General features: G+C 41.7%; 1 protein-coding gene across 16 annotated transcripts; it reads left to right on the top strand.

Moving 5' to 3' along the window:
• Positions 1–46,196: 46,196 nt before the first annotated feature.
• Positions 46,197–134,097, top strand: CTDSPL (CTD small phosphatase like). Of its 16 annotated transcripts, XM_072854804.1 has the most exons (12): positions 46,197–46,689; positions 94,732–94,886; positions 102,135–102,167; positions 103,821–103,953; positions 105,651–105,704; positions 108,965–109,066; positions 114,148–114,204; positions 121,459–121,551; positions 123,198–123,383; positions 125,320–125,465; positions 129,589–129,686; positions 130,695–131,767. In XM_072854804.1, the coding sequence occupies exons 2-12, from the start codon at positions 94,813–94,815 to the stop codon at positions 130,913–130,915; spliced, it is 1,197 nt and encodes a 398-aa protein (XP_072710905.1). In that variant the 5' UTR covers positions 46,197–46,689; positions 94,732–94,812; the 3' UTR covers positions 130,916–131,767. The 16 variants fall into 16 exon arrangements, with proteins under 16 accessions (XP_072710905.1, XP_072710903.1, XP_072710902.1 ...); XM_072854802.1 differs by lacking the exon at positions 103,821–103,953 and having other exon boundaries at positions 46,199–46,689; positions 130,698–131,767; XM_072854801.1 differs by lacking the exon at positions 103,821–103,953 and having other exon boundaries at positions 46,200–46,689.
• Positions 134,098–144,179: the final 10,082 nt, after the last annotated feature.

The raw sequence follows: 144,179 nt of genomic DNA, 5'->3' as shown, positions 1-144,179 counted from the left end.
CTCTGCCTGCAAATGCATGTAAGAAATTTCCCCTGCGCACTGCAGCTAAACCGAATCACTCTGGACTGAGACAGAACCAGCTTTCATCAAATATTAAGCGAGCGAAGATTATTCTTTCTTTTTCTCATTTGGGGCTTTCTTGATCTCTGGCCATACAGGTCTGTCCCTCATCCATCAAGGTGGGGAAGAAAACGCCTAAAATCAGTGCAAAAAAGGCTCCTTCCAGGTGAGAAGTCCTGGGAAGGAGGATTATTTCGGTGCCAAAGCTGCCACACGGGCTGTCACACTCGTCCCTGCTCCTCCCCGAGCTGCCTGCTACTGATCACAGCCCCAGATCCTGACCGTGAAGCCGCTGGTGTTGCTTGACAGGTCACCAGAGCCTTTACCTCATCACACCTATGAGTCATCTTGACTCCTTTTTTATAGAGCAAAGGCGAGGACTGCCAGGCTGGAAGCAGGAGAGCACACGCAGCAGTAATAGGACCAAACAACTCCTCTAACATTAACAGCGGGTGACAGATTTTCAGTTGCTGCCTTGTTTTCCCTTTCCCCATCACCCCTTTGCCAGTGTGCCTCCGGTGCCTTTTGCTTTGTGTTTCATTGTGTGGGGGTTTTTTAAAAGCGAAATTAAAAAGCACATTTTACACCATCCGCACATGCCGCATTAGGTTTGGAGCGGGTTCCTCTTGCCAGGCATGATGTGACCCTCCTTTCCAAGTCTTGGTGTGTTTCAGAAAGGGTCCATCCTTCCTGCAGGTGCTCAGGACAGCTGGGGCCAGAAACCCGACAGCTCCGCTCACGGCTGCGCACGGTCTTGTGCAAACCTTGCAGGCAGCCAGCCATGGCATGAATCACAAGCCCCATTTGCTTTTGCAGGTTCAGGCTTCTGGTGGGATTGAGGCTATTTTTGTCCCCTCTTGGCTCATCCAAGAGAGGTGGGTTGTCCTACAGCCTCTGGTTTAGCCTCTTGAGGATAAATCCCTTTGTCCCAGGCTTCCAAAGCCTTTAAAGATGAAAATGGGTGGTTTTGCTATCCCAGTAAAGGCTAGATAAAACCAGGCACGTTTAATTTCAGCCCCTCACAAGGAGGTGCCCATGGAGACCAGAAGCAGCATAAGATATTTACTGCCTCAGGCTCACAGTCCCTAAAGCCCACGGGTCCCGTAGGGTGTGACAAGCTGTCTGGGTCTGACTACGGACACCTACTGTTGAGTCACTGGGTGCTCAGCGGACAAAACCAGGCACTTCTGGAGGTGTGACTCATCTGGTATACTTTGGACACCTACCTCTTTGGCATTCACTAGATCTCCGTGGCCTGCAAAGGGAGATGACATGATGAAATCCAGTGCCAGTGCCCACCCAGGGCATCCTGCCCCCTGTACCTGGGAGAAGCAAATGGAGGTGACAAGGAGACACCCAGACACCAGCTGGGGAGCTTGTTCCCATCCCCACGCAGGAGACCAGACTGACCCAGTGACAGCACCTACGCAGAGCCCGGTGCAAGGGGAAAGGAGACCCAGGCAGCAAAATATCTCAGCAGAGCTCTGGACCTTTGAGCGCATGAAGTATTAGGATATTCCCTAGCATTTGGGTGCATAAATATTAAATAAGCTGCAGCGAGGAGGAGAGAGATGTTTGTGCTGTTGGCACCCTGGGGCAGGGAGCAGGAACCTGGCCGTTGCGTACATCCTGATACAGCCTTGTGCCAGGCACAAAATGACGAGTAGGCTTGGACAGCAGCACCGAGCATTCCTCAGGGGTTTCTGCTTTCATACGGCAGCTCTTCAACAGAGACTGGCCCTGAGGTTTCCTGCTTGTTGTCCACTCCAAGACACTTAGCAAATCCCATGTAGCTAATTACACTGCAGTTCAATCCCTCATAGCCTCTGGTACGGTTTCTTATGTTAATTAGCAGTACCCAGCGGGGGAACATGTATCCCCACCCCACCGTGTCTTGCTTTCCTCTCGCCACGAGTGAGAGATGAAGACTGCTGATGGGAGCTGTCCTCCATGTCCCACGGAGATGGAAGAGAGGGACACGCTCCATCACACAGCTGGATTTGCTGCAGTGGTACCACAAGCAACCGGGTCAGTGGGGTAGAAAATGTCCCTTGTCAGGACCTTGCACACAGCAGGAAAACTCACGAGATGGGTTATGGTGTGGGCGTCCGGTTGCAGAAGGAACAGACATCCCTTCGCCTTGGGTCAAGTCTTCTGGCCATGTTCCCTATGGCATTACCACGCTGCAGTGCTTCCCGTGGGCTGAGCGGCTTATTGCACCTTTGGGGATCTGTCTGTGCATTAATTTAGTCTAGATCAATCTTCCCCTTGTCCTGTGAGGGCCAGCTCAGCTGGCAGCGTCTGAAGCCCCTTGACGGCACGTGAAATCTAAGCAGCACTGATGCAGGCACAGGTCGGGGACAAGCAGCCGCGGAGTTTGCTGCAAAACCATTATGTCTTTGCTTGGGAGGAGGAGACTGGAGGCAGATGATCTCCAGCTGGCACGATCCCGGTGGTTCCTTGGCACTGAGCACACAGCTGGTGGCATGGGGCACGGGCAGGGCTTGCATACAACTGCAGCCATGAAGCAGAGATGCCTGAAGCCCTGATGGGCTGAAGAGCCAGCGGAGTGGGTGTGGGTCTCAGGTGCTAAGCTCACCTGCAGACATGTCTCCAGGATGGTCAAAAGGAGTTGGGGGTGCAAAACACCTCATGGCGCACCTGCAGCTAACACACCTCTTCTTTCAGCCAGGAGATGATCAGACACTAGGGCTCAGACCCACCTCACTTGGCTGATGGTCCCTCAGGCTGGGTCTTCAGTTCCAGAGGAGAGGACACTGGAGGAAGTGTGTGGCAGTGGTATCTAACCCCATAAAAGCACTAGAGGCCTGGGGGAGGCAGAGGGGACCTGCAGAGTGGCAGACCTGGGTGCAACGTTGCAATGAAAGCTGGAGAGCAGCAAGGCAGGGAGCATTGGTCTGGACCCACCCTCTCCTCGGCAGCAGGAGGAGAGCATCTCCAACTTGTGTCCACCAGTTCTCCAGAAACGCATCCCCTTGGAGAGCACCTGCAGCAAAGGGGAGGCAGCATCTTTCCCTCCAGACCTCTCCTCCCATGGGGGTCTGCAGGGACCTGACCATTCATACCAGCTAAAATCCAGCCAAAGAGCTGTTGGGGTCCTGCACGGTGAAAAATCCCCAAACTCCAGCCCGCAGCTAGTTAAAACCCACTAATAGCCACAGGCACCTGGAGCGTGGGGAGGCCGTGGGACACCCACTCACCAGCAAAGGTGCCAGGGTCCTGTCATGGCTCCCTCACCATCTGGATCAGAAAGCTGTAGTTGTTGCCTCTCTCCACCCCACCCCACCAAATTTTTTCTTTTCTCCTTGGATTAAACAAACCCTGCGGTGTTTCCAAGCGTGACTAATTCCATAATGACAGCAATATCCCCTGCCTCCCGTGCAGCCCAGGAAGGTGCCAAGCGCCATTAACGTGCTGGTACACATTGCTATTGCATAATCAGCTGGATCTTCCCGGGGGAAAATGAGCTGAATTAGACAGTCTCCTTCGCTGGAATAGCAGGGACCAATGGGGATTTCCACGAGAGAGATTGTTATAAAAGGAAAATCCATATGACGCCGTCAGAAACAGCCTTGAAAAACTGCTGTTGTCTGACAAATGCCAAAAAGGAGTCTGTATCTCTATCTGACACACACTTATGTGGCACACATTATGTGGAAAGTGAAGAGGCTCTTTTCTTCAGTCCTCCCATGCTTCATACGCTGTTACTCTCACACACTGCATGGTTCTGTTCATTTCTTCACTCCAGGACTGAACCTACGGCAAAGGGTGCAGTAGGGCTTATCCAACACTACTTGAACTTAATTGAGTTGAAATGTGCCCCATGTATCTGTTCCTCACCCTGGGCTGCTAAAGGAAAGTCTGGACAGCCTTGGGACCACACCTGGAGAGGCTGAGCACAACCCCCAGACTCCTGGTGAGATCTCGGCACGATGCTTTGTCCCTCGGATACCCCATCTCTGCAAGGAAGGGGTGGTGATGTGATGTGATGTGTGACACGGCTGTCACATACCAAAGAAAAGAACTGGCTTAGTCTCTGTCCCATTATCCCAGAGCGATTTTGGACAAGTAACTAGGTAAAGAACTGAATTAATTATTCTGTTTTGGCAAGGAAGATGCTACGCATAAAGACTCATTACTGATGCATTGCCACGGAAATGTGTGGCAGGAGGGAGGAAATCTCACCTGCAATACCTCTAAAATAACTCCCTTCCTTGTGCCCGAAACTGAAAGCCAATGACTGGAAATGCAGCCAAGAAAGGCTTTAACTTCCAGCCGTTAAGTGTTGAAAACTGACACACCTGATGATGGATAGCGAAGCATCTCTTTAATTTCATTACGGTTGCCAGCGATAACAGCCTTTGTTGGCTCTGATTTCTGGGCTGGCTGTCCTGAACCAGGGGCAGGCAATTCCCCATCCCTCCTCCTGGGATTCACGGCCCTGGGTACAGCCCTACGTCGACGTCCCCGTGTACCCCTGCAGTCCCTCTTCGCTCATCTGCTAAATTTCCCTGACTTGGAAGCACTAACCCCTATGCGGGATGTATGAATGTTCCAGATGACTCTGTTTATTACTAATAAGTTTCTACACATGTGTGAAAGTCCCTGCAGCTCCCTGCAAAATGAACCTCCAGATGCAAATTTTGTATTGCTTCCCTTGGCCAGCTTTCCCCTCTCTGCAGAGCACGACGCAAATGGGTTTCTAGCAGCACGTAGAGGCTAATGAGCAAAGAGGGACCAGATCAGCCTTCGGGATCCTTCTTTGCTTGTGACCAAAGGTGTTTTCTAAGTGATGGCCCATCAGTTAATTGGAAGTGTTACATGGATTATTTCCTGCCCACCACAGCTATCATTTTATAGCTTGAAGAATGGTTTGCTGACATCAGGTTGATTTGGGACATGGATGTTGGTTACGACATCATCCAGGTAAATCCAACACTCACATTTAATAAGAGCATTCAGTGTTTGTCAAATGCTTGTTGAAGAACTTTGCAATGTTTTGTAAGTATGATTATCCCCACCTCACAGAGAGGACACAGTGGAAGGCAGACCACAAGTGGAACAGGCGCAGAACTGGGACTAGCGCTGAAATCACGACTCCCAGCACGGTGCCTTTCCCTGTGATTCATGTAGGAAACAGGAGGACAAGAATGTTTTTAGGTGAATCTTTTTTCTGAGGAAACAACAGCCTTCCCAGGTTACCACCAATACTTTTGTTTTTTATTATTTTTCAGCTCAGCCAGGCTGGATGAATTGTCCTCCAGTGTAAGCACCAGAGCTGCCTCTGATGCTGTGCTTTCAGATAGCTTTGATCTACAGCACAGCAGTTGCCCAGGGCTTTTTGTTGGAGTAACTGAGCGGAGAGCTCTTAGTTTCCTCTCCCATAAAGAAGTTTTCCCCAGGCTTTGGTGTACACGTGTCCAGAGAACCATCACCACACAGTGGGGACACACACACAAGCTCTGCCCCGTGTTTCTGACATCCGCTTCCACAGCTCCTGTGCTCTTCTTGACTTGCACTGGGGATGTAAAATCCCTGTTGGAAGGACCATGGGCATGTTTTACACTGTTGAAAGAGGAGGGAATGGTTAATACATGGTTGCCTGGACAATGTCAGGTGGTTTGCACACCCATACCCCCTCCTTTTCACAAATGACCCATTAAAGGAAATCAGGTTGACCTTCACTTTATTTATCGCCACCATCACTTGCTCTGTCTTGTCAGAGATTGATGACTGTTCCCAGTATTTGCCCCCCCAGACCTCAGTCAAGAAATACTATAAGGCCCTGCTGTCTTTTTGGAGACATGCAATCACAGAGCTATAGGCAATCGGCCAGATTAATTCCTGATTACAGCACAGAATATATGGCCAGTGATTTCTCAAATCTCACAATCAGCTGTTTTAGGCAGCCATAAAATATAATACTGCTCATATAATGACTGAAATCCATCTAAAACACCAGGAGGATTTAGTCCTTTCTCTTAGGCATGACTCTCCATTCCTCTGACCTTCCTCACAGATCTCTTCTGCACGCTCCTTCGGGTTGAAATCCCCCTCCTTGTACCCAGGGGACCTGCATGCAGCATCCAGCATGAAATCTTCCAAGCTCTCCATAAGCATGATAGAAACACTCCCCTGATTTTGAAATCCAGGGTAATTCTGGGTTTTCCTGGCACATTTTTCTGCTGTCTCTTGCTGACTTTGTCACACTTCATGGACATGCTTAGATGAGGAATTAATTGGTCGGTACAGGATTGCCTGGGAAAAGTCAAGTGAGAAATGCCTGTCATAGAACATCAAGCTGGATTCGGTATTCGAAATCACAGAAGAAGTGCTGTCACAAGACATATTTTCTTGGTAAGCCAAAGAAAAAAAAAGAGATGAGGGTGAACACTTAAGTGGGCTCGTTTATACTGGGCGGCTGTGATGATGGGAGATCCCTGCCAAAGCCCGAAATGTCAATGCTAAGGCTACCTCCACAACCCACTCTGTGCTGCTGGACCCCTTGCAGTCCTGAAGGAGTTAAATGAAGCCCTAAAATCTCCCTCAGTGCCTTCTCCAGGGGCTGCCTCTAGCAGGTAGACCTGCTCCCAAAGGATTACCTCCCACCCCTTCACCCCCTGCCCCAAGCAGTGCTCCTGACCCAGCAGCTCCACGGCACGGGAGCTGTTACCACCCTGAGCAGCCCATGGTCCTCTCGCAGGAGGCACGGTCTCCCCCAAACCATGGCCACCCAAAGCCCCTCTCCATGCACCGGCACCCCACCTGCTACATATCCACACCGCAGCCATCTGGCAGGGTGGCACGCTGCCTGCTCGCAAGCATTGTGCCAGCGTCCCCTGGCCCCAGTGCCAGACCACTTGCCAGGGGCTTATAGCAGCGGTCCCCTCACCTGGCCACCAGCCCTTCCAGAGGTCTGCACTCCCATGTGAGACCCATACAGGTGGCCAAGAGAGGCTTTCCAAGGTCTCTCCTTCCCTCTCAGTCCCTCTCTCAGCACGAGGGGTGCTCGCACGGAGGAGGAAACATATGTGTGGTTTTGCTAGAGAAGCAGCATGCCACGTGGCACCTCTTTTGGACATCTCCCTCGCTGGAGACCTTTCTCATCCTTTTATTCCTGTACATGATGGAGAGCTAAACCGCCCTGCAAGCATGGGTTATTTTTAGAAGGCTGCACAGCCAGAGACACCCTTTCACTAGCCAAAGTAAGAGGACACCAAATGGTCCTGACCTTTCTCTCCAAGGCCCCATGTCGGGCCTGTGCATTGAGCAGAGCGGAGGGTGGAAGGAGGGAAGGAAGGAATTTGTGTATATGTGCTTGGCCGACTGCCCTTGCCTGGGGCTTGAGTTTATATAAAGAAGGTGAGGACACCACAGCGGGATGAAGGTTTGTTGGCCATCACAGGGTTCGGAAGCTCAACTGACAAGGTCACGGGCTTGAAAATGCTTTCAGAAACCTTCCCAACAGGTCTCTTGGAAATGCTTCTCCTCATCTCACCCAGGTGCCAACCTGAACACGCACAGTTACTCTACCTAGAGACTCTGTGATTTTTTTTCCTGTGTCCTTATGACACCCCAGTGCTGTGGCAGGAGCACCGATGCAGTTCTGCATGCATTCGAGCCATCATTTAAAAAATATAATACAAAATAGCAAGGGGTTGATCCCTGCTTGCAGGTAGGAGTCCTGAGAGGCAGATAAAAGGAGTCCCACATTCTCTCTGCCTTGTGCAGAGCCTCAGTCGCCCTTCTCTTTATTTAAATCAAATCTCATTATGTCGAGGTGCGGTGTTTATTTCCTCACTATATGATGTCACTGCTCCTGCAATTGTACGCTGCTGTGACCAGCTCTGGCTGGACAACATCTCGGCCGCTGTTTGCAGGGTGGTGTTTAGCAGACAGCCCAGCTCTGCCACGCTAGCCCACCTCCCTTCCCCTCCTACCCCTTGATGGGTGATTGCACAAGGCTGGGTGCCACAGCCCGGGTGGTAGATTCAGACGTGAGCTATCCAGGTCTGGTCCCTGCTTTTCCAACGGACTTTGGAAACAAATCACTGCCATCCTCTCTCCCTCAGACTCACAGCTGTAAAACGGCACTGTTTCAGTTAAAACGATGCTCGCTGGGCATGGAGCAGGGTCCTGGGGTGCTCGCTGCTACACAAACAGAAGAAAGGGAAACTCTGGCTCCAACAAACTTGCAAGATAACTTTAAGACAGGAGAGAGCACACCAATCCAGATAAACAGGGTAACAAGATACCTGCTGTGCCTTTTCCCCTGGCTTTATAACCTCCTCGCCCATCAATGGACAGCAGCGAGCACAACGGACTGTAGGCGCAGCAAAGGACTCAAGTGCGTACCACAATTCGGATAATTAATATCAACAGCCTCTCTATCAGCCCCAGCCCTTGCTCAGATGTGAAAGCCACACCAAGGAAGCCTTTAACGTGCCTGGAGCTGCTGCAGACAATGGGGAGGCCGGATCCCCAGGAGGGCAGCAAGAGGAGAGGAGGAGTCACTGCTCTGCGACCCGTCAGCTCTCCCGAGCATAAGGACGCCTTTGTTTGCTTCTCCTTCAGCCTCCCGTTACCCAGAGGGGGAGAGGCAGGAGACAGCAGAAACCTGGGATTTTCAAACATTTTCTGAGTCAGATGCAGTGGGAGAGGAGGAGGAAAGATTTCCCGCACCCAGCCAGGCTGAAATAAACAGGCTGGAGAGCGTGCAGTACTTGCCTTGGCTGAGGACAGAAATCTCACCTGATAAACACGAGTGCCCGTGCAAACCCTTAGGGACTTGGGGGTCCGCTTGGTTATCTCCCCTCAAATCCATCATGGACAGCACCTTGCCTAGAGGCAGCACCACCCATGGCCTTGCGTTAGCGGGGGTATCACGATGGGGGCTGGAAGTTTTCCTCCTCGCAGTCAGGAATGTGCAAACCCGTCGGCTTCCCACTGGCCCAGGCACAGCCTGCCCGCGAGCCGCCCCAAGCTGGGGGTCCCCCCTTGTCGTGCCGTCCCTTCCCCAGCTCCTGCCTGTGTCGGGGCTGAAGCAGACAGAAAAGTTTTCCGGCCCCAGGGTCTGCTCCGAAACAGAGCCTCCCCAATCAGTTTATTCAGAAATTCGTTGATTTTGGGATTTTTTTTTTCCCCCAGTTATTTTGGATAGAAGTTTTAAATTACACCAACTGCCTCCCCACGTCCTCCTTTTCCTCCTCTGCAATCATCCCATGGGACTGGAATTACCTAAATGTTGAGATTTCATCCGAAGGTAAAAATGCTATTAATTATCTCCAATTGATTTTATTAGGAATAAAAGAGCAACTGGAAGCTAAACAGACATGTGGGCAAGTATGTTCAAAGTAGCTGCTATCATTTAATGGATGAAATGATAAGGAGTTTTAGCATGAGGCTGAATTTAGGGTGATGCTGGCAGAGGGCTCCAGGGCTCTTTTTCCAGGTCAGGAGGAAAAGCTGAGGACAACTGTGCTGACTTTGGCTAAACTCAGTGAAATATTGCAATGGCTGTTCTTAACTTGCAGTCAGCTCAAAGGCAGCAAAAGCAGCTCCAAACCTGAAGAAAAGGATCGCGTGCCTGAAATCTTGCCTGATTTTTTCCAACTGTATCATCTAGTCTAATAAAAGACAATAACTCCTCCTCCCAACCTTGCCTTGCTCATAGCCTGAAAACACCAGAGCTTCAACAATGCTACTATAACAAAGGGAATGAGTCATTCATCAAAGCAAGCATTTGTGCTTGAGACCTTCAGAAAAAAAATTCTGCATATTCATTTATTCTTGTATTTAGCTAAAAAGATCTGTTTTAACTGTACGAAACGATATTAAAAAAAAAAAAACAACCAAAACCCAAAAAACAACAACCAAAAAGTGTGGCTTCTTGAAATTAAAAATCTGGATGCAAATGGCTGAGAGATATATCTGGGCATGAATAACATAATTTTTCAGCCATAAACAGAACAGTGGGAACAAAGGACTTGCTGAAGGATTACAGCTAGAGCAAGCTCTGGGGAAATCATTTCATCAGATAGATGGATGTAAGGACACCCAAACGTCAGGAAATGGCACCCAAAAACTGACAGTATCCAGATTTCCTGAGCACGACGGGAAATGAGGAAGCTGCTGCAATTTCATACCACAAATACTGATCGCCTGCATACCAAAAAAGAAAGCCACGTGGCTTGAGACATTTTCTTGAGTGACAGAGATGTGGCGACCACAAGGTGGGCATGTTGTCAGCTGCAGAAGTTTAACAACACACCAAAACCCCTTTTAAAAATGGATTAATACATACTCTAGTCTACAAGGCAAGCAGATGCTCTGGCTTCAAAGACATTTCCCTGGATCTTCATAAAGCTTTTTTTTTAAGTGGGTTCCGTGCTAGTTTGTATCCCTAAACACTGGGGTATGCTCCCAGGACCAGCATAGCCCGGAATTGCAGCACTGCAGAAAGTCAGTCCTCTGAGGTGAGGCTGCTGCTGTCTGAACAAGGTGTCTTTGACCCAGCACCTGAAGAAGTAGTGGGTTTTGGTAGCTTCAGTGAATCTTAATTGCACCCATCCAAAAGTAGTGACCTCAGCTCTGCTAACCATAAAACACTGCTCACTTCTTGGGCTTAATGGTGTGTGGCCTGCCAAGGAATCTTTTTTCTCCCTTTCAGAGACAATCTGTGGGAATTTATTGGCTTTTTAAAGCTGTCTGATCTTTCAGTGAAGGAAACTAATGGAATATCAATGACACCAGGTATTTGTCACAAGTATCATTTATGCAGGAAATATGGGTCTGGCTCAGGAAAGCTCTCCTGCACATGGTTAACCGATTCCACGCGCAGGTCCAGGCGGCAGCTTGAATCAAACCCATGCTTCTCTGCAGCTGCAGGCTTATCAGTCACTACCAAACACAGAAAAGCAAAAAGCATTCCTAATTCAGTTAACTAATTCAATTTAAAACCCCAATGAGGACAAGGCAGCTTGAATTTTCATGGGAGGTTGAATTTAGGACAACACCTTCGCAGCTGGAAAGAAGAATCTTTGGTTGATTTTAAGCACCTTTTCAAAACGACAGGTCAAAAAAATAATTTTAAAAAGATGAAAACATTCATTTTCCTATTTTTTATTGGCATATCCATTTTTTTCAGCTCTAACTTTTCACTGAGCTACACCCTATTTGGTGAAAGGTATGCTCTTTCTTCATCTCTTTTTCTGACAAGTTAAGAGTTATCTAAAAGAAAATGCTATCTAAGAAGTGCTGTGATAGATGCAAGTTCTTCAGTTTTTAACAGAATAAAGCTTTATATACATGCTACATGCTTATGGGGTCATCTACCCCATGTGGAGGACTCAAGCCTGCTTTTGGAGGTCTCACTCCACAGGGCATCATCAGAGCTGTGATCAGGTCCCCAATGCTGAGATGTGCAAACATCCAACACTCAAACTCTGGCTTTGGGACACAGATCTGCTTTCAGGTTTTCTCACCAGTGTTAAATCCAGCTTGGGTTTGCAAGAGCCTGCTGAGGACCATGCCCAGCAGTGAGCCTTCCTGCGACATGGTGGAAAAAACTGCTCTTAAAAACATGAAATGTGCCAGAAAGAAATAAGCAACATGGCTCATTCCTCAAATTTTTTGGAACAGTTTGAATAACCGAGGGGATGGAGGCAAAGGAAAAAAAGGCCACTTTTGTGCTCAAAGACTGCAGAAATGTTTAAGTACCTGAAGCGTCGTGTTAAATTAGTGCAAAACATGATGATCTGCTGCAGGGTTTGGATTTCAGCTACTGCAAACCTCCGGGGAGAGGTGAAAGGGAAAGCGCAGGTCCTTATTTGGACCTGAGTCTGAAAACAGTGAATAAATTAAGCCTGGGATCCTGTAACCCCAGGAGAGTGTCAGGAGAAGCCTCCATATGAAGGCAGCGGGAATTTCCTGCAGAGTTTTGACAGCACAATTAGCAGCGGGGCTTGATCGGGCAGGGAAGGAGAGCAGGAGCGAAAGTAGCCGGGGGAGATTATTTGTTGGCTCACGTGCCACTGAGCTGCAAAAGCCTCTGGCGTTTATATTTGCTTAGATCTCACTTAAACCATGATGCCCTGTCCCCCGAATTCAACTGCCAGCGCTTGCATCCATCCACCAGCCCACGAGGGAACCGCTCCTGTCTTGCTCGGTGAGCTCCTAGCACTTGTCTGCTTTCATGGGGAAACGGGGCTGTGATGGGAGCAGGGACAGCCCAACATCACCGATCCCTTTAAATCCTCTGTTCCTTCAAAGGTACCCAGAAATGAGCCAGAGACCCAAATTATGGTGGAAAGAGGGTTCAAAATGTTATTTTTTTCTGGGGTCAAATGCTGTGACTGTGTATGCTGTGGGTTTTATGGACTGATCCTTAAATCAGAGCATGGCAGTGCTGCAGGTTCACATCTGAGCTGTCTCTAGGTATATCTACATTAAATGCTGGCAGTTCCTGAAACGGAGAGCAAGAGAGAGAGGGAGGGAGAGAGCAAGCAGGAGGGAGACGTGCTACAGATACTTGCACACTAGAACATCACATGAACATGTTTAGTATTTTTCCAGTATTATCAGGGGAAAATATCATCCAAGAAGCTTAATTATATCTTAGGTTCCCCTTTTTTAACGGAGCTTTTTAAGCAGTTGTTTTGTTTCATTCTTCTCCTTTTTCTATTTTCGAATTACAGCGTTTGCAGAAACAGGAGGAGGATGACAGTTAAGACTAGAGAAAAGCCATGGGTGCTTCAAAGGGAGAGAGAGGGAGGAAGATGATGCTGTTCCTCACCATTTTGGCAGAAACCAGCATGGTTCCAGCCATGCTTCTCAGGTTTGCCTTGCACCAAGTGTCTTTCACCGCTTTCCAGTCCCTCTAGTCCAAGCTAAAGCTCCAAGACCCATGATGCAGTTATAGGCACCAGGTTCAGGCAACTGAGTTCCTCCTGTAGATGGAGGCTTAGGCACCTGGCTCACATGAAGACATCTACACAAAAGCAGCTAAATTTAGGCCTTATTCTGCAAGCTGACTCCCACCCATGGTAACTTGCAAAGGGATTCTTGCTTGATGATCTGTCAAAGGACAAGACCTTGGGAAGAGAGAACCTCTCTGGGTTCCCACCATCCCAACATGTCTGGAGCTCCAATTTCCCTGGGAACATCCACAAGAAGTTGGTCAAAGTGACTCAGACAAGTTGGATATTTTGCAAACGTCCATCCTGACAGGCGAGACATTCACCCACGGTCACCATCGGTCAGCCAGGCACAGGGGACTGCTCTCCCTTTTCCCTATCGTTGCTCGTAATCATTTTGTGCTGCTCCACTGGCTCAGTGCCACAGCTGGAAGGCAGCAGCCCTTCCAGCTGATGCCAGGGGAGCTGGGAACACAGCACGTTTCCACAAACTAAAGTGCCCAAAGGCACCTAACATTGGACCCTCTCTCCTTCTAGGCTGTCACCACAGTAACAGGGGACTTCCCAAAAATAATCAACAATACAATTACGAGCCGCTCACTTGTCATCTTGTAATTAGCAGCTACTCAACATTTTGGCTGAAAAATGGTACCAGCAGGCATTGATAGTGGATGCTTCAGAGGGGAGTTTTACACGATGCACCTTGTCGTTGGTCACCTGTGGGCATCTGTGGTGGGTGGAGGACAGATTCCTTCCTGATGCCAGGATGCTTTCTGTCCTGAAGCATGAGATCTGATTAGAGCAGAGAACCATGAAAGCTATTATGGGTCACAAAGTCATTGAGGTATAAAAACCTCTGTTTACTGTTTGAGATCCCAGCTCTAGTCATTGCCTCCTGCGGCAGACAGACACCCTCCAAGGAGGAATTTCTCACTTTTTATTCTCAAGGCATGGAGGGGGTGATGTTTTCAGCAATGTTTTTATTCCTCATTCCACTGATGGGCTCTGACAGTCCTAACCTCTTCAGTGAGGATGTGCACTCATCTACCAATCTTAAAGGGATGTCATTGACCGAAATTAGCTTTGCACTTTAGGATTTGTCAAATTGCAATTTTACTAAATGCTTTACTGGTTGCAAAGTGACAGTCCCGACGAAGATAGTGTCATGACCCATTGGCTTCAAAGCAGTGTGAGCAGACCTCTTGGTCCCTTCATCTCCTCAGGATTTGCATCTACTGAGATATATGTCACAATAATTTTGATTTTGTTTTTTTAACAGGATACTTCTTTTTTATGTTTTCTGAGAATTTCAGAGCTGTGCCTGGATCATGTTTTCAAAATTTATTCCATATTTACAAGGCTTGGAAGCCCTTTTTTATGTCTGCACTGATTTACTTCACTGAGCATCAGAAGCAGCACTGAGTTTGGGGGTGGGGAACACAAGGACCAGGTATTTCAGGTCTCACAATAAAATCAGGTGAGACAGCAGCACAAATAAGCTGCAGGGCTGCAGCAAGGACAGGGAGAAAGGACTTCCCATGCCACTCTATAGAGGGGAAAGAGCCCAATGAGTGCAGTGGTTTGGGGCCCAGACCTAGCTGGAGTGAGAGCTGAAAGGGTAAGATGCCAGTTGATCCAGAAAAGATTTAGTAGCATCAGATCTCCTGGTCCTTCCTGTACAGACACCTTGTGCCATCACGCAAGATGGTGCTCAGAGCTTGGAGGAGCCAACAGAAAAAATCCCACTGATCTTAGCTCATAAGGTGTTTAGTCCTATTCATAAATCTATGTGTCAGCGTTAGGCACTGTAAATTGCTAGAAAATACCAGCCTGGATGCCCAGCAAAGAGACGCCATTTGCTTGTACGATGACAGCCATTCTCAAAGTGGCACCACTGGGATATGACACCACTGAAGCACACCTGGCTGATGAGCATTTGTGATGAATTAAACTCCCACTGCCCTCCTGTTTTCTCTACAAATGTCCCATTAGGATCTAAGCAACAGTCAGAGTTGAGAATGCAAAGACAATTATGCAGTGGAATTTAAACAAACCATTAATTACCAAGATACTCTGGCAGATGATGGCTCCAACAATGCTTATTACAAGAACCTTCATCAAGTTATCTGCTTTTTTGTGTAAGCAGAGGTAACGATCTTAACTGAGACAAGAAAAATAATTAAAAAACATGTAACAAGATGTTTTATTAATGACACGCACGTCTCCACCGCTCTAAGAAAATCGGGCAATCTGTTCGTACACCACAGCTCTCCATCAAGGGTTTATATTTACCATCGCTTTAATAATGACTTGTTAAAGTGCTATCTCATTCCCTTGGGTTGGCTTGAAGGAGGAGGGGACAAAGGAAGCATTTATTCATTAATGGCACCCATTGAGGAGCAGTTCTGTGGCACAAAGTGGGGTAAAAGAGGAATAGAAAAAAGCATTGCAAAGAAGATTCCTGCTTAGCTCATAGGTCTGTTTTTAAAGAAGGGCCTCAGCAATGCAAAGAAAATGCAAATTACTCGAAAAAAAAATCTCTAGGAAAAATATTTCCTCCTCAAAAAAAACCCACCTTGGTTTCTCTTTACAAATCTAGGTCTGTTCTCAGTTGAGGTGGTGTCAAAGGTCTTCAGTGGGAGCAGGAGCAGACCCATCAGGGAATTTGCAAGGTTCAGTGAACCTGAGTTCAGTGATGGGACCACAGAGCATAGCCCTGGGACATGAAACTTATTTTCACTGCCCTTCATAGAAAGCATGAGGTTGACATATCTGAAAATTGAGGTCCTCTCTTGATCTCTGACCAACCCTCAACAAGACAAGCTTTTCTAGACTTGTCTGTCAGCTCGCCTCGGTTTTGCCTCCGAGGACTGCACACAGAGGCATCCGCTCCTCCTGTCCTCAGGCTGGCACTGACAGTGGAGCCACCAAGGAGGTGACTCATCAAGGTGCTGAGCACCTTTGCTGTTCCCACTGAACTCTAGTTTTCTTAATCACCACAGACTAAAGCATGTCTAATTAAGGACAAGTGTTAGATCTGATGGGGACCCAGTTCTTGTTCTGTTCACACACTATCTGGCTGGGCAAGTCCAACGTCCCTCACCTAGTTTCAGGCTTTCAAACGGAAATGTTTTCTTCCTTTTCCAACAGAAGTTCAAAGCGTACATTTCACCTAGAAGACAAGGGTATAGAAGAACCCAGTTTTCAGACCCCCAAAAATATTTTAGGATAAACTTTCTCTCTGTCCCAGGTATTTACATGAATGTTCTGGGTCCCAGCAGGGATTCAATAACTGTGCTTATGAGTGGGCTGAAGAAGCAACAAAATATTGTGATGAGTAATACAGAAGGAAGCTCACTTGCCACAGGCTCATTGCCCAGCATGACCGTAGCTCTGCATGGAGATCAGGAGGGACCAGGACCCTTCCTGTAAGGACTGCTTTGCTCTGCTAATCTGATCTTTACTGAAGACACAGCCTCAAGCTATGTGGCACTGAAATCAGTCCCTGGTCCACATATCGCTGCATAGCCTTGAGTGAGTCACTTAACCTCCCTCAGACGCACATTGTACAGCCAGGGAGGCATGGATACTCTTTTTCTGCCATCGCTTGGCTGATGGGATTGTAAAGTCTCTATGGTGGCGTCCATCTACTACTAGGTGTGGACACATTTCTGACATTGGAATAAATAATAATAGCAATATTTGGCGTCTCTAAGGCACTCATCACAAGCAGATCTTGAAGTGCTTTCTAAAAGGTGTAAAATTTCATTATGCTTGATTGGTAAATGGGGCCTTAACCATGGCAGGAGTGTCTAGAGACTACCACAGTGCCTTTCATCCACTGTTGTCTTTGAAATAGAGTAAGCAACTGAATTGCCTCATAGGATCATCCAGGGCTGAGAGCCAGCGGTGGTTCATGACTCTCATTCATCAGAGCACTTTCACAGACATGTATCCCTGACATCCAGGAGAGCCATGCGCCCGCTTAGTTTACAAACAAGCTTCAGAAGGCGTCTGCTGGGCTGGCACACTGGAGAAGCTCAAGTTTTGTTTCCCAAAATGATGAAGCACTTGTTTAGCACTTGTTTGGTTGGATGGTGTTGTGAAGTTATTTAACGCTGCCAAAGTTTCACTACGAGAAAGGACAAAATAGTTGAGGTCTAGTATGATTGGGGCTTTTTTTGGTATTTAAACATAAATAATTCCAACAAAAGAAGCACTTGCCTAATGCTGAGATGAATCAGGGCATGCACAGGACTGTGCAGCACAGTGAGCATCGCAGCCGCCCACCCTGACACCGTCATCATGTGGCCAACACAGCCTTGAAGACCTGCAAAGGGTCTCCCATAATAGGTCACAACACGGATGTGCCAAGGGCTTCCCAAGGGTCTCGCAGCTCCCTTCCAGCACGGGTTGGGTGTGTAGGATGCAGAGCAACCAGCAGTGTCAGCCTTCTAGTTAGAGGAAAAGAGACTGCTGCAAGGTCAGGCTGGGAAAGCAGGGTGCTGCGAGCACCATCTGTGTTGCAAATGCAGCAATGCTGAGGGAGCAAGAAGTGGTCTCTCAGCCAGGAAGAATACGAGCCCAAGGCCAAAAGCAGGGATATCTGCTCAAGAATAAGCAAGAAATCTGTCTCCCAGCAGACCCTGTGGGCTCACAGACCCTAACAGCTGGTGATTCGGACAATGCAGACACCCGGTGCCAGCAGTGCCTTGAGCTGTACGCAGGGAGCCACGCACGGAGGTGGCCGCTGTGGCAGCAGGGACATTCGTACCTCCCCAAGGCCCACCAGCCCATGCATGCTACGGTGAGGCCCCAGCTCTGCGGGCGCCTCATTGGGATGCCAGGTGACGCTGAAACCGCATCCTTTCAAAGCAGAGAAGGAAACAGCAGGGAGTACACGTCTGCATGTGACCTGGGTGACACAAGCCTGCAGGCACAAATTACATACTTTACAAGTGACATTTGCTGTCATGGGGGGAGGTTGAAGTGAGGCTGTTTAAAATTCAGCTAAACTCTGCCTGGAAAGAGGACAGCATGTGGTCTTCTTTTCTTTTTCACTCCCCAGGGTAACACTGTGATGTTTCTAGCAAGGAAATCCTTCTCCTGCTCCCAGATTTGGCAGTGGGTTTTGCCCCAGGGATGGGATTCACATGTTGCATGTGAATCTCTGGCTGCTTTGTAAGCTCCAGGCCAGAATCCCTGTCAGTAAGCACCATGGGAATTGATTTATGCCATCAGAGGGTCTGAGTTAGACCAGCTAGAGTTAGACAGCTCAGGAGATACTCAGTAGATTTGTCCTACCAGCTCCACTGTGCAGATGGAGAAACCGAGGCACAGTGACTCCATGTGCCTTTCCAGTGCATGCAGTCGTAACAAGAGGACATAACACAGATCTGCTCACCTTGTTCACGTCATCTGGAACGGTGTCCGCCTTGTCTTTTACACTACCTGCAGTCAGAGTGACGAAAGAAATGGTAGGCACAGAGGCTCCACCTGGGATCAGAGGCACTGGGTGATAGTGAGTAGGGGGTGCCTTAGCACTCTTTTCTGGGTTGTTGTTCAAGTTTTTCTCTTGCTTGATGTGCAATACCCAGCATCAAGGGACTTCTGTCTCACTCAGCCTTGAATCCTACTGACTTCAGGTACTCTATATGCCTATCTTCTTAGCATCTCTCCCATGGGATATGAGGCCAAGATCATGACCAGTGAAGTTAGTCGTGGTGTCGGGACCAATTCTGAAGGAAATGAGACCACCTGCTAGTCACACAATTACATTGAGCCTTCCCTCCTCTGAAATTTTCCCATTGCCTCCTCTAAGCTGTTGTGCAGTTTCAAAGGGGGAGACAAAGAAGACCCAAAATCCTGTTCCAAAATCTGGGATAAAAGAAGGCATTCTGAAAAAAATTTTCAGAACACGTCAAGAAAGGCATCTGTTCTGGGTTATGCTGAAGCAGTTGTCAACATTCAGAGTTGCTTCCACCAGGAGAAATTATTGTAGGATCATGATCTCCACAGTGCAATCCTGTTCATTGAGAAAGTCCTTTTTTTCTCTAGAAATGGTAGAAAAGAACTGAAAGCTGCTTCTGAGTCCACAGCTCCAATCCATTTTCCAGATAATTCAAGACATGAAAGTCAAATGTATTATCGCTCTCCTTCTCTCCATTTTCTCAGCAAATGCTAACAGCGTTTCTGTGACTACATCCATCGGATATTCTCTCTCCAGTTTTCTGTTTTTTCTGACTCTCTTTGGACACACACACTCTCCCATTCATATGTGGCTTGCACATAGCTTTGCTTGGATTTGTCGTAGATGGCTGTATTGCGATGATGTTATTAAGTCAGTTATCTTGTAACACAGAATTACTTAATAATTTGCTCCATTTGTCATCACTGATGGAAACAATGTGTTCAACCATGTGTTATCTCAGTTCTTAAGAATTTTAAGCAATCTTGCAAGGCCTTGAGCAGCTCCAGCTCTTTATTTTATCAATGGGATGATCAGAATATATGACTCACTGCAGTGCTAAAGGATCCTTCAATCTGCTGAAGAGAAGCAGGACATAACCCGAAGCCAGAAATTCAAACCAGGCAAATTCAGGTGAGACAATTACCAGTCACAGGGAAATTCTATCAAAGGAATTGGTGGACTGCCTATCTCCTGAAGATGCAATTCTTCTGATTAAATAACTGTATCTACAGGGAAAAGTCAACGCTGACTACTCTCTTGCTATGCACCTTTTAGACCCTGTAGCGGTCTAGTCTATGTGGTCAGGAGAACCAAAGGGTTATTCTTGTCTTCCTAGAGAAGACATCTAAAATTGGGCAGATGAATCATGCCCTTGGAGTGCACATTTCCTACCACCTATGGTAAAGGGAGCCAGGAATGGCTTCATTAGATATAACTATATTATGAATGTCTAGTTAGGAGAGAAGAACTCCAATTTTGGTGCTCAGCCCAGTTTCCAAACAGACATGTCTAGTGCTCCTTGGATATGTTAAGTATCTGCACACATATCTGCTGGCAGATATGATAAAAGACCTATGGAAACCTGCACCGCTTTGGAATTTGATGTCATCCAGACCTGGGTCTCCTTTAAGTCCTTTGTCATGCCTGCCACTGCATATGCCATAGGTATCCTGGGTATCAGCTGTCTGGGATAATCTGGAGCATCTCACACAGCAAAAGGTGCCAATGCTTAGAAAACTGCGTGCCTCCTAATGCAGTCAACAGAGTTGTTCATCTGACCACATGAATCACTCTCTGGAGTCCATTGACTGGATGGACAAGATCTCCACTGACTGTAACTCAGACACTCAATGCTCATGTGGACACCATTCTGCAGAGACTTGAATTTAGCTGTCTGTGTCTGTGAGCTGAACCCTACCCTTCATATCATGCAGGGAGCTCAACTCTGTTGACAACACATAGATATCTCACACCTCTTGAAGGTCTTGGAGTTATCTTGCCCAACTTCCAGCAGCTGCTCCAAGAGGGAGGGAGCCTGTAGGCCTACATCATTTCCTACCAGACATGTGTGGATGCCTCAGATTCCCACAGCATCTCAAAAAAACCCCATACACCTCCATTTAGGCAACTGAACAGTGCCCTGTATGTTTTCCAGGAACAGACGCATTACTCAAGAATGCATTGCTGGACACAATGCAGAAATGGTGGGTGAATTATACGTGGGTGAATTATTATGGCGTGTGTATACAAGTGCTCAGACTCAAAGAGCAAATGGTGTTTCTGGCCATAATGTTTCTAAATGCTCCTTACCTATCTTACAGGATGTTTGCTTTGCTCACTTCATTGGTGTAGGCAAGACACTTTTACCGTGCTTTATCACAGGATCTCAAAGTGTAAATGATTTATATGAATACCGATGTTTATTCTATCAATGGGAACACTCAGTGAAGTTAAAATATGGGCAAACAAGATGCACTAGGACAAAAAACCACAAGCTGCATTTCATGCATGTCCATAAACAAGCTAAGCTTATCAGAAAAACAGGTCCAAATGTGTAAGGGGCCAAAGCAAGCTCTTGATTACACAGCTTCGAGTCTGTAGCCAATGTGACTATTAGACTCTTTTCAGATGAGCAAGTTATAATCCATGTTGGCATGTGTGAAATAAGGAATTGGAGGCACTCATTAAGAAAGAAAAGAAAAGCGAAAACATGAAACAGAAAGTAGCTTTACTAGTGTTTCCAGTGTTGAATCATTGGTATTCAGGGCTGTGGCCAGGCTAGGGTGAGAAGGCATCTAATTGGGGTGCCCAACACTGACAAATCCTACTAGGGAAAAATGCTAATCCTCTTCCCCTGGAAGCAGGGGGGGAAGGAGGGTTAGAGCTCAGCTGCTCCACGGGATTCCCTTTCTCCCCCCTCCCCAGGAAAGCCATCCCTCTTTCAAGCTCCCCACTCCACCCTGGCCAGATCCCAGCCCTCTGCTCCCAGCCCCACGGGAGGCTCCATAAAGGCTGCTCTTAAGATGTTCAACCCCTCCTTTCCCAGCAGAGAGGGAAAATCCTGGCTGTTTGGAAACCAATGGCGATATTCTCAGAGACTGTGGAGAAAGCAGAAGGGGGCGTCAGCATTTTCCCCATCTTCCTGTGTCCAAGCCCTTACTGGTGCAGACTGGGAGCAAACTCCAGCCCCTCTTGCCAGCAGTGCTTTCCCTGTAAAAATAGGAGTTTCCAACAGAACGAGTTTTCTCTAATTGTTCCTGGCAGGCGTTTCACTGTCAGCCTCTCCATGGGCAAACCGGCTACCAGTCCCTCCACTAAAACCACAGCAAACAAGGTCTGGAGAACAAAACTCGAGATGACAGTGAGAGCCTTAAATAAGAAGGAAGGAAAGGAGAAAAAAAGCGCCCGTTAAGCACATAATCAAGTGAATCAAAATGCTTGTCCACACTAGCAACAGCCGGGTGACAAATCTGCCCGGCCATGGTGCGAGAGGCAGAGCAAGTGGCTCAGCAAACCACCCAGGGGCTGAAATTCAGCACCCTACGATGAGTCACTGGGGCCAGGACTTGAATTTGGGGTGGCTGGGAGTGGAGAGGACAACCTAGTGCTGCCTATAGCACCAGCTTTCTCCAGCGAGATGCCTGTCGCCCGTCTGGTCCAGCACTAGAGGGTAACAGTGAGTCAGGCTGCTGGAGCCACATGGGTGGGACAGGTCTTGCTGATGGAGATGGAGGGGTTGGAAGTGGTGATCCCAGAAAGGTAAGAGCAGGCAAGAGCAAATGAAGCGGCAGGTCGTGCTCCCCTCGCCGCCCTTGCTATGGGGCATTTGTGGGGCTGGGCTGCACCGAGGAGAGAGCAGCGGGTGTGCTGGGAGGGTGTCCCTGTGCGCTGGTGGAAGAAGAAATGAGGTGGCATCAGAAATGGGTTGCTGAGCTTTTGCAGGAGCGCAGGACCATGGGGCAGGAGCCCAGGGAAGGAGATGAGGAGCCGGGTGGAAGGTGCCTTCTGCCCCACGCAGGATGATTTTGGGCAAAGAGCCAACTTACTACTCTGCTTCTGCACGCAGAGCAGGAGGGGCATCCGCTGAACTCCACGTGTTATTCTCAAAGCCCGGGTGGCTTGTATTTAGCAGCTAAATTACATGCTTTTGAACACATAATGTAACAGAAGCCCAGTGTAATGTCTAAACCCACAGCTTGTTGCTTCTTCAGTTCAGGACCTCATCTTCTGGACATGGACATGCGAAGCCCCGCCAGCCACCTGAGCTGCCCACGATGGCAGGAGCCAGACCTGCTGCCCGTGTCAGCTGGCGTTGAGCTTAGGACCTCATGCGTATGCAGAGCATACAGCGGATCAGCTCTTCTTAAACAGTGCTTGTATTCCCAGAGGGGCTGTGCCCGGTCATGCATCGCTTGGTAAAGTTGTAGTGAATTATTTTTTCCTTTAAAGCTCCAATATTTTCTGAATCTTTAATCAAAATTGTAAAGCCTAAGAGCAGGTTCTCTAGCAAGTGATGTCAGGTATCTAGTGGTTAGAAAGGACGAGTAGTCAGGACTCCTGGGTCCCATTTTCAAATCTCCCACTGACTCTTTGAGTGACCTTGAAGAAGTCAATTAATTTCTGTGTCATTTTCCAGACAGGTAAAAATGAGGATATAATTCTTCCCCAGCTCACTGGGGGATTGTGAGACTTAATTGTTCGCAGGGCACTTTGCTATCCTCAGATGAGAGGTAAAGGACTGCTACTATACCATAGCTGGAGGAAGGCTGAAGCTCAGCATGGAAAGCCATGAATACTTGAGGACCGAGACTGCAGTGCTCGGAGGGCCCATCTGTCTGCTGCAAGGAGGCAGAACCGCTCGACCCTGCATCCCATGCTCTATCCATATGGATAGCAACTTTCTAGCAGAGAAATCCAGCAGTGCTCTGCACCTGGGGGTCCAGCTCTCCCCATCAGCTGCCCCAAGGCTGCCCTGCCCCAGGCTTTCATCAGCTCTGGAGGCTGACGTCTCCTTGCAGTCGTGTTATGGAGACAGAGGCAATGAGATGGAACCAGCTGCCTCTATCCAGAGCCACTCACACGTGTCCGTCTCGCATCCCCCCAGGCTGCAGCTTTGGCACATTTGCCAGTCCTCACCAGTAACGTGCTGATACTTCACCAACGGGGATGCATCACCAGCTGGCAGCCTCTCAGCATCCAGCCATAGCTATGAAGTCCCATCTGGGCTATCAGCTGCTTTGTGGAGCCTACCAAAAAATCCTTTAGGGCCTTAGCTTTCCTGGAAAATTGAATATTTTCACATATAGGAGGTAATCCTTTTGCTGGGGTGCTCTGTTGAGGTCAGTGGAGCTGCATCAGGCCACACCAGCCTGCCCTGGGGTGTAAATGACTCCTGTAGGAAAGGATCTCTGAGTTTATATATGTGTAAGTTTATTTTTGGCTTGAAGGGAAGCTTGTCACTGCCCTGTCTGCAGAGCTGATCACTGCACAGGTTTCCCTGGGCAGAAGAGAGGAAGAGGAGCTGCCACCAGGGAACTCCATCCAAATTAACCTACTTACCAGGCGGCTCTCCTATCTGCACTAGGAGAGTGGCTGTTTGTTTGCTTTAGGCCATTTCTGTGCGAGGAGTAACTAGAGATGAGCAAAATTCAGAAAATTTCTGCTCCCATGGGAAATTTCAGCCTTTCAGAGGTCAGTTTGCATCCCAAATCAGGCCAGTTCAGCAAAATGAAATTCTGGTTGAACTCACTTGAAACAGTCGGCTTCTCTCTGGTGAAAAACTGGAATCTGGGGAAAGAAGAGGGGGCAGAAATGGGGAAAAATTTATTTTACTTACAGGAAACTTCCCTTTTAGAGAAATTGTATGTTTCACTTGTTCCAGTCCCAGACTGCTCCAGAACTAATGCCAGGAATTCCCTCATCTATTTATACTCAGTTTTGCTGTCTGGGTCTTATTGTACCTGGCATTTGCTGTGACATATGACCGTGTTGCAAATAATACCGGGAACATTTACCTTGTGGAAGTATCGTGGAGGGAAGCTTCCCAAGAGCCTTTTGTTAACCTGCTGTCACCAACCTGCAGGGACTGTCCCAGATCCCTCCCACCAGAAAAGGTCCAAAGCCCTGTGGCTTTTTGAATGCTGCAGCTGCAACAGCATGGGCATATTTTGGGGGGCTAAATGCTCTTCCTGGTAAAAAAAAAGCTGCAACACTGTGAATTTCTGTCAGTTTTGCCAAATGAATTCATTTAGAATTAAAAAACATAAGTTGCTTGAGATGGATTTCACTATGAAATGTCTCTTTGTTCAGAGATTTCCTTTCACTCTGTTTTTCTTCTTAACATGAAAAATGCTTAAAAGCGAACTGAAATGTTTTCTCTGGGATTGAGTGAAACTTTTTTATTAGATCAGGAACAATATAGATGTGTGTAATTATCTTTCAGCACTGCCAGCAAACCAAAACATCTCTTACTCACCTCGTTGTAACTGAAAGCGTTGTGGGACACCCCGTTAAAATTGAAGCCGTTTGCAATTGGCTTGAATCCAAACAAATAACTCTTAACTGAAACTCTTGTTTTTACACAAGGAGCCATGAAAACATTACCATAATGAATATCTGTCAGAGCTTACTTTGGGGGACAACTGCCAAATGGTGGTTCTGAATCTAATCTCATCAACACTGCTGTAATTACAAGTAAAATCAGGTCCGTGGATTGCTGTTTTCTTGGTATTAAGCTAATGTCAACGTGAGACAGACCAGATCCGGGATGAGGTTCATCTGATTGCATGTAAATGTCTATATTTGAGTTCCCTTTGCAGTCACAGAAATCTAGTTATGACAGTCTGTGGTGTCTAGGGAACAACTCATCTCCTCCTGAAGCAGGTGTCTAAAACAGTTTGGCTAAACCACACCTTGAAAATACTTATGTCTCTATGCTGACTGAAAAAACAGCCCAGGGTCACCAGCTCTGATGGAGACACTGAGGGTGTAGATGTGTAGAAAGGAATGCAGGTGCCTAAATACAGGCATCTCATGTCCTTTGAGATGCCCTGGTGCATCTCACCTGGCTTCTAGTTGCCACTCAAGAAGGGCACAGGTCTCGCACAGGTCCCATGTCCTATCTGACAGCCTCCTGCAGATGTCTCTGATAACATGGGGCATCGAAAGTGGCACTTGATGCCTGATTCATTCCCCTGAAGTTGCATGAGATGAAAATCGTTCCCAGAGTCCTCAGGATGGCACAACTTGGAAATGCAGGATTTGGAAGCACTCCTGATGGGACCATATTTCCAAAGATGGATCACATAACAGCAGCCTGCAGCACGACAGTCCTGCCCAGATTTTCAGGAGGTTACCCAACCGAGTAAGTCAGTCTCTTGTTATTTTACATAAGACATATGGCGAGAGGAGGTATTGCCGTGGAGACCGCATGGTGCTTTCTTGGAAGGTCCCTGCATTAATTTCCAACCTTTTGTCACCTTCCGTATGATCACTTCCATGATTTTCCTGCTGACAAGTCACACCTCTCGCTTTGGGGGGGCAGCGCCATGCCAAACTGCCCTCCCTCTTTGCAACGGCGGAGCTTGCTTGCATCACGCTAGGAAGTAGGAGATTTACACCAGTGAGATTGCACAATCGTCCCAGATAAGAGGAATGTAACATGTCAGCCGTGTCCATGTCTTCATCTCTGTAGGAAAGACATATAGGAACACGCAGATCTTTGTGGGGTCGATAGAAAAAAAAATCCTTCCCCTGCAGTTTGTCCGAACGTGAGTGGTGTAGAGTGGATAGCACCATTTGACCAACAGCCCCAGTGCTGTTTATCTGCTATTAGACCAGAGCTGGCACTGCTTTAAATCACGTGTTTCCCTTTCGCTGTCGTTTGCAATCAATAGAGATATTTTATGTTTATATAGCTTCTTTCCTCTTAAGGATCCACGGTGTGTTAGAAGGCATGATCCAGATGCAGCTCTCCTGTTCTGCAAGTAGATTGGCTCACGAGGACATCATGATGGGATCTGTCCAGGGGGAGCCCGTCTGGGCTTTCTGCCCTGGTGGCTTTTTTGCTCATGGGTCTTCTGGTGGTTGCCCAAGTAGTAATGGAAAGAAGCACAACCATCCCATTCAGATTCCCCCATTACAAAATACTTCCTAGAGGATAGTTTGAAAGAGAGGTATGCCTCAGGGCAAGAAACTCATGAAAGCATGATTTCTGCAAAGGGCCATATGTGCAGATGTTTTAGGGACCAAGTTCACATCATATCTTGGAAAGAGAGCAAATCTGTCTCCAGAGATGACTGACTGAAGTGAAAAAAGACTGAACAGAGGTTTGATTTTAAAACCCTGAGATCCAGTGAAGACTAGACTGTAAATCTGAGGCTCTCTAACCAAATCTGAATACCTCAGCTGTAGATGTCTATCTCTGAGCTTATTTGCTAGACCCCATTAGAGTCCAGGAAGACAACCAGGGTCTTTTAGGGCATAACCCAATAGGGCATGTCTTGCAAATGTCTGCTTTAGGATGAGGTAAGTTGCTGGACTGTAAAGGGGATCCAGGATGACTACTCAGAAGTAAATGTCTACATTGCAGATGTCTAAAGTTAGGAGAAAGGAATCTTACCAGTCTTGTAGGAGCACCTGTGAGCCCAAAACAGAGCAAGGGATCTAAACAGAAAACAAGAGTCCTGCTTTCATCTTGACCAACACCTTTGTATTCTCTGTCTTACACCTTTCAGAGTAATGGAGGACATCTGGCAAACAGCACTGGGCTCTTTGTTGCTTTGGATCCATATGACAAGCCAGTGAAACAGGCCTCGCCAGAGAATCCCTCTAAAAGTAGTCAAAAGGTTGCTTAGTTTAATTACCCAGGCCGGAAGGTGGTATAGAAATCAGCAAGTGCAGAACCACTGATTCCCACATACCCAGAAATAACAATAATGATATTTAGAACACTGAAATAAAAAGAGTGGGCTGGAGATGGGATGAGAAATAGTAATCTTTAAAACACGACCTATTTTAATGTTTCTTTGGAGATTATAACAAGAATGTGAAATTACAGGATGAGATGCAAGTTTCCTATTTAGCAAATTAAAGAGAGGTTTCTAGGCTTTCCAGGAGCTTCAGCCAGCTTCAAAACAGAGTGGACCAAAACTAAGCATCACTCAGACTACTCACAATCTTGGTCAGAAGAACAGATCTAAGAATACTCTCTCTGAGCACCTGATTCACAATTGATGGGAGTCTTTCCACTGACTTCTCTGGTTTTGGACACATGAAGAGCTTTTTCCCCTTAGACGCAGATGATCTTAGACCCATGCCTACAGCTGCTAATAGAGGCAGTGTTTGCCTGTCTGCATTCCAGAGCTAATGCACATTCCAGCCCGTGCAGAGGACTTTGCCTCACCTCCGATGCACAAGGTCACCTCACCTTTGATCCTCTGCGTTGGTGCAAGGCTATCCGAGGAGGGCTGTGTAATGACTCAGCAGCTTGCTGCCTGCTATGTTTCTCTCTTTAACTGGATTTTTTGCTCCAGTGAAGCTGCTCTCAGAATGGCTGAAGCTCACATGTCCGATCTTGACGGTAGCGAGAGCGCAATTATTCCGCAGGTGTAAAGCTGGCTAATGCAAGTACAGCGCAGCTCAGGCATGCGTCAGGCAGGATGATGTGTCAAATGATTGTTGTCGTTGCCACAGGAATAACAACACAGGAGAACAGCATCACGTAACATCACGGCAAACTGTCACATGTCAGCAGGGCATCCACCTTCACCCGCTTCACCTCAGCTGGAGAAAGGGACTGTGATTTGGAGACACTGTGTACGTTTGGGAGAAGTTTTCATATGAACTCGATGAGTCTTATTTGTGCTGCCAAACCCCAGCAGTGACTGATACTCCTGAGCTCATGAGACACGTACCAGAATCTTAAGATGGCCAAAAACCACAAGACAAGTGACCAATGGAAAGACAAATTGAGGGGAGGGCTTAAGAAGTAGCACATAGACCAGGTATGTCAACTGCTTCTTAGCTTCCCACTGTCCCTTGTGGGAAGGGGTCTGGCCATCTGTTTTAGACCCCGGAGGGATTCATGATGTCAGCCTGAGCAACCCTGCCACCAGCACTCTTTCCTCAACTGGAAGTCTAAATCACACAGCTCCCTCAACACCAGCAAAGCCCGAGAGGTCTCCACATAACCTAGACCAGAAGGGGAGATGTACATGAGTCAACATCCAACTCAACAGCCCTAGGTGGGCCACGCTAGAGACTTTAGTAGAAAACTTGCCTAGAGTCTTGCCTAGTTTTCCTTCACGCTATATCACTGGCACTCCTACAATCACTACCACTAGTAAAGTCCCACCAATCACTGGCCAACATATCACCACATCACACAGCTCTCTTCAAACACCTTTAGAAGGACATGGCTCTAAAGACACCACAAATACCCTCAACACACTCGCTGCATTAGTTCTCCCTGAATTTCAACCATCATTAATGTACACTAATTAGTACTGTTGGGAACTCTTGAGAAAAGCATGGACAAATACTGAGAAACTACTTAATGCCAAAACCCCTAAAATATCTTGGCTTTACCTAGTTTATACTGTATCATAGTAGCCAACTTACAGCACAGCACACAAAAATAGCTTCCAACGATATTATCACTTTGTTATAATGGGCTAAATTCAGCCCTGAGGGGCTGTAGAAATTAATGGAGTTTGGCCCAACATGTGGTTAATGAGGATGGTCTATTTCAAGCCCATAAGGTACCACACTTCTGCCACTACAGATTGGCTGGGAATAATTCACCTCTTCAGAGACACTGTATTCACTTCCAGCCCCAGCTATGTTTGCTCTAAATAGAGGCAGCAAAAATAGACATCAAAAACAAAAACACTTCTTTCAAACTCCAAATGCCTCTGGCTCCGATTTTGATCTCGCATGCAGTAGAAGCTCAAATGAGTGGAGAGGTTTATTTCTCATTTGTGCCAGTAAAAATGAAATGGGCCCACTATGTTTAACATTGCTTTAGAATGCAGAACATTTAAGACAGTATCTAAACACTTAGAAAATTTTAACCCTGATTAAAGAAGGCTAACCTTTACTTTTTCAGATCTCTTCCTATGGATAATCTCTTTGCATCTTTTGATTTCTGTAACAACCTAGTTTCTGATTTCCCTGCCCATACAGCTAAATCCACCTCCCCAAAAGTCCCTTCTCAGGAACTTCAGACTCAAACTCATCCAGCATCAGATTTCTAGTTCTGCACGACCCTGTCCTCATCTCCAGAAACCATGTAAGCCCACGTTCACCTATGCAGACCAATATGTAAGTGTTTACCTGTAAGAAGAGGTGCAGAAGGATGCTTTCTTGGAGTCTGCACTGTTGCTCCCTCCTTTTGCATCTTAGTCTTAGCCCCCAGTTTGAACTTGGCCTTTACGACTTTGCTGCTGTTTGTTTGTTTTGAAACAGGGCACAGCCACAGTCTCAAAATATACCCTCAATTTTTGTATCCAAATTCTCCATCATGCCCTCTATTTTCCACAAACACTGAAAACCTCCAAAAAAGCAGAATGCTTCAGAAAGTACTGAACTGCAATTCAAGTGGTGTCAGATCTTTCAAACAGTCTTGTTATTTTTAATGTGGTTTATTTGTGTAAAAGATCTCATATATTCCCTCTTCCTCTTACAATTTATCTACCTCAGCTATTCTTAGCTGACGAGGTAACTGAGGAAGAACCTCCCCTGAATGTCTGAATATAGCCTAACAAGTTTCAGCTACACCTCTTCTAGTGGACTAAAGTGTGCCAGGGAGCATTTTATGGTCCAGAGGCCAACTACCACAGGCTGGCTGTGTCCATACTATCAAAGTCCTTCAGCCTCCAGAAAAGGGTGACCTCATCCAAACTGCCTATCGGGAAGGGTCCCTCATCCATGTGAACTTCCAAACATTGACTGGAGACTGATTGGGACAGCGCTAGGTGGCCTGGGACAAAAATTGTGCCAGGGATCATTCTAATAACCAGGAAAAAATAGAAGGTGAATTCTAGGGAGTCAACACTGTTTGTTTCACTATTGTAGATGTATTCTTTAAAACCTTCCCATCATCACCGAAAAAAAGACAGGATTAATTTTTTCTGGGCTACTTGCTTTTAGCTTATGGGTTGTTCTCCTTTTCCCGGAAAGAAAAATGTTCACTGCTGATAAAAGTTGTGCTAAAGTAGAGCACATCCACGTCTTTCCTTTGGGATAAGCTTATGGTTTCATTCCTATGGCTCATAACCTTAGCTCCCCAAACTTGTTGACTTTCAGCAAGATAGCCAAAGGTGGGACTTGGGACTGTAAGTATGGACTCCTGTAGACTGCGGCTATGTAGATTAGGACTTTCCAAGGAGGCTAAAGAACTAAGTGCTCAGCTGCCTTCAAACCCAAAAGCTCTACCTGGTCTTCACAGATACAGACAGTACCTCCCAACAGCACCAGTCTATGTTCCAGCAGAGATGAAGGGGAGGATAGCTAAGGCATTACGTTTGGTCTTTTACCACCTCCAAGCATACTCCATTAATTACTTGGATCACAATGAAATAAAGAGCTGATTTCAGATTCTCATCTACTTAGTCATTTGTTAACTTCTGATAAAACTGAGCTTTGTCTTCTTATCTCTCTTTGCCAAACAAAGGGCCAAGGCCAGCAAGTGAACCTCATCTTCCACACTACTCACCTGATTCAATCAGTCACGTATTGTAGTTGATCATTACATTTTCTAGATAACTACTTGCCCTTTATTCTATGATGTAAAAAATGTTTGGTGCACTAACCAGCATTTAATCGGAAGGAGGAGAAAAGCTCCACTGATATCATATCTTTGTTATCAGTTTCATTGGTGTAAAACTGGCAATAATTTAGCAGTGTGTTTGGTCCATAATCAGCAGGAATAACTCATCTCTCTACAATGAAAGCATAATCTTTATCTTCAATATACAGCCATTACACCTCATTCTCCATGGACCATTGTAATACAAAAGTTTCCCAATGAACAAACTTCACCATCTTATTTTTTATCATTATGATTTCTGAATCAAAATACAAACCTAGTCTTCCTTCAGGGAGCTTTGATCCCACTTACTCCATTATACAATCCAGGTTAAAGGCCTAGCCCTTAATCATGGATGCTCTATGTTTCTTGGGAACTACCTCTCAAATACAGCTGCTATCAGCTTTGCTTTTCTGGTTAACATATCTGCTCATATCTATCAGGCCTCTCATTTGGAAGTTATTGGGACTTTCTTGGGAACAGGCTTACATCTCTATCCTACAGTCTTTAAAGTCACAATTCCTAACTAGCCACCAAATCTAAGGGAAAATGGAAACTTTGAAAACTTTGAAAATTGACCTTAGAAACTTATCCATCAATTCTGAAAATCTCAACTTTGGACTGATGCTCTCACGGTAGAAAGAGATCTGCATTCATTTCATAGTAGTGATAAAATTTTGCTCTCATTTATAAGGGCATAATTCTGGAAGCAGATTTAGTTAGTCCCTACAATTACTTCCTCTGGCTAAGGGTAAATTTACACATAGGTAACAGATTATGACCTTTCTCCCACCTACTCCAAAGCTTTGGCACCACGTGTATTTATAGCATTATGCATAGAGTAAGCAATCACCCTGTAAAATAGGAAGGCAACTCCAGAGAGTGAGTTGTTACCAATAGCAAAGAACTGGTTAGTTAAAAGGGTGGTTAATGTTCTGAAATACTGAGTGGTTAACAACACATCAAGTGGCTGTTGAGAGAATGCTCGTATTTACTCAGAGGTCAATTATTCACTCCTAAATTTCTTGGTTTAATTTCTTTGTAGTGTATTTCCTCTATTACATATTCATAATCAGCTTCTCATAAGTTCTCCTCCTACAGCTACTAATTATTCTCTATGTTCACCACATACCCTTTTGTGCCATATATATGGTGAATATTAATTTCCGTAGAGCAGAGATTTTTTTTAATTAAAGCAATGTTCTTTAGAAATAAATGCAATATCCATCAATTCCATTTAACAAATAAGGAAAAGTCATTAAACAAGAATGCCAATCAAGATGCTGAGCTGAAATTCAAACGACATCAATCATACTTCTGTTGTTCCAAAAGATTGATTTAATCAATACAAACTCCACAGGGTTTCAGTAAGGAAACCATTCACACACATTACTTTTTATTTCTCTGGAAGATGCAGTTACCAGCTCTGTACCTGCGGCAATCAAACAGCATCTCAGCTACTCTGGAAAAAGGTATGCAAAAGGTGTGTTCTACGCAATGTGCTTCTGAGAAATCAACAGAGAAGACATCTCAGACTTTGCACAGTGTCTTCACTCTTCCATGTGAACAAGATCAGGTACAACGAACCGAAGCACTTGAAATACATCACTGAAAATAGGGGCTCATGTTCTCTGGAGACTCAGAACTATTTACTTCTACAGAAGACAATCAGGTGTCGCTCCTTTTTCAATGAGGATCCTCCAAAAAAAATATGCACAAGCCTTTTAAGGTCTGCAAGGGAGTTTTTCTGCGTCAACCCTTCCCTATTCTGTTTAATCAACGTAGCTGAGAGAGAAGGACATGGTCACCAAGAAACTAGATTTAGATTAAGAAAAGCAGTCTGATGGGTCTCACAAAATTCAGTACTTTGGATCTTGGCTTCAAGGGGACGGGGTAAGGAACTTGCAGACCTGGAACTGGATATCATCAAGTATTTATTTCATACAGCTACATGTTACATAGGACTGAGCAGTCACACATGGTCATTCATGCTGTAGTTACACATAACAACAAAAAAAGCATACAATAATGTGCATCTTGCCAATTGTGTTTTAAATACCTATTTGGCCCTGAGCAAGAAAGAAATAGTAACTTCTGCAGTAGACCAATCACTTGGTCCAGAAGTTGGATTGTGTCCTAGAAAGGGAAATCTCATCTCATAGATCTGCTTTCCAGAATTGCGGCCAGACACACACAACTCCCATTAAAGTAATTGATTGCTCTGTGAGCTTAATACTTCAATATGCCAGGATCTATAGATTACAATACAATACACTATATCATTATATATAGCAAATAGCATTGAAGTCAGTTGGCACCGGCTAAGTAAAGACCAAACAGAAGATGAATACTAGAGCCCAGAAAGAGGAACAAGGGATACGTTAGAAGCCAGTAGCCAGCTGTGCAGAGTTTAACCTGTCTACGATATTTCTGTGAGGGCTGCAAGCAGAAAATCCCATCCCATTATCTCCAGAGAAGGAAGAAGGATCGTGAAGAGAGAAGGGTGAATTATTAAAGGATAGGCCAAGTATGACTGAGAGCTTATTAAAAAGGGAGGAGGATGGGTAAGCGGAGAAACAGCTTGCTAGGCTGGTTCTATTAAAATCTAAGGCCAGATCCTCTGAGTAAATTAGCATAGCTCTATTGTCTTGGGTTGACTGGTTGACTTCTCTGGCTTTATGGCAGTTTACCAGCTGACATTTTAGCCCATTAACTTGAAGCATTGCATGTTTTCCTGTGAGTTTGGTCTCTGTTTATTCTGCCCCGCACTCTTTTTTTTCTGCCAGAACTGACAAAATTCTTCAGCTGAAACATCTGAGGAATGACATCTCATCAAAGATGGACGTTTCCATGGAAATATCTGTTTCAGATGAAATTTTTTGAGTCTTTCACAGATAAAATATAAATAACTGGTTGGACAAGTTTTCAATAAATCAAAATAGAAACTTTGCTGGAGAAGCTGAAATGTTGTTTGGGTTGCATTTTTCCTCTCTTTTCTCTAATATAAAGAACATACAATGCCTGAAGAAAAGAAATGACCAAAATGAAAATTTGCTGAAAACTTTCAAGAGGAGACAAAACCATGTATCAGGTTATTCCCCCACAGATGCCCACATTTGTAGCCCTGAGGGCAGAAGGAGATGATGAAGAGCTGGTGGCAGTGAATGCAAGGCAGAGGAGGGAGAGGGAGAGATAAGCACTACTGGCTTCTCTCTAGATGAGGGCCTTGTCTTTTTTCTCCCTCTTTTCCCTGCTCCTCCCTTCCCACTCATTGCAGCTAGTGCCTCAGACTGTAATCTGCTGCAAAAAAACCCAGAGCAAGCTGTGCCTCCCCTGCACCAGCCGTTGCTGATAGAGAGATCCTCTGACATGAATCTAGAGGGTTTTTTCTTCCTCATTTTGAGCACTGATTTACCCATACAAATGGACTGACATTTAATCATATGGGGAAATACATTCCAGGGGTGAAACTGCTGTGACTGTTTCCCAAAATATGATCCCAAGGAAGAAGAACTGGTTATGGAAGATTATGCACTGAAAATGATTTTACAAATGAATATGTAAAATAAAATGCAGAGTTCTGTTCAAACACATAGAGGAGTCTGACCACAATGGAAGTTGGTAACTACATCCCCGAGAGTCTCCATTGGGATTCTCAGCCCAAGAATAATAGAAGAGTAGGAATGCATCCAGGATCCTGGACATATCCTACCACTGCCACATCTGCTAGTAGTCCCATGCCCCAAAATAGTGCTAGGGAACCACTCTTGGAGGTCTTACCCAATATGTGTAACTACAGCCAAGGCTGTGCTTTACAATGTAAAGACAGAATTGAAGATAAAAGATTCAGCTGAGCATTTCCAGGGCTTTACCTTACCACCACTACCCAGAAAGCTCACTGTAAATGCAATGTTCCAACTTAATCAATCCCTGCTTCTGGAAATGCAGTACCAGCTTCCTTGGCACAGTTCAGAATAGCAAAAATGTAAGAAGCCTCCTACGACTGGGGAAGAGAGCTAGAGCTACCAGCTGCTTTGAACATTTGTAGAGGAATACTTGGGGACTGGGTTGCAAATACACCAATATATTCCACTTTCCAGGAGCCTGAAGTATGTTTGGCAATATACAGGAGAGAACTGCTGTTGGTGTGAAAACCTCAACTGGGAGGTTGACTAGAACACTGCATAATCCTACACATGGATGAATATGGTCATGCTATTTCATTGCTGTGCATAAGGTCCCATAAAGAATATGTCACTTGACTTACTTTTCCCACATAAAGAATAAAAGATATGTTTAAATCATTGCTTAGCTTTAGGCAGCACTTAGCTGCTGACCAGTGTGGATATCCCATCTGATGGAGCTAAGGAAAAGACATGCAGATTTGTCATCACTGCCAAAGTGGTTTTGTACAGCAAGTGCTGATGCAGAATGAGACAAGAACTACTTATTTTGGTGGAGGCAAACTGCAGCTTTTCCCGTGAGCTAGTTAGGTGAGGTCAGCCAGACTAAAAAAAATTAGTTTGTTAAACCATAAATGCAATTAAAACCAAAGAGACTGCACTGGGGATAGGTGTTATTCAGTGTGTGTGAGGGGGTGCCAGAATCTGGCTCTGAATAGTTTTGATTAACAAACCTGAGTCTGAATTGTTAGAGAACTGTTCATTTCGTTAAGCCATTATTCATGGCCTGTGACTGGTCATAAGTAATGTTCTGCATCCTGATGAGAGGATTGAAGCTTACACTGGAATGATGAATGCCTGACAGCAGATAATGAATAGTGTATTTCCCTCACAATTCACAAATGCTCTAGGGTTTCTGAATTGTAAACTACCAGGCCAACTCACTGAACAAGTACATTGAAATAACATTCCCAAAAGCAGCAGGATTTCAGCTCTTTCTCTATGGGGTAGAGTTTAATTTCCCTAAATCAAAGCAGTACAGGTCAAGCAGGTGTCCTAGAGCTGCTTGTTGGTTTTGACTCAGGCCCAGGCAGTCTGCAAATACAACCCAACCCCTCAGCCACAAATTCCTCCTCAGGGAGGGAGCTGGGGGGGTCCCCGTGAGGTCAAAACCCAACTCTCCCAAAAAGTACTATCACTCCATGACCCGGGTACTTCCACTTGGAGTTGGAGCTGAATGAATACTTGCAAATAATAACCCACACGGTCACATAAATAGCAGCCAATGGAAGACAAGTAATTCATTTATCAATATATTGGCCAACAGACTGTCTTAATTATTTAACTATTCTGGTAAAAGCTAATGCATAAAGAACTTAAATGGTGCAAGGATCTTGCACAGGGCCTTCAGCCAAGGGGAAATTTCACACAAAATGCCAGGCAGTTCAAAGTCTTCTCTGCATGCAAATGGCACAGAGTACACTTCTGCTACACGGAGCTGCAGGATGACTAGCCAGGGGCAAAGCATGGCAAATGATGCTCGGACCAACACATTTGCGATGCTGTTTTCCAGTTTTATCATAGTCTCTAAACACCAGGTTGGCTTGTACCCAGTCATATATATCTCCCCAACTGAATGTCATGCAAGTATGCAAGGAAAATGTTTCATTTACTGACCCAAGGGAAAGTGAAATGTAGGATAGCTGTCAAGTGAAGCTTGGAGAAAATCGCCTCAGAACATCCTGATGCACGTGTTGCAGCTGAACATTTGATAGACAATCATGTGCAGAACACTTTACCCATGACAGACAAGAAAAAAATTGTTTGGCTTGAGATATTTGTACTTCACAGGTTGATCTTTCAACCAAGCTGAAGAACCATTTAATTGAATTAACACCGCATATCAGTCTCTGGGGCACTCAACACTTTGCAACTGCGTGAAGTCTGTTGCTGTGGCAGGCCTGCCTACACGTCTTCAGCTAATAGCGCTACGATCTATTTGCTTCCATTTACAGCCATGTATTTGCTAGCTGTAAATGACAGCAATGGCACTCATTAAGTTGGTGGCTTGGGACAGGCTTCAAGTTGGGAATGGCTTATGTGAGAATCTCAGTTCAGCGATATCCTGCTAGCATGGCAGCTCCAAAAATAAACAAGCAGAGGCTTCCCACTGACCCACTGACACAGCATCGGTTACATTTTTACACTTGGCACCTTTTTAACAAACGATTGCACTGCGATTGCATGAGGCAATAGCACACGCTCTGTGCGTCCTTTGTGTCTGCTCACAGGGCTGAACTCCTGCATCCCAGTGGGCCACTCAGTGCTTCTGTTTCTGATGGGTGGGTGATAGGACCAGGAATTACGGACTTTGTCTGTCTTCCAGGAGTTATCACACTATATTCCTTCCTGTGTCTTTACCAGGTTGATTTTCAAGATCTTAAAGGATAGCTTCAATCTCAGACCAGAGACGTAGCAGACTGAGTGGTCCCAACCCTGTCAGAAATCGTCTATGTAATCTCTGTTGAATTACTCTTTCTATGCTTCGGTTTTCCACATGAAATTGTGTTTCCTTTTACACTTAAACTGTAAATCTTTAGGCTGTGGGTCACTTCCTATTACTTTTTGTAGAGAATCCAGCACAATGAGACTAATTTTGACAAGATTATTGAGTTATCTTGATCTCACCATCAAATATTTTTATTAACCTCAATTTCATCCCGGTTATCCTACATAAGTGCATCTTTCTGATGCTTAGACCCTTCTTGTAGATACTTAATCAGAGAACCTGTTTCACAGCCTTTTTACTGGAATACAAATTCTACAGTGAAAAGTGTAGGGTATTACCCCAAACTGTTTGGGGATGGCCAGTGTCTCCTCCTTTGGCAGTCGCCAGGAACCAGTCAAGCAGCAGTACCTCCATAGCTTTGCATATTCAGGAAAGCAAAGTTATGTGGAGCTCCTGGTGTCCACTGGACTCCTTTTCATTACACAGGCAGCAGAAGGAACAACTGGAGAAGAGAACAATACTATTCCCAAGCACAGCCACAGAATTCCTTTAAATTAACTCTGTTTTTTCAATATCTAAATCTCCTTTCCCCAACAAATGCCGCCAAGTTTCTTTGCAGCTCTCCAGCAACCAGGTGCTGAAGATGACCCCACATTTGAAATGCCCTGCTAGGAAATTCTGCAGGGGAAAGCCACTAGGATTGAAATGCTGAGAGCTGTTAGGTGCTTTTCTTTAAGGATTTCCTATTCCCTACCCTTTCTGTGATTCATTTTTCTTTCCTCTGCCTTACCACTTCCTGCATCTATCCTTCACCCTCATAGCTTGTGTACAGAATTCATGCATGCCTAAGGCTCCCTTTCATTACCCCTGCAGATACTCTCTCCTCTTTTCCTCACTCAAGCCTACCCACTTTGACTCCGATTTCTCTACTTCCAGCCACACGGACCACCCCACCACATGAGAAATGCTCTTTCACATTCCTGACACTCTCATGTTTCACTAGTAGCTGTGTGAACAAAATTTCAATCAAAGAAATGGTGAGAGTGACAAGTAAGCATAGCTCCAAAGACTTCAAAGAAAGTTTGTGGTTTTCATGCTAGCATTTTTTGTGGTAGTCATTCACTGCTAGTTAGGTCTAGTATCAGCCTTAACCAATCAAGCCACTTCACTTTCCAAAGCCAGCCCATAATTAAAAAAGAAGGCCAATAGGCTCCCGATGATGATGCAATGATGTGTTCTCAGGTGCTCTTCTAGGCATGAGGCCAAAAGCTAAGTTACCATTTATGCAATTTGAAATGAATGGCATAAAATCAGGCACTGACTAGAATTTCTCATTGCAATTCTTAACCGTTTTGACTTTATTTTTCCAACAGTCAGCAGGTTTTTTTCTGAGAAGTCCTTTTAAAAAAAAAATTAGATGGCTACTTAACCATGACTGTCAGTTGACTCAGATGACAGGACATTGCACTTACAAGACCTTTCGTGTTCCTCACTCCTCTTTTTCTGTTTCTCAATTAGGCCAAATTCTACCGCCTTTATTCATATTATTGCTTTCTTTCATAGCTCACATTGATGATTTCAGTAGTGACTCCTAGAATAAATTACCACTTCAGTGTGCCAAGATGACCTGAAGTCCTTGCTGAGGGCTGTTTCAGGCCTTTGTCATGCCTTTCTTATCCCTTTTCATCATCCACAAAGCCAGGACTTTCTCACAGCTCATCAGCTGCTTCCCCCAGAACTAGTAGACAAATACCTTCCCATGTTTACTGTGCTTAATGGGAAAGCATAACCACGTCACTAATGTGGCATGCATCTACCATCGCTCTTACTAATTTAGCAATCCCATCATGTACCTATCAGTAAGAACGGTTTTCGTTGTCCTGTTTCAAGGAGGTGAGTTTTATATGTGACAATGGTTGTGCTGGTCAATGCCTCACTGAATCGGGTATTACATTAGCATTTCCCACATTTGGGGGATAAAATACACACTTTTAAGAATGGGTACCAGCAATTGAAATGAGAATTCAGAACATTTAGAAGCATTTAAAAGCATGAACCTCTACGAGTTATCAAAACATCGTGTACCTGTCCTACTTCCCCCAGTGAAAGTCCAGCCAATTCAGCAGATCACTTTTAAGTGCTGTGAAGATAACCACCTGAGCTGGAGCACAAGGTAGAGCTTAGTTATGGAGCCTCTTCTTGGAAATCAGTTGGGACATTCGCAAGTATAAATCACAGAGCAAAATCAATTGCTTGCCAATCATGTCTCAGAAAGAATACCAAGAGCTCAAAGTCAAATACCCAGAAGATAGGGAATGCAAGAGCTAAGATGATCATGACCCAGTCTGGAAAGGACACACTGCTACACTTGATGCTACGTAGCCTCGGGGGAATGTGCAGTAACTGGTTACCCCAGTGCCCTATAAAATCTACTCCCAGGCTTTCCGCAGTTGCTATTAATAGGAGTTGTAAACAGCCACGGAACCATAATACGAGATTAGCTGTTATTATATCTGTTTCACAGATAAACTATCTGACAACCAGTAAAACTGAAATGGAAACCCAGCCTCTACAGCCGTATCGGTAGGAATGCTACAGCAGGATACTGGAGAACAGAGTACTCACAATGGGTAACCACATAAGAGCAAAGCCAAGTTTTATCCAATTCCACTGCTGCGCTCAAGTGAAACAGAATTACAGTCAAAAGTGAAGTCCTGCTACTGTTGTTGTGTCTCCACTGTGGTCTTGATGACACAGAATTCCCACTCTCATCTCTGACCAACAGCAAAAACTTATAGCATGGATATGGTCTAAGGCTGCAGATAGACAAGCAGTTATGCTACTTGAAGTTGCTGTTGCCTCCTAAATGGTTGTTTGGCCCTGTGGTATTGCTTCTGTAGTTTGAAAGATTCAGAGTAAGCCCTAATCTGGTTTAGGAGAAATTATTTAGGCTAAAGAATTTAAATAGTTGCCTTGAGTCAGCTGGTTTTGACTAAGTGGGAGCTTTCTTACAAATGTCTCTGCTAGCTGAATTCTGGTGGCAGCTCACCTCCAGCTCCAAGATGTTGATGAGCACCTTAGGGCAGTAGGAGACTGTTTAAACTTGACCATATGAAGCAGAGGATGCAACTAGCACACCCAGTGAATGGGAGACTTTGCCAGTCTTTGGAAAGGCTGGAACATCATTTGGTTGCTTGCTAAAAAAAGGCAGGCTCTCTTGCAAAGGTTTGCAATTAGGGAGGACTGGATATGTCACTTGTAGGTCACCAGGTGATGAGCTCTGCAGAACCTTCCACCTGTTCGTCACCACTTGAATTCAACCCAGCACCAAAATTATGGCCAGGCATTTTAATTATATGTTCACTTCACACTGGGTTGAGCGGTTTTCAGGCATCGTTTCTCATGTGGGTGTCTGGCATCTGGCACAATCAGGCCTCATCTTAGTTGGGTTCCTTAGTCAAAGTTTCTAGATTAGGAGTCTATAGGAATTTGGGGTTGAACATAAATTGATAATGTTAGTGAAAAACCCATTCACCTTATCTTCGGCACTAATTTAACCCAAGCTAAGGACCACATTTTCTGCTATCATATGCACAGTGAAAAGTCAAGGAGAATTAAAAAAAATGAGAACCCAAAATCTGCACTGTTATTTTTTCCCAAAAAAACTTTTCTTGGGGAGCAAGCAGGGAGACAATTTATGCTACAGTTTTTGAAAGAGGGTTTCATTAATCTTTCTCAGCTTGACAGTAATACTGATTCCTCCCAAACAACTCAGCCTGAAACAGACAACTCATAATGTTAAAGTTAGGTATAGTTACAGTTGACTGAAAAAGGGACTTAGAATGGAAATTGTTATGCAACTGCTACTTTATGAATTGCTGCCAGATCTGAAGATAATACTAAAAGCAGCCATTTTCTTCTGATTGATTTGGTACTCTTTTATCCTTCTGTGGAATGACAATAGTAACCTCTAAATGATAGTATTGCTTGGCGTTTTCTCATTTCTTTTTGCACAGACAAAAAGAAATAAATACATTGTATTCAAAGGCACAAAATCTTTGGAATTCACAGCATTTGGTGAAACCGAAAGTGATCAAATAAGGACTAGTTTAATAAATTCTGATATGCACATATATTCCAACAGGGAATACGCTATGTTTTACTTTGGTGATCCCAGCACACTTAATGCTCTACTGTTTTCTCATCAAAATCTCTTATGTCATATCAAATAGGTCACTGCACTGAAATCACAGCTACGTTTTAAATAGATTGCATTAACTTTATGAATGCATCGTAAAATGGGAACTCCATAACTTTGTATTGACACTGGTTTACTGTTGCAATTTACCATTGTAATGGCACTATTTAGGAAACAATGAATGAACTGCAGTGAGATAATTAAGGCATAATCTCCATTACTTCAAAGTATACAAAGCAATAAACAGCTGCCAAAACTGATTAATAGCTGAAGTGAAGACATTTAATCAATCTAATAAACCATTTATTGCAAGAATATAGTGGCTTACACTAACTATGAAACATTTATCTTATTGATACAAACTGCAGTATTTTCCTTTCTTTAGGATGTAATATCATGAGACCTTGATTGTTCTTCCATTAAAGTCAAGGATAAAACTCCCATTGTGGGCCCAGGGTCAAGCCTTCACTGAGCTGATATCAATGAAAATAAATGCTTCCTTTTAATGTATAACAGTTCTGCTAAGAAACATTTTTCCCCCATTATAAAACATCCTATGGCATTGAAAGGGGGACACGTTTTAGTAGCAAGGACAAATGTCAGGAGTCATGATGAAAATCTGGATCTCCTACTAGCTTGTACTGCAATTTCCTGTAAAGTACTGTTTTGTCTGTACCTCCACCTCCTATCTGTAACATGGAGATGAGACCATTCACTGGTCCCACGGGATTATTTAGGATTTAGTTCATGTAGCGTATAAAGAAACAGAGATAGAAGACACTGTACACGCTTCAGAGTGTCTTTAAAGTAAAAGCAGAAAGGAAGGAAACAACATGGATTGCTCTTGATTTTGTTACACCTATCTTGTAACTGGTACAGGGATGGGAGTGAGGGGGGTGGGAGAGGCTGAACCACATTCTCAGAGGAAGGGACCTGTTTCCTATGTTACAGCAGTGCTGCCAGTACAAGTACAGCTGAGCTTCCTAAACTTCCATTCTGCTTCCCACTGCCCTGCAAGAGCATGGACGTTCTACAGCTCCTAGTGTGCTATCAGTATCCTGCTTTCCTGCTCTCCACTTTAGACTGGAGGGGTGAGGGAGCCTGCACCACAGTAGCAAAGGGACAAGCACAGGGAGAGATATCTCCTGCCGGCATGTTCTCTTACCCTACTTCCACTTTATATATCACCATAAATAGCAGTTCCCCCTCTAAAGTGAAGTAAGTACCAAATTCCTTCATAAGATGAATAAGCAGCTAGCCGTTTGACTGGAGTTTTACAATGTAAGTTGCAAAAACAATCTTATCGACATTTAAAACATACATAACACATTGGCTCAAGGTGAACATCATATTTGTCAAGCCTTGCAAAACGTGCTTGTCATCAGACAAGATGTTTATATCTCGTCATCCCTGCATAGAAAAGAGGCATTAGAGCACATGTTCTCCTACCACACGTTAGAATTGCCCTTTCCCTGCAAAGAAGTGGAAGACGTTTTGAGTGCTGGATGACTCTCAAACTTGCTCTGAAGCAACCTTTGTCTTAATGCTAGTAGGAAGCTACTTTGGTTTTATCCAAATATAAATATTGATACAGAAACTCATACCAAATAATAACAGAGGTATGAATTTATTGTTTCAGCAAGAGCTTCTATGCAAATTAACCCTCAGATAATTAAAAATGCCTCCAGTGCCTGGGCGGGTACAAGATCAAGCACTTGCTGGATTACAACATAACTAGTGCTGTGATAAAGCTTCATAATAGCTTAGGAGCAGGAGCTCTCAACCTTTGCAGGTAGCAGGACTAATTCCATCAGCCAACATGTACCAACTCCTATTCATCTGTGCCCGATCTAACCTGTAAGGGACTGTTTGCAACTGCAAGACTCTTGTCTTGAGAAGCCAAAGCTGAACAGCAGGTTGAAACTTGCACAGTTGGATGCAATGCAAGCAGTGGCATTGCACTCATTCCCCGTGCAAGTGTTTGTCATAAAAGTAGGACGGGCAAACCTAAAATACAAGTCCCAGAAACTTGCAATACTGGTATCTCTGCATGTGCTGCTGTTTAGGGAGTGTTAGTTTTGAGAGAGAAAACACAGCTAGATTTCGAACGACTTCGTCTACATTGAACAAATGCAGCGATCTGCAGACTCACAGCAAAATGTTTAAATGTGTTGACTGTAGGAATACACTCACTGAGAGTGAAACAAGGCCCCAGAGCTTTAAATAATTTTCCCCAGAAACTAGATGTGGCACTACCACAGACTAGAAATTCCTCGAGGCTGGGCCCATAGTCTCCCTTTACGGCAAAGCACTGCAATGAGAACAGCTTCTTGCTGTTGCTGGACTTGGTCATTTGGTCAAACACAACGGTCATTTCTGCAACCCAGCTTGGCAGTTGAAATGCCATATTTTTGCTAATGTTAAGAAAAACCGTTCAGAGCTACATACATATTTATACATTTCTATATATATAAAAAGACACACACTGTCTGTGACCTTCTCTTTTAGGGTCAAAAAAAAGATAGTCATAACCATTATTACTAAAATTCACATTGCCTGGGCCTATGCCAGTTACAGGATTCTCCCCAATTAGTTAATGGAATTTAAAATCATAGAATCATAGAATGCTTTGGATTGGAGGGGACATTTACAGGTCACCTAGTCCAACCCCCCTGCACTGAGCAGGGACATCTTCAACCAGATCAGGTTGCTCAGAGCCCCGTCCAACCTGACCTTGAATGTTTCCAGGGATGGGGCATCTACCACCTCTCTGGGCAACCTGTGCCAGTGTTTCACCACCCTCAGAGTAAAAAATTTCTTTCTTAAATCCAGTCTAAATCTGCCCTCCTTTAGTTTAAAACCATTGCTCCTTGTCCTGTCACAATAGGCCCTGCTAAAAAGTCTGTCCCCATCTTTCCTATAGGCTCCCAAAATATAATCTGTCCTTCCTGTGGCAAGGCTAAAATAGAGGCTTGTATAGATACTAGAATTTTTTTTTTTTCAGAAGAGAAAGAGGTTGCAATACCTTAGTTATATTAAATATACCACCATTCTTTCTTAAAGGTTTTATCTTTTAATTTTACACTCTGACAGCCCCATAGAAGAGCCATTATTCTGGTGGGCTTGCCCACGTACAGTGCCCACCATCCTGCCCGAGCCCCTGGCTAACAGCAGGTACTTGAGGAGGGTGAGAGGAGCAGGGCAGGCATACCACAGTCCATCTCCTGATGCACCCTCCCAGCCAGCAGCAGCATTGGGAATTCCTGGAGAGTCAGAAATGCCTTTTAAGATGCTCTAGGAAAAAAAAAAAAAAAGAGAGTATTTTCTCTGAGAGAAGCTGCCAAGACTGCCCTCGGTACCTTCTAGTTACACACTCGCCTCTGAAAAACACTTCATGGCCACCTGTAAAAATACTTCACTGCCCACATCTCCTTCTCGGACAATTTATGCCCGTTCCTGAAGGCGATCAGCCCGCGCTTAGCCCAGCGCTGGTGTGTGACAGCCCTGAGGGGGGAAATGGCGCACCCACCCCTTTCCCGCCTCGCCGAGGCCTCACAGCTCCGCGGGCCCCCTCAAACGGCCGCTGGCCCCGCCCCGCGGCCCCGCCCCGCCGTCGGCCCCGCCCCCTCCTCGCGGCCTTTTGTACGCAATAACAATAGCCGCCCCCTCCCCCCGCGCCGCCAGCGCGCCGTCTCCGCAGGCGCCTGGCCCCGCCCCCCTCCCGCCGCGGCCCCGCCCCCCGCCGCGGCCCCGCCCCCTTGTTTACCGCGCAGCGGGGCCCGGGCGCTGCCCGCTCCCCGCCTCCATGTTGGAGCGTCCCGCGGCGCGGGGGCGGGGCGGGGCGGGGCGCGGGCCGCGCCGGGCGGGCTGACAGGCTGCGAGCGCGGCGGCGGCGACGGCGGCGGGCTGTGGCGCAGCGCGGGGAGCGCGGCCGGGGCGCGCAGCGCGGCTCGGCTCGGCCCCTTTCCCCTCCCTTCCTCCCCTCGCACCGCGCTTCCCTCCTCGCCCGCGCACGGCGGCGGCCCGTGACCCGGGAAGGGGGGGAGGAGAAGGAGGAGGGGGCGGCCCGGCGTCGCTCCGCCGAGCCCGCAGCGCTGCTCGCGGGAAGGGGGTGGGGGAGGGAGGGCCGGGGCGGAGGTGTGAGGGGGCCGGGGCTGGGGAGGGGGCGCGGGGATGAGATAAGCGCGGAGGAGGGCGGCGGTGGCGGGGGTATGTAGGGAGCGGGGGCTGTGCCGGGGGACGCGCTCGGGGGAGGCCCCGCGGGGCGGCTCAGGTGGATGCGGGGGGCAGCGTGAGGCGGGGGCTCGCCGCGGGGGGAGGCGCGGCGCGGAGGGCCGGGGGCACTTCCCCCGCCTCGGGAGGCGGCGGCGGGGGCTCGGCGGGAGCGCTGCGGAGGGCTTCCCGGAAGGGTGAATTGGATTAATTACTTGTTTTTTAAGGGGGGGGTTGATTCGCCTCCCCCTCCCTCCTCCGTGGAGAATTGGCGCCTGGAGGAGGTGGCGGTGGCAGCGCTACCGGAGGGGCCCCTGTGCGCGGTGCTCCCCCCTTCCCCCCCCACCCCCCCCAGCTTGGCTTCGCTCCTGGAGGAGTTGTTTTTTTGTTGTGTTTTTTTTTTTTTCTTTTTTTAAATACAAATCTGCATATTGATTTTTAAACAAACAAACAAATCCCCCCCGCACACAAGCCTGCCTCTGGGAGGGAAATAGCCAGGTGAAATCTCACTCTGTTTCCATGGACAACCCGTCCATTATCACCCAGGTGACTAACCCCAAAGAGGAGGAGATCCTGTCCTGCACTCAGGATAAAGGTGAGCTGCCTTCTCTCTTTCTCTTTTTTTTTCTTTTTTCTTTTTTCTGGAAATAGCTGCTTAAAAATGCACGTAGTAGCAACTTGCATTCTTCAGTGACCGTATAATCTTCTCTCTAGGCTGCTGGGAATAGAGGAAGGCTTGTTGGGTTTGGGGTTTTTTGTGGGATTAAGATATTTGCATGAAGGTCTCTGAAACTGCTTGCTGGATACAGCTGAGAACTTGTTACAGTGTTTAAATAGTGAGTTTAATCAGCAGTTATTTAAATAAAATACTCTTGTACCTTGAGGTTTGGCGAGGTAACTTTGTAAGGTTGTCACTTTGCAGTTAGTGCCCTGCTTCAGGGAAAGGATACCTGTGCTGGATGTGTTGGAAGGTTCTGAAATCTCACCTGTAAAGATCCCCCCCCCCCTTTGGGTGGGGGGAGGGAGAAAAAGGGGGGGAATTCCCGATTTCTCTCTGCTTTCTGCTGTTTCTCCCTGCCTCAAATTTAAGAATCTGTCTAGCTTTCAGGTTTGTGGTTGCAGGATACTTGTACATCTCTGAAAGAAACATGGGCTACTTTTAAAAGCAGGCTCTATTTACTCTGTAGATAAATAGTTGTTGCTTGCGTAAGCCATCACACTTAGGTTGCGTTTTACTCCAAAATAAGATGGATCAAACCTGGCCAAAGGAGCTGCTTCTCCTCAAAAGTCTAGATGTTGACTATTTACCTTTTGGAAGCTCAGAGGGGTCTTGGGCTGTAAGTGGTTGTGTCCCTGCAGCTGGCACTGAGAAAGGTACGGGTAAGTGGTGGGGTTCAAGTTCTGGGGAGATCTTGGAACTTATTTGGATGTTGAGTTTATGCTTTGTAACAGGCAGTGCTGGTAAAAAGGAGAGAAATGACAGAAATTAGAAATAGAGTGTGTGGCAATGTTGCCTAGTAGGTATCGTAATAGACCTCCTAGTGGTCTTCTAAAAATGGTAGATTGATATATCTCTCCCTAAAATCAATGCCTTTAGTATCCAGAAAGCTTCCATTTTTGTGTGGCTCGTCTTGTAAATAGTGAGGGGTCCTGTATCATTGGAGAAGTTGCTCCCCGTTGCTTTCGAATGAAGGGCTGTACGTGAAAACCCTGTCTTCTCATCTTGCCAATGCTGTCTGCAGAAGAATTATGGAGGTAGATTTAAAAAAAAGCCATCAGGTTGGGGGGGGTGTGTTTGAACGAAAAATTATTTTTTTTTGTTCAGTATAGGAGTGCTCACGTAACTCTCTAATTCATATCGCTTGTGAAGTGATACTTCCACCGCGAGGCCTTGTTTGTCTCGAGATTTCTGATGTTTTCCTCCGTTTTGGCAATGTTGAGCCTGGGGTATCTACAGTAAATAAGGCGCTGGTGCTCTGCCTGCGATGTCTCCTAAGACCTGGTTTGGAGTGGACTTACATGATACTGTGCTCAGATGTTGTTGCGGTCTTAACGGCCTATATTATTGTACGTACTGGAAGAGCTTTATTAATATTGTTAGCAGCTGGTTGAAATTTTAGTGTAAAAAAGCCAGTTGAGGCAAGTAGAGGAAAATTTGACAGCTCAAAACAAGAGTAAGCATCCACATCAAACAAGTGTCTTCAGAGTCCTCAGTACAGTGAGCTACGCTGCGTAGCGAAAATATGCATATAACTTGCATAACTATGCAGTAACTTGCATAATATGCATTGTGTTCTTGCTGTTGGTTTGTCTTTGGCAGAAAGTCACGATGGTCTTAATTGCATAGCAGGGGCTTTTTGGGCTGCATGTTAGCAAGGGTGGGCTGGGGGAGAGTGGAAGGAGGGTAGTTGGAGTTTGAGACAAGAGGAAACTTCAGCATGATCTTAATGCAGGAGGTGGATTAATGTTTCTTCTGTAATTTTTTTTTAAATGTGGTTAAAGTACATGGTTTGGATTGACTATGTGCTCTGTGGTGAGACTCACAAATCACACCAGAGCAATTTTTGCAGAAAGAGAATTGCAGGTCCATCCATCCTGGGCTCTGGAAGGAGAGTGCTGCTTGCTCTTATCTCATCTGCTACAGGTTTTCCCACTGCTCGAGGTACGGAGCTCGTGAAAACCCGTTGCGCTACCTACCTTCCTTGCGTGGTTGCATATCGCGTCACCCAATTTTCTGTTAGATTTCTTAACAGTTTTAGCAAAGCCTTTAGGTCCGGTGAGCTATGAGAGAGCCTGAAGCTGAGATGGTGAATACAGATAGGTTCTTAGTGGGAGACTGGTGTTTAAAGTGAGTCTTCGCTGCTAATTCAGATTGAACTGAATGTATTGGTACAAAATGGCTAACAAATATGTTAAGGCATAATGAATTAACACTTTATTTAAGGAATACAAGAATCACCTGAGCCTATCTTCTGAAATTTTGGAGTACAGTGAATTACAACAGCACTGTATTGAGTGAGCAAAGGCTGTTCAGTTTAAGGAAAACCTGCTTTTTCCTCCAATTTTAATTTTTGGCTGCAGAAATATGTTCCAGGGTACTAAGTGGCATGTAGTGGCTTCGGGAGTCAGGATTTTCTTAGGGTTTTTGGGACCTACTGTTGGTGTTTCTTGTGGAAAAAATTAATTTTTTTTTTCTTCTTGTTAAGCTGGAGAGAAACAGTTTTACAGTAGCTGAGCAACTACTAAATAATGCATGTGTATATCTTCAAGTGTTTGATTTTTTTCCAAGATTTTTTTGAAGCTTTTAATCAGCCATGAGTCCAGCATTTAGCTTGATTTATTTTTTTTTAAATGTATTTGTGTTTTAAAAGGAGCTTGATGTGCAGTATATGCTTATGCCCAATTTCTCTTGTGCAAGGGAGCACGATTGGCAAGAAACAGAGCTGTTCTCTGGTCATGGGGCAGTTATGTTTTTAGGTAAATATTGAGCTTTACAAATAAAAATGCCCAAATATTTTCTTGGGCAGATGTATTAAATCCAGATGTATTAAAAATTAGCTCTTGAGATAAGTGAAGCTGTGACAACTTGTTAAAGAGGAGCTTATTAATACTAAGATGGAATTGCTAACATTTATTTTGAACAAATAGCAAAAAATCTCAAAGGTGGAAAAAAACAGATCTTGGTACAAGAACCATTCCCTAATATGTTGCCACATGGTGGTGCACTGTATTTAGTTGTCTGTCAGAATGAAAGCTGAGCATGGAAAGTTGCTACAGTCATATTTTATTATTATTGTAATGTTTGCTCTGAAATGCCTGTGGTGTTCATGCTCCTGGAGGATTTTGGACCCTATCTGTGTTGTTAAATTAGTTCTGGGAAATAGAAACTTACATTCTCACAATTGGAAGTGATACGTAGGTGATTAAAAATATTTTGAGCACTAAATTCTTGGAGAATTTAATTCCCTGATAATTTTTTAAGTAACAAAAATGGTAATTCTTCACAGAAATATTTTATGTTGTGGTCATTTGGCACTTCTGGAAATTGAAAGCATTAACAAGACTTGTAACTTGAAATTAAAATGGAGACTTAAGTATGTGAGAAGGGGTTTGTTATACCAGTGATAAATGTGAGAGACGAAGAAAAAAATGTAAAGAAAAACTATCAAGAAAAACCCAAAATCTGAATCTTGGTATAATCAGTTCTACATATAAAATCAACTGTTTATTTTATAATGAAAGTATTTATTCTTATTAATTAGTTGAACAGTGACCTCTAATGTAAAATCTGTACAGTTAAATCTATAGAAAACGGTGCAATGCTGACGAGTCTTTGCACTGAGTGTACCATAGAGAGTGTGATCATGGATGGGTAATAGACATTCAGTCCAAAGAAGTGAATTTCCCTTTTTTACCTACATGCTTTAATTTGATCCTCATAACTGATGCAAATTCTTGGCTGTTTCCATGTGCCAAGTTAAGTAGTAGCATAATAATAGTCCAGTCCTCCTTCAGGTACCAAATCCTTCAGGTTGTGGTGGTGTGTTTTCTCTCCTCAGATACATCTTTCCTGACTTTTATAAAATTTGTCTGTCAGCTGAGCATCTATTTGCAGTTATTTAGAGTAACTGAATGTTTTAGTGTCCCTACAGAAGTGTATTTTCTTCTGCAATAAATTACTTTAAAAAGCTTCACAGAGGAACCTAAACCGTTACAATTTTTTTTAATGAACAGTATAATTTCCCGAGGATGTTTTTGCAAACAGGCAAACTTTTTTGCCTGCCTTTCTTTCAGATAATATTGGAAGAAACAGCAATGAGACCAGTGTTTATTATCATTTAAAGTAACAAGGTCTTAAGACCTCAAGTTAAAAGCCAAAATAAGTGTCTTTAATTGTGTCTTCAATAAAAAGCATTTTGAAAATACATGAAAATATTTAGAATATTCTTTCTTGCCATTATGTCATCAGGATTCAGAGTACTCAAACATTTGAAGATATGTTAATGTTCCTGAGACGTTGTCTCAACAAATTTTTATAATATCATAGAATTGTTCAGGTTGGAAAAGACCTTTAAGATCATCAAGTCCAACCGTTAACCTAGCAACTGTATCAACTTCAGAATTTTAACTTTCAAGTAGCATTTAAAAAAAAAAAATGTGGAAACCACTCCAGCACTACATTGGAATGTGAATCACTCGCAGAGGGTAAAATTTTAAATCATTAACTAATGACATAGTTGTTACATGAAACCAGAGTTAACCATACAGTAGGTTTTATGTTTCAGGGAGACTGTAGTAACCTGTAGTAACCCAAGATTTGATTTAGGGTAGCAGTTAACAGGCTGAAGTGTACTGGCAGTAACGTGGATGATAATTTGCATGAATACCTAATATGCAGTCCGTGTCTGTAAGCTGCAGCATTATCATTTCTTCATAGTGCATATCATCTCGAATTCATATTTGTTCCAAGGCAGTGATTTTAACTAAAGTGTTCAGAAGTTTAACGTGCCTTCAAAAAACCAAAGTTGACCTACATTTTGTCAAGTCAGTATTCAGAAATGCAAACAGCATTTTCTGAGATAATCAGTAAAATGCAGTGTGATCGATGCTACACTTCATCTTTCAGAATTTAATCTGAACATTGTAAATAAGCCTCTGGATAACAGGTCTATGTTTGTTTCTTTAAAGTGATATGAAACTAAAATGCTGAGAAAGCGAAAGCTAAGAGAAATGAAACTCACTTATTTGGTCAGTGTTGGTGAAAGATGTTCCCGTTTGCCTGGTAGATAGGTTTAACTGTGGGAAGCTTATTTTTCCGTCACGGAACATTTAATTTACGAGTTCTACTATCTTGTAAAAGTCATAATTCAAAGATGAAAACGGTTGCAAATTAGTTCTGGCCTGCAATTTTTATATATGTCGAATCTTAAATATTTGCTCTGTAAGCAAGTGCGCCTTTGTTTTCTGCTAAATTTTGAGTTGGAAGAGTTGTTGGCAATGAACACCGTGGTTGGTGCTCAGTATTACATTTTCCATTAAAAATCCAGTTTCAGGCAATCCTGGATATGGAAATGTTAACTTGGGGAGTGAATTTGTCCGTTACTCAACCCTACCCGATGGAGAATTTCAGACGGATTACTTAGAATTATATTTGAAGTGTTTCTGTCCACAAGATTTAACATTTTCCTTTTTTAAAAAACAGGAAAAGCAGAGATGGGTCTAACTCTCTACATTCTTCCTTAGGTTTTTACTCACTGTGTGGATCAGTAGGGGAAGATGTGGCTCATCCCTCCTTCTCCTCTGTGCCTGGGGGATACATCTTGCTGGGAGAGAAGCTAGGCGCGTGGATGTATGTAGGCCCAGGAAGAAGAGAGCTGCCCGAGTGCTCCAGCCTGTTTGAGGGACAGAGCAGAGGGTATGAGCTCCTGGCTCTTGAGGGGTGCTAAGCCCATACGGGGACTGATAGTGGCACAGGGAACAGGTTTAGTGTCTGCTATGGGCTCCTGACCTGCTCTGACCTCATCTGTCCTCCTACCGCTCCTGGGCAGTGGGTACTCTCACAACGAAGTTGGTGGGTCTCTGTCCACCCAGTTGGGTGGTAGTGTGTGTTCCCTTATCCCAGTTCATAAGTATATCCAGAAAGGGGCAGGAATCTTCCAAGATGAAGTAAGAGAATGGCTGATAGAGCTAATGAGCAGGCCAATTTAGATGTTTAAAGACCACATCTGGATTGCAAGTTAGGATTGTATACCATTTGATTACTCTCAGCAGTGGAGACCTGGCTGGAAAAATCTCACAAAAACGCTCAGCAGCATCTCTGAAGTCTTCATATGTCTATTCTATAGAATGATATTGATATAAGCTGTATTTTCAGTGCTCCTCTTCCTGGTCAGGAGGCTCAAATAGGGTGACATGGTATCAGTGGGTTTAAATGCTTTGCTCAACTTCCAGAGCTTTTTATAAGGGGCCACGGGCAGGCACAGAGGAAAGATGCCTTTCGTAGCTGGAGACGTTTATAAGAGTTTCACGTTGGAAATGTTAATCTTCTATAAATTCTCTTTTTGCTGTAGTTTGACAGGAGCTTGCTTTATTTTTACTTGGTGAGGTTAAGGCGTAAAATGGACGTAGATGTGACAAACATGGAAGCTGTAAGTAGCATCTAAATAGATCAGAGTAAAAATATGTTCCACATGGTCTACGTGTATTTCTAGAATATTTGCTATAAGACAAAAGAATCAGTGAGTCCTATATGTTCCAGTCCTTACAGTACCAGCTACTACTGTGTCACATAGATATTAGCGGTAAAAATACCAGCTTTAGACAAATGAACAGAGAAAGTTTTGTGCGTGGTGTTGGGCCTACATAAAGTTTGTAGGCTTTATTCAGTGTGTTGTCAAAATGATCACTTACATAAAAGCGCCACATCTTGTTTTCTTTGTACGAGATAATAAAGTATGATTTATAAAAAAAGAAAACCCATTATTAGAAGTGATTGGCTATGCTAGAAACTGGAATTCTATTATCTGGAAAATTTATTGTGAGTTAAATCTGCATAAATATATGGTAGACTTGGATTCTAAGGATGCTGATGTTTTTTAAATGAGATTTTTTCCTTATTTCTTTTTGCAAGGAAGAACTACTACTCTCTTCTGAACCTTTTTTAGTATATTTAAAGCCTGACAGACAGGGACAAATAAGATACTGCAGGATGTATTTTGTACAGAAGAGCAACCCCAAATGAAGGAAGCCTGATCTGTCAAAACCTACTGTGTATGTAACTTCTTAAAATGTTTGTAAAAATTCAGGACAATTTTGTAGGAAACAAATATTTCTTGAATGTCAACCTGAAGTTACAGTTTGTATATTGATGGTTTTGTTTAGTCAGGTCATCTCTCCCAACTAACTGGTCAGCCAGTTCTGTCAGTTGTTTTCTGCTGCTGCTGCAGGGCCTCCTTATTTTCTTGGTAGAAAGTGATATATTGATTTTTATTCACTGCCATGCTCTCCCCCACCCCCGCAGCTCTCTTGCTTCCTGAGTTGTCCTCCAGGATTCCCAGCAGAATTAGCAGTAAAACTCATCTTGCTGTTTCCTTGTCTGCTGTAATCAGCAGTAAAAATTTAAACTTTCTTGCTTATTTGATGATTTGCAAAGCTTGGTCATCTCCTTGGTGTATACCACTCCTCTCCTGGCACCTGGGAGTCAGAGGGAGGAAGAGGGATAGATGTGTCTCCAGCCCTTGGGGATGAACTAGCCTCAGAGAACATTTTGGGGTAGTTGGATCAGTTTCCATCTTCATAGCTGTCGGAAAGAAATTCTGCCACAACGGATGCTATTACAATGGACACATGTAGAAGAATCTGGGTGTGTTTCTTTGAAGTAACGTTAGTAAAATAATTTTTTTAAAGGTATGAATTTTGTACAAAGTTGTTCCGAGCATGCATTTAACAATTCTCATGCAGTGCTTTATTTTTGTCCACAAAAGCTGTTTTGTATATACATGCCTGAATAATTACATACTTGCATTGGTTACCCATGAATGCACGTACATGTGGTTACTGGGGATCTAATTATCAGAAGGCTTTGGTAAAGTTCAGAATGGTGGGCGTAGGTTTTGAAATTCTTTTGCAGTCCAAGCAACTTCACAGTTTGCTTGAACTGTGAAGTTGGCAATTTTTCCTAGTGATAGTTCAGATAGAAGTATTCTGCAAAGGAGTGGTCAATAGTGACACATTCCTAGAAGATACTTAATATTTTATACTTGCCTCAGCCAAGCACGTTGAAAGATCGAATATTTACCACCTGGAGAGAAAGGAACTTTTAAGATTATAAAGAATCTCAATAAGCCTTCACAAAAGCCTTACAAATTTAAAGGAATAGGCTTATGGGACTTCTTGTAAACTAAAACTGAAATTGGTTAAAGATATACATTAACAATTTGATGAATGCAGTGTAAAGCAAAACATTTCAGGAAAAACAGTTCAAGCATGTATTTTACAGGGATTTTTGGAGTGAAGCTTTGAACTTTTTTTTCAATTGTGTCCCTTGCTGTATTTTGCTTTCTTGCCTTTCTCTCTTCTCATAATTTTCCAGATTGCAACAGCTACCTCTTTGTGCTCTGATGATGCTGAAGTTTAAGGGGCTCAGAGGTGTTTGGCACTGGTGGCTGTGTCCAGGGGTAATTCTGGTATGAGAAGCTGTAGTAGATGTTTGGGGAGTGAGATGGTGCAGTGACGAGGAACCCTGGACCATGCTGCCTGGACAGATTGGCCCCTGGCAAGTTGGCCAAAATGGTGTAGGAGCTATCTGATGAGGAGAGACGTTCTCTGTGTTTCTTAACTCCCTATTAAAATCTAGTAAGATAAAAGTTTTGATCTTGTGTCTGATGCAGGATCACTGCTGTTGGATAGCAGCTTTGGTTCTTAAAGCCAAGACAGTTATTTATTCTTCATAACAACTGGTTAAAAACTTTGAGTGAATGTTGTGCTGTATTTAAAGGGAGGAGGTGCATGAAAAATAACCAGTAAAATAGAGGTAAGTACGCCAGGGCTTTGTCCACAGTACGGCATGGCTTCAGAATTAAAGGCAGAATATCCCATTTGGGTAAAAGGAAGCGTTTGCTCATGCATCGTATGGGTGACCTGTGTGATCCTTGAGAAGATATGGTTGCCAAAATAGTTTATCTGAGAATTCCTAAACAGGATTAACTGACAGCAATTTCCATTTATTGTAATAAAAGTAATATTATGAAGGTGCTGAAAAATAATATTATGAAGGTACTGATGGTATTTCAGTATATGAATTGTGTGTCATCAGTCAGTAGGGGAAGGAAGGGAAAAATATCTTTACATAGTGACCAACTGACCGTGTCAAGTATTTGAAATGATATTTATTGTGAACTCTCACCAACAGTTTTCCTGCGATGGGTTATGTGTGCTGGAAGATGATTCCCTCTGCCAAGTCATTTGTTGGCCAGCTGCCAGTTCTCATGACTTTTTATGATATGAAGCTGGTTTTGTTGAGAATCAGTAAGTTGAAAATGACTTGAGAGTTTTGGAAGGGAGGGCGAGGTTATGTTATTTGGGGAGTTAAAAGGAAAAGAGTACTGAATACAATCTACAGTGCAATTCATTTGCTAATTACACTTTGACATAAATTGAAAAGTCCCAGAAGGAGGGGGCTTACAACATAACTGTAAAACAATTTGCATCTGTGTAGAGGTCTGTGCTTATCCACAAAGGAATGAGATTTTAAGTGGATTTGTTTAATCGGGTTTATCGTGAGTACATAGTTGTGGGACTCCTTTTTCCTCACATTTCAAAATCTCATGTCTTCTGGAAGATTCCCTCATGTATTGAGACTAAAAGATGTCAAGGAAGCAAGTATGGTGAAATTTAACAGAGAATGAAAGTGAAACCTAAAAAACCTCAAGAAACGTCCTTCTTAATTTTAGAGTGGATTGAATACTTGTATGTTTCTGGCTCCAGACTATTGTGATAAAACTGATAGTTTAATGCCAACTGTGCCCTGAAATTCAAATTCCTTTTTTTTCCTGCCCCATAAGAAATTTGAAACACTCCAGCAAATGCTTGCTGTCCATATTGGAAAGGATGCTAACAACTTGGACACGCTAACTAGTACTACTACAAAGAGCATTCACTGTTAGTATTATGATAGTTTGTTTGGTTTTTTTCTATAAGTCTTTCAGACTTGTTGGTGCCCGACATGTTACCCTACAGTTGCCGCCACTTTTTCTTTTGGAAACATGTCATGACAGGAATGATGGTAGAAATTTGAACAGAACTGGCAGTCAAACTTGGCAATTTTGAAATAGGAATATGTTCAGGCCTCATTCTTGTGTTTACTTGTACTATTACTGCTGCATTTTATTATAAATTACTTGTTTAGCATTGTTCTGGCAGGCAAGTGAGCTCTGAGAGCAGAGTGTTTTTAAAAATGTCACTACCTCCGTTGTTTTGGTAGTGATGGATTCTTTTCAATACCTTTAAATCAAGCAGTTGTTTATCTTAAGCATAATAGCTAAATACTCTTACTATCTCATGTTACAAAACTGTAATATTATTAAAAGGAGAAAAATGAGCTTTCAGCTTTCAGCAAAACCTGCCCCAGATACAAGAAACAACTTCAATAGATTCCTAAGGACCAGGTGCCCTTAGATGTAAGGTACTGTTTCCATTAGATGCAGAGTAGCACTCGGTAACTGCAGTACCACAGCTCAAGAAAAGATGAGATCCGAAGGAGGTTTCACTTTATAATTTCTGTTCAAAGTGTCCTTTCAGGAAACGTTCTAAATAGAAAGAATGAAACTATGCCATTACATTTTGCAATGTGTAATATGCTAGATTAAGCCTTGAAGTGCAAAATTTAATGTTGACCTTGTGCTATTGTGGTTCTGTTCAAATACAATTTCCATAGTGGTTGTGAATTCCTGTTGCACCAGATGGTTCTGATTCTTCCCCCCCACGACCCAAAAGCATTTGTTTCACCAAATTCTGTTCAAATAACACTTGCAATCTTCCTAAGTTGTATATCTAAAAATATTTATTGGAGCTTTGCAACATAAAAAATAATTCCTTTATGCTCCTAAAACCAAGAAAACCAAAAAAAAACCCACCCCTCTCCCCCAAAACAAAACTCCCAACAAACCAAAACCAATTAAGCAAACAAAAAAATCCCAGTAATATTAGCAGGGATATAAGCTGTGAAAAGGAAACTAATCATGAAAATCTCAGTAGGCAACCTTGTGATGATGACCAGAAGGGCATAGGGGTGCGGTTTTTAGCAAGGTAACCTGGCACTCAGTCTGTACAAAACACACTCCAACCCCTTGGGAAAGTGGCATGTTAGTGTATGAGGATGTGCATTTGTTTGAGTAGTGTTTGTACTAAAACATAGAAGTAACACTGGTTCTGTTTTGGAAATGTCTTCAATGGGTACTAAAGAAAGAGAAGACTAAAATGTGGCTGGGCTGACTCATTGCAGAATATGCTGAGATAGTCCTAAATTCAACTTGGTAAGGTTAATATCTGTTTAATTTAGGCTTTATTTCTCTTTAATGCTGTGGATGGGGGGGTGCTGGAATTCACTTTGTTGAATAATTTTATAGGGCTGTAGGTAAAAAAATCATTGTTTTTTTCAGCAAACAGCAATGCACCTACTGCTTACCAGAATGCTTGGGTTTTTTTCCTTTACTAATGTTCCAAGGTTGAAGTAAAATGTTTCTAATGGCCACTTTAAATTACCAGTTGGGAGTCAAGGTGGGACAACAAAACCAAAAATTTGTGGTTTTGTTTTTAAACTATTTTCAAGTAACTGTCAGCCCAATACGTGCTGCTCTTTCAAAAAACACTGCAGTTTTTGATTGTGAAGATGATTTTTTGAGTCCCGCTGTAGGTGGTCTTTGTATGATAGCCTTCAAGTAACAAAAGGCTTTATCTTCTCTTCTGCTAATAAGGTCAGTAAAGATTTCTGTTGTTGATAATAATGATATGGTTTTGAATGGATAATAATTTTGGCTGGAAGACAGGTTCACAGTTTTCACCTTTTTAATAGCTGATTAGGTGATAGTCAGCTGGCTGACCGTTAGGAAGTATTTTACAGGCTTCCTTGCTTTAATTAAGACCATATGTGTACAGCAACTGTGATTGTCTGGGAATCTGTATCCTGTATTTTCAGTTAAATAGCTGATAAAATGTTGCAGTTGTGGAAATGACTACCAAGTCCAGTAGGCAGATGTCTTTTGAAAGAGGTTTAGGTTTTGCATTCCATTTCATCATACAAAGCAACCAAACATTTCTTGAGGTTTGATGGTCTTGTGCAGTAACAAAGTAAACACTGAATGTTTTTCTATACCTGATAAGCTCACTGTTTGGACCCAGTATTCAGAAACACTTTTTTCCTAATAAATCTCAAGTTTACTAAGTGGCAAAACACCTATAAATTCTTGTGTTTTCTTTGTGAAAGTGCTGGTTAACTTCTCTGTAAACAGTTGTTTTGCATGTTAAATAATAGTAAAAATATGTTGAGCGAGAGAGTTAAGTATGAACATGTTAAATTCTTGATTTGTGTTCTAGTGAAAGAGAGCAGCCACTATTTACTAGAGAAGTCACTTTTTAATTCTTCTAGGAAAAAATTAAAACATGTCAATGGAATGGAGGACTTGGATGCTTAACCTGAAGATACTTCTTCGGCAATGTTTGGGTAAAACCAACCACTAGCACCTTTCCCTCTGGAAAACATCACAGCTATTCATATCACTTCCCAGAGGTTAAATGCAGTCCTTGGAACAGTCACAGGAAATAATACCAATGTGCTTCTAAACCATGACCCACCTTTTGGCCAAATATGCCACTTTTCTTGATTACTGGGAGGACCACATGTAATTATTCTTGTGCTGTGAGGAGCCAGGAGGTGCCAGGAGATGTCCCAGGGCCCCAGCACTTGCTGCTCATTGCTAACTCCCTCCCTGCTGGCTGATTTATTTTTTTTTTAATTCTGTGTTTATTCACAAATATCACCTGTAGATTGATTTCAGTGTTTCGGTCCTTCTTGAGGGAAAGCTGAGCCAGATGTTCTCTTGTCCCTCAGCTGAGGATGCATGACTGAGAGATGCTTGCTTGGAGGAGTCCTAAATCATGCGATACTGAAATAGCTGGTAGAACTTCTTCAGTCATATACTTGAGCTGTTGCTAGCAATGCTGGAGATGTTTTCATGTCTGAAAAGTGGAAATGTTGCTGTGCCTTACCAGGTGGTCAGGAACGGGACAATTCTCCTTGCTTTGGTTGATAGAGGTCAGGGCATCTTCCACTTTGTTCAATGTGTTTCAATATTTTTCCATTTTGGGGGGGTTTTTTTGATAAAATAATCTTTGATATTCAACAAAAGTTAACATGTGGCTTTGTCATGTGTTCCTGTAAATAAGGTGGGTTTGTTTTAATAGCTGGTGGAGGAAACGCAGGCACTTGTAGGATGCATTTGATTGCACTGTTGTAGTGGTCTGCTTTAGGATGACATGAATCGTGTCCTGGAGACTCCATTAAGAGTAAAGGAAGCGTGCACAGTTTTTCTGACCTCTGTGCTTGGCTGTGTGCAAAGATAGGTGGAATGGAGTTCAGAATCCTAATTTGACAATTTTGTCATCAGCTCCGCATGCTGTACATACAGCGCTGGCATTTGGCTGCACTGAAATGTAACCAGGGATATGGACTTGCAGAGTCCCACTGTTTATCTTTAGCTCCTCTTCAGAGGAGGAGGAGAAGAGGGAAAGCTTGGCAAAAAGATTTCAGCGGTTGCTGGTGGTGTTCTGCTTCTCTAAGTTTAGCAGTGTTGGGGGTGGTTGTTAAAACGGGCTTTCAGATTTTGAAACCCTCTGTTCTGAGCAGCATTAGGTAACGTGGTGCTTCAGCATGCTGGAAGTCTGTCTATGCTGCAGCTTCCAAAGCCAAAATACCTGGCTGAATTTAATCAGTAATTTAGTAAAAATGGAAGAGATTTTAAAAACTTTCCCGTTGCAGACAAGAATTGTGTAGTTTGCTCACCGATAAACTTCAGGCAGCATATTTCAGTTACGATTTGTGGAAATTCCATGTCACACTGAAGTCATATCGCTTTACTCCATAGAGGCAAACCTGATCTCAGCATCAGCAGGGGCTTGTTGTTTTGCCACTGTAGAGAAACTTCTCCTTGTGTCTGTTACGCAGCCAGGAGAACAATATAGAGGGTTATGGAAAGGCTGCATTATTCCAGGGGCCTTTCTGATGGTTTTCACAGTTTCTATAGGATGTTAACAAATCTCCCATTGCAAAAAGCTGCAACTGAATTTGATAAAGTATCACCTCTTCTAATTCCTTCTCTGATGGATTTTATCAGCTGGCTTCCTGAGTGAGTACCACCAACACTTTTATATGTTTACCCTTCAGCATTTCCACAAAAATCTGTTTTAATTGTATGTTTCTGAATTAAATAAGTATACTTGCAAGATCATGATCCTTTGCATAGTTATTTATGAAAGTCTTTGTGAGAAATATTTAGTTCCCTGCTCTTCTGAAGTCTGCAGCATCGAAGGGAAATCGATAATCAGTTATGGAAAGGGAAGGGGATTCAACTGGGATGATTGCCAAGGCAGGCTATATGGAAGGAAATGGGATCCTGTTGTCGAAGGAAGGGGAGAAATCACACATACAAGTATTTTAAGTGGGATTCTGGCTGGATTAATCTCATGCTTGTTGATAGTCGAGGGTACTGCTAAGGAAAAGAAGTCGTCCAAAGTGTGCATCCCATTAAAAGCATTGATATACTTATCTTTTAACATTTATATTCAGGAAGCATAAATTTACTGCACTCATAGCAAAACTAAATTTTCATAGCTGTTTAGAACTAAGACTTTATATTTTTTTATAAATTTCACTTGACTTACACTGTCAGTGATTTGGGTCTTGGCTTCAGGTTGCCCGTCTTCAGTGGAGGCAGAGATGACAGCAATAGAGAAGCCTTTGCGGGGCTGTGTGGCCATGCCTGGGATGGGGGGTCTGACCAGTACTCTGCTCGCAGGGCTTCCATCTTCCTAGTACCCATCTTCTTCCTTTTGTGAACTTAAAGCTGTAATATTTTGGAATCTTGTCTTATCCCACAGGTATGTGTGGCTTGGAACCTGTACAGGACTCTGTGTGAGCTTAAGCTCTAGTTCAAGGGGAGTCATTTTAATGCAGGTACTTGCTGTGCGTTTTGTGTTGTGGGGGTTGAATTTATAGCCAACTTTCAACTTCTGTTCTGAAATTCTACTTTAGGACCAGATTAAATCATTCCATAAGCTCAGCTGTATGCTCAGTGGTGTGATTTTAATGGTGCTGGTCTGTGATACTAAGGATAAAATTTAGCTCGCTGCTGGAGCTTGACACAGGAAGATTCATGATGAAAGTTTGCAATTTAGTAAATATTTACAAGGCATTTAGCAATTAGTGAGATAGTAACACTTTTCACCCTTTTTCTGTGATCAATGATTAGTAAGGTGGTATTTTATTTCTACTGGCAGGCTATGGTTTGCTTTGCTCTGTTGTTTGTATTTGCTTTGCTCTATTATGTAATTGCTTGCTCTGTTAATGTTCCAGGAAGTAATTTAAGGGAATAAGGATGCCTAAATAGTAAGGATCTGGAAAAAGAAGATAGGCTGATATTTCTGAGGGACACAGAAAACTGAGAAAAAGGAGAATAAGGTAGCTAACATAAAACTGGAGGAAAGACGGAGGAAAGCTTTTAAAGAATTCAGTGTGATGTAAATGTCAGTTTGGAAAAAAAAAATCACCTTTCAGATGTCACACAAGCCCTTTTTAGGTTTTCTTATTTGGCAATATCATTTTTCAAGATAAAAATACTAAGCTTTAATTTTCTGCTACATAAAAGAATTTAAAAGAAAAGGCTTATTGTTCATACAAGGCTGGCAAACTAATGTTAGAAAAGGATTTTTTTTAAGGTAGTAGGTTTTTTTAACCCATTAGTGGTACTTCAGCTGTTGTAAATACTTGTGTATAATTCTTTAAATAACTGAGAGTTAGTTGTTACATATGTATACAGGAGCACAAACTATACATAAATACCTGTTATTCACCTTTAGGTAACAGGGTGTGTTACTGTGGTAGGTGGTGTCCAGGCTCATAGCTCCATACAGTAATTCCGGTTGGAAGGGATGTGTGCAGGTCCCTGCTCAAAGCAGGGCTGAGGATGCTCTGAGCATTGTCCAGTCAAGTTCTGAGTATCTCCAAGGATGGAGATTTCACAGCCTGTCTGGGTCTCTCTTCTAGTGTTTGACCACTGTAATTCCTAATAGTTAGGAGGAATTTATCCTGTTACAACTTGTATCCATTGCCTCTTGTACTAGTCCTGTGTACCTCCAAGAGTTTCACTCCATCTTCTCTGTAACCTCCTCTTAGGTAGCTGTAGCTGCTGAAAATCTTAATCTAAATGTACAAGAAATAAAAAAAATGCATTTTCTCTGATGTTTCCCTCTTCCTCAAGCAGTTCTCTGTTCACTTGAATATAATTAATGTGCAGAGCTTTTTCTTCCATTATGTTTGTAGTGATTTTCAGTTTAAAACAAGTGCTTCATTCTATTCTCCTACTTGCCTTGGTCATATTTTTTCCTGAGGATAGGAAGATACTGTAGCTATAGGTTCCTCACTTCATGGAATAATACAATTTAGTCACGCTCTCGTATACTCATCTAAGCCATTTTTTGGTTTAGCATAATTGGAACTACTTATCCTACTGTGCATACGCAGCTTTTAACATTTTCTAGAATAAACAAAATCCCACTTTGAACAAAGTCATACTATGTGTCAAAAAAAACTCAGAATTATTGAGTTACTTATGAAAATGGAAGCTGAGTACATGTGAAAGAGATATGCCTCTTTTCCAGCACACTTTTGTTAAGGATTTGACATGCTGGTTCTTGAGACATTGGACCCAAGTTACTAAGTGTTTCGTAAATACGTACTAATAATCCATGAACTTTTTTTAATTGCCCAGTGACATATCCAGAAAAATTATTTTGATAAGGGTGAAGACAAAGGCAGAATCGGGCTGACAAACACTAGTGCTTTTATGCCCATGTGTTGTACAGTGTTGCATGTCTGAGCTGTAGGTAACCCCCCTGCCCCCCCCATTTAATTGGGTTAATTTTCTCCCAAGAGAGAAGATGGGAACGTATGGTCAGTGGCAAAGAGTTCTACCAGCTTTAGCAGATTGTGTAATTGTGGTTTTACATCTTGAACATGTTAGGATAGGGACTGTTGTGTGTTAGTGATAGCTACGGCATAAAAGCAAGTAAAAAGGAAGTAGGCTTTTACAGTGTTATAGTGCTTATATCTGTTCATTACAGTAAAAGCCAAAACAGTTAGAAAGCATAGTCTGTCTGGAAAACTAGAAACAGGTAAGCTCAAGAGATGCTGTTAATAAAAATGTTGCATTAGTTCCTATTTCAAATAGAGCAACAGCATGTGCTTTCTTCAAAAACAAACAAAACTCCCCAAAAATGAAGAAGGGAAAAGGAGGAAAAAAACCCCCTTCATGGCTTTTTTTGTCCGCTTTGTTTGAGGCTATCCTACAGAGATGCTTAGCTATGGTTGTAGACAAACTATTTTTCTGAGTATGTATATATGCGAAGGTAATAGTGCTGTCAGCTCACCTTTTCAAAGATAGAAAGGGAAATAATGAGGAGTTGTTGTTGTTATTATTAAATTGTATGTGTGTTGCACTCCTTGACAGATGTGGCCCTAACTAGGTAGTGGTCTCACTCCTGAGTAGTTTGCTGCCGTTATGCAGTGTATATTCATACTCAATTTTGAAATCAACTTAAGTTTGTCTGGATTTAAAATTTAAATGAGATCTTTTGCCTTTGAAACTCAACTTTCTCTGCGTTAAAACTTGGCAGTTCATAATATACTGCAGCAATTTTGCATGGCAGTTTGATATATTTTCTGTAAAACACACAGAATCTGAGCCTATATAATCTCAGTGAGTAGTAGTTATGATAATGGCTCTTACATAGTGTAGTATGAATGTGAGGAAACTTTAGGCACTGGTGTCACTGCTCTACTGAAAATTAGACTGAGGACTTTAATGGTACCAGGTGGTTATGGTCTCCCTCCAGAAATGGCATGATGATCCATAAACAGCTCAGTGTTCCTGAACAAGAAGCTTAAATAATGGGTTACTTTTAAATAAATTGCCATCTGACAACTTTTTACATTTTTTTCTGTGTTAGTTATTTTTTTCCCAAGCATATAATGATTTAAAATAGAATTTGAGATTATAGTGTAAGGTGATACATGTGTGGACTTCACATAGAGAAGAAGGAGGTTGGATTTTGAGAGAACTGCAACATAAAGGCCTTGGTAGTTTGGGGTGCATTTTCAACCTTCTTTCATTCTGCCTGTTCTTATTTTTCTATGCCGATTCCATCTTGTGTCGCCAGAAAGTTCTGCAGGTCACAAGAGAAATGTGAATGTCAGGCTGGAGTTTGTATCCTTCAAAATATTCATCTTTACTCCAGCAAACTGTTACTAGTATTTGCAGCTGACATAAGTTCTCTCTTATCAGTACTGTGCTTCCCTGATTTTCCTCACCTGTAAAAATGAACCGCTGACAGTCGTATCTGCACGAAGGTGCAGGAAGAGCAGGGGTTAAAGATTGCAGCAAGGGACAACTCACCCCTTGCAAAATGCTCTTCTGAGGCTACAGAAAACAACTGTTAAGACTAAGTAGGGATTTTTTCTGTGGTATTAGTGCTGGGGGTTCTTTGTGTTTCTATTTTTTTTTCTTTCTTTCTTTTTAAGTATTGTGGATAGGATAATCTTTCTTTGCTGCTTGAGTTTAACTTTCCCAGGACATGTAGGATGACAGTATTTTAGCTACTACTTTTTGCCCTAACTTCTTATTTTAGCAGAGAACCTGCAGAGGTGAAATAGTTTAATGCTTCATACAACCTGCTGTTCACATAGCCTGAGAAACAATGTATATACTTTTTAAAAAAAATTATTATTACTATCTTAGCATTTCATCAGAATACCATGAATATTAATTTTCAGTACAGAAGATTCAAAAAAATTATGGGGTAGATATTCCTGTAGAAAATCTGTACCTAATTTAAAAAAACCCCTCTGAATCCTGTCTTCAGAGAAGAAAAAAATATAAAATTCCTTTTGTATCTCCCAATAAAATTATGACATATCCTTTCTTTAGCTTCAGCTTTGCCTTTTGCAGTGTCCCTTGTTTTATTGCCATAATACCAACTAGTCCACAAGAAGCCAACTCTCCATTCCTTAAACTGCATCCTGATAGCAGGTAGTTTATATTCTGTTAATTCTGTCAAATAAAACAATTTGTGTTAATTACTGCTTTGGTTTCTCACATTATTTGGGCATACAGCTCTATTACACTCAATAGCACATTTTCTGATTGTTTGTTTGTTAGTTTGTTTTGGCGACAGTATTAGTGTTTCACTTCAGTGGTTTGCTTTAAGATTAACATATCATTAAGCTGCGTAATAAGATACAGTCTTTATTCTCATGCAGTGAAATGGCAGGGGAAGGCAGGGTATAGTTTTGCAGTTTATTCAAGAGAAGTAAAAAAAAAATTTTAAATAAATCTCTGAAAGTGGATTTACTTGGCGTGCTCTGTTATGGGATAGCAAGGCCAAAACTGAGGCATTTACAGTAAAACTCATGTTCACGGAGGTGGATTATTTTTCCATCTTTGCCAAATGTTGCGAAACACTGAGTGTTAGTACCAAAATAATCCATGTAGCTAGTTTTTGCATAATTTGAGGACAAGTATTCTCTGATTTACCAGCAGTATTTAGTATACTTCTGTAATATATTGTGCTGTATGTCTCTGGTACAGATAACTAGAGGTCTCTTTAATAACTGCAGTTTGGTAGATTAATAGTTAAAAGAGTGTCTTTGCTTTTGGAGGCAAGAAGTTAATCTTTGACAGCATATTTTTGACGTGTTACTGAAAATCATTTTGTACGCTAGCTCTGCTACTATTTTCAGCATTTGTTGTGGGGCTCTTTTCAGCAAAACTGCTGTCAATGGTAGCCCTGTGGAAGCAAAAATAGCAGCTAATCAATGTGTGTTTTATCCATGGAGTTAAGTGCTTAATGTAAATGGAAAATAGATTTATTAAAAAAAAAAAAAATCTTTCCAGTGCGATGTGACAAGCTGCTGCAGCCTCATCTTCTCCGTTTCCTTGTGTGCGTTTGGCCCCAATTCTGGATGTAAGTTTAAACAGGGGTTCTGTTAGGTGGAGGAACGGTTGGGGGGGGGGGTTTGTTCTGGTTGTTTGTTGTTTTTTTTTTCTTTATGCTTTCTAGGCCTTTGCCTTTAAAATATGATTCCATGTCGAATAGATTGTGGTTGTTTCTCTTCTGGCCTTTCATTAATGGCATATTCTCTCCGATTACTATCTTGACTAGTACCCAAAAAATGTAGGACGCTAGGTTATCTAGTAGCAGTGCTCCACATAAAGTTTAGCGTAAAAAAATTTTGGAAATCCTATGCTCTGAAGTATTCCAGAAAAGTTGCTTCGAAAGTTCTTGAAACATATGGGGTCTCTCTTGGCACGGAGACTTGGGATGCGGTCCCCGTAGTTGTTCATCCCGGTCTGCCGCTGATGATTGATTGGCTTCTCATTTCCTAAAACAAATGGTATGTTTGGAGTGTGGTTAATATTTATTTCCTATGTTGCTGTCCATAAAAAAACTGCATTCTTAATGTGCACCTACTTTTTATTAAAACACGGTTACAGCCCCACTCCTTAAAAAGGGTTCATCTGGTCACTTCTGGGAAGTGTATCAAGTCTGAGCTCTTACCGTCGTCTTCATAAATGATACTGGTTTTCCTTATGATTCATCCTTTTCTTCTCGCTCTCTTTTTTCACTTCATGAGCTACACATAGAGACAGATGTGCCAAACAGATTGTTAATTGTTCCGGTTGCTTTTACTGGAGTCTATAATAAGACATTTCATGATGGAAAGGTGGTTGTACAGGTTGAAAACCTGATAGATGAACATGTCACCATTGACATGAAACATTACAAATGTGCCTGTAGTCATTTCATTCATCACTACAAATGCGATTCTCTTCAACTGCTTGGCATGCATATATATGCAGAATGGCTGAACAGATTTAAGCATTCCTGTGTGTCAAACGGTAGTCTAGATAGAGCATGGTAGAAACATTTGTTGTTACAAGAGATTGTTGTAAGTTTGGGGACCTCCTCCATTACCTTTGCTGCGTGGTGACAATGGTTATTGCTTGAAATGTGATGGGAACCTGTTGGTGTCCATCTGAGCTGTAAGCATCATTGGTCTTGAACTTGCTGTTTCCTCTTTTATTTGGCCTCCTTGAATTCTGCAGTTCTTCATTTTTATTAATGTTTAAGCTTCCTATTACTATGAACGTTTGGACATACACGATGCTGTTTAAAAAAAAAAAAATCAACTTGGGACAACCACAATATACTTTTTATCTGTTCTTGTAAGGATGCTTAATACTGATTGAAGTGTTGGTGGTCAGTTTATATTCTACCTATAAGGAAAACTTTAAGGAAATACATAGGTGTTTTACTGACTGCTAAGGAGTATTTTACCAATACTCCACACTGTCTTCAAAGATGAATTAAGAAACAGTACAAAATTGCACAAAGCTGTTTGTTTTTTGGTTTTTTTAATCCTCTCTCCCAGGCATTTGAGTTCAGAATTAATTTAGAAAAAAGCTTAAAACAAACAAACAAAGCACTAAAAAAACCCCACCAAACAAAAATATTTTTATTTCGGTGTGGTTAGTCACAGAGCGGAAACATTGGTCTTGGTGACAGCTTTCTTAAAGGCAGCTGGGCAGCTTTGCAGCTCAGGGCAGAAAAGGCTGTAGTCAGGCCCTCCTTTGATCAAAAGGGGAAACATGCCCTGTTGAGAGGTGCTTATGTGGGGATTTGAGCAGAATCACAGATCACTTTTGTGTGTTACTGCCTCTCTGGCACTTCTTCAACTCTGAAAATACACCCTAAAATTGTCTCGGTAAGAAAGTAAGATTCATCCCTTAAGGATTAATATGCACCCCTCTCAAAATGACTTTCATATTTCATCTAGACAGGGAGATTTGTTACAGCAATTATTTTTTAAAAAGATCTGAGTTGTGCATTTGTGAAAAAGGATCAGTGCGTTGCACGTATTGTGGCAGACATGGCAAAAGCTGCAGTTGTGAAAGAAGGGGAACTGCCAAGGGCAGGAAAATGCAGGGTCTGTCACAGGAGGGAGTTTCAGTTTGGGCAGAGTCCTTCACCTGTGCTAGATGACACCTCTCAAACCAAACATGAACTTTGGAGATGCTGGAGTTGTCTTTTATGCAGGAAGAGCCAGCTTACAGTCTGCATTCACACTGCACATTTATAGGATGTACTGAGATGCGCTTCATATGAACACAAACAGCGACAGTGACGTAGAGCACATAAATAATGTTTGCACTTGCTGTTTGAAGGCTGCTGCGCTCTACTGTGGTGCATCACAGCGACGTACCTTCAGTGCTGTCCTTGCTCAGTAGCTGTGTGGCAGCATAGGGTCGGCTTCAGGAGCGCGCTCTAAGTGGGGAAGCACCCAACAGCCTTGTGATGGGTCTTTAGGACATAGTAATTAAATATTTGAACTTTATTTATGGAGTTATCAGGAAAGAAAGACCGAGATGAAATGTTAGAAATAATAAAACTTACCATAAAACGGTAGCACCAGAAAGCTTCTGTAGTTGCCATGTTTCATGAAAACACATGTCTCTTCTTGGCATAATAGGCTGTAAAAGTGAGCACTACTGATGATGTTAGTATAGTCACATTGTGGTAGATAGTTTTTCTTGGATGTCTTTGCATCCTTACTGTGCTTTCACTCAAGTACCTGATAGCATCTTGCAGTTAGCACGTGCCTTATATGCTGTATAAGACTCACAGAGTGATTCAAACCACAGATGATGGTGGTGAAGTGATTTTTGCAACTAGACTCTTGGGGAAGGAGTACAGCAGGACATGTCCAGCACACCCTCCTAGTGTTCACACAGGCTTTGATGTAGGAAGGGCAGCTGAGAGAGATCCTTAAAGGCGTGACTCTGAATCATAGGTAGGGAGGCACCAAGAGCACAGAAGTGGAAGGTGGCTTGGGAAGGGTGACTGTGAAATGGTGGCATTCATCAGGGGATTCAAGGAGGGAAGAGAGAGAAAAAGAGCAAAAGCATTAAAATCGGTGAGCAAACATTAAAATCGGTGAGCAAAGATAGCAAACCTCAGTAAACTCTGAGAAGTGGGAGACATGACTCAGAGTTCTTACAGGTGTAAACCTGAAAGAAAAAGAGGACTTAAGATGAGGTGGCAGTTTAACAGAATTTTTTGTTACGGAGACAAGCACAGACTGTCCCAGCTCAAATGAAGGATAGAAAATACAGTAAGTCAGTAACGATAAGTTTCTCCAGCACAAGAAAGAAGGAAGGAAGCCTGCAGAAAGTCTGACCTGGTTTCCAATAGAGATGACTTGAGCAGGGATAAGTATAAAAGAATATTTTTGCTTCTCTGATATTGTTGTTGTTGTTTTTTAATTTTTTAAAATTATTTTTGTATGTTCTGTGACTTGTTGCCAGAGCACGCACCTAGCAGTGGCTGTGGGGAATACAAAGAATCGGCGCGTATTGTAGTCATGAGAGGAAGACGAAGGATTTGGTCTGCTGCTCAGCAGGAAGAGGAAGTTACCAACTTCTGACACTAAAATATTTTACTAAAATGGGGGAAGGGAAGCTTGTATCAGTCTTTGGCTAAGACTTTAATTGAGAGCAGATGGCAAATTAAATCACTGGATGCTTAGTGGCTGGTGTGAAACTATACAACTTCAGAGCTGTGAGCTGTTACCTTTGACACCTTGGGAAGAGTAAATAAGCTTCTAAAAAAACCAAGAATGAACTTGGGCTGCCTTATTCATAATTTCTAATTTCAGTTTTCAGAAAGGAACACGGAAACAGAAGAAATATTGCAGGAAACCAATAATATCCAGCAGATTTTTCTTTTCAAAAATAAACCATGTCAAAGAAACCGAACTTATTTCTGTAACTTGGTAACAAGGACAGGAAAAACTAGTAGATTACCATGAGTTGAAGTGGAGCTTTTAAGACTCTAAACTAGAAAAATGTGGGCTGCATATAAACTGCTATAAAATGGGTGCAGAAGTCCTTGCATAATGTATCAATAGCTCAGGGCCTTCAAAGGGATATGGCAGGTGGGACTGTGCTGTGGTCTGTTCTAGGTCTGGCGTTGGTCAGTTATTAATGACCTGGATGATGCAATGGAGAATATACTGAATCTGCAGGTACTGAAATAAGACATACTGGGTGTTTCCACTAAAAATAGAAAGGGACTGGATGAGCTAAATGTATATCCTGTGTTTTTCATGTTACTTCATCAGACTGTTTCAAGATTTTGTGGAATAATCCACTGCAAAAACTGAGAAGAAGGGACAACTACTTGTGTTGCTAGTCCATAGAAAATACTGAGATACTTGTAGTAGTCAGATTTGACACACAGCAGTAAAAAAAAAAAGATATATGCCTGTTTACACATTCCAATGTGACAGCTGATTTTTAAGAACAGTGAAGTCGTCCTGCTGTACCCTGTTTTGGAAAGACTTCTTCTGAACTGCTGTGTAAAGTTTTGAGCACTGGATTTGGATTTGAGAGCTTTCCAAGGGGCAGGGAGAAAGAAATCGGACTAGAAAAGCTGACCTGCAGTGAAAGGCTGAACAAATCGAGAACGTTTTTTATCTGGGGGAGTGGATCCTGATTTTTATTTATTTATATATCTGTCCATAGTTTCTGTGACCGATGTGGCTGCAACATTTCAATAGTTAGTTTGCCAATAGAAATCACAGGAGTGCTGGTATTGGCATACATTTTTTAGTATAGAAAAGGTGTGTTGGCATGGTTAATTCTGCATGTAGTTAATCCATGTATAGTCACTTCTTGTGCTTTCTTCCCACCTCTTCTTGCTGTTACATTGTTAAACATTACGTATAAACGGCCATGGGATTTCTGTAGTTGAGCGTGAAATAAAGGATGAGTGTTTACAAGCATCAAGTTCATTCATAGCACTGGAAGCACCTTGGATCAGCAGGTCAGACAACCTAAAATAAATCAATTCAGCTGTCACTTAAAGCAGTAGCTCTTCTTCCCTCCCTTTTGAGAAAGTACCTTTTCTCTTAGCCATATCAAATGCTTTTTGCAGAATACCTCAAGGAACTGATGGTAGGGAGGGTGCTCTAATACGTCCTCATTTTGTGGTGCCCTTCGCACATCTTGCGCTACTTTTGGTGAGTAGCTGGAGTTATTCAGCAGACCGCAGGCTTTGGAAGATACATCAGCTCCTTTTGATGACGTTCTCGATACAATAGTCGGTGCTTAAGTCAACAGTAGTTTGCTGCTGTGCTGTCCACATCTGAAATGCTATGAAATTAGAGTAAATCCAGTAAAAACTGTAGTAGAGTTGGCTGCTGATCTTAGCGACTGAAGGAATGGTGAGTCTGGGAACCGGGCAGTCCTACCTTTCTTAAGTGCCACGTATACAATGAAGCAAATTGCAGATGTCTTTATAGTATAGTATAGTAGTTTTACCTAGAGTTAATAATTGAGGAAGTGCCAAAATAATTGGAAAGGATGACAGGAAGCATTTTTTTTACTTTTTTTTAGGCCATGAGGTTCCGGAAGAAGGAATTGAGGAAGCTGCTGGGGAGGCGGGGGACAACAACACACAAATAACATGACAAAACGCTATCTCAAGATAGCGTATCTATTCTGTATCTGTTTCAAGATACAGAAATTTGATGCTTGGTTGGTTGGGTTTTTTCCCCCCCGGAACATACTGGGGTGGTCCTGGCAATGTTGTAGCGGCCAAGAGAGAGGAAAAGGAGATTCACCCTCTTGGGTTGAGAAGGAAACAAGCTGTTCTGAGGATGGAAGAAGCTGATGGTAGAGTCCAGAGACTGGCATGGAGTGAGCAGGCAGAGCAGTAGAGGGGATAGATGCCTTAGTGCAGAGAAACTCAGCTGCTTTCAGACTAAAAGAAGCGAAATTAGAGTTGTAGACTCCTCCTTCCTCCCTTTACCCCCTCCATCTGCTGCCCTGGGTTGCCAGGCTGCTGTAGCCAAGCCCTTCTGCTTGCAACCACATCTTCCCCATCTCCCTACCCATCTCCCGCAAGTCTGCTATTGCTGCCACTTGCCCAACCCCGCACAAAAGCCAGGTAAAGTGCTCGAGTGCAGCTGCCTCTGGCTCACACAAAGCGACTGAAGCGTAATGCCGAAACACGTGAATAAAGATATTGGGACATTTGTGGTTATCTGGTTGCAGTGGCATTGCAAGGTTTGTTTGTACCTTTAGAGTTGGATTATCTGCTCTCTGTCTTGATGAATAACGTTTAGTGTGTTTGTTCAGCTGCAGGAATTTGTTAATCTTTCTTTCCTTCAGTTTTCTCCCAGAAATAAGGAGAAATAATCTCACCGTGGAGAAGTTTAGCAAAGATTTGATTGCAAGAGCTTTCGGTGCCTTTTTTTCTTTTTTTTTTTTTTTTGTTGCTGGGAGAATACGTTTGTAGTGGTAGCTGGAAGAGAAGAGAACTGAATGTGCAGGATTAAGCTTGAGGCCCCGGCTTCCTGTATAAGGGGAGAGGAGCTCACGAACCCGAGACGCCAGCCAAAAGGAAAAAGGGTAATGGACAAACATAGACTGTGCGGTTTGCTGCGCTGCGTGCCAGCTGCTGCTGGGTGGACTTCCTGCTGTGGGACACGAGTGACATTTGGGGCAGTGACTGTCTGTGCGAAGCTGCCCTTTCACTGTGCTCGACACAGGAGCTAGATGAGGGCAGCTCGGCAGATTGGCAGTTTCTCGTGGTTTTAACAGTTCAGAAAGCAATAGGGTTTTATTTCTGGGAGGGTTTAGGTAAAAGAGCTCCTCATATGAATTTTATTATTTAAGACTAAAGCAAATGTTGAGAAGTAGGAAAATAGAAGTTCTTGGAAAAAATAACACAAGGAATTCACCACTCTCTAGTTGAAGAGATGCAGGTTTGTAGGAGGCTGTCTCTTGAACACCGCAAAGCCAAGCGACTCGGGAGTGCCGATTCCAAAACCTTGCTCGGACCTCACTTCCCCTTGAAAGCTCAGTTAGAAATGTGTTTTTGACAGGGTTTACAGCTCCCTTCCACAATCTCCGATCTGGGAACTGGTGATCAAACAGTGTTTACAAGCTAGTTCTCTGCAAACCAGGCACTAGAGAGTCTTTGTTTCCCATGTCTTGCCCCTTAGATAATGTCTTTTTGTAGGGTATGCGAAGAGCCATGTGAAAATCCAACCCAGAACTAAATCTTGGAGTGCTAATAAACTAATAATAATTTAAAAAGCATTTGTAGTAAATTAGATAAAGGATAAAACTTTCCTTTTCCTACTCTCTTGCTGTGATAATGAGTAGAGTATTCCAGCTCGTGTGGAACAAGAGAAGGGAAATTAAAAGATCCCTTAAGGAAGAGAAATTAAAAGATCTCTTTAAAGGGTAATTGAGCTGAAAGTTGACTTAAACCTGTAGTTGCAGCCATACAGTCAAGTCCCTAACAAATTTCTTCCCATCACCTTAATAAAAATGACTCTCTTTCCCTTGATGTCCCTCCCCCATTCTGCTAATCCTTCCAGCAGAGGCAATGCGTAGAGATGAAGAAAAAGTTTGTGTTTGTTGTATTTGTCCTTTATTCTGCAGATGGTAGTGCATGTGCTCCGTCCTCAAAGGACACCTTGTCCAGTTCCTTAAGTGCCGTTAACTTGCTGGTGGCTTCCTGGAAAAGATGCTTGAAGGCCCCAGGGAACTGAACTCGGCGATACTGCCTTCTAACGCAGTCTTGCCAGACGCAAACGCTTAAAAATACTTCTATGGAAGCAGTATAATTGGACTCTTGCTTTCTGATTTCTGAAACATCTGGGTTCATATTCCGCAGTTTGTTTATTTTTATACAAGCCTAAGAAGGAATAAGAAGCTTGAGGCCATAGCGGAGCCATCAGACTGCAGAGTCAAGGCTTAAACAAGTAGCCCGAGATGGATGCGGCTGCCGTTCTTAGAAGGACTCTTCTCTTCCTAGAAGTTTTCATCCTTTTAACAGGCAGTGATTTTGCTCCCTCTGCTCTCCTACATAATTTTTGCTTCTGTAAATGGTTTTGCTTGTGGGATTTGGTTTTATTTGCATAGCCTATTAGTAATGTGGACTATAGATGCCTACTCGAAATCAGGGTTCTCTTGTCTCCTTCATGTAAACAGACTGGTTTTCATGAATGGCTGAGAAAATCTGTTCCACTTCAGATTATGACACTGAGTGATGGACCAAAATGTATTATACTCCTTATTGTGGATACGTTAAAGTGAGTATCTTTTTTGATGGCAGTTACAAAGCGATACAGTATTGTTTTAGAATGGGTCTGATAAATGGTGAAATATTTTGTTACAGCTTAATTATGGAAAACAGGAAGTTATGGTTTACGCTTATTTAAATGTGTACATGAATCTTTTCAAAGTAATAGGGAAAATATAGGACTGTTTCGGGAGGCTTAAAAAGAAGATCTGTTCTCTAATATTAAATTTTTAATGTATTATTCATGAGGAAAGCAAAGCTGAAAGCTTTTTTCTCTCCTCAGTAGAAATGAACTTGAAGAATACATTATCTGTATAGAAAAAAAAGATAATGTGAAGGGCTCTAACTCTTGCTAATACTGGAGTGGTGCAGGCAAGTACTACTGGCATTTCCTCAGGGAAAAGGAACCAGAATTTTGTTGAAAATAAGCTGATAGGATCATTGAGTAATTCATACAATATTACTGGAATGCAATTCCTAAAAAAAAGTCAGGGTAATTCTAGTTAGAATATGCTTTTTAGAGTGACAGAGTGACTGTTATTGAAGTTGCTTTGAAGTCCTCGGCTAAGAATTATTACCTGCCTGGTTTGGATACAGGGCTGGGCTATGTATTTTTGTTACTTGTACCACTTTCAAACTAGCTTTTCCAGATGTGTGCATATGTGTGTAATGTATTCATGCCTTTATGTATATACTGTTGGTTTATTAAGGCAGGCAAAATATGTGTGAGCTTTTCTATCTATGACATGTAAATGGAATTTGGAAAAACATCTAAAGCTATTTAGCATTATGTAATACAATAACTTCTTTCAATATGGAATATTTTAACCCTGGTGCAAACTTATGTTTGTGATTGTTTTCTGCTGTCCTGTCACTATAAACAAGAAGTATAAGCCAAGTGACATCATCTTTAGTGATCTTTTTCATTTGTACTTTTCAATGTACTTTCATTCCTAGATCATGCTTGGTTTAGTTGCCTGAAATGACTCAAGGAAAAGAAATACTAAGTTGCGTGTTCAGACAAGAGCTCTCAAGATATGTTTTCCCATTGCCTTACTCAAATCTTATGCAACAATTAGTTTATTAACAGGAAAAATATCTGTAATTAGTAATAACCAAACACCACAATTATATTTTGTGGAAGGCATAACTTAAATTGTTACTTAAGTGTTAAGGACCTCATCTAGCAGTATTTCCTACATATGGTTAATGTCACTTCTAGAATATGTTGGATAAAACGGTACATGAGGTACCACTGCAGGATTTTATGCTACCTGTGATAAGGGAATAAAGTTAGGATGTGACAAGCTAAGTACTCCTCTAGACCTTACTATTAAATTATACGAGCACTTCTCAATTTTTAATATATATTCAGCCCCGAGCTCCTAGTGAAAGGCTGTGTGTGTGCCTTACCCAAGAATAAAAATGAAGCAGGAAATATTCTGAAGGTGTTTTTTACCCTGGGTTTAAAAAGTTGTTCTATAGACAAGGAATCATGGCATAAAACATATGAAGCCACTTGTCCAAAAACATGGAAATTTGGAGTGGAGCAGAAAAGTGAATGTAGTTCTCTTTAGACTTTAAGTGGTTGTCTTAAGTGGTGGGGTTGATCTTTTTCTCTTTGCAGTATATATATTCTATTAAGAAGTACAATACAGTATTGTCTCTTGTCACTTGATCCGAAGTTTTAAGGAAACCTCAATTTGATGTCCCCAGTTGTTACTTGGAGCAGTTAGTACCTTCTGGCATTACTTAGATTTTTGTATTGTCTTTCCTTTTAATGGAAGTATCCAAAACTTGTGTTTGCAAGAGAAACTACATATTTCTAGCTCTTTTTTTTAACATATTCACTTCCAGCCACATTCCTTAATGTTTGCTGTGCTCTTTCCAATGACGTAAAACACAAGGAGATACAGATGTTTATACCATAAGCAGAAGAGCAGGAGGAATGTCGCAGATGTGTAGAACTTGCATTTTTTAACGTTATTAATGAAGATACATGTATCTTTGGATTGAACAGAAGACTTAATAGTGGTGGGAAACTTAAAACCCGTGGCCAGAAAGCAGGTACAAACATTACACAAGTGTTGTAATTACTTTGCATTGTTATCGGATGGTGGTGAAGCATGTTTTAATGTGTGGCTTGTCAAAAGTATTTGGAAATTGTGCTCATCCTTCATTAAGGGAAGGGATGAAACCTCTTCAATGCTTGGGCTCACCTATAAATGTACGCTAGCTGATTAAATAAAATCTTTGAACAATACAGTTTTCTCAAATGAGGGGAAAAAAAAGTTTTGTGGATAATGTGCTTGCTTAAGTACTGCGTAACTCAGTGTCCAAGGCATCCTCTATATGAAAAAATTTTCCACTTTCACCCTTGGCAAAAGGAGGGAGGAAGAGTGGAGAAAAAACTTCTGTGAAAGTCCATCCAGAAGCCTTGCCCTGTTTGTGTAAGCTCTTTCCCTTGCAAATTGTGTTGTGGTCTTTGAGCTGGTACACATAATATTTTGGGCAAATAATCTTCCATGAAATGTTCTGTCATCAGACTTTCTGTATCATGGCATTTTTCTTGCAGCGTACCATGGGGAACTCACTGGAGTCCCCAGGAATCCTGAAAGCTGGGGTACGCTCAGCAGCTCATTGTGGGTGCAGGAGGTTGCATTTGATGCCCAGTGCTCCTGATTCAGCCTTCTTGAGGAACCTCATGTTAAGCCCTAGTGCTGTGTTTTGTTTTGCTTTTCATATGAACAACAGTTTCCATTTGTATTTTGGATATGCAGATGAATAGTTTGGAGTGGTTAGGAAACAGTTGCATCGATAAGGGTAGAGGAACAGAAGGATTTAGATGAAGGGGTTATTTTGCAGCTTTTTTAGGATAAGCAAGCTTGTTTCTGGTCTTGGCCGTCTCCACTGACTGACAGGAAAGACTAAAGCGGTGATGTGGGGGATGGTGATCTTTCCCCTAACTTTAAATGTTTGCAGTATGAACAGCTGATCTATTCAGCAGCTCTCAGTGGAGGGAAAGAAAAAAAAAACCCATTCTTAGGGTGGGTTCTAGCGTAGACAAATCCGATGAATTATGCCCTACAAGTGCTTATCAGCTTGGCTTTGTGAATGCTGCCTGTGGTCAGCTGGGCTGATGACTGAGCTAGTGGGAGGCTAAGGAGAATATCCATAGAAGTTACTTTGAAGCTATAATGATAGAATTAAAACAAAATAGTTCTGTTCAACATGGAGACACATTGTCACCCAGAAACTTCCCACCACTAGCTTTCTGGGCCTTTGCAGGAGATTTTTGGCAGTGCGTGTCTTCAACACACTGGACCTTACTTTGTTTATTTTGTAGGGCTGGAGCTCCTTGCTTGTGTTGGGACCGTAGGAGGGGACTTGTGCCTTTGTTCATGCACAAGTATTACTGGAGTAGAGTTCTTCAGCAGAAAAGAGAATGTGTCCATAGTATTAAAAGAGTTAGCTCCAGATTTGTACTGTTGATCTTTGTTAAATTTTGGTCTGGGAAAATCGGGTTCAGTCATGCATTTCTCTTGTCATGTTTTCCTATGTCCCCAAGAAAAATATGATCATCTAAGAAAGGCAGTAATGAAGCAAGCCGATATGCAGCTATTTGTTCTCCTTGTTTTGGTTATGTAGGAGTGGGAGAGATGCCAGGTATTTATCTTGTTTTGCAGCAGGCATGCTATCGCATACAATGCTTTTCTGCTTTAGCTCTGTATAGCTTCGGGAGATTAATTCAAATGCAGAAGTCTGTTTAGATTTTAGTAATTCACTGAATGTGCTAGAGCTGGGCAGAGGGAGCTAAGTGGGCAGGGAGAGGCTCTGCCCAAACTGATAGCACTCGAGCAGTAGCCAGAAGAAAGCTTTTAAAATTGCTTATGCCATGTTATAGTACAGGACGTAATACTTATTATTTGGGCCAAAAGGGATTTTTAAAGCTATTAGGATAAACAGCACACACAGCTGTGGCAGGTGTGACCGTCTTAAGCAACGCTTTTCTCAATGCAAGCTTTGCTGTACACAGCCGGGTATCCCAGAGGCACCCGAACAGTTTTCGGTTAGAAATTGTTGTTGCTGTCCCCCTCTTCTGTCCCAGTTTGAGTTACGACCCACATCGCAGGGGGTTTTGTTGTGTGAACACCTGCTTGCAGAGCTGGTGCGGGCATCTTAACTGCAAACTGGCAGAGCCCAAGGCAGTTAGAGCTGCGCAGAGAGCGTGAAATAACTGAAGAGGAGCGATGCTGAGTGTCGGTGCTGGCTGGGGTTCTGTAAGGTTAGAGCTTATTATTTTGGGGAGAGGAGAAGGGGCAAATCCTAAAGGTGGCCTTCTAAGTGCTGGAGTATATATGTAGGTATAGACTTCATATGATTCAATATTTATGGGTCCATATGGCTGGGATTTTCCTTCTAAGCTAAGTGCAGTAAATGTACTGGATCGGTCATCTGGTTTGGGCTCCTGCATGAGATCATCAGCTGCTTCTCTCCCCTGAGCCTAACTGGGACCTCTGCTATTAGAAGTGCTGGTAAGAAGACAAGGATCCTACCTCCCGAAGAGATGAAGAGTAAGTGCTCTGCAAGACCTAGCTTTCTTTAGCGCCAAGAACAACAAGACAGTAAGATCTGTTTAATGTAAATGGTAAGAGTCTGGCTCTTTTATCCCAAGACAGAAAAGGATGCAAAGCAGTGGGGATAGTATTGTGTCATTACGTACTAAATAAACTGCTCACCCTCGGCACTGCATCAGTGATGAAGGAAAACAGCTTTTTTTTTTGCCAGATTGGGCAGAGACCAGCTGATCTGGAAGTGTTCTGCATAAACAGCTTGGGCAAGAACGTAGGCTGAGAGAGGCTGGGACCTGGGCGAGCTGTAAATTTAGAGTAATTTCTGTTGCATCATGCCTTGGTTATCTCTTAAAATTAGCACAAAGGCACATCCTGAAGAAGTAAGCTAGGAAAGAGTTTTAGTTTTGTTAATGGGCACAGGTGCTATTTTTACCTTCTTTTATGCTACCTTTGAGATCAATATATGGCCTTTGTTTGGGGATAACAGGAGTGGGTTTTGTAGAGTGTATCCACATAATTACAAATATAATTTTTGCTCCAGTAAACAACAAAAAGTTACTGTACTGTTTGGGGTTTTGGTTTGGGTTTTTTTTTTTCTGGTAGAATTAAGGAAACAGTTTATTTTTAACTTCTCCAAACTTGTAGTCCTGGAGACACTGGTTATTTAACATCTTCAGTTATTATACAGCGGTCAGTTCTAAATGCTTTCTCATGACTTATATGTAAAATAGCAAGTGGCTAGCTTTCTGCTTTACAGGATTGTTAGAAGTTAAAGCATGGGTATTAAGTTGTGTGCATTCCTTTTAGTACAAAGTTTAGGATATTTCAAATAGGTCAAAAGTACTTGATGTTCTGGTTATTTGGAGAAACAATTAAACGTGTCTGCAGCTGTTTCAACCTGCAGCTGAACTGTCAGCTTGGTAGAGGCATCTAGGTACTTGTTTAAGGCACCAAAATGCTTTTTAAAAAATCCCCTCCTGTTAAGCTTGATGGAATAAGAAAAATTAATTTATTTTCATTTTTTATTATCTGAATTTCTAAACAGGCAATAGAATGTGGCTTTGTTGCAGAGAGGAATTGCTGGAAGTTGGGCAAGTTTCTCTGCTTTTTCTGTCAAAACTGTAGTAACTTTATCATACAAAGCTTGCAGTTTCTTGTATCTTTTGTTTCAGTCTTAATCTAGTTTTAGCTTTCTGAATATCATATTTCCAGGTGGGAATGTGCTGCTTTTACTGGTCGTTGAATGCTGAATGGGTAAAATAATCTTCAGGCAAAAGTACAAGGTCAGAAGAGCTAGGGATTAATATTTTCCAACTTATTCCTTGGAATCAGTTGAAAATACACTTAATATTAGGCACTACCTGCAGTCCGTGCTGTTACAGTGGTTGCTGGCATTGGTTGAATGACCGCATAGGCTGTTGATAGTTATCATTTCAGGCTTTTTAATTATTAATGTGAAATATTACATGTATCTCTTTTAAATATAAATTATGGCCTTGCTAAATGAAGTAAGTTGAATGTTTTGTTAAAGGTGATTTTGATACTCAGTTCAGCTTTGTGTTTTGGTACAACATACATACCCAGCCAGTGAGGAAATTAAAAAATCTCTGTATCGGAGTCCTAAACTTTTTAAAATAATGTCAGATGTATATTGGTTTTGCCTGTTCCTTCCTCTGCAGTCAGTTGGGTTTTTTTGTAGTTGATCAGGATTCGGATAGACATTTAGATGTTTTAAACTTAATATGAGTACATTATACTTGTCTTTCAAAAATGACAGCATGTATGCTACTGGCCTGTTTAAACACACCCCAGGGAAGAGGAGTTTGAAAGCCAAGGAGAAGAGCGGTCATACTTCAGCAGGGCAATGCTAGGTATTTTAGCAAATTATTAATGAGAATTTGCAATACACTTTTGTGAGGTTTTTTTACCTACTTCTTTACTTAGGAGTATAACAATAGATGCTCTATTACAGAGAGATGAACTACAGCTTAAAATTTTCATCAGAGGTACCTGGCAGTGCTGCTGTTCTGCAGATGACACTTCCATGGAATTGAAAAACTTCAGTGGCTGGTGTTGTAATTACTTTAGATTTAATATATATATATATAGTTACTGAATATGTGTAGATCTTACTGAAAACTTCATCAAAATTCTTTCTAGCTTAACTGGTGAGGGTGGATGCAACAGCTTGAAGAAAGAAAAGCAGCAAATAAGATTGCAAACACTTTTCTTACTGTAATATGCATTTGTATTGCATGTTCATAAATATTGCAAGGATTTTAAAAAAATGAATTTATGAAGGGTAATCTAAGGTCGAGTAAAACCTACTCCATGGAAGCTAAAGCTGGAGGAGAAATTACTTTGGCAACAATTCCTCTAAGTGGGATTCTGTCCGAGCAGATAAACTCAAGTGTCTTACAGACTGCTGCTTGAGAAATTCCCGCGACTAAACATGCAACAACTAAGTTTATAATCAAAATCTGATGTTTTAATTTTGCTTCTAGAAGCACTGGATTCAAATAACCTGCTAAAGTAATACTAGCTGTGTGCTGGCTGTAACTTGATTTCAAGAGCATTTTTAGGTTTTGGATCATATTAATAACCGTAGCACAGGTCATACAGTGATTTAGAGAAAGTTCCTTCTTCCAAATGAGTGGAGTTGCTCTAGCTTCCTTTGTATCTGGGTTTCATAAAATAGAGAAATTTGTGGAGGGCAGGAGGGGGAATGGGGAAAAACAGTAATCGGTCCAAATAACTACATCTCTGTTAAACTCAAATGTCTTTTTGAAGTTACACAATTTCTATTTTTCTTCCAAAGAAAGAAGGTAGATCTTTCATAGTCATGCATGTTCCTTAGTCCATTAAGATAGAGTCTTTTCCAGAAATTATGTTATGAAAATGGCTTTGATTCTATAAAACATGTTACCAGAAACACCATTTTAAATGTGCACTTCCTCACAGAGTGGATGTTTTATGAGAACTGCACTCAATATCCACAAAATAGCAGTGGGTTGGGAGAAATAAGTGGTAATTGGAAATAGGCATCAAAGGAGCTACAGAAAAAAAAAAAAGGTGTCCTAGTTTGATTTTTACTCTTAGGGATGTATCATTTGAGGAGCAAACTTTGGATGAGCTATTTTCCTGGCAGGAATGAGAATTGTAGCCTCTCCCAAAATATCCCCAGGGAGTGAACGAGAAGTTCATAAGGCAAAATGGAGAAACAAAACTTTTCCTTATAGGGGACCACCCTTTAACAGCACTTTTGTGAGATGAACCTGTTAGAGAAGAGCTGTTCCTAGGAGAGAGATGAGAAAGCTTGCAAAAATAGACTAATACTTTAGATCTGATGTCTTACTGGAGTATTTGCTACAAAAAGTACAGTTGGGACTGTTGCTGTCTCTATGGGAACATCTTACAGCTATATTTAGGAAAAGTGAATTAAGTTTACTCTCCTCAGATGAGCGAGGTTTTGGTAAGGCTTTTGTTGGAGGTGTACTAGTATTTTTGAGGGGAAAGAGTAGAAGAATTTCTCCTACATTTAGGTTTGGTGAACCACTTGTCTCATACTTTTCAAGTCAAAGAGAGTACCTCAACTGTCACCTATGTTGGCGTCAACCTGTTTGTGGCAGGAGGGAGAAAGAAACTCAGCTTAATTTCACAATCTCAGGTTGTGAATTTGGTCATTGGCAGGAAAAAAACCCCAAACATCTATTTATTAAACGGAACAAACTTGATAAGGACAATGAGCTGATCATAGATATGGTCCCCAGCAATATTCTTTAGGTTTGGATCATGCTTTGACTTGAAAAACTAATTGAGTGGGTAAAATATGTGTGGCAGGTGGATAGCTTGGTGCTTTACACACTGTGCGGTGCCCATGGAGCACAGAAAAAGGGGCTTTTACAGCTCTTCAGTAACTTCATACTGATTTCATGGCATAAATTCCTAAGGAAAATGCGTCCTGGGGTTGCAGGGGCTGTGTGTGTGTGTCTGTGCCACGTGCGAGTGTCTGTCTGTCTGTACATCCATACCATGTGTAACAGGAAAACACACTCTGCAAAAGTGCTTTTCTTTAGCTTGTTTTTCACTATTTTTTTGTTTAATCAGCGTTGGTTCAAAGATTGGTTTGGGTTTTTTTTTTAATTATTATACCAGCTTTGAATTAAATTAATGTTTGGGGGAAACTGTTAACTGCTTTGGTTGTGTGATGGCTTCAGATGCCTGTTGCTCGCTTGTATCTGCTGTTCCTGTGTTCTAGCTACTCGGCATTCGGCGAGTTGTTCTTTTCTGCCGTTCCCACCATGTTCCATGTAAGCACAATCCAAGGCAGAGCAGATCGGATACTGTACATATTTTTGCTCTATAAACACATGCTTGTTTACATTTGCTTCATTGCCGTTTTGACTCTAAGCCTCTTCCTATCAGCTGTGACTAAAACTTGGGAGATACTGCCATTTTTGACCCCATGTGCAGCTCATGTTTCCATTTGTTTGTTTCTACTTTGCCTTCCCTCCCAAGTATTTAACAAATTATTATTAAATATCTTCCAGGATTTAAGAGGCCAAGCTGGGAGCAATTCAAAAGAGCTGAGATACACGAACATATGTTCTGGTTACTAACTCTGTTACTTTATGGTTGAAGAAACACTTAAGTGCTGAGTCCTTGTTTGTTAGTGCTGCACATAAAATAAAATGGAAATAAAACAATGCCCTGTCCTGCAGATAGGTCTTTTTTGCTGTAAAAAATTCAGTTCTGATTGACTGTTGCTGCTTGATTGTGAGCTGCTACTAATATTTGGCAAAACCTTCTTAAAATAAACCCTCTGACATATGTGCAATTACTGCTCACTTACAGCACCCTGCAGAAGCTCAGCATTGCGGATTTTACATCTCTCAACTTCCAGGTCTTTGCTGATCCAGCTTCACAAAACCGTGACATTACACCAACATTGCAAATGCATCGAATTCTTTTTATCAGCAGAAAAGGCCAGTTTGGATTCATAGGCCACATCTGCTGGTGAACTTTGTGCAGTCTGCCTAGTTTGGTGTGTGTTTTTTTTTTTTTCTTTTTTACTAGAAGAAAGGTTTGTTTGTTGGCCGCCCGCTCGGGGCGGGACAGGAATGTAATGCATGCACAGACTGTGCAGTATTTCCTGTTCAACTGCCGCTCCAAACCTCGGCGCTGGGAAAATCTCCAGATCGAGCAGCTCAGTCCTTGCTCAAACAACGAAGAAATGCTGCAGCTTCTGAAATGCTTAGATATTTTTTTTTTTTTACAGAAAATATATTTTTTTTTTCAAGTGAATCTTCATGGTGTGCTACTGCTTTAAATGTTGTCAGATTCTGTGGATATTTCTTCTACACTATAGATTACTGTAGCCGAGACAAAACATGAAACGTAGTGAAGCACTATAGGTACAGAGAGATGGCTCCATAATGTCACTGCAAAAAGTTGTGTTTATTTTGTAGCATAAGATGTCTCCAAAATGTTGCCTGCATAGTTCAGTTAGCTTCGTTTTCCACCCAGTTAAAAATGGTAGTAATCTTTTGGCACTGGAGCTATTTTTGCGTTATTTGCTCTATTTTATTTTGCCCTTAAACTGTTTTAAAGCATTGCTTTTGCATTGCATGAATTTTACTTCAGAAGTGAAATATTTTGTTTTAGCAAAAGGAAAAAAACCCTTTGAGTTTGATCACTTCTGCCAACAAACACTAAACTGCAGTGCTGCAACCTTGTGTGTAGTGTGAAATTGAGATGAGGGGGTGTATTTCTTTTTATTTTTTTATCTTTTTCAAGTCGTTCTGGTCCTTTGTACGTGTGGCAGCTCTGTTACCATTTCAGACTACCGGCTGATGGAAGAGTGACTGTAGGGTGTGGCTAGTTATTTATCTTATTTACTAATTTTATTTATTTTTTTTAAGCAGATGTATGTTTTGAGAATTTATATCTATAGGCTCTTCTGGAATGTATGAAGTGCTATGGCTCTTCGCAAAAAAAAAAAAAAAGGGGGGGGGCAAATACTAGGAATAGGTTCAACTGTGAACTGCGTGTATATGCATATACGTGTGCCTATGTGCATATACGCATTGAAAAAATGTTGTATGTCTTTGTAGCACCTTTTTTAGTGTGTTCAGCAGCTACTTAGTCCTACATGAAAAAGAAGCAAGCATGCACAGATCAGCCTTGAAGACCAGGGCACCCCGTTATGGGCCCTTGGTCCTTCATGCTCTCTCGCAGGATGCCACGTGCTGACCAGGTGGATGGATGCCAGCATGGGACAGGTACCAAGCACAGCTCGGGCCCTCCTTTAGCTCGGAGGAGGTCCAGGCAAGGCTGGATGGGCACGTTCAGCTCCTGTTTAAACACTGTCCAGCTGTTTACGTAGGCGCAAAGGTACAGCAGCTCCCTGGCTCGTCTTTTTGGAGGAGTTACTGGAGTGGTGCTGGAGGTGGGGCATCTCCTGACTTCTCCTTTGTGTTCTCATCCATCTTCTATCCCTGGCTGTTCCAGTGGGCAAGCGATACAGGCACAAAAATGAAAGTGCTAAGTGTTAATTAGTGCCTTCCTGGATCACAAGGAGACCTACTTTTCAGTCCTTTGGAGATACAGATCTACATGTGCTGCTTCTCAGAATTGGAAGTGGTCTCAGTGTAGCCCCATTAGCTTGTCAAGCACTGGAGCAGGAAAGGAGGCGGCCAAAATCTGTGCTGTTAAATTTGAACTTGAAGGTATTTCGCTCAGAACATAGTTCAGCAGGTTAATTAGGTAGTTAAAACAGTTTTTAACTTTTCACCTTCATTGTGAAATGTGGATGCCCCTGAAGCAGTGGCTCTGCCTTCAGTCTTCACGCTGAATCAATGCAAGGAGTTGGGCTCTGACAGATGTATTTCTTTTAACATAGTGTTTCCTAGTAGCAACCCTCCTAACTTTCTGCATACTGCAAGACAGCACAGGTGTTTAAATCATGGCTTCTATGAGAGGCTGACACACATGATATGAAGGTTATACCATCATACATATGTATGTCCAACCAAACCTCAGTGTGCAGACTGAAGTGTGCCAACTGCTTTACGGTTTTGGAATTTGCCTTGGGATCTTTCGGGTTTTTCTGCTGTTTTGAGCCTTTTCATGGTTTCTTATCCCTCCTTGCCAGTTAAGAGGCTTCTGTGTACAGTTGCTGCTTTTAACATTTACTAGCTATTTATGTATATCTCACAATGCATCACAGCCTTGTACAGAGGCAGCAGTGCTGAGTTCTCAGTCGTGTATTAAAAAAGTGACTTCAGAATTTGACTACTTTTGATCCTCAGCAAATGAGCATCCAATAACCAACAGCAGGTATTTAATCCACCCAGATTTGAGGACTGTAATAATTTATGTAGGGCAAAAGAAGTTTTTTGCTTTAAGCTGCCGCAACAAAAATGTTTCCAAAGCTTTGTTTGGTTAGGTAAAGGTCTTTTTTATTCTTCATATAGCTTTAGCTATCTTGAATTAACATTTGTCCCAATGATTTTTCTCCTTTTGTCCTAGGTACTACATGAAAGTGTATTTTTATAGGACTTTCGCAGTATGGAAAGCAAACTAGTGTTCTGATATCTGCTAGATAGCTTCTCTTTGAACGAGATAAGCTGTTCTTCCGTAACCATTTGATCTTAGCGTACAGGTGCAACTTCTGAGCTTGTTTTCCAAAACATCACGGAACGGGTTAATAAGAGTAATGTTCAATTTTTCTTAAAATTCCTAAAAGTTCATAAATCACATTGACATTTTTTCAGATCCAAGTGCAGTGACCTACTTTAAATAGATTAAAGTGAGATAAAGAAGAGATTATCTCAAAAGCAAAAATAAGTTACTTGGTTATTTTTCCCCCATGTCCTCACCTGTCTTACGTGTTTAAGCTTTTATTTCTTGGCCCCTAGCCATGCGCTCAGCTCCATCCAGAGCAGCCTACTAATGCAGTGTATGGGAAAGGGTTTGGTGGGGGGGGGTATTTAAATGTTTTGGAAATATTTTTCTTTCACTAAACTAGTCTGGGATCCCTCCCTTCAAAGAAATAATTTCAATGGAAAAACCAAAACCTTAAGTTTGTTTAATTATGTTTTGGGGGGGAGAAAGGTTGCCAGCTTCAGTTGAAATGAAGATTATTCTGGGGTATATCGTGCCGAATATAAACAGAGCAATTTGCTTGGGTTTTGCGTGTTTGAAGGTTAAACCAGTTGTGGGCGGTTGTTCCAGGTATGTGACAGTGCTGTTATTGCTTTATTTTCTGCAAAGCTCATGTGGAAGATTAAACCTTTCAATGATAAACTGCAAATGGCATTTAAAACCAAAGTAACCTGGGCATCACATGCAGATTTGGCATCAAGTCTTGTAAAATAATTTCTATCTTGGTCAATACATCACAAAAATAGGAGCTGTATAAGCAAAGTTGCCGGTTTTCTGCTACTTAACTGTTTCTAGCTTGAGTCATGTAGGATATGAAATTTTATTTTTCCCATAAGATCAAATGCAGCCTTTTAGGAAGATTGAGAAATTATACATCTCTAATCATGTATAAATTTCGAAACTGCTTCCTTTTGAAGAAGGCTTTGTGTAATGCCACTTTATTCTGGCTTGCGTCTTTCCATTTTGTATTATAAACAAACTTGTTAGCAGAGAGCTCACGATACACAGATGTTCATTTTATTGCATTTAGCAAGTTCATCTGTAAGCGCACGGAAAGTCTCTTCATTACCCAGTTTATATTATATGAGAGGACTGGCTATTGCATTCATTTAATTAGGAAAAAATTCAGCAGTAATTAGCTCACTCATGCACTGCAGAGGGATGGGCTGGATTAGGAGCCCTCCAGTTACCCTACGATGGCTTCCTGGAGCAATAAGGGGTTTCTTGTGCGACGGCTGCGCAACAATCTACTCTTGTAATTTCACAAAACTACAGCAAAATTTGACAGGAGAAGCCCTGAACTAAACTTTTTTAGAATACAGTGCATGAGGGAAAAGGTTTTTCTTTACTGTGTAACTTGTGCTGCTGTTGGAACTACCTTGGTGGGAGAACAGCAGTGCAACGCTTCTGCCTCCAAAGGATGGTTTGAAAGGAGATTTGAGAAGATGCTGTAGACTTACTTCTATTAGCATGCTCTTGTGTTAATGTCTATTACAATATTTGTCTGTAAAGTTTGGGGGTTGGGTTTTGGGTGTGTTTTTTTTTTTTCCCCCTGTTCTCTTTGTATAACCACCCAGTATATCTTCTATTTAAGCTTACGTGATTGCAGTAATTCATTTTAAAACTTGCCTTTATCTTTCCTTGAACCTCTCCCCAGGCTTAGTAATGCTGTGGGTTTGTTAGGACTTGCCAGAAGATCTCAATAAGCACAGTTCTGTGGATCATCTTTGACTTCCAGAAAGTTGCAGGCAATTCAAGAATTCACTTACCCACAAGGAGCGGGTAGCACACAAGTTACGAGCAGTGAGGCTTGTCATTAGAAACAGTGTAGGAGAGCATCTGGAAATTATAGGTGAGACTTTGCACTTTCAGATCGGGGGAATTCTGGACCAGAGGGACTTCCCTTCTGGCAGGGAGAGCTGTGTTCCTGTTTCTGACCCTGTCTGCAAATAATCTTTTAGAAGTTCAGATAATTTGGCAAAGTGCTTTGCTGAAAGCTCTTGCAGACCTCCATGAGATCCCTGGGGAAGAAGTTGCAAGGGATCTGTGCAGTCCGCTCTTCAGTGTAGTCTTAAGCTATATGGAAAAGGGAATAAGGAAATAAGGCGACAAAAATTGTAAGGGAACGGGTGTGTACTTGTTTGTGCAGGTATACGAATATGCGTGCGTATATGTGCATCTGTGTATAGATTTAAAGCTTAACTGTGAAGAGTTGTAGGAAGGCAACATGATTTTGAATGGCTGACCTCTAAAATAGTGGATGAAATTAAGTGTAGATACACGTGAAATTTTCTGCATGGGAAGAGATAAGAATTCTTGACTTGTATTTGCAGTAATGCCTGAAATACCTACTAATGAAGAGATCTCGGTGTTATAATAAGATCTTCTGAAAAATCACATTAGCCCAATGCTCGCTTGTAAAAAGCAAGTAAGTATTAGGAATTATTAGAAAAGTAAGAGAACAAAGCATTGTGTGGGTGTATAAATTCATGGTGCTCTCTCCTTTCATCCTGGATATTGTGTGTGATTCTAGTCCCCCTCCTCCTGCTCAAACATGTGAATTAGAGAAGGTACAAAGATAAGAAACAAGGAAGGTCAGAGTTATGACACAGCTAAAGTGTTGACTAAGCTGTGGACCTTCCTGCCCCAGGATACTTTTAGCACGAAAAGTTGGGGTAGGTTCAAAACGTGATGGGACAAAGCCACGAAAGAGGAATTAGTTGAGGACTGTAACATGCACAGTTGATGTCTTCAGGTAAGGAAGTCCTTAAACTGCAGTTATAATGCACCTGGGATGGTGTTAAGGGAAAGCATCGCTCCAGTCTTGCATTGTTCCTTTCTTCAACTTTTTTGCAGATACCTGCTGGTTACAGTCTTCTCTGCTTTCACGGATAACGTGCTTTCATATTGTGAAGTTATTTTGCCTGGGCTTTTTTGGTATGCAGTGTTTAATTGTTTGGTATGCAGTGTTTAAGATTGTAAAAGGTCACTTAAAGTTGTCTTCAGCATTCAGTGGTGATAGGGGTAACGAGTATAGTACTTCTGTGGATGCCGTAGGAAATCAGTTCCAGAAATCAAGGTTGTAACTCCCAAAAGATGGAGGGGAAAAAAAGAAAGTCTTCTAAATTCCATATGCTGGATGCTGCTCAGACGTGGAGTTTAGATAATTCAGTTTACCGCTCCAGTATCATTAGTGCCTGGTCTTACCTGTAGGCTTTTAAGGAACGCCGGGTTTTGTCCTCTGCAGTTTTTTTCTCTTTAAAATTTGCTGGCATCCAGAACACCTAAATTTATGGTAGTGATTCAATATTAATGCTTCTTTACATCTTCAGAGTTATAGTTGTTACCTGTATGTACTGTCAGCACTGTCAGCACAAGAAAAGCAAATCTAGCAAAGAGCACACCTCCTGTATTTGGTCCAGAATCACTAAGGAAGGAGAAACTATTTTCTGTGATGCACTGTCATAGCTGCTCAAAATGAGATACAGTGCAAATCTGTTCTACGTATGCAATACCTGTGTTTACTGCATGGCACGTAAAGCCACTTGAACTTCTCTTCCTTACTGCATCCGAAATTATAATTTATTAAGTCACGGTAGAGTCTCTATAACATATTATTAAAAAAAACCAGATATCTTTAAAATGATATCTAAATGAGTGGAAAGACCTATTTGAAACACCACTGCATTATGAATGGCAAAATTGCCAAGATTAAAAAGAACATGAAGGAATATTTTTCCTAGAACAAATATTTCACTAAGCAAATGTGAGTGGCCATTTGAAGTGCATAATTTGATCAAGGAAAACAAGAATTCTTATATGATTTGGACAAATCGGAAGCTTTTGTCTGAGACTTTTGAATGTTTATTTAGACTATTTACTCTGTTTACTGCCTCTTTCAGTCCTCTATGTAGAAAAGCTAGAAATGTTAGTTCCTAGAGTGGTTATGCTGTTCCTGTTGATCTGCTGTGCAGCCGAGGCTGTTACAAATTTCTGAATTTAAAAACGCTGCTGTAATTCATACCTGATTGAAAGGCTTGCTACAAACAGCAGCTCAGACCAGCAAGATACAAACAGACTGGAGGAATCACTAGAGATGAGGAGTTTGAGTGTCTCTTGGCCACACACATCTTTTTATAAAGCCGTAGCCATCGGAGCCCATGCAGCATCCCTGCTTTCCCTCTTCTCTGTTAAGTGCTGTAGTTGCTACTGGGCAGAATTTCTTTTGAAAATTTGGGACTTCATCCTGTAATCTGTTAATATGGCTCTTTGCGTGTCCGGACCAACCATGGTCTGTTCTTTAGCGTTATGAGGATTGGGGACGAACATGATGTGGTTTAGGTAAATTTTTGCCTTGCGTGCCGTTTGTATTCAATAATCTCCGAAAGACTAAGCTCAGAAGTACTCTGCAACATTTCTTATGCAAACATTTGGTAACTAGTTTTTCTTGCTTAACACTCTCACTTTTTATTAACTTTGTAGAAATGAATCCTGTGTTGGAGACCTACCTCAATTCCAGCCTAGAATATTAACTGGACTTTATTATAAAATGCAGTCTTGGCTTTGGGAGGACTATTTTATGCATAAAAATTGTTTGCAGGATGAAGTTTAATGTTATGTTCTTGTATCTTGCGAAGTCTAGGAAAAAGCAAAAGCTTCTGATAAATGCTGTGTAAGAGCATTTTGATTTTAAGCATTCAAATTTTATTATTTGCTGTCATATTTTTAAGTAGAGGCTGAAAACAAAATACAAATTATTAGGAGGGTTTCTGTGGCACTAGCTGCAGGGAACAGGACACACAGCATTGTGCTTCCCGTTCGAATTTTGGCGTGATTCAGGGTTTACGGTCACAAAGGGGTTCTCCTTTGTCCGGATGATATTGCAACAAACTTGCTTGTGCCTGCGATACAGACTTTCTTCAGTGCTGTTTTGAAAGTCTTTCATAGCTGCCTAGGCATCCTTTGGGGATTTCTGAAGCATGTTTCTGCAAATTTGTTGCAAACGGAATATGTCATTTTGAGAATGAGCCTTTTACTGTAACATATACCACCAATGGCTAGAGTTTTGCATATGTTTTCTGTTTAACTGGAGTATTGAAAAGCAGTGATTAGATTGGTTTCAGTTTACGAGTGTCTTTAATGAAACACTTCCTTAAACACACAGACACACACAAATCTGTGCACAATTCTGACTTTATTCTGTTATCTGAGCACTTCTCAAATGGTGAAAGCTTATAAAACCCATCTCGTTTTTGATACTGGTACACTTTCCTCTTAGTAGCAATTAATAACTAAACCTGAGCATTGCTCACTCCCTTAAGGCGGAAGAATATTTTAGCAAATATGGAAATGCATACTATATGGAGAACTGAATATTACTGTTGGACCTGTTAGACACCTTGCAAGTGCTTTGAGAGGAGAAAATACTGATGTCTAGCTTATGCTGACTATTCAAAATCAGAAGATTTTTGTTTCTACTTTCAGAGAGTACTTGAAAGTTCACTCAAAATCAGCACTGTGAGGCTTTCTTGCCAAAGCACACGCATGTACCTGCACACCTTCTGACTTTGGAGTGCGATGGTATCCCTTAATCCTTCCACAGGAGAGTTGTTCTGTTTCATACAAAACTTCTCCCACTGAAATTTTTCTTTTTGTGTTAGTAATTGTATTATTTATGTTGCCAGTTGCCTTGATTGCACTTGATATATTTGTAATACCAGGAGGAAGGTAGATGTCTGTGGCAGTTCCCTAATAATTTGAGAGAGGAGGAAAGATGAGGAGTTATACATTGATGTGTGTAATGGGACTTAGAATTTCACTTGGCCTCTAACTTTGAGTTGGGGGACTGTTTTGTTCCTTATAATGCAGAATGTAAATAAACTATGTAGTGCGTGGATGGCTATTAATCTGCTTGGTGCTACAACTTCCATAGCATCCTTTTTTTCTTGGTGTAATCCACCTTTTAAAGTTTGCTAGATGCGCTGCTGCATAGCTGTGAAAAAAGAATAAAAAATACCTTGTTCGGGCTTGTTTGCATATATTTTAAATGAAATCATTTGTTGACTCTGAAAAGGAAGCTATTAATCTCTGTAGTCTAAGCTATTCCTCTGCTCAGTGGAGAAGGTAAGTTGGTCCTGGCTAAGGCAAAGCAGTACAGCAGAGGGGAGTGCTTGTCTGGCATGGGGTGCATGGTGTTCAGTTTTGCACGGTGTTCACGGTAATAGTTGTGGGAAAGCAGTTATTTACAAGATGCACATCACATGGTTGTCTCGTGTTACCGTGTGATGTTAACAAGTTGAGTATCGATAGCATTCAGTACCGTATGTTGCAGTGATATAGATAAACATCAAAGAAAAAGGGCTGTGCAAAAGGCACAAGATGAAAAGGGTGCACCTGCCTGTCCCTGCCCTGGAAGAGTGCTAAATCTGTTGGGTATTGCACTCTGATGTAGGAAACAAAAATACTTCTAGCTAATGATAGATCATTAAAATATTTGGTGATCAAATTGAGTATTACTTACAATGTTTTTTAAGTAATACTAAAACTTTTTTCCAAATCAATTTTATTTTAATGTGTTTTCAAGATCTAATTTTGGGGATTTTGGATTGTAGGGAAATCACTAGATACCTTATGTGCGTTTCTTTTCTCCAAACTGTTGCTTTTATCTATGGTTTTTAGTCTTTAAAAATGCTACACTTCCTTTCATTGAGTTGTATGTAACTTTTTACTGGTTTGGTTGGGTTTTTTATCCTGGGAGATGAATAACAAAGTTGAAAACAAAGGCCAGGATTCCTATTTTAGTAACGCCCTCTCCAGACTTGTTCCTGCAGCCAGTGTTGCAGCTCACAGTGCTGCCTCTGTGTCCTTTGTCCTCCAGCAACGCTGTCAACCAGTAACAGAGGAAGCTCAGAAACATCGCAGAATTTTTTCTGACCCTTGCAGGCGTTTAAATATTCCACACATGATTGTGTATTTGGCTAGAGAATATGCCCAGGCATCAGTAGGCATTTATTGCGTCTCTTCTGTTTTAGATCAGTCCTGTTTGCTTCCTCAGTCCAGAGACCTATTTTAGCAGCAAGTTACTTCACATGATTTACAGTATGTACTTTGGGTATTTCTAGGAAAACTCTCAATGTAGTGTCTTAGTATGGCAAGATCTTTGATTGTGCAGAGGTCCAGGTTGGTTAGTAATAGGCTAACGTCACCATGTGAGTTTGACAAGGCAAAAATGTGTTGAAATGGAAGGAAGGGGGTCTCAATATGATGGAAAACCTCTGTGAAGTTATCTTAAGACTTGAGAAGGGCTTCTGAGGTAATAACTATGCATCTTAAGTTCAATCACTGTTGCGTGGAAAACTAGGTCTGTGCTACATGAATTTATTTTTCTGCTCTTTTTGTTTTTTTTTTTTTCCTAGTGTCCCAATGTAATATCAGCTTGAAGAAGCAGAGGAGTCGAAGTATCTTTAGCACCTTATTCTGCTGCTTTCGTGACTACAATGTCGAACCACCATCTACCAATAGCACCAGTGCTCTTCCTCCTTTGGTGGAGGAGAATGGAGGACTTCAGAAGGTCAGGCTTTTATCTTACTTTGCTGTCATATGGGTCTTTTGTAACCAGGGTTTAACTCTGCTCTTCTGAAGGTTTGTCTTAGTAGGTTTCCCTCATGGGGAACATGTTATGAGTTACAGAAAAAATTACTGTTTTGATGGTGAATTGCTAATACTATCTATTCAGCTGCAATTTAAAACTAACTTTTCTGTGAAGGGTATTGGCACTATACTTTTTTTATAAGCAAACAACATTTAAAAACTGAGTAAGACACTAAAAAAATGTGGAATTCTCATAAAACTTCAGATGCAGAGTTGTCTCTAGCTTTGGTTCTCTTTCCCAACTAGAACAAGGTTAAAATGTGTCCGCTGGGGCGTAGTGGACCCTCTTTGAATGTCAGTTGAAAGGGTTTTCAGTGACATAAGAACAGTTCAAAAAGGGGGAGAACCATAATTGTTTGGACTTTTTTTCTAACCGGTTCACCTATATTAATGCGCAGTGAGTCCAGAGGTATTGGCTTTTGGCCATTTTTCCAGGTTATTAAGTTTTGTTTACGTAATAAGTCAAACTAATTGATATAAACTTTGAGCACTTCAAAGCATTGTATGTAACAGCAGCATGTTACTTTCTTTGAGTTCTAGTAATTATATTGCTTTGCCACATTCATAAAATCACAACACAAATGATTTTATATGTTCCTTTTAAATCTGGTAATACAGAGCGTTTGCATTAAGAACTGAAGAATTTCAGTTCAATATAGCAAACATAGGAAACAGCTTTTCCATACCATGTTGTTTTTCAGCACTCTCAAAACTCCACTAGTGCTATACTCTTAATTGAAACACCATTCCCTTCACACTTTTCCAGGACTTTAAGAGACTGCAAATATAAGGTGTATCCATAATGTGGAATAATAGCAGAAATTGAGATGTTTCTATCTTTTCACCTTTCTGCTCTTCACACTAATTTTTCATATTTGATGCAGATAATTTCTCCTCTGCCTTGTCCAGTCCATTTTATTTTGGTTTGAATTTTGCTGGTTATGTTTGAATTCTGAAAGGCTCAGGAGAAAGAGCAGAGGAGCTGTTTGGTGGGAGAGAGGAAAGGAAAGCAAATTAGAGCGATGGAGACTAAGAATACTTGTGGAGGTAAAGTCTGAACTGCAGCAGTTCATGCTGAAATTGGTCACGCAGAGGTAAAGTGCACTGAAAATTCTTCTGCCAAGAGGAGGAATTATGTGTATTTTTAGACTTCTTTTGCTGGCCAAGGTACATTTTGACTGAAATGAGGGAAATGTAGCTTGGATGTGCTGAAGGGAAAGCTGAGTAGCGTGTAGCATGTATGCGCACGCTCACCTGAAAAGCAAAAGGAATAGGAAACTAGTAAAATTTCCATTTCCACTATGCCAGGGAATGGAAAGGAGGCAGAGGTGAGGCTACCAGCAAAGTTACAAATGAGAGAAAATGAGAGTTTACTAGAAAGAAAAACATAAAGAAAAAAAAAAGTGTGTTTTTTCTATAGAAAATGTGAATTAAAATGGTCTGGAGTCAGTAGTTTTCAGACTGCGTTTTGTAAAATTATTATTAACTTCTTTCTAAATATATCTTATGCCTTGAGCGAGTGATTGCATGTAAGTTCACACACATTTCCATCATCACTCTGTGCTGCCTTAGTGAACAGTTTTGGAGTTCTGCAATGCTTGTACACAAGCCCAAGACCCAAATCACAGAATTCATAGCGTTACCAGACTACAGCTTAATTGAGTAAAAGACTTCAAGAAATATGTTAAAAATATTTATTAAAGAGTGCCCTTTCTTCAAACAGAGTGAAATGCACTCAGATGCGTACAGATCTTTGTAGAAGAAATCAAGTATGGCTAAGCTTTTGGGTAGTTCTTAAGTGAGTGCAAATGAGTTTGTAACATTTCTATTTTAAATGCAGTATTGAAGACTAATAAGCTTTCTATGTGTTCTTATATGTTGTTCTTATTTTCAGTGCTAACATGGTTAGTGTAAGTAGGAAATTCTTTTAAAGAAAGGAAAACAGCATTGAAGACTTGGATACATTTGAATATCGTTATTCTGTCAGGCTAGTGTTTTTTCCAGGAGAGCTGTGTTTTAGAACTGTGCAGGCAGGTTGGATTTGACCGAGTTACACTGAGCGTCTTGTCTAGTTTCGGAAGTGTAAGTAAGTTGCGGGAAATTATGTGCAACAGTGGGCCTCAGTTTCTAAATTGGTGAAATGAAATGTCCAGGAATGACAAAATTACCTGTTTAGGAAGTAAAAGAAAGCCTGACAACACACTGCTTAAACTCCTCTGCAGTTTAATTAAAGCTTTTGTTACATTAATCTGCCTGCCAGCTCAAGAATGGTTTAAATTCCGTTGAGCTGCTGTTCAAATGGTCACTTACAAAAGAGATAGCAGATATAAGTATGTTGTATTAATTATTTATCGCATCACAGGTGACCTCTGATCATGGCCCAGTCAGTTCATGTGTTGTGACCCTTTCCTTCAAAAATGGAAAAAGAAAATTGCACAATAATGTTAAATAGTTACTATTAGAAACTAGTATAAAATGGCTTGGATGTACTTTCCTTCTGTCTTTACTGTTCAGTAGAGTTGTTACATGAAAACTGGTAATAAAGACTTCAGAGGAAGGAAAGGAACAGAGAAAGCTTCTGCTGGTTTCACAGGAATTCAGTGTTTGTTCTATGTTGCTTCTGGCATATTCTTGAAGTTGCTGTGACAAGCTAACCTCATTCTAATTAGGAGTGTCGATTCTTTCAATGCTAACCTGTTGTAAAGGAGGGAAAGTGGAGAAGAGTATTTTATACAGTAATTGAAAACACAGTTCTGAAATTTTGTTCAGAGTAATTGTGTTGTGTAAGTTAATTTTTTTAAATTATTTTGCTGTATTAGAAAAAATGAAATCAGTGCTTCAAATGAAATCAGTGCTTCATTTAGTATTTTACCAAATGATGTGACTTGATTATGCTTGGCAAGTCAAGTGTCATGTCACTTCTTCATAGGATTGGAAGAAACACCAAACTGAGCATGGTTTTGAATAAACAGGGTTTTTCAGCACTGACTTCTATTCCATTAGGGGAAAAAGCCCAAAAACTTCTTTAAAGTATTGAGTTCACTTTTAAACCTTCTACTCACAGAGCAGCTGCTTGTCCAAGTGTGACTCTAATACTGGTAATGAATGATCCGTTCTGTCTCTAAAGTTTCAATACAACATTTTTCAATAATAACTTGTATTTACTGAAACTATTCTATATTTGTTTTTCTTAAAATGTGACAGCTTTTTAGTGCAGTGCAAAGATATTCTAAGACATAATATCTGTTACAGTGGGTGTATCAGCCTGTCTACAGCTTGGATGCCGAGCCAGATGTGTCACTGGGAGCACACAATGTTCAGCCTCATGAAATCCTTGCTAATTTTTTCTTGCCTCCTCAGCAGCAGGCAGCTCACCAAGACCTTCCAGCCAGTTTTTTTAGGGTCCAGAGTGTTGAGAGAGGGAAGTGTTTTTTTTCTTCTGAATAAATTCACATCTCAAATTCTGTTCTTGAATTAGCAACTTGACTTAATTTGTGTATTTTCTGGGCATGCTTCTCAGTGTAAGGTTTTTGGTTTGGGTTTTTTGGGGGTTTGTTTGTTTGTTTTTCTGGGTAAGTTTGTTACCTGAGTTTGAAGTGTTTGCAGATAACAGAATTCATCTGCAGGCTTCAGGAAGGGTTCTAGGTAGAGAAAGGTGAGAAAAGCTAGTTGCAAACTGCCTATCTCTTCCCTTCACCTTCAGTCGTGGTGGGTGAGGGAGCTCTGACAAGTCTGTCAGCACTTCACCATTTCACTTACAACCCACTTCCACTAGAGTCATCTCTGCTTTTGTTTCACGGTTAGATCCAGATCAGGCAGATGGCTTGTGTTCAACAAGATGAAACATGAATGAGGAAAGGGTTTTTTTATACTTGTTGGATTAGACGAGAAGGTCTTGATCCACACTCAACAGGGAAGAAGACAGAATTAGAAGAAGGTTTATTCTGGGGGCAGCAGCTGCCCCCACTGCTTTCCCTGGAACAGGAATGAAGCCAGAAAGGTCAAGTCCTTGAATTTCCACCTCACCCGTCCTAACCACTACAGAGTTAGATCTCCTCCTCCCCACTGTGTTCTGCTGCACGCTGCTGTCATCTCCAAGGTGATGCTGGAAAGCTCTTTTGATGACCTGTTGTCATGTCTCGAACACTCTTGTCTGCTTCAGGGATCTCTATTTATAACACAGCTGAAAGTGCAGGGGAAGGGATCTTCTCTATCCAATGTGAATATGGTTCACCAGAGTGAGAAAAATGGCTTGTAGGGAGCACGTTCTTGAGGTCAAAAGTAGTATCTCTTCATGCAAGAGACACAGAGGAGCCACATGAGCATGGACTTTTTGATGGGGAGTCTATTAACAGCGTGCTTTCCAAACAGATGTGGAAACCAGTCTTGCTCCCCAGCATGGAGGAAGATAAGTGAGACTAACATAAGTAATAGTACTCTTCCTCCTGCTTAACCTTTGCTGATCAGAGCAAGAAAATTCCTAGTGTTTGGTTCTGTTGGTTACCATCAGCATGTGGTATGGTAGGTCTATTTAGGGAAAAAACCCCTCGCATAGCTATGTTTGGTTCCTCTGTCTCTGCCTACTCATTCTGACCTTCTTTGCCTCCCCAAAAGGTCTTCTATATTAAGAGACAAAGCTCGATAGTCCAAGTCAATGAAAGAGTCAAATAGCTACTATATTATTGGTTTTAAAGAACCTATCACAGTCTAGTATAAGCTTTGTGTTAAAGAAATGAATATGATAAATCTGTTCTTTTGATCAGCTGCTGCTTCTTTTAAGGGGTTATTCTTTAAAATGAAACAGCTCCTTATCTTTAAATACAGTCTGTTCTCAAAAAAGCAAAATAGTGTCATCTGTCACTTGATGCTCATTGATCCTGTACACGACCATAGACAGACAACATTAATGAACGGATGCAGTACTGAAAATCTTGCATCTCTCAGACTAAAATTACATAGCTAAGGGAAAAGGTAGGATTTATCGTTTCATCTGTATATATCACAGTATGAAAAAAAACCTGATTTCAGTGGCTGGACAAATCAGTTCCTGGGTTATCTTAGTGATACAATGGGGAAATTTTGGCATTCCAGGAACAGCTTTGTCCTGTTACTAGTATCAGGAGCTCGTGGAAAGACTTCAACAAATGCAGTCATCTGTCATCTATTTCAAACGATAGCGTTATGACCTACTTCCCTTCCTGTTCCAAGGCATCAGGAAATGAGGCAGGACACTTTTAAAAAGTTTCCCATAGCAGGCTTGTTTTTAAAAAGCGTTCTACTGTTCATGAACACTTATGCTTCACCAGCAGACTCTTGCATTTATCTTTCTGCTTGTTTTTCCAGTTGTCATCGTTACCATTTTGATTTTTACATAGGTACTTTTAGGGTTCCTCTTGGGAAATTTGCTTATTTTCCTTCTTTTTTGATTTAAGAAATTCTGCAAGAAAAACAAAGCAAATGGTAATGCAAGTTCTTTAGCAACTTAGGTTCTGGATTCCCATGAAAGTCAGGCTTAACAGTAATACCGTGGGGTGCAGCTCTTGCTTCAAGAGATTGCCAAAGCAAAAAGCAAGTTACGCCACGGGGAGCGTCTCTTGAAGTCTAGACCAGACGTGTTACACAGCTGTATTTGTGTCCAAGAGTAAGATAATCTTGTACTGTAAGTGTGGATATGCCTCTACCTCACATACACTGTTTTCATATACAGAAGAGGAGCTCCAGTTGCATTTTATTCTCTACCAGTGAATGCAAAATTGCCTTTAAAAACAAAACAAAACACGGCTTTGCAATCTGTGCTCTGCCTGTGTAACCATATCCTTGATAACAGTTTGATCACAGGCCAGCTGATCTGACTGGCACCTACTCAGATTCACTCCTTTCTCAAATGGCCCACAAACTTCAGATGACGTTCCCCTAACAGGACATTAAGATGCTGAATTTTTTTTTCTTTTCTTTTTGCCATTATTGTGAGGAAAACTTGGATTCTTGCCAGGTTTTGTGTGTGTTTTGTTTTTATAGAAATCAGATCCTTTTTACTAAAGCAAACTTCTGGATAGTTGATGGTAGTTGCTGTTCTCTAGCTGCTTCATCAACTTCTCTGGATTTTGGTCAGACTTCAGTAAAAATTTCTGCTGTTGTAGCAATAAAGAGAGGTCTTTAAAAATAATGTTGAATTACTTTTGTTTGTCAGTGATGTGTCAACACTATGTTAGACTCCAAAACAAGTGAGCACAAGACTTTCTCAGCTGGAAGAGGATGTTCTAATGTTGAAAACAGCTCTTTCAATAGATAGTCAATCTGCTGGTAGTCAGAGCCTGTGTTGTCCAAGTAATTAAAGAATAAAATAATCTACCTAAGCAACATCTGTGCTAGAAGGGTCAGCTGCTTTTTTTTTTACCAGAAAACAAATATTTGGTTTTGACAGATTAGAAAGATTAGAAAATACAGTTCCTACTTCCCAAAATGTCTTACATATTGAGTTGGCGACCCTGTGACCAGTCTATCTCCATTTAGAAGCTGTAAATGGAAGTGTCTCTGTCTCTGTATGTCAGGTCCCAGGATAAGAAGAAAAGGTCAAGTTGGCCAAAGACTATCTTGCCTTCTCCCAAGTACAATACAAAAATGAGACCATGGGAAGAGCACTGATACAGTTGCCTCTACCTGGGTGAAGAAAGTGGGATTCCTTGGATGGGTTTATCATCATCATGTCCATCTTGGGCATTTTGCTGTTGCCTAAGTGAAAATGGTATTTTTTCTGAGGCAGTTGTCTCAAGTGAAGTTAACTTCAAGGAGTGGGCTTCTGCCCTGCTACCAAGGTCTGGCTGAGCCTCTTGTTGCTGCAGTGAAAATAGACAAATATACTCATTAGTAGATCTCAAAGCTGGAAAAGTTACAGTAAATACAGGTACTTCCTTATTATCATCTCTTATTAATCATAGCATGGGTTTTACCAGTCTAGTCTCCTAAAAATCATAAATGCTGATATACTAACTGATCATTTCAGCAACTAAAATGCAAGATCCTGTTTTTTATTTTTTTTTTACCCTGTTCCTTGAATACTTTGAACTTTTGGTTTAAAATGTTTGAGTGCTACATTTACTGCTTCAGACCTTTGTTCTACCCTTTAAAAGCCATTACCCTTACAGTGATTTTTTTTCTTTTTCCCCAGGGTGACCAGATGCAGGTCATGCCTATACCAAGTGTATGTATTTTTATCCCTTTTTCTTTTAATAATTTTCATAACTTTTGCTTTGATTCATCTTACGTTGCAGTCTAACAGGTCTGTTTTGTGTTGCATGTTAACAAAAGGATTTTATGTTCTGTCTGCAATGTTGTATACTCAGAGATGAATTGAACTGCACGTGTTGTACAGGGACTAAAAGAAGAGTTTGGGTTTTACGTGGTTTTCATCTTGCATCTCAGTTAAATTCGTTTCTGAATTTTTATCATTTTGAAAATGCGTGAAGTAGTCTGAAAGTTGAAGTTACTTATTTTAATAGAGACAAAAGGTGACTCTTCGCTATGTGGGACACAGTTACAAAAACCTTTTCCTCTAATTTTTCCCTATATTCCAGTTCAAAAAGAGTTAGAAACTACATAATTTGTTTGAAACAAGCCGCTTTAGGAAAACAAAGAGTATACTGACCATAGCTGCATTACTGCACTCACTTGAGATGATGCTCTCAGTATCAGCTGCTGTTTTATGGGCCTTAATATTTCTGCTTGTCTTCCCTGGATTAAACTTGGAATGCCATTTAGCATCTGAATTATTTTTCAAAACTAAATAAAAGGAAGGGACAAAAAAAAGTTCTTCAAACTGAAGCTTTGAATTTAATAAAGTTTAACCTTTTTTGGTCAAAAAGCTGTTCTTTTTCTGCTTGTTTTTCATGTGGATGGAGACTTAGACTTTTTAAATCTGGAAATAGGTTTTTTTGAGCACCTTTGCTGTTTATAATACTTTATTATTGCAGAATTTTCCAGGAAATAGCAGTACTAATGTGTGCAGTTACTGACACAGCCCTCTTTCTTGAGAGATTTGGTAGCCCCTAAAGACCTGAATATTCCCCAAGATAGCATTTTTTTCCTCTTTCCCTTCCTTCTCATGTAGCCCAACGTTACAAGACGTGCAAGAACCCTGTCCATGCTGCAGTGCAGTAGTGTCAGGAGATTGCTATAACTGTGCAGATCACTTCCCTCCTTCACCACTTTTTCTTGGATTTAAGAACTGTTAGAAATTACTCTTTATTGCTTACCTGTTATTTATAATATGAAATTACTTCTAATATGGCTCATGCATATGTTTGCATGTATGTGTGTATGTATACACACACATGTACATGCATGTAATTTGTATATATGCAAGTCTGGGAATAGAAGACTTTGGATGTATGAAAATACTGATTTCTAAATTACTTTTCCTTTTACATACCTGCCAGATTCTGTTTGGTGACTGTAGTTGCTCTACTAGCAGTCATTTGAACATAAAACATGTTCTGTCTGTGCTCCGACCTGGAATAAAATTTTGCCTAAGAGTGAGCATAGATATTAATGAAATAAGAATTCAAACAGAACAAAATTTTGAAATGACAAATGAGTACAGCGTTGTCAGGCACAAACACAAAATGAGATACTTTGCTAGAACACCATCTTTGTGATGTTAAAGCAGTGCTCTGTTAGATTTGGGTAGTGGTAGGAAAATGAATGATTCAAGAAGGGGTTGGGTTGGTTGGTTTTTGGTAGCTCAACTGTAATTCTGCTGACCTATATTCCCAGCACTTTAATAAGGCAGTAAAATTAACTTTGCAGTCATGACGTAGAGCAGGTGACTTTAAACACACTCGTTCCTCTGATCCAGTGCCATCCGATGCCTTCTTCCAGCAGGACATGCAAGTGTTGTCAAGCAACCATCGCCCGCAGGCAGTTGTGTGACATTTACGATCCGAGTATCGGAGTGCTTCTCGCTGTCCAACAGAAGCCAGCGAGCATTAGTACGTAATAGTCTAAATAAAGACAGAAGTGAACTGCGTATGGAGAAAGTGGTAGGAATGTAGATGCAAAGCCAACATTATATTTGAAAAATGCCTAAAATTAAAGCCATCCTTTTTGCCAGTCTTACAAGGGCTGTTTGTCCTGAGCACTGAAGCCCAGAGGTTCACTCTGACACAACTCTTAACCATGTAATTAAGACCCATTAAGGCAGAAATTCATGATGCTCTGCTACATAGGGTCATGCATGAGAAACAGACTGTTTGAACTGTATGTATTGTACATACCAGGAGAAGAATCTTCTGAACAGATAGAGTGAGCTTGGTCACAATTAAATTGGACGTTTACTTTTTATGGGGCTCATTGCAAATGTAATCATTTCAAGTGTTTAGAGAATTCCTTAGTGACTCTGAAAAGAGCACTGCCTGCTTCCTACTCATTAAACTTTCGAGTTTGAAGCCCTCAGTCAAAATATGAGGTTTTCTGGAGCTTTATCATGCGTGTATAAAATCTGGCAGTCTGCTGAGGTCACCTGTTTGAAAACTTTAGTTGCTTTAGGTACATATGTGCAATATCAGTGAAGTATATCTTCTGCTGAATCAGATTTTTTCCTGTATTAATTGCACTTAATTAAAAAACTTGAATTAATATGAATTTTCACTTGGTTATTGATAGAGATAACTGCTAAGCAAGAAGCATTCCAGCTTCAAGTTAGGTTCTTCAGAAAATAGAAACAGTGCGACTTTGTTTTTTTAAAGGTGAACTTTATCCTGTTTGTATCTTGTATTCTGAAACTGTTTCCAGATGAGGCATAGATTAAACAGCAGCGTAATTTATTTTTTCCTAATATTGCAAAATGATTTATTTTTAGGGCTGAAATAAACACACACAAAATTAGAAAAAACAGTACCAGCTGACACTTCATGATAGACCTGACTTAAAAATATATTAAGTGTAGCTCAGGACGCCTGTGCTTTCATGGATTTTTCTCAGCTTTGTCTGGAAAGGAATATGGTAGAGAAATCGAAGTAGACCCATAGCAACTTCAGCACTTGTTTTATTCTCTTGAATGAAAAGGTAGATGGAAATGCAAAGCCATACTCATGCACCTGCTTAAAATGAGTGGGAGTGTCCATTGCTTTTGTTCAATTTAAAATCCTAGTATTAAGGCGTGGTACCAAAAGTAGTCCTCAGAATCCCTGCAGAAGTTAAATCTTAGCATTGGGATATTGGCTTTTCACTTGTCCTCACCTACGTTTAGACAACTTCTTGTTACAACTTTTTCTAGAAGAAATTTTGTGAACTGGCTGTTTCATAACTGGAGCTAGCGTCTTTTGGCAGCTGTGTTTTAAGTGGGAATAATTTATCTTCTATTAGAGTATTTATGCGCATAACTGCTGGGAGAAGCTGTTAGCTACGTAGAGTGCAACCAGAAGTGTGAATTGAAGGGAACATGAACAGCAAATTAATGTGCTGTGCTTACGCTAGACAACGTTTCCAGTATACAAAGGAAGGGGTTATTAATTCTGATACTTGTCTCTGTGGGAAATCTGGGCTTACAGGGAAGAAAAGTTATGGTGGTTTTATGCAGTAAATTTCTGAAAGGTTTGCGTTGACCAGCTGTTTATGCTTCAGCCAAAAGTCCTGTTTTCTTGCTGCCACCACCACCACCACCCCCTTTTTTTTTTTTCCTCCTTAGGGAATATACTATTTCCACGGGACTGAAGCAGCGCAGCAGTCGTTTCACTACAAGGTCTGTTAAGCTGATCAGCCATGAGACCTGGCTGGAATGCATAAATCCCAAACAGTGACTAGTTTAAAAGCTTTAACTTGCATACAATTTATGTCTTGTTTTAATTGAAGACCAGCTAGGACTTATAGTACTGAGATACTTCATGTTATTTTTCTACTGAGTTCTGTGGAAGTCTGCAGTCTTTCGGACAGTATTGCATAGTAAATATGAGTTGCTGTTAGCCACAATTAAATACTCTTAATCATCTTGGATATCTTTAAAACTATTTTGTTTTAAAAAAAATTTTTTTCAAAGATCCATAACTATTTGATATTAACTGTGATGGAAATCTGGTAATTACAACTCTTCTTGGGTATGTCTCCATTAGTGAGGAAATTAAAATACAATATTGAGTAATGCTTGTTTCTGCCTAAAAGCTTTGCTACTCTTGGCATGTGAAAATTGCTTTAGATTAGAAAGCTTGAATGGCGAAAAATGGACTGATATCCTGTGTACAAATCCTTTAAGTTCCTAAAGCCTCAAAAATGTGATCCTTGCTCTAGAGTCCTACGCTAGATGTTTAGCAGTCTCGCAACTTGTAGTGCCTTTGGCTTCAGAATAGTTTCCTTCTCCCTGTTAGATTATCAGGTGGCAAATGTGTTTTGAAAGTTGAGGGCAACAGAGATACAAGTTTTGAAAAGGAAAATTTGTTTCTTCTGATCTTCAAATGTGCAAAGTGTTGACCTGGTGTCTTTGAAAACAGGATCAGATTGAATTCAAGAGGCCAAAGCTTGTGGAAAGGTTGGTGTGCCCTAGTGGGAGACTTTCCCCAGGAAAAACTTGGAGTGTAGTCTTGTTAGATAAAGTTAGGTCAATAATTACATGTTATGTCCTAAGGCAATACGGAAAAGGGAGAGAAACTCTAGCAGTAGCCAGCATATCTGTGTAGATACCGCAGGTGAGCTTGTTCATCTCCGAGCCATGGCTTTTGAGAAAGCAGACTGCAGGTGCACGAGGAGGACGGGAGCAGACTGTCTCTCACTGTGCAGTCAAGGAATTCAGGTTCTCAGAGTGGAAGGTTCTTGCATTTTGTAGCCCTTGGTGTATGTCCATCCTTTTCCTGATGACAGGCATAGTAGTTTCCATATAGAAAACAAATATATCTGTGATACGACAGTGGTCATATTTTTCATATACATATTTTTGTATGGAAAGAAGATCTATTTCCATATATTTTCCATATATATAGATATTTGCAGTGTGAAAAAGTACTCACACAGCAGAAGAAATTGCTGGCTTTGAACTGCTTGTGCAAATTAACTTAGTCAAAAATTCGAACTAAATACTAACAGTCTTAAGAGTACAAAAATTAACTGAACTATTCTGTAAAAAAAAAAGTACACTGAAGGTTTCTTGGGATGTTCCTACCTTTTTCTCTTCAAAGACAAGAAATCAGTATCAGAACATGGGTTCTAAAGATTATTGTCTTTAAATGGGTTTGATTTTTCTTTCAATCAGCTTTTAGTCTATTTAGGTTCCAAGTCTGGATCCTTCTTACTATGAAAAATTGAGGTGGGGTGCCTAAATACCTTTTAGATTTTGAAATAGGAGGGGAAAACCTAAATTCCTTAGATCTGGTCCTAGTTGCAAACAAGTAAAGGTAGAGCTCAAGCAGTTGTGGAAGTAATGTATACACGGGACTGTCTATAACCGGAGAAAGAGTGTCCTATAAATTTCGGTCTGGTTAGGTTACTGTGATGGACACATACTTTACAGGCATTAAGCAGCAGGGTTTTTTTCCTGAAAGTCATTGTTAGTTGTGTGCTGAGAAAATAAATCGAGACAAGTGGCTTGTAAGCAAGGCAGCGTCCATTTTGGTAGCTGAAGAAACGGTTGTTGATGTTAATTGTAAGGAACTAAATCAGTTTCAGTGAGCACTCCTAAAATCCCCCAATAACTTATACTTTAGCGAAAGACACTTCTATTTAAGTCCAGAATCTCATTTGAAGTTACTTCATTTAACCATGAACTTACTAGGCGTTTAAACACGAACTTACTAGGCCAGTATCTATCAACTTGAGACGACATCTGCAATCGATCAGTGGCTACTAATCTGTACTTGCTGCTGTGGGGTGTTCGGAGCGTGTCTGACTCATCTGTTTGTCACCCGCTGTCTGCAAAGGGGTGGCCTCGGCTCTCTGCAAGCACCTCTACAAAAGGTTATTGAAAAGAACAAAAAACATGATAGATGCATCCTTGCCAGAGCAACATTGTTTGAACAGATAAAAAGACAGCAAAAGAATGAAGCCAGAGTTCTGTATCTAATTCTTAATTACTTTAATTTCCTCTCAGTCTTGAGTTTCTCCCTATTGATACTTTTCTATAAAGCTAGTCCTTTTCCTTCATCAAAAAAACCCTCTTGAAACGAGTGGCAGCAGTGTTTCAGCTCCAAATGGAAGCGTTCTCTCCCATTTCTGATATTTCAGGAAGTATTCAGTACCAAAGTGTAAAATAACATAACGGTATTGCAGATTGGGATGTTAAATTGGGGAATGAGCAATTGGAAGACTATGTGACTGTCTGCATTGCTTTCAGAAAAACTGTCAATTCATATAATTGGTACAATTTTTTAGTAAGGGCAGCGTACTGTAGAAGAGCCTGGTTTAAGAGAGCTTGCTTTAGTGCAATTTTAATACCTTGATTGAGAATATAATCCACATAAAAGCTCTTGGTCAGCACCCTCACAAGTGGTAAAAGTCAGAGTGGAGGCATGTCCTGGAAGATAAAATCAGTAATGCTGTCTTCCTTCAGGATTGATTTCTCCATTTTAGCATCCTCTGTGGCAAACAGAAATAACGATTTGTGTAAACATCCATCAGTGTGATATGGCTGGAAATGGCGTTGACTGTGAATAGGATAACAGCAGCATCCAAAACCGAGGCATTAGGAAGAGGGTCACTGGAAAAGATACTGTATCAAATGTCCCATTTTTTACTGTTCTTTTTTAGCTAGTGGTGGTGGTTTACGATTTTCATTTCCAATGCTTTGGAGATCATTCTAAACAAGTCTCTCATTTTAAAAAAAAAAAGTTTGTATGGGTATTGCATGAGCCATTAATTTCCATACATGTACTTGTGATGAGCCCAGAAAAACATTCAACTTTGAGTCATGTATTTCAGTTCTCAGTAACTACTAGAACAGTAATGTTGGCAGAAGAGTGCCCCTTCAGTAGAGGTTTTACTTTTTTTTTTGTTGTCTTCCTCTTTTCTTTTCGTTTTTAGCCACCAGCTAAATACCTCCTGCCAGAACTGACAGCATCAGACTATGGGAAGAAGTGTGTGGTCATTGATTTAGATGAAACTTTAGTGCACAGTTCATTTAAGGTAAGTAAATTCAAAAGCAATTTCTTGCAACTTGAATATTGCAAGTGAATGTTGTCAGTGAATGTTGTAGGAACTGTTAAACCTCTTAACACATTAACTAGTTTTACAGGCTCTCCCAGGATGCCTGGTAGTTCTCATTGTTACTCCTCTGATTATTCATTCTAATTTAGCTGTAAGGGGAGTAACGCAGACGTTGCTATTTTTTTTTTGATTCTGAGAAAGTCACACCAACTGCAACAAGGCCTTGAATGGTTATTGACTTTATGGCTTTAAATGGTAGTTATTCCAACAAGGACCTGTGTTTTAACAGGTACAAAACTTGTTGCTCTGAAAATATGGTTTTGTTTTTGATGTTTAAGTGATTCCATAGTTAGTCTAGGAGAACGGAAATTCAGCACAGCTTTATGCTAGGTAGATGTACCTTAAAGCAGTAGATTTTGGGCGCCAGTGGTTGCTGTGCTCTCTTGCCGGAGAAGATTGCTTTCCATGTTAGGCTGCTGTTCTGATCGCAGTAAGTGTTTTTAAGTATTTAGCTTTCACAACAGGAAAGCAAATAGCATTTAGCTGTGGCTGATGAGTCAGTCATCTTGTAGAGGCAACTTTTATAACCTTCAGATTTCAGCATGTGGTGGAAGTAGTGGTATTTTTCTATTGTTTAGATAGGGCTAAAGTTAGAATAGGAGAATTCAGAAATACAAATAACCTAAATTAGCTCAGAGTACTGGTAGTATTTCTGATTTAGCAAATGTCAGACATGATAAAGCATGTGCTAGTTTTATACTTTGGTATTGGAGAATTTTTAAGGCTCAGTAGTATGTTTCCTTATTGGGTTACTACCAACTTTATAGTCTTCTAGTTTTGGTTGCACTCCATTTTTCACTGCTAGCATAAACTTAGAATTTTAATCCTGCAATATTTAGTTGCCAGCATTTAAATATGCAAACCATAATTCATGTTGTGGTTAGAATTTGGCAACAGCCTGTCTTTGTTGACTTAAGGAAGAACTTATATGGAGATACTACAACAAATACTCCTGTGCCTCAAACTGAAACTAGGATTCTTCTCTGTCTTTATTGTGCCTGATGGTATATAACAACTTGTGGTGGCTTACAGGAACCTCAACCTCAGTGCCAGATCCTTGTCTTCTATACCCAGACTGAACTTGCACTTGAGAATTTTTCAGGGAGATTAGAAACACAGCTGGATTGGGAAGGGAGGGACCATGCCTTCCTAATTAAACGAGAGTCAAAAATAGGAAGGGAAAGCTGAATTCAAAAGTCTAAATTTACATTAAAATAATGAAGTATTAGGCTTAGTGTTACCTGAAATGTAAAAATAAAAGTTCGTTTTCTGAATGCTGTGGGTAACTTTGTACTGTGATTTTTCTGGTTTTTGAAACAAAATGAGATTCAATTTAGGTGGTTATTAAATTTTTTTAAAACCATTTTAAAGAAATATATGTTTAAGGGTTGCCATAGTGTAAATCCTTTCTTGTAGGACTGAGGTTTGCCTTTATTGTAGAGTGCTTTCTTAGTGGGGTCACTTCAATCATCCCATATATTCAAATGATATTTAATGGGTATTTAAATGATGTTAAATAGATATTTTTAAAAAATCAAAAGATTATTCTACTTAGTCTTGAACACTGAATAATGTTTTGTGTTAGGAAAAGAAAACTGATCCTTTTTTGTGTGAAGTAAATGGTGTTAGGCAAATGTTGGCGTTCCTGCAGTATTAGAGTCTTACGACTGCAACGGCATTACCTTAATGTGGAGCCCTGTGATGGGAGTATGTAGAGAAAACCAAATGTTGGAGGAAGTGGCTTTAGTTGTTTAGTGGCTGGCACTGTCCAGTGGTGCTGCTGGGATTTTGTTTCGTAAAGGGAGATACTTCAGCTGAAGTAAGGTCATTGCGGTCATCAAACGTAACGATGCATTTCCAGAAGAGCAGGGGTTTTAACACCTATATGCACACTGCTCTGCCTGAATAATCAAGTTAGTTTTGCAGTTTTTTAGGTTTTGGTTGTTTGTTTTGTTTTGTTTTTTGTTTGGGGTTTTTTTTTTTACTAAAACATGTCTGCTCTACCCAGGCAGGTCCCCACTGAAAAGCTGTAAAAGCATACATAAATTTGTGATTTTTAGTACAAAAGTCTTTATTTAAAACACATGATATTTTAGGATTCATAATTCTGTTATGAAATAGGCTTCATATTTCAAATGCAGATAATTTTTTTTAACACAACCAGAGAGGCAGAGTATTTAAAGTGCTCTTTTATGAAACCAGCAACATCTGAAGGAGGGTAATTCTTGTCTTTTTATGCCCCTGCATATTTGCGAAGCTTTAAGGAGGTACTAGTCTTTCATGTTAAGTGCATATTAAAGGAATAAAGTTTGGGGTGCTTTGGCAAGAGTAAAAAAGGAATAGATAGACATTATAGTTATCATTCCCATCATAAAACAATAATAGAAGCAAAAATCATAAATTATTAAATCAAGGAGCTGTAAACGTGGTTTTGTATAAAATGAATTAAACCACATGCAAGTCTGGAATGTAGTCGTATTCAAAACTGGCTGTGAAACACTTTTAGAACATTTAAAACTTTGAAGCTTTTTATTAAATAGAAACAGTCCTAACTGAAGCAAAGATTTTAAATGGAAATATATTGTCTTCTTTCACACTCTGTCTCTGTGGCTCCCACTCGAGGCATCTACGTGCTTCACGTGTGCAACCCCAGAAACCTTTATCCAGCAAACTGTTGCAGACTTTTCTCCTGTCCTCCCATCATGATGAAGCACAGAGCCCCGGTCCGTGCTCTCTTCCTTATCGCTTGTGCCAACAAGAAAGCTACGTAGTACCTAAAGTGTAAGTGGAGGAAGCAAATACGTAGTTAAGAGTAGTTTGATTAGTGTTACAAAGTCTAAGGGTAAGTTTTATTTGTTAGCAAAAACTAGGTTGTCTAAACAGAATGTGGTTTTCTCTGACGTCTGGTTGCTGTTACTCATGTTAAGAAAGTTTAGTAATAGCTGTATTTTTATCAGTGGGCTTCAAAACCTTTGCAACTTGCAGTGACCTATTCTTTTTCTGCTGGTACAGAATATTTATCTTGCTTAAGGGCGTCATGCATATATAAATTCTTCAAGTGCATGCAAGTCTTTTCAAAGTATGCACAGAGCTGGCACCCACTTGAAAACTTCGGTGGCTGAGTCTTATTGACAGTTCATTTGGGTTTCTTTTAAGGTGAAGCTTCTAGAACATTTTTGTGTGCCTCTTCTCTGGCTATTAGAGATGCTGCAGAGTATTGTCTCTGTCCGAGGGGCTCCCTGCAGGTAGCAGATGGGAGCCTCCCGTCTGTCTTTTTCAGAGGCAGAAAGGGGGGTATATCTTGGAAATGGCTTGATGTTGGCTAAAGAAAAATCTAGATTTTATCTGTGGGTATTTGAGGAATTCTTTAGATCATACTAGTGCAGTGGTCATCAACAGAATGGAGCTTTCTAACATCAGCTGCTCTGGAGGTTTGGTTGCCAATACTGGTTGATCAGGACGAGTGAATTCAGTGTAGCTTCTCATTTGCCCTCTGATGCAGCACTTGCAGATGTCGGATCAAAACATCTTCCTTATTACTTCGCTGTTGAGAGAAGGTGTTGCCCTCCATATAAATTCTTACAGTTGTTTTGCTTTCCTCGCAGGAAGATCATTTAACAGTGGAATTAGAATCTCATATTTCCAGGGAATGGGATCAAAGTGATACTATCAGGTTAATACTGCAGGATTCTTTTTTCCTACCATTTTTCACAGAGCACCTGTTTAGGCTCACCAGTTTGTGATCTGCTTCTCAGTCTCTTTACCTTGGCTGCTGCTTTGCTTTCTTGGCACCCCCCTCGCACCCCCAAATGGGTTTGAAGGCTGTTTCTAGTCTCGCAGATTCTTCAGGGACGTGCTCCTTGGTGGTACTTAAGATCAGTCTATTGGCAGATCCAGAAAACCAGGTGGGAAAGTTTGTGCAAGTCTGATAGAGCTGAGTGAAGATGTTTTCCAGTCTTAGTAATGCCATACCAGTTACCAGCCAGACTCCTCCCAGACTTTGTTTTAGGCTGTTATCCATGAAGCATGTTGTCTGTTAATCAGTCCTGTTAAAATTATATTTGGCAGCTCTGTATCTCAGCCATTTCCAAGCTGCGGATCATGGAGTGAGTTACAAACTTCAGCCAGGCATATTTACATGATTTTTTTTTTATCACAGACGTAATGCATGAGCCGTACCAAAGGATTCTGCCAAGTTTGATATCCATTTGAACTAGTAAACTTTCTTAGCTGTGTGTCACCCAACTACCACTACTATCTAGCCAAGATTAGACTATGTACTCTTAAACTGTTTACAGGGACATTTTTCTGCTTTCCAAAGTAATTTTACTTGACCAGCAGTTTTTAACAGTAAGTCTTAAAGTAAGTTGGCTACAACAGACTAGAAAAATGGATTCAAGGACTTGGACAGAGTGTGCCTGCTCTTCCCTTTTGAATTAAAATGCAGTTTTACATTATTAATTTGATTGGTATAGCATGTTCTTGAGGTATCACATCTTGACAATCATCTAACTATACGACTTAAGTCTTGTCGCAGCTTGTTGCAGCTCCTGATTCAAATATAACCATTAGGTATTACTTTTCCCACTGTCTTTATTTTTAATTAAGTACTAATTGATGACCCAGAGTAGAATATGTGAAGTACATAGCTGAATTTCTTTGTCATCATCCCCACAGACTTAATGAAAGAGTTCTCCAAATAGATATTTATCCTGGTAAACACACTCAGTGGTAGTGGGGGTTATTCAAGCAGTAAAGTGTATGACATTGTACGAAGCTTAAAAATATGAGAGAAGAGGGAAGTGCAGTATCTGGTGAATACAGCTGTGTAAGACCTCTGACATGTGTGTAAAGGGTGCACACAGAGTAGATCTCTGTAGTCAATAACGCTTATTAACTTGTTCCTGAGAAGTAAGTACTCTTCTCTTTTACATCTCTGAAATTTTCCCTCTAATGATCTTATTTTTAATGTTGATTTATTTCCTTGTCATTCTTTCTAGCCAATTAGCAATGCTGATTTCATCGTTCCTGTTGAAATTGATGGAACCATACATCAGGTAAGTGGTGGTGTTCTAGTAGTGGAACCATCCTCGGTGTGCCAGGGTGTTATCTTTCTCCGTTTGCTGCTTTACATTCAGTAACTTTTCCTTTTGCAAAATACAAAAGCTGTGTACTCTGGAATGTATCGTCCAGACAGGCATCCCTGTTTGATCAGGCATGTAGTTTCTAACTACTAAGTCTACATTTCAGCTTTTTCAGTTCTCCAGAATACCTCTCTCAGGACTTCAATACTTGACTCTGTCAATTTTAAAACATTTTCAAACAGGAAATGATCTAAGGGTGGGTTTTCAAACATTGCTTGGCCCAGAAAAAAACTACTTGAATACTGCATTTCTCATTCCCTCCACAGACAAACAGGACATAAGTTGGCTTTAATGTCTGTTGGTAGTTCATATGGACAAAGGTTTATAAAATTATTAAGGAAGACATTTCTTCAGTTTTTGTGGCAATCTGTGTTTTAAGTTCTGTCCCCTTTTCTTCCTGTAAGAAATTTAAGTTCCTCTGATAGGACTTTGTATACGCTTCAGCATCTTTAAAAGGTCCAGACAAAATTGCAAAGAGACTAATTTTTGTCTTAGTCTTTAAGAACTTCACTTAAGACTCTGTGAAATGGTTTTCAGTAAATGCGAAACACCCATAATTTGAAAATCAGTCCCCTTCATGTATCTTAGCTTGCTGTCTTTAATCAGTAGTCATTTCTGAGAACATTGAATGAAATAAATTAGTGCTTTAAATTTTCCTCTTCAGACAGACATTAAAGTTATTGCTGGAGATGGGTTTTACTAGTTAATGTGAAGTTGAGCCTTTCTGGTATATGAATCTTGCAAATTGTTTGCAACATCCTCTATTGGTTATTGTAGGTTAAAGATAATGCAGTTGTTGAGTTGCAAATCTTCCCTGATTGTGATTCAATGGAGATTTTAAAACTTTAGTTTTTGAAATGTTGTCTTTTATATGGATTATTTTAATAGGTTTGTATTTTGATCCTGAAACAATTGATAGATCATAAAGTTAGTTCATAGTTTTGTTTGATTTCCTGTTATGAAAACAATCCATGTAATTGTCACTGTTAAAATAATTAGTAAATATCAGTCACTGTACTGAGATGCATTTTAAAGTGATAGTTGCTTTGACAGTTTTTACAGTGTGCCTGTTTTATGTAGAAAAATTCATTATCTAGGGTACTTAAACCTGTAATGTTCACCAGAGCTGAATGCTTAAAAAAACATGTTAAGTTATTAGGTGATGTTTGGGGAGATTTATATTGTGATATCGTCTGTCTTCATTTGATGTAGGCTTTAATTGTGTTTGGTGCTGTAACACAGACATTTTCTCTCCTAAAACTTTCCAGAATGTTTTTGATAGGGAATAAAATAGGTTGCGTAACAATTTTGAATGGCTTAGGATTGTGATCGCTTAGCTTATCAAGATTAAATATTTACGTTTTGAAACAAAACCCAATAGAAGACTATTTGGGCTATACAGTCAAGCATTTCAAATGCTTTTCCATTCCTTGCTGCAAACTTTCAGATTCTTCACCAAATGTAATGCAGTTAGGGACTCAAGATGACTGCATGTTGGGGAAAAAAACAAAAACAGCTAGTCAAAGGGAGTGGATTTGTGCATACCATAAATGTGAACGGGAGGAAGGCTGCTCTTGACAGAGAAGGTCAAGTGAAGAAGGTCAAGCATAGCCATAGTCTCTGGCTGTGCTTTGCTGGAGACTTCCTGTGTAATGTTCAAGGAAATTGCTTAATCCCTTTGTATTTCAAGTTCTTAATCTCTAAAATGAGTAAAAATCTCAGTCACAGATGGGTGGTTGAAGTGCAGCTAATTATAAGGAATTTGTGATCCTTGAAGTAAAGGTAATTTATATGGTATGCAGAACAGGCGAAGTCTTGGGTTCCTGTGTTTGTAATACCCCTGCAGGCAAAGTAATGTATTATCATCCAGCAGTCTTTTTTATTTAACTGTGATAATCTGAAGGGCAAAAGCGGACATTCTGGCTTAGTCTGAGTGTTAACACAGGCTGCAGAGCTTTGACAACCGGTTCGCACTTCAAACCTGTAATTTTTTATTCACTTAGAGCATAAACTGAACAGGTATCCGTGAGAATTTGTCATCTGTATAATTCTTGTCCATTTTCTTAAGCAGTTTATATACTCAAAGATTAATCGTTGGCATTGGGAGATACTTCCACCTGTTTAAAATATCACGGGATATGTGAAATGTTGTGGAACCATACTGTCCATAGTGCATATCCCTACCTGCTTTGCCGGTGAGCCCGGTATCTTATAGAGCAGGAGACTGTCTGACAGAGTATTGTTGTACTTGAACTCTGCCTTAGACAGAACCCCATGGAAAACAAATGGAGAACACCATTTCAGAAGTGTGCGTTCAGAAAGAAATTTGAAATTACATGAGATTCTTCAGATCTCATATACCAAAAATACAAGTTGTGGCAAATTAAATTGCTGTACGCTTGAAAGAGTTTTGAGACTGACTTATCTAACAAGTTTTGTTTGTGGTAAACGTTGTAACTTTTTGTTGTGCAACAGAGGTATTCAGTAAAGGTTTTTCTTTAGTTTGGGAAGTTTATTTTCCCTTATATCACTGATAATCCAAAGGTCAGAGAGACTCTTGTTCTTCTATAGGGAGGACAATTCAAATCATCATCTTAAAGGGTGCTTAAGTAAACCACCTTCCCTAGGTTAAAAAATAGCTTTTCTGAACACCCATTGTCCCTCTCCCATCTTTCTTTCTCTAGCCTAATTTACCTTGTCTTTAGAAAGGATTTGTCATTTTATTTTACAAGGAAATAACTCATGTGTGGAGGTACCTCTCTTTCCTTCTGTTATGGGTCTTTAGTTGCCTGCAGAGGCTGTGTCTGTCTGCAGGGCGGCTAAAGTTACAGGAGATGAATCCCACGCTTTGTGTTGGAAATGATGGCTCAGATACAAAAGGGCAGTTCTAATGCAAGCTGACACTCTTCTGGCCAGTTCTCTCATTTCTCTCTGGTTCTCTGAATAAAAGGAAATTAGAGCTGGTCCCCTGCTCTACCAAATTATAAGTGAGAAACTGTGGGAAGTCCAGTGAAATGTGTTGCAACTGAGAGTGCTCTTTAGAAGAAGTTTATTGAGAATGAAAGTAATGACTGGAGAAAAGATGTTCAACCTGTTTGGTACCCTTGACGTAACTTCTGCAAGAACACATCCTCTCTTTTGGAGCGTGCTTCCCATTTAATGAGGGCAGAGCAACCACAACCCCCAGATTAGAAACTGTGTGTTAAATATAGCTTTAATCCCCAATGGGTAAAGATTTTTAGGGTATGGTGGTCCTTTGTCTTTTATCCAAATTGACTTGCAATGCCTTTGTGCCTTGCTATCAGTGATAAAGAGTAAAGAGGGCAGCCAGGAAGAGTTTGATTTGGTTTTACTGTCATTCTTTAATGTAATTTGTTTATTAAGTGAGTAAAACTAGTTTTTCAGTGTTTTTTATATTCAATTAACAATTGCTTATTTTTATTTGTTGAAAGCTAAAGCAGTGTTTGGCATGTATACTTTGAATGTAATGTACAAAGTGTGTTTTATTGGTGGGGGAAAACACTGTTCAAATAATAAACTTTCTTTATATAAAGGACAAAATTCGTTAATTTTCTTACAGAAGGCTGTGGCCTGGTTCAAGTAATCCAGGATAGGCTGTATCCATTCTAGCTGGCCTATTCTTGGTTACTTGCACTGGGAGGCAACCACAACTGTGTGAACCAGAAGGACGAGGCTCAAGGACACGTGTTATTTTCTGCTCACTGTTAAGAAGATGCACCCAGCCCACGAAACAGGAGATTACAGGAGCTTGAGTTGTCATGGGCAGATTTCTTTGTCATTACTTGAAGATTTTGTTACTATAGAGCTGGTTTTGAAGGACAATTCTTTGTGTCCTATTTAATTGATTAAAATTGAGCTGGGTTTCTCTTTTGGTTTACAAATACTGAGTCTTTCTAGGTCAAGACTGCTTTAAGGTATAGAAAATGTATGTGGAAATACCAAGTGCTTGAAAACAATTAAAGATAATTACTTGTGTTCTGCCATTAGCAGCTGTAAGTGCAGAATCCTGTGAAAACATGCCTAGTGCCTGATTTGTGCCTTAACATTTTAAGAGTAAGGTTCATTTTAAATAAAAAAAAAAGACTGTATTCCTCTAAATTCTTCCTGTGATAAGGAAGAAATTAGTGAGCATAGAACGCAGAAAAACTGGAGGGTTTTTTTTTTATGCCCTGAAGACAGTATCTAAATCTCAGAAAAATGCCAGGAGCCAGTTAGTCTAGAGACTTAAACTGAAGACATCAGGCAACAGAGGAAAAAGCCAAGCCACAAATAACCATGCAGCATTGAGATGCAAGTCCAGCCGCTAACAAAGTAAAGGGGAAAAAATTCCAAATGAGGAGGAAGAGGAGAAAAGAGCTGCACTGTCAGCTGAAGAAAGCTTTTTATGTGAAGTAAACCAAAGAGATTTTGTAGTCCAGGATACCAGTACACTTGCAGTTGCTTCCAGGGTCTAAGTAGGACTTCTCAAAAAAACTTCAAGGGGAATAACCATCCAGAGTATTAATATATGTTGTTCTGCAAAAAAACCCAATGTTGTTAAAAAAAAAAAAAAAGGAGGGGCGGGGGGGTGAAGGAGTTGGGGCTTTTTAGAGAATGAGAGAAATAAGGGAAAAATTTGTTGAGACCTCATCCTAAGAGATTGCATTTATTTTTAATAAGGCATTTAAAATGAGGAGCGAATCTGTTGGCCAGAGCCCAATAGGGAAGTTTTAAAGTAAAACAGCAAGAGAAACTCAAGTAGAGGAGGTTGAGGGTGCTCTGTGGTGGATCAGGAGATCTAAACTGCAGGGTGGAGACAATACAACTTAAAAATGCTGTGTACTTAACAGCTGGCACCGTAGCAGTATTAGGAGACCTACAAATTGCCAAAAGAGTGCATATTGCCCACTCCTGTCCACAAGCCTGTGGTTAAGGAGCTCCTGGTCTGCAGCTACTGGGTTGATTTACTATATGCTCTCTTTATGGAGGAGGTGGGTTATGTTGCAAGCAGCAAAGTTCATATCCTTGTCTTGGAGTTTGTAATTACATTCCAAGTGGAAATACTTCACTGACACAGGCATAGATAGGGATGGAGAGCAAAGAGGAGGCTTCTTTTGCTGTGGCTGAAAACACTAGGTTTTAAAAGAGAAATCAAGACTAAATTCCAGCACTTACTCTCCAAGAATGACTTTAAGACTCTGAGGTGTCCCTTTTGTGCCCTCAAAAATTAGGAATATAATTTAAGGCTAAAGAATTAAGAACTTCATTATGAACTGTAGAGTAAGGAGTAACTTGCCTCCTGCTATCTTTCCTCTAATAACTGGCAAGTTGTGTAGTCTCTTTCTGGGTACCCAAACGCAGAAGGGCTGCAACTGTCTCTTTACCTGTGTCTAAAAATTTGAAGATACCATTTGGAAAGGAAATACTACAGAACAATTTTTCACTTAAATCTTACTACACAAAGTTAATTGCATTGTTATAGGAGAGGAAATTACTTGGTTTATGCCTACTGAAATACAGGAAACTTTGCTGTAATTATCTGGAAAGAGAGCGGTGTTGAAGTACATCTGTTAACTGTCTTTAATTCATAAAATGTCACACTTAATTAATTGGTTAAGTGCTGCTGTGGTTGTTTAAAAAAAATAAAAAATACATCTGGGTTATAAATTGTTATCTGTATCAAAGTTTGAATGTATTGCTTGAATTTGAGGGGCCAGAAATAGTTTGGTTAAACTTTATAGGAATAACTTAAAGCAGATCAAGTCTTCATGCTATGAGCTATATGCTACATAAAGTAGAAAAGTAATTAACATTTCTGCTTTAGTCATTAAGGCACAGCTCCATCATATATGTTTTTAATAAAACTTTGCTTTCAGATGTAGGTTTTCAATTTCAAGTCCTTATTATGCAACTTTTTTTTATTTTGCTAAAGGCTTTAATTGTTACACTTCAATTCAAGCTGGCATTTCTGTAATTTTCTCCTTTGGGCTTTTTCTCTGGGTGCCTTATGTTTTTTACCTTTTTATTAATAAGAATTTAGTAAAATACATACAATTAATCTAGTTCTACATATTAAAGACAGAAATTCCTGAAATTGCATTGGTCTTGCAATTCTTCCTGAATTCAGTTACATGCCAGACTTCACTTGAAAATTCCAGTATTAAGGAGTATTTGCCAAACAAAGAAGATAAAATGCTGCCAGTGTTTTCTCTCAAACTTAATCTAAGTGCAAACAAGATAGATAAGTATTTTTCAAGCAGACTCCCCTCTTCAGCTTCCCAGTATATTGTGAACTACTTGTATTCTTTCTGAGCAGCAGTTACCTTATCTTGGTATTTTTTGTGAACGCAAATCATCCTGCTCTGAAAAGAGAGGCAAGGAGGCTCTAATATTTATTAATCGGGTTGTTGACAGTAGGCAGCCAAGCTGTTGCTTGTATGATTGTCAGTGCAAAAAGCAAGATAGCATTGCTGAAACCAAGCTGCTCAAGAGGAGAGAGATCCTGAGCATTTACTGTCTTTATGGCAGGGTCACAGTAGAAGATGCTGTAGACCTTGTCACCAACTTTTGAAAGCAGCATTTGCTAGACATTCTGCATGGTGCTATTAAGATTTTTGGTGAAAGCTGTCTGCAGAGCCAGATGACTGATAACTATCCGTAGTGAGATGTGGTACCTAGCGCCTGGAATTTTAAAAATGAAAGAATTAGCCACAGGAAGAAAACAGTTCCCTATTGTGCAATTCCTGTCATCATAGAGGTTTCACCAGATTTATTCCTTCTGTAAAGCCCTTTAGGACTGAAGACGCCAGCATCAAAATCATTTTGGTTGAGAGATCTGAATCCTCGCTTCTTGAGAAGCCCTACTGTCTCTCTTTGCCTTTAATGAGATTTTTCAAGAAGCATCACTCCAGATGATGCACAGTATTTGGAATTGCATAATCAGCATGGGTCTTGGCAGCCCGTGCATTCAATTTCTCATTATTGGATGTCTGCTTTTATCTTGTATACTTTTTTTTTCTTTCAGCATTTCATTTGAACTGCTTCCGTGCTAACTTTTGTTTCTTCAAGTGTTAGGATTACAGGAGTGTTTGGGGGTTTGTTTTGTTTTTGTTTTTGTTTTTTTTTACCTTAAACACCATTTGACCTAAATAGTCATTGTCATTCCAGGTCTATGTATTGAAACGACCACATGTGGATGAGTTTCTTCAGAGGATGGGAGAGCTCTTTGAATGTGTACTCTTCACAGCCAGTCTAGCCAAGGTTTGTTCCTCTCTTCATCTCATTAGCCCTTATGGTGCCGGTCAGTGGACTTTTAGTTGGGTTTTCTATGGCTAAGTATTTCCACAGTTGGTACTATCTTAATTTTTCCCCTTCTTTTCTGCTTCTTTGTCTGACAGTGTGTACTTTGTCTACTAGTGTGTGGGTAAGTGTTTCCATGGTAACACCTTCACATATGGGCTTGTCTCATAATGTAGCCTCCATGCATTGCTCATAATGCCAATATGAAAGGCTAACAAGTTACCATGGTTATAGTGAGAAATTAGAACAAATAGCGTGTGAGTAAAGCGGTATATTAAAGCTGGGCATGAAATAAAGTACACTGTATTTAACGCTATCTACATGAGCAACCAGTGATTCAGAAATTTACTGCGTCTGAAAATTGGGAACATGTTTTTGTTCTATCAAGGTGCAGTTGCAATCTAGAGTTAGAAAATTAGACATTTTGTAAAGCTTGAAACATCAACAGGAATATTTTGTGCCCTCTGGTCTCCAGTAGCAGTAGTACCTCGTAGGTAGTTTTGTGGTAGACATTATAGTAGTAGACATCTTAAATTCTTCACTTCTTTTAATGTATTGTATTTGTGGTGTCTTGTTTGTAAAATTATATTGATTATTTCTAAATAATGCTCTAGCATAGTAAGCTTTTACTCCAACCTAGCGTAGAGATGGTGGAAGGGGACAGGACCCTGTTTCATCTGCTATAGTGCCTTCTTACCAGAAGATTCTTCCCTGCTCTCTGTTTACCATTTTCTGTTCAGTCACATTGTGAAAGTCCTAAATAATGGAACAACTTCATACTGCAGTTAGATGTCTAGCAGTTTTCATAGTCAAAAGATGGTTGATTTCAACATCAATTTTGTTTCTCAGTTTAAAATACAGGAAAATGGTAACTCCTATCCTGCAAAAATAAGTTATAACTACCATTTTCAAGTACATGGTTATTTCATGTTCTGGTTTATTTGGATACTTTCCCTTGGACAGTTTATATAAATTGTTGGATTCTAAGCTGTGCCTCACTTAAAGTATCATCTTATATATAAAATGAGAATTTCCCAGTATTGTACATGGGCATTTTTCCTAATAACATCTTTGTCTGGTCTTTTATGGCCCAATTATGCAATTTGGTAATCTTAAGATTCTTACTGACCCAGTTGTTCCAAGGGCATCATTTGAAAAAGCTACATCAAGCTCAGATGCGTTTGTTGCAGTTTATCTTCAGAGGCACATGGAAGTGAATCGGCTGTGGAAATGGCTTCATATAGATTTTCTGTTAGCATTGGCTGGTTTTATGGTAATGTTAGGTGAGATCTCTAGATCCGTCAACTTCTAGGTAACTCCTAGGATAACTATAAGTTGGCCCAAGAATAAAACCTAATTGATAAATCACAGAAAACATTACAATGCAAGGTAGCCTTCCATAGAAAGATAACCATCCTGCTTTTGTGTTATCTCTCTATTAATCACTTCAGGTTTGGAGGCATGTAAGTTAATTAACAAGGAGGAGGGAAGAAAATGAAGAAAGGGTGTTTTATCTGAAATTATTTTGTGTCCTGTCTTTGTATAGTTCTGTGAATTAGCCTTATCTGCACATTGCTAACTTCATGTTTCTAACTTTTATTTTTAAGTATGCAGACCCAGTAGCCGACTTACTGGATCGCTGGGGTGTGTTCAGGGCAAGGCTCTTTAGAGAATCCTGTGTTTTCCACCGAGGAAATTATGTGAAGGATCTGAGTCGACTGGGACGTGAGCTGAGTAAAGTTATTATAGTAGATAATTCTCCTGCATCTTACATCTTCCATCCTGAAAATGCAGTAAGTATTCTTAGTGTTCGAAGTACTCAAACGTAACTTGATCTTTCTGGTCCTTGCCCAGACTTTCTGATTCAGAAAGCCTTTCAGAACGCTAACTTATATTAGTTTCCGTTTTTTCTTAGACTGCAGGTAGGTTCTAGTATTCACTGCCAAATGGTGAAGGACTAGGGCAAACTGATCTTGACAGTGTGTCACAGTCATGACTGTTCATCTGCTTTCAGTTTTAGCATTTGGTGTGAAGTCCCATCAGTTTTGAGAAATACCAAACAGTCTAGAACCTAGCTCTAAAAAGCAAAGCTGTCCTCCAGCATAGTTTTTGTTCTTTGGAGTGGTGATTACAGAAAGGATGGTTTACTGGAACTGCTTTTGGTACTCCATCTTTTTTCATTGTGTGAATGAAAATATTTTATTAGACAAGATAATTAATACTTTACTGGTTACTGTCTGAGTTCTGTATTCATGGCTAAGGGGAAGAAAAAAATGAAGATCCTGTCGTGTTGTTATGCTTCTCCTTTCAAGTATTTCTGTGATAACTTGCTTCATAATTAGAAATGTTAGTCAACAAGTTCATCAAGTTTTAGGAATAAGGATAAAAGGCAGGCAACAGTACTTCAAGGGAGAATAGTCAGGAGCAACGCGCATTTTCACTGTGTGTTTCGTATCTGCTCCAGAAACTCTGATGGAATGGTCTGGCACTTGCTCCATCCATTGCTGCAATCGGTACAGATGCTCACATCTGTTTTGCAGCTGCCAGGATAGCAAGCTGGAACTCGTCTTAAATCTACTGACTTTTAAACAACCAGGCTGTGCAATGTTTTCTTTGATGTTTTTAGGCTGCCTTTTTTGTGAACTGTTAAAATTAACAGAGGAAACTTTTATCAGGAACACTGTTTTGCATGGTCCTGCCTCTCTGGAATAGCTTTTTTTTTTTTTTATGTGAGCTATTTATCTTGCAGCAATCAGCTTTTAAATTCAGATCCTAATACTGTGATGCCCTAAATGATTGGGTGAAAACATTTTTCTGGTTGGTGCCATGCATGGTTTAAAGTTGCTATTTATAATAACCAGGAGCTGTAGCTCTAATTTATGTTCATGGTTAAAATTAAAACCCTGATCCAGATCATCCTTTGGTATCTTGGAATTCAGTGCCAAGAAAATAATGAGCTTTAGAAATTTGGGAGATGAAATTAAGGGCCTTGTCAGAGTGGTTTAATCATGTATAGGAAAGTGCTGTTAGCTAACTGATATTCGAGTCTCTGCAGAAACCAGAGCTTGTAACAAGATCCAAGATAGTCTTTAAAAGACGTCAGTATACTTCCATAGTGAAGATACACAGAACTGCTTCCCCAAATCCAGCCCACATATTTAAGAAGTGTTGTTATATGCATTATTTCCTGAACCCACTCTCAAGGTCTTATATTTTAATCAGAGAACTGTTCTGTACTCGCTGTTTAAATATTTCCTCTGCAACCTCATGCCAGAAGGGGTTGTTGCTGCATGCCTATGTTTAGTGACTCACACTGGTAATACTTAGAGGGGAAAAAAAGACTTGCCCGTAAATAAAGTGTCAGTACAGCTTCATAACCTGTCATAATCTTCCTTCCAGTCTATTCTCCATATCAGGGAGACAGAGCAAATTGAGCTATCCAGCGTTGAGTCATGTAGGTTACTGGACATGTAGGAGGAGGTCAGCTGCGTGTCAACTGTTTTACAGTTGGATTTGGGAGGTCAACTGTTTTACAGTTGGATTTGGGAGGCCAACTGTTTTACAGTTGGATTTGGGGTTGATGTTGCATACTAGAAAATGTAGACTTCAACCTGGTACTCTGCTTGAATGCTAATGACTAGCAATTTGCCTTACTGTGATGGCAGTGAGTATTACAGGACATAACATAGGCAAAACTCACATATTCTTCACCTCATAAAGTCACCTTAGTATTTATTGGTTGCTTTGTTTCAGGTGCCTGTGCAGTCCTGGTTTGATGACATGACAGACACAGAGCTGCTAGATCTTATTCCTTTCTTTGAAGGACTAAGCAAAGAGGAAGAAGTTTACAGTATGCTTCATAAACTCTGCAACAGGTAGCCCTTAACTTTGACTGACTTCTGCTACTAGATTGCAGTTGCTAGAGGTTGTCTCCATCTTTTTCAGCTCTTTCAAATGTAAGCTTTGGGGAGGTCACCCCTGTCAGAAGTGCTACTCTTGATCTTCCTGTTACATTGGACACGAAGGACAATCATGAGTGATGCTATTAAGCCTTCAGAAGCCTGACTCCTAAGGTCATGTGTTCAGACTACTTTTTTAAAGGAAAAAAAAAAAGAAGCTATTTTAAATGGGACTCTTTTAATGAATTTCATAAATGGACATCTTTTACTGGATCAGCTTTTCTTAAAACATGCCAAAAAAGAAGCTTGTATTTCAGCAGTTGAATTTCTCTCCCTTTCTTCCCCTCCCACTATGCAGACAATTTTACCCCCCTGCTTAGAGCAGTTGACCTGACTCTGAATTTTTTCTTACAGAATGAAGTGCCTTTTTGAATGTTATTTTAAGATAAAAACTCATTTTTGTATAAGACGTATTTCCAGACATCTTTTAGTCTTGTATTGTCTAAATGCTTTAAAAGGAAAAAGGAAAAATTTTATAGAGCACTGTAATATATAACAAAGGAAAAAGTTGAAACAAAGATGCTGGGTTCCTGTCTCCACAATGACATTAAGTTGTATTACATTTTGTCATGCTCAGAAGGTTTAAGCGTTTGTGGGAGGGGTGATTTGAGTTAATTACATGGTTGTTTCACTGATACGATTTCGGGCACAGTTTTGAACATATCTGCAGTTGTTTTGAGTTTTAGGGAATGACGGAATTGAGAAAATAAGGTGGCTGATAGATCTAAAGCACCTTCTCTGCTAGACAGATGAAGTTCTATTGTCTCTGCTTACGCACAACTGCCATGCCTCTCGTTTTTTGGAAAACCATTATCTTGGGAGAATGGGGAGGAGGTCTATTTATTAGTTTAAGATTCTTTTCTTAAAAAAACCCATCTGGGTAAGCTGGATCTGTATTGAGCTGTTTGGAGTACTTTTTTCTTTTAATTGCTGCTACTGTATACTCACCAAATGGAGTTGACCATCGGCTGTTATACTGTTTTTGCCACTGTGCCTGTGCTATGAAACATTTTCTGTAAGCTGCAAACTTGGGCAATAAATAAAATGCAGGCTTCATAACCCACCCCTATGTATTAATCCTATGGTATCTGATATACCAGAGAACTCAGTTAAAGGTGACCTGCAAAGGATATTTTTTTTTATAGACTTTTTTTTTTTCAATTGGGATTAAGCCCTCTCCTTTCTTTGGTATATAGAAATGCAAAAACTATTTTTCCCATATCTCCAATTTGTATTTCTTCTTCTTCAAGGTGTAAGGTACAGATTGGGAGCTTTATCGAGTCTTGCTAGAAGGGCAGAAGTTACTAGCCTAGACTAAAAGTGGTCCTCTGGCTTTGGAGTTGAGTAAGTCTCATCTCTGAATCTGAGAACCTGCTGAGTATCTTCTGTAGTGTCATAGGTACCCTTTCAAAAGAATAACTTTTAACTATTTTAAGCCTTTGAAGAACAAAGCACACCTATTTTTTTTTTTCCTTTCCAGTGTCACCTTTTAATTATTTTCCGCACCAGAAATCTACAAACGTAAAAATTACAGCTGTGTTTGGCTGTCATCAGAGAAAACTAAATGGAGTGGTTGGTGCTTCTAATTAGCCTTGCACTAAATTCCGCATAGTAGATCCCCTTTGCCTTTTCTGTTTTTCTCAAAGTCTTGACGACTTGGAAAAAAATTTTTGTGATGGACTGGGATCGTCATCCTTGTCTAAAACACTGGTGAAGCAGCTTAACAAATTCATTCATAGAAGGGCAGGCCAGCCTACACAGGCAGTGAGTAGATTGTCGTAGGTGCAGTATAAAACTGAAAGGTGACTTGCCCCCTTGCAGTGCAGCTGTGTTCCAGCTGTGTCTTGTAGCGAGGGATGGTGGAGGCAGTCCCATGACGCTCGTGAGTCTGTACGGCATCACCATTTTGTTTTCTTACCACTTGGCATTACCTTAGTACTGTATAATTCTGTGCCACAACAAAAGACAAAACTGTCAAATTTTAAAACCTACGTTGTTGAAAAAATGGAAAAAAAAAAAGGACGTATGGATTCTGGTTAGTCCATTAACGTTTACTTTCAGTTTAAGATTGTTTAATTTTGTATTTGACTTCAGAGTAATGAAACTGTAAGCTGCCAAAAAGTTGTTCTCTGAGCAGTATTTTCAACTGTGTTTGTAGCTTCTAGGGGCTTCAAATACATATTGCAGGGAAGTATTCAGGTTGTAGTTAGTTGTGCAGGTATGATAGGAATGGCTGAAAAAATTCAAAGACTTTCTCGCTAGCATTAGACCAAACAATCTTCCAATTAGACAATAAATAACCCCACTGAGACATTGCCATTTAATGGTTGTTACCTGTTGTACGTGAGACGAACCATGTCATTAGTTTGCATTTATGAAAGCAGCGATTTCATGAACCAGTTGCCTTAAGTCTGTGAATGAATGTTGATTATTAAAGTGTCTTGTATTGTTTTAAAATCCACATATAATGGACAACTGAACTTCTGCACCAGCTTCTGGAAGAACGGTTCTGATGATGTTCTGTACAACCATACTTGTTCTGTAGTGTTTATTTTGGCTCTTGAAATCCACAAATTTAAAAAAAAAAAACAAACCAACTTACTTTAACTTAGTACAGCATTAAAATGACACTTAGTGACAATACAAAGGCAAAAAACTTAGCAACAGTTTTGATCTCTGCTAGTATTTTAAGAGTATTTTCTATAACTTCTGATTATTTTTTTTTTTAACTCATTCCCATTGAAATAAAACTTGGAGTGCTCTGCAGTCAGGTTTGGACTTCCCTCGGTATTCAGATTTGGCCAAAGGGATCAAACTGTCATAGTTGTTTATTTTGACACTATCATTGTACTTGAAATTTCAAGTGTTAAGTTTGCGTGAATATACATACGCTATATACTTAGAGTTTCTAGATTTTAACAAAGCAATATAGTTCTGTCCATAAAGTCAGATAATAAGTGGAATGTTTGTAAAATTTGCAATACGGGTATTTGATTGTATTTTAAATACAAGATTTTAAAAAATAAAATAGGAAAAAGTACTTATTTCCTAAATCTCTTACATATTTTGAAGTGCAGTTAATGCATGCAGGTCACCAGGGCTGTTATAAACCCTGGTTTTCAATTCTATTTCTGGATATTATAGAAGTATTAATAAGTCTTTTCCAGTTGGTCATTCTGTTCAGCTAAAGAAATGCTGCCTGGCCTGAAGTTCTGTTGTCCTTTTTATGTCGGGTTAAAAAAGGTTTTTTGCCTGTATAGGTATTTTTAAATTAAGCTGTAAGGCAGAATGCCTTAGATTCTTGAAATTCAACTGAAGTGTTACGATTAAATTGCCATTTGTAAACTAGGGCTGTGCGCAGAATACTTGTTAACCACCAGGAAGCGTGGCAGGTTTTGAATGGAAGATCGTAGCAAATGTACAATATTGCTGTGTTCATTTAGGTAGCTTTGGAAGAATAATTTGTCTATTTGTTTTGCCCTTCAATCTTTTTTAAACAGCAAAGTTATACATGGAAGAAACTCAACACCTGAAGAGATTTGGTTATCAGTGTATGCAATCACTTTATCACAGCATGATTTTGATTAGACTGGTTGGGGACAATAAAGTATCTAAATGACACTGGTGTGTACTGATGTTGCAGCTTTTGAAATTTCAGTGTACAAGAATTCTGTAGCTATATAATTTACAAACACATAATCCTATGTTTTACAGATTCTTTTTAAACTAATAAAACACAGTACCGCACAGCCCTATTTGTAAAACAAAAACAAGTTTGTGCCTCTGATTTCCAAGGTGCTGTGATGTTATGCCTTTGTGGGGCAAGGAGGGCGGGTGAGACTTGCGTGGGACAATTGCTTCAAAATCTCTGGGCTAACTATGCAAAACCAGCTGTCAGTTTTCTGTTTCACATTATATTGTAAAAATCCAGCTGACTTTTTTTCTTTCTTGTTAAAGATCTATTGGGAACTTCTTAACAGAGGAGTAAGCAATGGAAATGTTTCTTTCTTTTTTTCTTTTTTTTTTCCTAATAATGGAGCTGTTTACACTTTAATGCAATGAACAATCCAGCGATACTTGAGAAACACTACAGATACCATATGAGTGTTTTCAGGAGAGAGAAGTGTTGTCAATCAGGTATTGAATGGTTTCTTTACTGTCACAAATAAAAAATTTTAACAATATAGTTACTTGTGCATGTAATACTTCTCTGGGAAAAAGAATTTCTGCACTTCTCCCTCAGTAATAGTCACTGCCCTAATTTGACAGGGACTTTATTCCTGCTCATGCACATCCGTGTTAGAGAGCAAAATCACCCATCTCTGTTCCACTCTCCTCCCCCTCTCCTCTTTGTAAGTCATGTATAGGACTCCTTATTGACTGCCCTGGCACCTGCTTGTGCAAACAGAGCTGATGAACTACTGATGAACTCTGCTAAATAAATTGGTGGTGACTCTGGCAAATGTTCCAGCTATTTAGATCTCTTGGATGAGATCATACAATAATTTGTTCAAGTCTCAAAGCTGTGTGACTTCTTTTGAAGGGCTTACTTCAGCTACTTGAATAGCTGTTCTTAACATCACTGCCATATCCAAATGAATATCTGAATAAAACACTTTATTTGGTTGGAAAGTCTATTTTGAGACTTTTTATCTGACACAGTAAGACTTAGGCAGAGCTTTCCTTTCTAGGAAAAGGCACATATTATTAATGCTTTATGAGCAGAAAACCTCAGGCCTGTTAGAATAAGCAGCTGGCTGAAGATAGCACATTAGTTGCAATTAAAAATATTTTTTAGTTATTCCTGTGATCGGTTGGAATGACCTAGACTGCCTTTACTTTGTACTGGTGGGTTGGGGTTTTGATTTTTTTAGGGTTTTTTTTGTTTTTGTTTTCGGTTTTTTGTTTGGGGTTTTTTTTTTTAGTTTTACCAATCTCTGTAGCTGCTACTTAGGATAAAGATGCCTTTCACTCAGTAAAACAAGTATTTCAAAATTCATAAAACAGCTCATTTATAGTGGTGAGAAAGATACTGTTGTTCTATCCTAGCTGATTGAAAGTGTTTCAAAACTGAATACACCATAGTCTATATACATATATGCTTTCCAATATTTTTTTTTCCCTTTTTATTGTGTTCTGACTCAGAAGGAAAGCCAACTGCTCTGAAATTCCCTGCAAGATGGGATAGGGCTCTTCCAGGTGGGCTGCAGCTCCAGGGGATCCTGCAATCTCCAGCAGTTTTCCTGGCAAGCGACCTTCGCCATCCAGACTTTCCTACCAACCCAGCTATGCTGGCAGGAGACCAGGCAAAGTTCTCCTGGACTCCTCTGTTGGTTCTGCTGGGGAGCTACTGGAAAAATAAATGATCTTTGGGTAATATATTGGTTTTGGCAGGTTGGCAAACTCAAACTTGAAAAGCTTCCAGGCGTGTTTTGTTTAAAGCCTTCTCAAGTGCTGTTTCGAAGGGAGCTGTGCTGAGGAGCAGGTTGTCCTGTAATTGCCTAATGCCACGTTAATCAGCGTTTCTGAAGCACAGGACATAGACTAACATCTTGGACTTGATAGAGAGTAGGTCTGCATCTGCAATTACACACCTTCCCAAACAGCAATTTAAAAAGGTTAGATTTGGTCATTGCTTAAATCGGCAACAAACTGCATTTTTGAGGTGATGGCTGTGTCAGCTTGGCTGTATCCCCCGGACCTTGGCGGACCCTGTGCTGCAATCGTACCTCCCACTGCTCTTCTCTGTGCGACTGGCATCGTTTAATTTTGCAACCGCCTTTTAATTTAGTGATGTAGACACATCCGATCAGGATGTAAATTGCAGGAAAATGCTGGACAAAGAAACGAAACGCAGCTGGCCCCCGTCGGCCTTAGCCATCGTCTCAGGCTGGACTCCGGCTAGGACAAGGCTGTTGCTACTTGAAGGCGAACAGAGGAGTCACCGTTAAGCCAGAAACATGTCACCCCCTCTGAGAACCACTGTTCTTGCCGATCGCGGGGGTTGATAATTTTGTTCATCCAAATGCAATGTATGCCACCTATGAATTCCCAGCATTTCAATAAATGTTGCACTCGAAGAGTCTGAGGGTTGTTGGAGGAGTTACTGGCTTGACAATGGGTTGTTTTCTTTGTCAGATTTTAATGAGCTTTTGTGATGAAAACCAAATTTCTTTACAGTGTAACTTTGTGATTTTTTTTTTTCCATGCTTTGATTCAGTTTGACAATAAACTGTATTATTTTTTTCATCCTCTTCATGTCTGGTAATGCATATAGTTGAGGTCCGCCCCCAGAAATGCCCCTCTCCCTTCCATATGCTGTTCTCCTTGGGGGAAGTACTGGGGGGGGGGAGCAAAAACTTTATAGAATTAGGGGGCAGAAAGTTCTCCTCATTCCATTCCTGTCCCAACTCTTTGGCCTTGCTGGGCTTTAATAAAGATTAAAGCCTTGACTGCTAAGCATCAAGGGCTTCTTCCTCTAGCAGCATATTTGGCAGGTAGGTTCAGTTCCCATTCTTTCTTTGTTAACCTGCTGAGATTTGAATTAAACAATCTTGCTGCTTCCAAAGCTGCTGAAGCCTGTACATAAGCTGGAGATGAGAAGGAAGCAAGATCTCCTGGATTATGGGGTGGGGATGAGGTGCTGGGAGAAGACGGGTGATGCAGACTACTGGGGTTTCCCATACAACCCGCGTTGAGTTCCTGCATGCAGCATCCCTCATACTGTGTTCAAGGGCACCTCATGAAGCAGAAGGTGAATTCCTCACCTGGCTGCCCTAGGTTTGGACAGCGAAGGGCTGCCCTGAGTGCAGATCAGGAGGCATGTCACTGCCTTTTCTTCCAGGCTACAGTGGCATCTGGGAGCACTTGGAAATGCCTGTGGCGAGTACATCCATCAGTGGTGATTTTGAGCAGGTGACCTGATGCTGGCCTTGGGTTAACCAGCGATGACCAGTCTGCAGTCAAACAGCATTTATACCCTAAGCAAAATGGAGGGAATTGGGGGAGCTACCTTTTACTTGAATTGGTTCAAGGTGACCATGTGAAGCTGCTTTTCGTCTGGCACATGTCTCTTGAGTTAGGTCTTCAGACGGTAGCATGGAAGTAAGTATCATGCTGAAGAAGTTTGGTGTAAATTAAGCACGTGCTAGCAGATTAACCCACAGAAATATGAAAGTCTGCCATATTTTCATGTGTCTTTTTAATAGGAAAATAATTTCATAAATATTTTTAGAATTTTTTTATAATCTATACCTAATGACCTGGTTACTACATGCCATACAGTGAGAGGTTGAGAACCGTAGATACACGTAAAATTTATGTGTGTTTTTAAGCACCTGAAATTTTGAGGCATAACATCTGGTGTCTTGGGCCATTTTGTTCCTTCCTGAGCAAATGCATTTATGAGGAGAAGAGAGGAAGATTTTTGTCAAGACCTGAGCCCATTTCTAGCTTAGTAGGGCCATGTCCTGTGTTAAGAGTAGGGCTGAGACTGAGCATTTGAGGTCCTGCCCTTGGCTCTGCATCAGGGGGCTATGTAGCTCTGTGACCCTTAATCTTCCAATACTTTCTCTAAATAGTGAGTGGAGCCTTGATCTCATCGGAGTCCTCTGTAACGCATCTTAGTAATTCAGTTAAGGCAGGTTCAGATGAGTAATACTTCACTGGCCTGACCTCTAATCTGCTGAATAGATTTTGAAATAATAACTGGAGGGATGGGAACAAATATTTGGGATGATGATGGTCGTGGTCAGAAAATGGTGGGACTACTGCATGCGGAGAGGAGGATGAGCAGGCAGACGGGACGGGAGCTGGGGGAGATCCAGGGTGACTTTGCGGATCTGGACTGCGGTGGGCCAAGCTGCGGCATGGCCTGGTGGTGGGAACACTTGGCTTTTATACATCCGTGATCAAAGTCTTATGAAAAGGAAGAGGGTTTTAAAGGCTTGGGCCATGCAGGGCTTGGTCACACCACGAGATGGTGCAGCTGTGCAGCGTTGGCTTTTAAAGGCACCGTAAAGGAAATTTAAAAGACAATCTCAAGTAAAAGCATCACCACAACTTTGGTATCTGAATCTCCTGCCAGGGTTGCACTCCACAGGTCCATGTCTTCCTTCAGTTAAAAATCTCTTGGTATTTCAGAGGCAATTTCTTCATTGGCCCAATGAATGTTGAGTTTCCTTTGCAAAAGGAACAGGTGTCTCCACAACTGAATAGAGGGCAGTAAGTATTCATGATAATTTTAGTTACTGTTTATTTTTTTCTTCCATGAAAATGCAGAATCATACAATCAGCGCATGAAAAATAAAGAGAGAAATGGATACTTCTCAAATAGTTGAGTTGTTACACCTTCCCTAGCGTGATAAACCTTTTTTTCCTCCCAAAGCTTTGCTGCTAACCTTTTTCTTTTTTTTTTTTCTTTTTAAAGCAACAACATTTTAAATTGTTCGGGATTTGGCTGAAGTACATCACGAGAGCTGTGGACAAATGTTAAGTCTCCAGGAGGGGGGGAAAAAAAGAAGAAAGAAATCCGGTGCCAAGCTGGCAGGTGCGTAACAAGGCATCGCTCCCTGCGCCTCTTCCGCTTCCCCGCCGGCACGTGTGCACTGAGCCGTGCGCGATGCCCGCGGCGCGGCCGAGACCTGAGCCAGCGCGCGGGGGCGAGGGGGGACGGCAGCCGGGCGAGGAGAGGGTTTGAGGCTGGGCCAGAAATGCAGCATCTGCCAGGGAATGGACCACGCTTGCAGGGCCGCATCTCCCCGTCAGTGCATCATCTGGTTCCATGTGCCCAACACGCTCATGTGCTGCGAGAAGGTGGTTTTGCAACCCGTGAGCCCGCCTTGCAGCCTTAGCTTTTTGCTCTCATTGCGTTTTCAGTTGCGTGCTCCTTCCCACCTGGAAGAACGTACCCTATGAGGAAAGACTGAAGGAGTTAGGTCTCTTCTGCCTGGAGAAGAGAAGGTTCAGGGTGGACCTCATCACAGCATTCCAGTACTTATAAGGTCGCTACAAAGAGTATGGAGGCTCTCTTCGCAACAAGTCATGGAGAAGACAAGGGGGAACGGGTACAAGTTGCACTGAGAGAGGTTTTATCTTGACATAAGAGAGAAATTTTTTACAGTGAGAACAGTCAGTCACGGGAACAACCTCCCCAGGGAGGTGGTGGAGTCCCCGTCGCTGGAGGTTTTCAAGATGCGACTGGACAGGGTGCTAGATAACCTCATCTAGGCTCCCCTTCCCACGAAAGGTTGGACCAGATGATCTTTCAAGATCCCTTCCAACCTGGGCTGTTCTTTGATTCTACGATTCCCACCATCTTCTTCCACCTCCTGCCTGGCTGTCTCTGGGAATGGGGTGGCCACCTGTCCTGGCAAAGGAGGAGGGCTCTGCGGCTCCAGCAGCCGATGAGGATTCATCCAACCAGTGTATCACCCCCAGCTCTACTACGAACTCCAGCTTACCTTGGACACGCTATTTGCTTCTGGCTCAGTTGTTCCCCCCTCTTTTGCCCTTTCTTTTAGAGGAATGAACAGATTTCCCTGAGGTTCTCGAAGCTTACTTGGGGTTTTACTTCTCCAAGTGCAAAACATCTGGATTGGAGGTCAAGCTAAACCCCTTGCAATCCTGCTCCTTGTTAATTCTGGGGAGTGAAACCACTCTTCTCATTCAGTCAGAATATTTTTATTTTGCCCATATTGCCACTTGATTAGAGAAACAGTGTTACTAGAAGGGAAGATGAGCGTTCACTGATGAGACAACATGGGGCCGAGAGATGCTGATGGGTGTTTCCAGATGCGTGTGGGAGAAGCAAACCCAGTCTGGCTTCACCGGGAAACATGATGCGCTGTGGGGTGAATCGCTTGTGTTTAACCTGAAGGTTAATTCATCCTCTTACAACCATCCAAATATTTTGACAAGATGCGGCTCTAGCCTCGAATCGGTATGTTTATTAGTATAAGCTGCTCTCACAAAGAGTGAAAAAGGTCGTTCTTGTGGATTTAAATAAGCACCGCAGGTTTTCCTGCCTTCCCGTGGTGAGGGGGAGGCTGCCTTGAAAGTTAAGTCCCAGGCTGGGATCCTTGCCTGGGCCCAATTCCTGGCTTTTCTAGGTGACAGCTTTGCCCGTCTCGGGCAGCCTCCAGCCGCACGGGGCCCTGGGGGTACTGGGTGTCAGGGGAGGCCACTGCAAGTAACGCCTGCATCTCTGTTAGCAAGACAAAGACAACCTCTGTGCTCCAAAAATCAGATTATCTGCGAATACATATTCCCCATGAGATGCAGAATGACGGTGCCACTTGATTAACATAACCCAGCCAATATGGAGAATTTAAATTAAATGGAGAAAAATTCCTTGAGAGGTGTCTCCCAACCTTTACAGAGATACACTGTGTGCCAGGGAAAAGGTCAGGCTCCAGTTAATGACCTGATGTTAAATGTGGCTCTGATCTCTCTAAGATCCTGTTTCACCTTGAATCATTTCAGTTGCTTGGATGCTGTTGGGGCACAGGCACTTCTCACCTTCACTCTGATGGAAAGGAAGGAAATTATCCAAGTTCCCATTGTCCGAGGGGTAAAAAAAAATCCACAAATAATATATTTTCTTATATCTCGTGTAAAGGCTGCAGCGTTGTCGTATTTGATTCCATATCACCCTGGCAGTCCTGAAAATCCATGCTTTAGGAGCTGGGGGAGAAATGCTTTTCATCTGCCTGCGGCGAGTCTGCTACAGGCAGCAAAAGGAACCAGTTTTTCTGGCTGCTTTAGATTTTCTAAATTACAACTTTACAGAAAATCAAGTTCTTCTTTTAACTTCTTCTTCATAACAGGTTGTCAGCTCTGATGCTTTCTTGCTATGTTTTTAAAATAATGAATTTGATATGATACAAGAAACCACATCCAATGCAGTGGCCTATGCCTTGGTAAAGCTGAAGGACTTAAGTCAAAAGGGAAGAGTATTCTTAAAAGCCTAATCTTGCTTGTGTCTCTATATCCTACCATTGCATCAGCGTTAGTTTGGATCTAAGTCTGAGTTACCCAGGCTCTGCTCATGTAACAGCCATGCGCTAGAACACCTTGGGTTCACTGATCAAAATAAATTCTTTGCGTAAGAATGGTATAAAATCACAAACCATCCTGGTATAAAATCACAAACCATCTCCTGTCTCTGCTTCCCCACAGGTATTGACACCAGATGCAGCACACCACCTCGAGGTAGCCCGTCCACCAGGCTTTACAACCCTCCCATCTCTTGCCTCATGGTAGGGGCTTGCTCTTGATGAATTATTTTCAGCAGAAGCTGGAAATCTGGAACAGCAGCGCAATGTCTGGAGCAACCCCGGGTCATGATTGAGCCTCAGCTGTAGCTTATAAAAGAATCTTCACAGAATCGTATAGGTTGGAAAAGACCTTTAAGATCATCGAGTCCAACTGTAAACCTAACACTGCCAAGCCCACCACTACACCATGGCCCTAAGCACCTCATCTACACATCTTTTAAATACCTCCAGGGATGGTGACTCAACCACTTCCCTGGGCAGCCTGTTCCAATACTTGATAACCCTTTCAGTGAAGTAAAATTTCCTAATAACCAGTCTAAACCTCCCCTGGCGCAACTTGAGGCCATTTCCTCTTGTCCTATCGCTTGTTACCTGGGAGAAGAGACCGACCCCCACCTCACTACACCCTCCTTTCAGGTAGCTGTAGAGAGCGATGAGGTCTCCCCTCAGCCTCCTTTTCTCCAGGCTGAACAACCCCAGGTCCCTCAGCTGCTCCCCATCAGCCTTGTGCTCCAGACCCTTCACCAGCTCCGTTGCCCTTCTCTGGACACGCTCCAGCCCCTCAATGTCTCTCTTGTAGTGAGGGGCAATCTTGATGCAATACGATAGTTAAGGAGAAAGTTGCTGTAGGGAAGCGTCTCTCCTGCAAGAGGAGAGGACTAACAAGTGCGAGGTGAGCTCCAGCGGGTCATTTTGGGGGAGGGGGAATGCGTGTTTGCTCCTGGAGACTTCTAGCTTTGGTCTGGGACATCAGAGGTTTCACTGTAGGAGAAGAGATCCTGCCTGCCATGGCACTGCTGAGAGAACTCTGCCAGGAAAGGTGTGACGCGGAGCAGGATTCTCTGTGCTGTGACCTCCCACTGCTGTACTCCATGCTCTGGAGAGCTGGTTCTTCTGTAACGACAGCAATTAGAGCCGGGTGGAAGTGCTCTGAGTTGCTTTTTTAAATGCCAGTCTCTTATCAAAACAAACCGCAAAGTCCTATGCACTTTCTGCTCACCTCTCCTGTTTTATGGCCAACTGTAGAGCCATGAAAAAATGTCAGATTTTTTAATGGCATTTTCAAAGTTCAAAACAGTTCTGTGATTATTATTTCCCATTTTTTCCTTAAATGAGCAGCAACTATAGCCTAATTACTTTTATCTGCTAACAGCCTCGAGAGCTGGTCTAAGGGCTGTTATAAATAAGCTGCACTACTGTAATGAAAAAAACACAGATATGGGAAAACAAAGGCTGCTACAGTACCAATGAGCTCTGTTTGGCCTCTGAACATTCAATTTTAAGTTGCAGCTGCCCTAAACCACTATTCAAGGAAAAGAAGCAGAGAGAGATGGTGATTTCTAAACGGTCCCAATCCAAGCCTATAAATTGTGTGAAGGCACAGTCCTGTTTTCCTAAAGGTCTGTTCAGAGCTTATCCTGATGCTCTATTTAAAAATGCACAGTGTCAAGGTAGGAGGGGAGAAGGGCTTTATCAGGCTAATGTAGGTGGGAGGATGGGAAATGTAAGATCTCAGGTACCGGAGCTGCCTTCAGATCTACAACAAAGGCAGCAACTTCAAAGCACTTCAACAACACGCTCGCTGTCTGAGTTGGAAATCATGCAAGATCAGGAAAAATAACGTCAGACGCTTTTTGCTGGGAAAAACTGTCATGGAAGAAGCCTCCCTCATCGCAGGTCAGCCCAAGTCATTGGGTGGTAATGGCCAAAAAGTCGTATCTTGAGGTTGGTGTTTTCTCTGCTGTTATCTGCTCCAGGCGATGTTTGTCTCCATTAGTTGCCTGTCCAGAGGTATGTAACATAGCTTTGCTCATCCTTCAGCTCCCCTCGCCTGATCCAAACCTCATTGCTTACAGGAAATTTGAGCAGAAATTGCTTTAGTCATGCCCAAAGCCCCATGGAAAGAAATAAACTCTCCTGTCTCAAAGTCATCTACTTAAGCTCGGTGGGCTTGGGGGAGCTTTCCAAAGATCATTTCTTAATGCAGTTTCCCCCAGGGAGAACCCTTTCCTGCATGGTTTTGGTTACTGTCTTGAATGAATCGAATTATCGTGCTAGAGGAAGGTAAAAGAGGGTCGCTATTTTAAACACCACTGTTATTTTAGGGAAGCTCCATGCAAAATTACGTTGTTGTCAATGGGGCTGTGGATACAGTCACACCTGACTGATGGTCTCCCAGCCAAACCGGGGAAGCGGAGTAGGTGATGGGTCTCTGAAGCCATGGAGAAGTGATCTGCAGTGGAAACACCATGAGGAGTAGAGGTGAGTTTTCCCCATGATAATTAAAATTAGAGATGTGAGCAGGGAGATCTCCCTGCGTGATAAATCCAAGCAGATCAAATATATGAATAGAGACCAGAAGACTGCATTGTAGGGAGCAATGCTGCAGAAAGAGAGCGAGATGTGGTGGATGACAAATTCTGGATCACTTACCCCACGCTTCTGAAGAAAAAACAACCACAAGTTTAAAAAAACAAACCGTTGCCAAAAAAAAAAAAAGTCTCATTCAAGGAATATATTCAGAAGGAGAGTTATGTAAAATCTGGGAAATAATTGCTGCTGCTCTACTGTTTGCCAGAGAGACTTCGATCGGAGCTGTGGTCAGTGCCAGTGCACTCTAAGGCAAAAATTAAAGTGGGCTGGCAGAGGCACAGAAGGTAGAGTACGGAAAGGATGGCCCGTAGAAAAGCAGCACACAGAGAGGTTCATCAAGAGGAGAGAGAAGGTCAGCTGTCAGCATAAATGCCTGGTTTTCAGCAGGATGTCAAATTTGTGTCATGTCTAGAAGACAGCTTCTTTTGCAACAACAAAAAAAGAAGATTTCAGCAATGTATTAGGACTACCATGCAGCTACATCCTAGCTATAAGGGCACATGATGCAGTTGGACTAGATGATCATTGTAGGTCCCTTCCAACTGAAATATTCTATTCTATTCTAATACGAACGCTGAGGCAGGATACCTGGAGGATCTGCGAACTTCTTTTAGTGGAGGAATTGAAGAACAAATCCAGCCACCAGACTCTGTCAGCATACGAGTCTGCAGACTCCAAATGTGGCCGTGCATGAGCTGCGTGGCCTCTTGAGGATCTTTAATGCTTCGTATTTCCCTGGTGTAAGTGGGGACACCCCTCATCTGCACAAACATAGCATGCACCCTGCCACCATCACCGTGCTGCAGGTGATGCTTCTTTCCCTTGACCACCCCGGAGTCTCTGGGACCACAAGGCACCGCGCATTTCTGTAGGTACGCATCTGCAGCTGGGATTTTCTGGCATGAATGCATCTGGACTCATCTTCAAAAGCAAGTGTTGTGAAAGCTCCCAGTGGCCAGGCAGGAGGCTTATCCGATGCTGCTTTGCTTTCAGGGAGCGTGAGGTGCAAAGCACCCCGGTGAAGCAGTGTTAGAGGAGCCTTTGAGAAGTGTAATCCAGCTGGGAAGGCTGGTGTAGGAGACGAGAAAGGGGATGTAAGGAAATAGCTTCAAGCCTGCGTCATCGGAGATTTGAAGCATTTTGGAGTTTGGCTGAAATGGCTGAGAGCTGGGGTGTGGGTTTTTGTTGAATAATTGTCACTTTCTGGGTAAAGTGGAAAATGTTCTTGTGAAATCTCTAATTTGTCAGTCTCTCATGCAAAAAAACCAACCGTGGACCATGCGCTTTCTACATGCAAAGTGCAGTCCTTTTAAAATGGCAGGTCCTTCGCTCCCCAGGCAGGTTATGCGGGCAGCAATCCCCGTGCTGCACCCAGCCGCCCGCCGAGGAAGCAAAGACTGCAGCTGAGATGTGCAGAGATGTGCAAACACGCACATTGCTCGGTGTTAGCTGCTCTCCTTCGGCTTCACTCACGCTGCCTGAAACTTGGAAACCAGTCCATCCTGTTCAAATCCCCTCCCTCGACCGGTTCCTGGCCTTCAGTTCGTTAGAAATGGGCTTTTCCCTTGTGGGTCTGGAAAATGATTCATCCACCAGCCCAGGAATGCAACCCTGGAGGCATCGTTTGCGGTCCTCTCCCAAAACGCTCTTCTGAAGCTGGATTTCTCTGCGGAAGGAATGTGGTCTGGAAAAGTCCTCACCAGTAAATCCTTGAGCAAAGAGGAGTCAAGTCCTGGTCTCATCCAGATCCTTGCGGGGGAGAGAAAACATCCTAAAACCGAAGACGGGTGCAACAGATCTGCCGCAAGGGCCAGGACTCACTTCATGCTCCGGGTGCGAGTGCCCTGCCCCTTCCTCCTCCAGAGGCTGGTGAGCCTCAGTATCACCCTCCTCCTCCTCCTCCCTGTTTGCAAAGGCAGTGATGCTTCTGACTCCAGGCGGGGCAAAACCTGTGCAAACACGGCCAGAACACCCCTGTGTGAGTGCACGTTGATGCCATCACGTGTGCGGCGATGTCCCTGGCATCTCGTTATCGTCTGTCCCCAAGCAGTTTTGGTAAGAATTGAAATTGCTCGTTGCGTTGTGCGGATGCCTACAGATAGAGCTGGTGTCCATTCGCTCCGTTGGATAGTATGTGTAATCCAAACATGCCAAGCCCTGGGCGTAAGGGAGGCAGTTCTGTGACTTCTGATGGTTTCCCTTCGGGCCAAAAATTGCTAAGATAATACTGCCCTTTGCAGGATGGGCTATTTATGTGGGCTGCTGCTCAGGAAAGCCAGGAAACGTAAGAAGGAGAAACACTGAACTGGCCACTTTCCGCTGGGGAGTGGCACAAGGACGCCCCAAGCACGACCTCTCACTTGTATTAGAAAGAGTCCCATCCCACACAGAAGTAACGCGGGTTTCTTGTTTAGTATTCAAACACGGTAACCAGAACTGCCTGGGAAAAGGCTCTTGGCTCACGTGAGCTGCTCGCTGGTGTCATTGCTCTGACCCATTAACAGCAGGCGGCTCCGGTGTTTGCACTGACTAACCACCAAAAGGCTCTTGGGAGGAATTGGGTGTGTCAGCCTCAGAGCAAGGTTTTTCCTGAAAATGAGAGGATTCTGGGGAGCACCACCGTTCCTCACCAGCCTCTCATGCAGAGCTTGATGGCAGCTGGGGGATGGCGGATGGCGGCCACCATTGCTTGTTGGCACCCAGACTTGTAGCTGGCTTTTTAGGTCCAAATGCAACATGGTAGGATGTATGGCCCAGTGGGTAGTACAGGGGATACAAGAGACCTGGGTTTCAGCTCTGGCTTTGACTTTCTGAAGATCATTTCTGACAAGGCAACTTAACTCTCTAGACTGTGATGTTGCCTAAAAAGTGGCTGCATGAATTCTTCAGTCATTGAAATATCTGTAATAACAAAAACCCAAGTTGTTTCCCTCAAATAGCCCTTCATCTTCCATTCTCAGATAAGATCTATGGGTCCTAGTTAACCCAACCCGATCCAGCCCACCCTACATGTGATCTCCTATGGGTGATCCTTGGGCTGGTCTACAAGAAGTGGGTGGAGATGACGTGCAGAAGGCCGTAGGCCACATGGGGAAGTGCGTACAGCACCCAGCAAAGTGCCTGATCTTCGTTCATCAGCTGAACCAAGGCTGTGATGAGTATCGGTGCCCTTCTCATGATCACGGCAGCGGCACTGGAGCTCCTTCCAGCAGCGTGATGTGACCAACGTCTGATGTGTGGGGGTAATGGACCAAGCACGCATGTCAGGTGTAGACAGTACTCTGCGCCCTTTGGGGACCGTGAAAAACAGGGAGGGGCAACATGTAGCAGGATGACAATTTATCAGCCTTTAGGGTGATTGATTTTTCTTGCTCCTTCCTGGTTGGCACAGGAAGGGCTGCATTCCTGCAAACAATAGCTCACCGCTGGGCTGGCCCCAGCCCCGGCTACCGGCTGTACCCGAGTCCTGTAGCCATGATCTTGGCTCTGCCTGCAGGTGCTGGGGCTCAGTGGCTTGCATGATTTGTCCTCGCACCCCTTCGCCTCCTAAGATTTGAAATTCATTAGCTCTGTTTAGCAGATGCGAACAACAGGAGTTGGTAAACTCAGCTCAGCTACCAGACTAACTGTCCTGGGGAAATTTTTACTCTGTTTCAGGGAAAGACTTGGGGAACAAACCCCAGAAGTCCCCAAGAAAAATCCAGATCCTCTCCCAGGACACAATTCCCATCTGACATGGTACATGGACGTCTGGGCACCACAGACTGGCAGCTGCTATGACACTAATTTCGTGGGAGAGGCTGGTGTGCGGTGGCAGCAGGGCAGGGCTTCAGGACTTCATCCCCCACCCCAGCCCTTAGCAGAGAGTGACTTTGTGTAGTCGCGCATACAGCCGGGTCACTGAAATGAGACAGGTTAAAAATTAAGTTTGCAAGGGAGGGTGGAGTTATTTTGTGGGCTCTCGGGTATGGTCACCAACATGAGCAATCAGTTTTCCTACAGTTGTGAAAACTGCTGGTCTGCCCGAATGCTAAAATTAAATAAATAGTGAGGGTGAGAGCTCCAGCAGCCTTTGTCACTAAAGCCAGCGTGTCCTGCAACTACGCCTTTCAGTATCCAGTGATCCTAACCCTCATTAAAACCATTGGGACCACTCGGTTTCACCGAGTGCTAAAGGACCAGCCTTGCACCCTACAGGAGAGAAACCTGGGTCACGTCTCCTTCAGGGTGGGGGTGAGCTGTTAGGGACCTGAGTTGACTTTCTGGTTCTTGCGCAGACTTCCCATGTAAACTTGTCCAAAGAAGCATAAATAACCTCCACTCCCTTGAGCTCCCACATGAAAATAAGATATTAATCCCTCATCTCGCTTTGTTCGCGGTGTGATTCCCATGAAAGGACAGTCCCAAGGAGCCTGGACCTCAGGGGGTGTCACCGCCACGGCACAAGCGAGTTACTCCTCCGCCGCCCAAGGGCTGCCGTGGGATAACCTTTGCCAGGCTCACACACCCATTAACCAGTGCCGGCGCAGCCGAGCCTCCCCTGCCTGCGCAGCCTTTGCTGCGAAATGTCTCCTTTCTGCCGGATTCAGCTGACGCTGGAAATCGCAGAGGCTCTGCTTGATGACCCTGACTAAAGCGTGCTGGAATTTGCTGGGTTTCATAAGGTTTTCATTAGGGCTGAGAGAGAGCCCCTGAGGTTTTGTGAAACTCCTAAACTATCCGTACAGCGATTTGCAAAACCGCCCCGTTTGTAGGGATGTTTGTTTTTACTGATCCTCTGTGCTTTTTGTCTTCCTCTCCTCGTTGTCTTCCTCTTCGAGGCAGACGTGCTGCCCTACCTGGGGGAAACATCTGCCCCACACCGTGGCTGGGGACTGAGGGCAGGGTGGCGATGGGATGCTCAGGAGGAGGTTGGTCTTCATTACTGAGTTGCCAGGCTGGTGCTTGGGTGATCTGGGTTTGTTCTTGTCTTTACTACCCA

Source organism: Ciconia boyciana, chromosome 2 (genome assembly GCF_034638445.1).
Source record: "Ciconia boyciana chromosome 2, ASM3463844v1, whole genome shotgun sequence".
NCBI classification, from domain to species: Eukaryota; Metazoa; Chordata; class Aves; order Ciconiiformes; family Ciconiidae; genus Ciconia; species Ciconia boyciana.
This window is presented reverse-complemented; position numbering and strand designations above follow the sequence as displayed.

What these genes read in the sequence shown, in the direction of transcription:
- CTDSPL (XM_072854801.1), top strand. Translation starts at nt 46,614, where the DNA reads ATGGACAACCCGTCCATTATCACCCAGGTGACTAACCCCAAAGAGGAG. An exon ending in GTCCTGCACTCAGGATAAAG is followed by an intron (nt 46,690 to 94,731) that starts GTGAGCTGCCTT and finishes TTTTTTTCCTAG; the next exon opens with TGTCCCAATGTAATATCAGC. An exon ending in TAGTGCACAGTTCATTTAAG is followed by an intron (nt 109,067 to 114,147) that starts GTAAGTAAATTC and finishes CATTCTTTCTAG; the next exon opens with CCAATTAGCAATGCTGATTT.